The sequence below is a fragment of the Bos javanicus genome, chromosome 22, assembly GCF_032452875.1.
Source record: "Bos javanicus breed banteng chromosome 22, ARS-OSU_banteng_1.0, whole genome shotgun sequence".
In the NCBI taxonomy this organism is placed as follows: domain Eukaryota; kingdom Metazoa; phylum Chordata; class Mammalia; order Artiodactyla; family Bovidae; genus Bos; species Bos javanicus.
The window spans coordinates 1-106,656 of NC_083889.1; the positions used below are offsets into that span (position 1 = coordinate 1).

The window sequence follows — 106,656 nt, forward strand, 5'->3', positions numbered from 1 at the left end:
AGTCTTCTTTTTTTCTTTTCTTTAAGTCATTATAAGTCATCAAAGAATGGATTTGAGTTGTCATGAAAGTTTATAGTTAACCCTGAGGGAGTTACATGAGTTGAATCATAGTAACTAAGAGTTGTTCAACACTAAGACACTAAAGTTAAAAGACATTCCTGTGCTTAGTTGCTCAGTTATGTCTGACTCTTTACAATTCTATGGGCTTTAGCCTGCCAGGCTCCTGTGTCCATGGAAAGAATACTGGAGTGGGTAGCCATTCTCTTCTCCAGGGGATCTGCATGACCAGTAATCAAACGTATGTCTCCTGCATTGCAGGCAGATTCTTTACCATCTAAGGTACCAGGGAAGCCTAAATTTAAAGGATATATTTATTTAACACCACATAGAAAGAATTTGCAGAGAAGGCAATGGCACCCCACTGCAGTACTCTTGCCTGGAAAATCCCATGGATTGAGGAGCCTGGAGGGCTGCAGTCCATGAGGTCGCTAAGAGTCGGACACGACTGAGTGACTTCACTTTCACTTTTCACTTTCATGCATTGGAGAAGGAAATGGCAACCCACTCCAGCGTTCTTGCCTGGAGAATCCCAGGGACGGGGGAGCCTGTTGGGCTGCCGTCTGTGGGGTCGCACAGAGTCGGACATGACTGAAGTGACTTAGCATAGCATAGCATAGAAAGAATTGGTACATTATAAGTGCAAAGAAGTCATGTCTCTGCCCCCACAAAGTCCTGAGTATGATTTGTAAAATTCTACTTGTTAATATAAAATTTATTTGTTCTTTGTACATAAACCATCAAAAATAAAATTAAGAAATGCACACTTCAGAAATAGTTCCAGCTAAATCTAAAATAGTCTTTCATGTCAGTCAAATTGCATATAAAATAGCTACTGCTGTACAATGATAACAGAGAACTTTGTTGGTAAGTAACATTAATGGTGGATTGAATGGGGGCCCTGCTAATACCAATTAGAGCATCTGGTTAACCTGATTTAATTTTGCCCAACTAGCAAACTCATGGACTTCCCCGGTGGCTCAGATGATAAAGAATCTGCTCGCAATGCAGGAAACTTTGGTTCTATCCCTGGGTGGGGAAGATCCCCTGGAGAAAGGGAGGGCAACCCACTCCAGTATCCTTGCCTGGAGAATCCCATGACAGAGGAGCCTGGTAGGCTTCAGTCCATGGAGTTACAAAGATTCAGACACGACTGAGCAACTAACACACTTCACAGTAAACTCACATCCAGTCTAAGGAGTGAATTCTATGTGCTGTGGTGCTTCCCAGGTGGCACTAGTGGTAAGAACCTGCCTACCAGTGCAGGAGACGTAGGAGACATGGGTTCAGTCCCTGGGTTGGGAGGATCCTCTGGAGGAGGGCATGGCAACCCATTCCAGTATTCTTGCCTGGAGAATTCCATAGACAGTGAAGCCTGGTGGGCTACAGTCCATAGAGGGGCAAGGAATCAAACACCACTGAAGCGACTTAGCATGCACCCACCTTGATATCAGGTGTACCCAGACCCTCCTCCCTAAATAGACTCTACTATCACATAAGATATATATTATCTGCCAGAAACTGGGGGGAAAGCCTAACACCTCTTTGTGAAAGACTATTTTTTTCCCTGCTAAGCATTTTGTCTAATAGTAATTCTATGTTCATCCATGTGAGAAGAACCGCCAAACTTATTCTACAGTGTCTGTAGTATTTTAGATTTCCAGGCATAATATATAACTCTTCTGGTTGCTTCATATCCTTGCTAATCATTGCTATTATATACTTTTATTATAGCAAATCCAGTGGATATAAATTGGTATCTCATCACGACATTGATTTGCATTTTCCTAATAACTAAATATGTTGAGAATATTTTCACATGCTTGTTGGACATTTGTAAACTTTGTGTTGTACCTGATTTGACTTCTTGTCTTTATTGTTTCTTTTCTGTACCTTTTCTTTTCACTTTATTGATAATGTTTTTAATATACAAATATTTTAAATTTTGAGGAAGTACAATTTAGCAATTTATTTATTTATTTATTGTCACTCATGTTTTGTTTCCCTGTTTAAGAATCTACTGCCAAACTCAAGGGCATGAAATGTAAGGCCTGTGTTTTTCTTGTAAGAGTTTTATAGTTTATGCTCTTTCATTCAGGTCCTTGTTCACTTTCTGAGTTAACTGTTGTATATAATATGAGGCAAGTGTCCAATCCCGTAATTTTACTTGTGAATGCCCAATTGTCCTGGCATCATTTATTTGAAGAAGAATCTATTCTTTCTCAAATGAATATTAAGAGAATCATAACCTCAGAAGCACCATGATGATGGTGAGGTACAAGTTGGGAGAAATCAGAGCCCATATAGGGCACAGCTACCCAGTCAAATGTATTCTGAATCTTCCACTAGTGAGAAATAAGCTTGTTGTTATTGTTGTTCAGTCACTAAGTCGTGTCCGAGTCTTTGCCACCCCATGGACTGCAGCACGCCAGGCTTCCCTGCCCTTCACTGACTCCTGGAGTTTGCTCACACTCATGTCCATTGAGTTGGTGATGCCATCTGACCATCTTATCCTCTGCTGCCCTCTTCTCCACTAGCCTTCAATCATTCCCAGCATCAGGGTCTTTTCCAGTGAGTCAGCTCTTCATGTCAGCACACCAGGTTTCCCTGCCCTTCACTGTCTCCTGGAGTTTGCTCACACTCGTGTCCATTGAGTCGGTGATGCCATCTGACCATCTCATCCTCTGCTGCCCTCTTCTCCACTAGCCTTCAATCATTCCCAGCATCAGGGTCTTTTCCAGTGAGTCAGCTCTTCATGTCAGGCGGCCAAAGCACTGGACCTTCAGCTTCAGCATCAGTCCTTCCAATGAATATTCAGGGTTGATTTCCTTCAGGATTGACTGGTTGGATCTTGCTGTCCGAAGGACTCTCAGGAGTCTTCCCCAGCACCACAATTTGAAAGAACAATTCTTCGGCACTTTGTCTTCTTTATGGTCCAGCTCTCACATCCATACCTGACTGCTGGAAACACCATGGTTTTGACTATATGGACTTTTGCTGGCAAAGCGATGTTTCTGGTTTTGAATGTGCTGCCTAGTTTTGTCATAACTTTCCTCCCACAGAGCAAGTGCATTTTAATTTCATGGGTGCAGTCACCATAAAGCAATGATTTTGGAGCCTAAGAAAGTAAAATCTTTCACTGCTTGCACTTCAGCTCCTTCTATCAAGTTATTATTTTTAACCTGTGTCTTTAAAGCCAAGTTGGGTAGTTACCAAAATTAGTGAAAATATCATCCTTTTCATAAACAGATGTTTTTAGAAAACATATCGTCCAAAATTTCTTTTTAGATTCAGTAATAAATATAAACATCTGAGAACATTCTATATTTGAAAAGCTAATGGAATCTGTTTTCTATCAATAGAATCAATAGTATAAATATAAAATAAAGTTTATAGTACAAATTTTGTAAAGTATAAATGGTAAATATTGTAAAGTATAAACAGTATAATTATAATTTAGCAGCCATATGTTTAGAAACATAAGAATATATATATATATATACCTTCATAAGAAAATTTTAAAAATTAAATATGGATTAATAAAAGATAAATCTACTCGTGTATAATTTCCCCTTGTGGATTTATGTATTTTATATCCACATAGATTTTTTTAATGGTGTTTTTTTATTTTTTAAGATTAAATGAGTAAAGTTGATAATACAAATGCCCTAAGGCTTTAGGGAAATAATACACAATCAATACACCACCTGGGACAGAGTTCAGAGTTAAAATGTAATTAGTTGAATTGCAGTCATCAAGGCAGTACCTGTTATATTCTCTAGTTTTCACATGCCTAAGGTCATGATGGCATATATTTGTGATAAAGTTTGGTGCCAGGATTTACTTTTCAGGCTTGATCTTATCTTTGGTATCTCTGAGTTTTCTTAACAGGTTGGAAAATCGTAAAGTATGAAATAATTAATGAAAAATACTGGGCGCTTTTACTACCCTTTTCTGGTGTGTTTCTATTAAGTCCTAAGCAGCAGCATTGCTGGAGTTCATTAATCTTAGCAAAGAGTTCTTCACTAAATGACTCATTCAAGTTCTTCTGTATTTAGGTGAGTTGACTCATGTCTCTTTTGTTTTACTTAAAAAAGAAAATACAAAGATCCAGTAATCTTTGTAGGAGACAGACACATGTGTAGAACAAGGTGTGCACAAAGAACCACGTTTTGGCTGAGAAGGTTTATGGAGTTATATTCCAATTCTTTCTTTCAAATAATTTATATCCTAGTTTTCTCATTGGGTATCAACCATAAAGTCAGAAATGGAGAATTCTTCTTTTGGCAAAAGAAGGCCCACAAAGTGGGCCTTGTCTTCAAGATTTTCCTGTAATTTTCTAGAAATAAAGTGACAGTAACAGGCATATTTATAAATAATAGGGATATCAGATAAGATCAGATCAGTCGCTCAGTCGTGTCCGACTCTTTGCAACCCCATGAATCGCAGCACGCCAGGCCTCCCTGTCCATCACCAACTCCCAGAGTTCACTGAGACTCACGTCCATCGAGTCAGTGATGCCATCCAGCCATCTCATCCTCTGTCATCCCCTTCTCCTCTTGCCCCCAATCCCTCCCAGCATCAGAGTCTTTTCCAACGAGTCAACTCTTCACATGAGGTGGCCAAAGTACTGGAGTTTCAGCTTTAACATCATTCCTTCCAAAGAAATCCCAGGGCCGATCTCCTTCAGAATGGACTGGTTGGATCTCCTTGCAGTCCAAGGGACTCTCAAGAGTCTTCTCCAACACCACAGTTCAAAAGCATCAATTCTTCGGCACTCATAACCTACAGTAATTGTGAGTGATAAATATGCAAGTTTGTCTGTATACAGAGGGGATGAAACAATGAGTCATGTCTATAAAAGAAGGTGGCAAACTAAAGCAAACATCATAAGAAAGAATAAAATGGGGAAATAAATTATAAAGAAATAGGCATGTACTATATAACAGAGGTTGATAAATCCACCTTTACTAAGAAGGATGTATTAAGTGATAATGAGGTTGAACTTATAGATCCAAGCAGTTTTTGGAAAAGTCATACTGAATAATGTTAATGTTATACATTTGCTAATAACATTTATTTATAATCTTAAAGTCACTGTTATATTAAACAATCATGGAAAATTATTCCCATAATCTTGCACAGAGCATTTTAAATTGAAGGAATGTGGCTGGAATAATAGTCATAATCAATCTTTGCAGTGCTGAGACCTTACAAAGTCTTGTTACAGAGGGTCTGTTGTGGACATGGTCCTTGGAAGGTATCTTTCTTACAAGTTCATCAGGTGGGAATCAGAGAAAGCTATAGTGTGGTGAGAAAACCTAGAGGAAAATAAGGAAAGGTGCATCTTAAACCAAGTGTTCTACTGAAATTCTACAGTGTTTCTATCGTGTGGCTTCCAGAAGAAGGGATTTCTGCATTGTCTTCCCCAATGTGTCCACCAGTTGATAGATGTCCATGCTTGTTTTCACAAACATATCAGGTGTTTGAAATCATAACAATTATTCATAATCTGATATATAAAAAGGTAAATATCTGTTCTACCATGTCTTACAGCATTTGAATTCATTATTGAAGTATCTAGTTCCAATCTAGTGATTTAAAATTTATGTTACTATTCTTATCTTACTATAGAGGAAAAGTTACTGATTATTGTGATCAGTAATAATCAAGAAATATTCTGGTGTACCATTTGAAATAGGTGTTTTCCAGCCACTTTTCTTTGGAAGAACTAAAAACTTAATTCAAAATGGCAGAGTATATATTTGATCCATTCTGAAGCCTATATGCTTTCTCCAGTACTTTCACAGTTCTTATTTTTGTCACCCAAACTCCAAAATCTGCTACAATGGAAAAACATGAGTTTTCTGTTCAATATTGTTTCAACTATTATCACAGGAAGCATAACTCATATTTTGTTTTGAAACTTCTGATGAATAATACAATTGGCTATGAAGAATACATTTAAACATTTTCAAAATTAATTCAAGATAATTAGTATGTCTTATAGCATAGCTCCAGAATGGGTTGAGAATTTGGAATAACTAGGAATAAGAAAGGAATTGAAAGGAGATACAACAACCAAGAAAATATTATATTAACTGTTTTGCAGAGATGTTACCATTATACAAATTAGCATATAAGTTAATTGTCTCATAGCTCAGGAGGTGAGGCAGGTAAGAAACTGTGGAACCTAAAGACATGTTTTTCTCCAATACATGTAATTGGATTTTATATATCAGGTGTTTTCACACAGCTCAGAGTCATGCAAAGACAATGTCTCCTGAAAGCAGCTGATAATAATGAGTTTTATTATTTGAAATAAAGCAAGACCTAATCTGTTTTAGTTCTTTGTTTCTGAAGATCATACACAATGAAAATTATTACTGGCTGTATAATTGACATACAAGTGAAGATTAGCATTTGAAATAAAGCAGAAGTATAGCATTTACAGAAACACTATAAACAGAGACCCAGTGAGCTTCGCAACACATTTTCTATTCTCTCCCTATTTCAAAGTTTAGTTTTTACTTTTCTGGATCAACATTGATACTTTGTCCACAGGAACCAAGCAAACCAGAGTGCTAAGGTCACTTTCATTCTCTTGGGCTTCTCAGAATATCCTCAGCTCCAGCTGCCCCAGTTCCTGGTCTTCCTGACCATCTACATAGTCACTCTGCTGGGGAACCTGGGCATGATCCTGATCATGAAGTCCAGTTCCAGGCTCCACACGCCCAGGTACTTCTTTCTCAGCCACTTATCCTTTGTTGATTCCTGTTACTCGACAGTAGTTACACCCATGCTACTAGAAAACTTGGTTGTGGAAGACAGAACCATCTCCTTCACAGAATGCCTCATACAATTCTTTGTCTGCATATTTGTGGTGACAGAGACATTCCTGTTGGCAGTGATGGCATATGACCGATTCGTGGCCATTTGTAACCCTCTTCTCTATGCTGTTGTGATGTCCCAGAAGCTTTATTCCTTGTGGTTGTCTGCATTATACTCTTGGAGTATAGCCTGCTCCTTAATATACACATACGTTTTATCAACATTATCCTTTGGTGGGACTAAGTTCATAAATAACTTTGTCTGTGAGCATGCAGCCATTGTTGCTGTTTCCTGCTCTGACCCCTACATTAACCAGGAGATCATTTTAGTCTCTGCCACATTCAATGAAGTAAGCAGCCTGATGATTATTCGCACCTCCTATGTTTTCATTTTTATCACTGTCTTAAGGATGCTTTCGACTGAGGGGCGCCACAAAGTCTTCTCCACCTGTGCCTCCCACCTGACTACCATTACCATCTTCCACGGGACCATCCTTTTCCTCTGCTGCTGCTGCTGCTAAGTCGCTTCAGTCGTGTCCGACTCTATGCGACCCCATAGACTGGACTATGCAGCCCACCAGGCTCCGCCGTCCCTGGGATTCTCCAGGCAAGAACACTGGAGTGAGTTGCCATTTCCTTCTCCAATACATGAAAGTGAAAAGTGAAAGTGAAGTTGCTCAGTCGTGTCCAACTCTTAGCGACCCCATAGACTGCAGCTCACCAGGCTCCTCCGTCCATTAGATTTTCCAGGCAAGAGTACTGGAGTGGGGTGCCATTGCCTTCTCCATCCTTTTCCTCTATTGTGTTCCTAACTCCAGAAGTTCATCGCTCATGGTCAAGGTGGCCTCTGTCTTTTACACAGTGGTCATCCCCATGCTGAACCCAATGATCTACAGCCTCAGGAACAAAGATGTGAAAAAGTCAGTGAAGAAATTAATCAACATTTAATTGTTCTGTGATAAAATGTAAAGCTAGAAAGATTTTTTGAGAGTAAGAGTTTCTCAGTAGGAAATAGAATCATGAACCTATTTTAACCTTGAAATTGACAGGCCAATTTCTGTTCACTCTTTTATTTTATTAAAGTAACTTTAAAATTACAAATAAAAATAGAAATAAAAGACTACTTCAACTAAAAGTTTGATACAAACATTGAATTTTTTGTGTGTATAATATCTGACCTTGTATTTGTCCTGGTTAAATTTCAGTTTAATTCAAGTCATGTGAACTGCAGGACTTTTAAAAGGATCTGAAGAGTTATAGCCTACAGTAAGGAATTTACGTCTTAATGTAAAAGTAGTACATTGAGAGCTGCTCAGCATAAAACTCTAAGTATCTTAAGACTTTATTAATTCCATAAGAAACATTTTGGCTTTGGAAGATTCCCAGGCAAACAAAGACAAATTTGAAATATATCTAACTTAAATAGTTCATAATACGGTATAGTTTAAATATAATTGCTAATATAACCAGATATAAATTATTCTCTATGTGCTAGTGCAAGAAAATGATACAAATGTTGGAGATATAGTGTATACCTATCACTTAAGTTTTTCCATGTACATCGTTGTGGTTGTACATTTTAAAATGTATTTATTTATCTCTTTTACTAGAAATTTTACTTAGGTAATTTTTGATTCAATTTAAGTTACAGTATCTTTAAACCAGTTCTCCCATGATAGTATAACAGCCAACAAATTAATTATGATTTAGTGTACAGATTTCAGTAAAGCATTAGCTATTTATTCATGAAAAAAGAAACATTTATGAACTCCAGTAGGTTGCAACAACAGCTATTTTTGAAATAGTGACTTTACTGAGGCAGCTCTGCTGATATGAGGCAGGTCACTTGAGCTTCAAGGCTGAGCTAATGGACCAACTAATCTTCACTCTACAGACCTGTATGTAAATCATCCTCCTTGGACCATTCTTATGTTGGAAGCAATGAAGTCCCTGTTTGGGTCTCATCTATGTTTGGGTCAAAGTAAAAAAAAAAAAAAAAAAAAAAAGGTTAAACTCAAAGGCAAGGTTTGAAAATTTTTGCTTCTTGTAGAGCTGTTATGTTTTAGGTCAGGGGTATAGGGTGACATGAAGAAGTTGGCTCAGTATTTGTGCATGTGTGATGCGTGCCTTCTCAGTCAGGTCCGACATTGTGATGCCATAGACTGTAACCCCTCACGCTCCTCTGTTCATGGAATTTTCCAGGCAAGAATACTGGAGTGGGTCACCATTTCCTCCTCTAGAGGAACTTCCCAATACAGGAATTTAATCCAGGCCTCTCAGGATTGAACGAGAGTCTCTGGCATCTCCTTCTTCGCAGGCAGATTCTTTACCACTAGCGCCACCTGGAAAGCCCTGGCTCAATATTCGCCAAAGATTAATTAAAACATTTACCTCATCAAAGATATTCTTTCTTAATAATTCCAGGTAATTCTATAGCAAATAGCAGAGAATCCATGACTATGACTGGTTTTACCAAAGGTTTTAATAATTGATGGGTCATTGGATTGCTTTAAGGAAATGACTGATTGAGATTAAACGTAAGTCTTGCCTTTCCTATTTGTGTCTTACTAACGGGCTTCCCTGGCTTCCCTGGTGGCTCAGATGGTTAAGTGTCTGACCGCAATGCGGGAGACGTGGGTTCGATCCCTGGGTCAGGAAGATCCCCTGGAGAAGAAAATGGCAACCCACTCCAGTATTCTTGCCTGGAGAATCCCATGGACGGAGGAGCCTGGTGGGCTACAGTCCGTGGGGTCGCAAAGAGTCGGACACAACTGAGCAACTTCACTCACTTCACTCAACGGGCTTCCCTGGTGGCTCAGACGGTAAAGTGTCCGACTCCAATGCGGGAGCCCCGGGTTCAATCCCTGGGTCGGGAATATCCCCTGCAGGAAGAAATGGTAACCTACTCCAGTACTCTTGCCTGGAGAATTCTATGGACAGAGGAGCCTGGTGGGCTACAGTCCATGGGTCGCAAAGAGTCGGACACGACTGAGCGACTTCACTTCAATCATGATTAAGGTTTATAAGCAGAAAGTAGGGAGGGGCTATGTGTTGTAGTTATAATTCAACAAATTAAATATTACATTTCCTTCCATGATTTAGAGCTTTCTATGAAAATTAAATATTTACCATAATGCTTTACACTAAATCATATGTCTTTTATTGTTTAGGAATATGCAGCAAAATTCCCGACCCTCTTTACGCATGGCAATAGAGATAGGAATTTAACTTTTGTTTGTCATCCAAGGGTCATAACCAAATGTTCCTATCCAGTACAGGGAGCCCAGTCTGGTGGTCTCTGATTACTGGGAGGAATGGAATGAGGAGAGGGGAGGGAGCCTAGGAAGGGAGGAGATGCATGTATAGTCATGGCTGATTAGCATTGTTGTATGGCAGAAACCAACACAGCATTGCAAAAATTTAAAAAAAAAAAATCAGAAACAAAAATAGTGTGCTGTGTATCTGTGTGTAGTTTAATAAAGATCTGTTACTAACACAAAAATGATTTAGAAAATTTGAGAATGCATCATGTAATGTCTGACATATTCAGTAATGTTTTAAGACAACAATTAAAATATACTGTTTTAAATAGCAAATTTGAAGTTATGTAACTTGTAATTTGGTTCTCATTAGATTTTTTATATTAAGTAGAAAAGAAAACAAAAGAGAAAAGGATCAAATAGTTGCAAAATCCTTTTAGTATAGATTATTTTTGCTTGGTAAATGCTCTTGAATAGGCAGTTTATTTATATAAATGCAATGCAAACTCTTTTCCAAAAATTCTTAGGTTGCACTTTCAATCTAAAAGTAAACATTTTAACTACAAAGCTCAATGCATTGATATGTTAGATAACATAGGTTAGTTCACTAATGGTTATATTAAGTAACATTTATGAACTACTGTTTCTATAGATGGATTTATATGCTACTTATCTTTAACACTTTTGGATGTAGCAAGTATAAATATAACTTTTCTTCCTTGAAAGACTATGACTAAACGGTTGCTGAGGATACATACAATACTGCTAAGAACTGTACAGTTCAATGTTCACTTCTTTCTGGAGCAATAATTACAAAACCTGGATCTGGTGCATGATGTATACATGCCAATATTAATATGTTGACTAACTAAAGAAGGCAACAGCCAATATACTGATTGACATTGGGCACGTATCTTACTATATTATTCTATTACAAGACATTTTCCTTACATAACTAAAGTCAAAGTGTGTTAGTTGCTCAGTCATGTCCAACAGTTTGTGAGCCCATAGACTGTAACCTGGGCTTCCTTTGGTGGCCTGGTGGCAAAGAATCTGCCTGCTACACAGAGGACACAGGAGACCTGGGTTCGATCCCTGGGTGGAGAAGATCCCCTGGAGGAGGACATGGCAACCCATTCCAGTCTTCTTGCCTGGAGAATCCCATGGACAAAGGAGCCTGGTGGGCTACAGTCCACAGGTACGCAGAGTCATACACAACTGAAGTGACTGAGCATGCATGCATGGACTGTAGCCCACCAGGCTCCTCTGTCCACAGAATTCTCCAGGCAAGTACACTGGAGTGGATAGCCATTCTCTTCTCCAGGTGATCTTTCCCCATCCAGGGGTCAAACCCACATCTCCTGCATTTAAGGTAAATTCTTTACCTTCTGAGCCACCAGGGAAGCCCTTACATAAGGGAAATTCAGAATCAAAAAATGTAAAAAGTTTAAAAATATAAAATCTACTAGATTTAGTAAGAAATTATTAAAAGAGCTTTTGATTCACATTTATGAAAAGACAGTTTCATGATCTGTGACACCTATCTGCATTCTTGCATATTCTACTAACATAGCATCTCCAGTCCTAAACATGGTACTCTTCCAATGTGATCATTACTGTGCAATATCTTGATTCATTTTTTTCTTTTCATTTTTTAAATCAATTCTTCAATTCTTTAAAAGAAGTATTTTCCTATTATAATGTTCTAGTGAGGTTTATGTTTTCCCTAAGAAATTCAAGCAAGAAGTGGTAATTTGGGGGAAGACTTTCAAAGATGAGTATTCGGACAATATCTTTAGCCTTAAACATAGATCAAGCATCATGTGAATAGAAAATTGGATTCCAATAATCAATGGTCTGTAGTAGTAATATGGTTTATAAATTATCCTTTGTGGATGACTGTAATAGAGTATTCACCGAAACAAATGTCTTGAAAAATTGGGTGTCAAGTGGGCATTAGAAAGCGTCACTACAAACAAAGGTAGTGGGAATGATGGAATTCCAGTTGAGCTATTCCAAATCCTGAAAGCTGATGCTGTGAAAGTGCTGCACTCAATATGCCAGCAAAGTTGGAAAACTCAGCAGTGGCCACAGGACTGGAAAAGGTCAGTTTTCATTCCAGTCCCAAAGAAAGGCAATGCCAAAGAATGCTCAAACTACCACACAATTGCACTCATCTCACATGCTAGTAAAGTAATGCTTAAAATTCTCCAAGCCAGGCTTCAACAATACGTGAACTGTGAACTTCCTGATGTTCAAGCTGGTTTTAGAAAGGGCGGAGGAACCAGAGATCAAATTGCCAACATCCGCTGGATCATGTAAAAAGCAAGAGAATTCCAAAAAAACATCTATTTCTGCTTTATTGACTATGCCAAAGCCTTTGACTGCATGGATCACAATAAACTGTGGACAATTCTGAAAGAGATGGGAATACCAGACCACCTGACCTGCCTCTTGAGAAATCTGTATGAAGGCCAGGAAGCAACAATTAGAACTGAACATGGAACAACAGACTGGTTCCAAATAGGAAAAGGAGTATGTCAAGGCTGTATACTGTCACCCTGCTTATTTAACTTCTATGCAGAGTACATCATGAGAAACGCTGGACTGGAAGAAACACAAGCTGGAATCAAGATTGCCGGGAGAAATATCAATCACCTCAGATATGCAGATGACACCACCCTTATGGCAGAAAGTGAAGAGGAATTCAAAAGCCTCTTGATGAAAGTGAAAGTGGAGAGTGAAAAAGTTGGCTTAAAGCTCAACATTCAGAAAATGAAGATCATGGCATCCGGTCCCATCACTTCATGGGAAATAGATGGGGAAACAGTGGAAACAGTGTCAGACTTTATTTTTTGGGCTCCAAAATCACTGCAGATGGTGACTGCAGCCATGAAATTAAAAGATGCTTACTCCTTGAAAGGAAAGTTATGACCAACCTAGATAGCATATTCAAAAGCAGAGACATTACTTTGCCAACAAAGGTCCGTCTAGTCAAGGCTATGGTTTTTCCTGTGGTCATGTATGGATGTGAGAGTTGGACTGTGAAGAAGGCTGAGCGCCGAAGAATTGATGCTTTTGAGCTGTGGTATTGGAGAAGACTCTTGAGAGTCCCTTGGACTGCAAGGAGATCCAACCAGTCCATTCTGAAGGAGATCAGCCCTGGGATTTCTTTGGAGGGAATGATACTGAAGCTGAAACTCCAGTACTTTGGCCACCTGAAGCGAAGAGTTGACTCATTGGAAAAGTTTCTGATGCTGGGAGGGATTGGGAGCAGGAGGAGAAGGGGATGACAGAGGATGAGATGGCTGGATGGCATCACTGACTCGATGGACGTGAGTCTGGGTGAATTCCGGAGTTGGTGATGGACAGGGAGGCCTAGCATGCTGCGATTCATGAGGTCGCAAAGAGTCGAACATGACTGAGCAACTGAACTGATGAAGAATACTGTCATGAAAGTTGTGGTGATCACAGGAAATGGGAGAAAATGAGGTATGGGTTCTTTTGATTGTCCTGGGGAGCTTGCAGTAGGAAGTGACAAAATTCTGGGCATCAACACTTTGGCAAATATTACTTTGAAAGAAGTTGAAATATCTTATGGTAGCCCTAAAAGAATCTTCATTTTTATTAAGCCACTAGGAAAGTTCCCTAAATTTCTCAGTGGGAAAACTGTGTGTCAGGGACTATATAGTCCTCAACATCATAAAATAATTTTCTTTATCACATGATCTGTGGCATTCTGCAATATTGTTGGCATTCCAGTCTATTTTGATATTTTCCCCAGTTGCTTGTTGGTGTCTGTTAAGATACAGTCTGATTTTGTATCAGACAAATGAAACACTTCTCCCTTTGAAAAACTTTTTTCAACAATCTGTCTTTAATAAATTAACAATTTATTTTAATATCTCTCTGGCTTAGACTCTTGAACCTCAACATTTCTCCTGACAAACATTGTCCTGTAGTTTAACTTGTCTTTCTTCTGATTTTTCTTTTGTTTTTCTTTCTCACTGTACTTGTTGTAGTTGTTTAAAAAATAACAAATTCTGTAAATAAAACTATTTAGTCATTTATTCTTTAAATGAGTATTTGGCACTTACCACTTTCACAAATCTTTAAATCTGAATTTGAAATATTGTTTTTTTAACAAAAAAGATGCCATATCACAAATAATTAAGACATCCATTTTTAAAAATGTATTTACATAACACAATCCCAACTTCTCTGTGGGAGCATGCACAATCAGGGCTTCTCTACCTAGAAGCACTGTCAAAGCTTATGAAATTAAGTCTTCAAGCTTTAACTAAACTACATATTGGAGGATAAAAACACTGTTTCGATCCCTGGTCTGGGAAGATCCCACATGTCACGTGGCAACTGAGCCTGTGCACCATGACTACCGAGCCTTGTTCTGGAGCCATGAGCCAAAAATAAATAAAAAAATATTTTCTAAAAAGAAACAAGTTAGTATCATATACACAGTTCTTGCTTTAACTAAAACTAGCATGCAATTCTGAACAAAATTTGGAAGAAAGGAATTTAGAATTACAAAGTAATACTCTGTAGAATTAATAAACTTGTTGCACTAATTATCTTTGGTCTTCATGGACTTCAACTATCTTTATCATTTATATTTGATTTACTGATAAAAAGCATACTAAGAAATCTGTAAAATAGCAAAAAAGTAAAATAACAAAAACCTTCTATTTCAAGTGATTCTCTTTTAAAATGCTCCTTTGATTGGATTTATAAGCATATTTGTTGATTCCATCCCTGACAAAGCTTCAGTTGAAATATCAGGCCAACTGCACTGATGTGGTGACAACAGATGCTCAAACAAGTAAGCAGATATTTTCTTTATTTCTTAGCCCTATATTAAAAATAGCTTACACTTATAAATGGGACCCTCAATTAGCTGCTGAGTTATAGGTTGCCCATTTGGCTAAATCTTCCAAAATCAGCTGCACCAGAATTGCCAATCCCTTTGAATAATTTGTGTAATCTTTTTTTTCCAACACCCCTACATATGTGTATATCATTTCTGACACAGGAAACTATGTGTGTGTGTGTGTGTTCAGTTGTGTCTGACTTTTTGAGACCCCCTAGACTGTAGCCCTCCAAGCTCCTCTGTCCATTGAATTGTCCAGGCAAGAATACTGGAGTGGTTGCAATTTCTTCCTCCAAATAAACTATGTAGTATCATCTTATTGGGTCAATATTTTATATGGCCTTTTTTTTTCTTTCTTCATATGTGACATAAAGGAGTAGGTGCAGCGATCACATGGATGAATTAAAAATATTAGTGCTATGACCTCTGTGACTGTAGTACAGAAATATAGCTGGATCTATGGGAAACAGTAGAAACAGTGTCAGATTTATTTTGGGGGCTCCAAAATCACAGCAGATGGTGACTGCAGCCATGAAATTAAAAGACACTTACTCCTGGGAAGAAAAGTTATGGCCAACCTAGATAGCATATTGAAAAGCAGAGACATTACTTGGCCAACAAAGGTCCGTCTAGTCAAGGCTATGGTTTTTCCAGTGGTCATGTATGGATGTGAGAGTTGGACTGTGAAGAAAGCCGAAGAAGTGATGCTTTTTAACTGTGGTGTTGGAGAAGACTCTTGAGAGTCCCTTGGACTGCAAGGAGATCCAACCAGTCCATTCTGAAGGAGATCAGCCCTGGGATTTCTTTGGAAGGAATGATGCTAAAGCTGAAACTCCAGTCCTTTGGCCACCTCATGTGAAGAGTTGACTCATTGGAAAAGACTCTGATGCTGGGAGGGATTGGGGGCAGGAGGAGAAGGGGACGACAGAGGATGAGATGGCTGGATGGCATCACTGACTCGATGGATGTGAGTCTCAGTGAACTCCGGGAGTTGGTGATGGACAGGGAGGCTTGGCATACTTCGATTCATGGGGTCGCAAAGAGTCGGACAAAACTGAGTGACTGATCTGATCTGATCTGATCTGAGGATTTCTTTTCTATTTTCTGCTTTTACATTAAATATAATGCTAGCTAGAGGTACTTTTGTAGATGATCTTTATCAGATTGAAGCAATTTTCTTATATATCTTGTTTGCTGCTATACAGGTAATTGTTTTTGTTCCTCCCCTCCCCCCTCGAGTCATTATTTATTTTCCTATCATATACTGTGATATTTTATTTTCTAATATTTTATTCAGTATTTCTGTAATGAAGTACATTAGTTATCTTGATCTTTTTTTTTTTTTTTTTGCAACATCTTTGTCTGTTTTTGTTGTTGATGGTTGTTGGTTAGTTACTAAGTCATATCTCTTTTACAACCCCATGGATGATAGCCTGCCAAGCTCCTCTATCCATAGGATTCTCCAGGCAAGAATATTGGGGTGGATTACCATTTCCTTCTACAGGGGATCTTCCTGATCCAGGGATAAAACATGTGTCCTCTGCCTGGAAGATGGATTCTTTACCTCTGAACCACCAGGGAAACCCGTGAAACACCAGAGATGTCCCAAAAACTCAGAAAACGATCAGAAATATTGGTGGTGGCTCCTCCTCACTGTAGGGGACACCCACACCCTTTCTTTCCTGGTGTGCCTCTCTGCCTTGCTTTGATCTTAACTAAACAGTTTCTCTGCCTGCTCTCCCACTTGTTGTGCTATGTCTCTAAAAAAAAACTTCATACTTTCATTTACAATTTTTGCCTCCTTGAGAAATGCATTTTTTACTGGGGACAAAAATATATTTATATACTGATGGTTGCCAGTAACCCGCATGTCAGCTATCAGTTTTTAATAGAGTGCCGGGAGCCGGCATATTACTATTGAGTGCATATTGCATATTGAGTGCAGCACTTTCCACAGCATCATCTTTCAGGATCTGGAATAGCTCAACTAGAATTCTATCACTGCCAGGAACCAGCGTGAGGAGCTCCACCCATGACAAAGGTCATGAGGAAAGAGGCTCGGTATACGCAAAGGCGGGATCGAGCCTCAGGAGTCCCCCTGGAAATTCTCGAGCATCTACCCCCAAAACCAGAGTCTGCCTACTTTCTGCTTTGTGCTTTCACCTACACCTCTGACTTTATGGGGGGCTGTCCCCTATTACCTCTCTCTGAAAAAAGAGTTAGCTTACAGCTCCAGTTAATAATTCCTGGGTGTGACAGTGTTTCAACCTGCAAACTCCTTTGGAAGTCTCTAGCCTGCCTGAATAGGTTTTTCCAGCCACATGTGATTGCTCAGAGCCTCCCAACTGTGAGAGGCATGAGATGTTCTAAACTGTCTAAATACAGATTCCTTTGAGCAGTTAAAAGATTGATTAGAAATTGTATTGGTGAAGGGATTTTCACTTGTTGGGCCAATGTTTGCTGCTAAGTCTCCATATCCCTTACCTGCTGTGTCCCTGGCAGTGTATTGATTAAATATAATTGGTGTAAATAGTAGCTTTAATGTTTGTAACCTGGGACCCTTGAGTTAATTCTTTTTCTTGTTATAGCCCACCACACCTTTGCTCTGTAGGAATGCAACTTTATCTAATGCTTTTGGAGGGTGGCGCTTGACTTATCACCTTTAGAGAAAAATAAGTTTTCTGAAGAAAGGGTCTTAAAATGTTAACAGGCCTCCGGGCCAGAAGATGATGCAAATCACCTAAACTTTTGCATATGATAAGTTTCCAGGAAGAAAGCCTGGCTTACTGCATGACTCTACCCCTTCCCCCATTATCCTCTATGCATAACTTAAGGTATAAAAACTACCTTGGAAAATAAAGTGCGGGCCTTGTTCACCAAAACTTGGTCTCCCCATGTTCTTTCTCTTACCTTCTGGCTGAATTATTCAGCCTCTTTTCTACATTGAATTTCCTCACTGAGCTATCCTCATTCTATTACTCTTTCTATCCTTAATTAACGTTTAATTAAGCAGTTGTTTCCTGATCCTCGCCGACGCACCGTCCCTACTTCGAATTCCCTGGATCCACCAGGGCTGGGCCCCGGCAATAGAGTTATGATTCACACATTCTAAACTAATTAATCATTTTCAGGTTTTGCACTTTGTTGATTGAATTGTCTTTGCCTCTTCAACCAAATCCTGGGCTCCTGAAGGTCAGGAAGCAGGTCAAAGAATTCTATCATTGTACTTGCACAGCGCTGGGTTCTAGATATTTGTAGCTGAAAATCAAATCCAGAAATCTTTGGTTTCTATCATAGAGGTTTCTTAGACCCTCTGTCAGGATCACCTGCAAAATCAGTTGAACTCACGGATATTTGGCAGTGAAACCCAGGAATGTTCATTTTAAACAAGCCTCTTGGAATATTCTTATGTACATGGATGTTTGGGAATTAGAACGCTGTCACATACAAATAAACACAATCCTAAGTACATGTTTCACACAAGGTATAGGCAAGTTAGTAACAGCATCAAGTTTAAATAACATTTCCACTCTTATTTCCTCCTCTAGCCCCTCCTCCCCTTCCTGTCTGAATCATCCTCCTAGAGCAAAATCTTAATCAAGTCCTCTTTCAACGAAAACCTTCCCAATTGTGAGACTATAAAACCCATGATCATAAGCTTATCCTTTAAGAATCTTTATGGCCCAGTTGCAATCAAAAGACATAACTTTTTAACTAAGAGCACAAATTCTGCAGCCAGACTGACTGAATTCAAATCCCAATGCCTCCAGTTTGAGTCTGAGCTATATTAATGGGATGAAGAAAAAGTGTTGCATATATCTCTTATTGCTCTGTTTATTCAAATATCCATGCATGTTTTTTTGGTGCTATTTGTTACTTAAATGCTTGACAGAATTTACCATTTAATAGTATGGACCTGGGGTTCTCTTTGTGGGAAGATTTTTAACTGAAAATTCAATTTCATAAGAAGATAGAGGCTATTCATGTTTTGTATTTCATGTTTATTTGTATGGTTCAAATGATTTTTCCACATCAACTAAGTAGTCAAATTTTTTGGAAGAAAATTCTACATAATACTCCCTAATTATTTTTTCTACATTGACAGCATCTGTAATGAAGTCCCATTTTTTTTTCTTGAGTAGCAATTGTGTTATGATCTGTTATTTTTAATCAATTTATCTATCAGATGATTGATTTTATGTATCGTTTTAAACATCAGAATTTTAGTTTTGCTCAATCCCTTATTTCTACTTCACTGTCCATTTTCTATTTTTGATCACCATTCTCATCTTTTCCTCCTTCTATTTATTGTGAGATTAAAAACTGTGTTTGTTTTCTTATCTTCTTGTAATGGAATCACAAATCATCAAGTTTCTTCTCGTAAGTAAAACATTCAAGCAAGTAGGTGCTATTTTAAATAGAATGAGATATAAATGGAAAGATTACAAAGATGTTGACCTCATGAGTGACAAGTAGAAGTCTAAACTAGTCCTTAAGATTCCCCACCACTTGGTGCACACATATCTTCAACTAGCCATTCAATTACACATTAATCTGGGAGCTGCTGGCAAATAATTTCAAATTATAACTAGTTTTAAATCAGTTGATCATGAGAAAAGAAGACTATCCTGATTGGTGAGTCTCATATAATCCAATGATTTGTTAAAAACACTTGAATCCCTCTTTAAAGAGATGTGTGAATTATAAGAGGGTGTTGAAAGAGAGATTTGAAGTGTGAGAGTGACTTGAGAGGAGAAAACAAAGCAGATACCTAGGAGTGGATCCTAGGAACTGTAAATAACCCCAAAACAGATGTCAAGGAAACAAGACCTTATTCCTACAACTTCAAGGAACTGCATTATTCTAACAACATGAAATGAGCTTGGAAGAGAACCAGTTTCTAGATGAGAAACTTGATGACACTTTGATTTCAGCCTTGTGGTAACTTGAAAAGAGGGACCAGGTGTATTGTGCCTAACTTTGGGCATACAAAATTGTGAATTAATAAATGAGTATTTTTCAAGCCACTGAATCTGCAGCAGTTTATTATGATGAAATAGACCATTAATATACCACACAATTCAGCAAACCTATCAATTGCATTATCGAAAAATGTATATTCAACAAGTTTTAATAAAACAGGAAAACATTGAGATACAATAATAACTGCAAATGCCAGAATATCATATTTCTATTCAGTGTGATATTGAATATGTTTTTTACAAATATAGATGTTCAAATAAGAAAACTTAGAGGAAAGGCTTGAAAATCACAGTAATTGTGATTTTCTCTTTCTGAATTTTGGAATTCACATCTTCCATGATAAATATAAACAGGTTGATTGCTAGTGTTATTTTTCTAAGATGAGAAGATAAACATGCTCAAGCTTCCTATATGATTTAATTATTTAAAATAAATTATATTTTAAATCATAAAATACAGGAATACAGGATTTTCTTTAACTTGTCTTGTTTGTAGTTCATGGAAAACACCCCAATCAAAACTCTCTGGGGTGTGAATCCCCAGGTCACTCAGGTAGACGTAAATATACAGCATGATCCCTAAGTTTAGTTTGCAAGTATTGCTTACCCTTGAGAGTGTCTCTATTTTTTAATGAGAAAAAAAAATGTAATTTTCTTGATGACTTTACTGAAATATACTTTGGAAGAAGTTACAATACTCTTATTACAAGCTACCACAATTTTAATTAAATGTAAGTATTTTTTTAAATACTTTTCAAGATTCTTATTTAAATTAAAGAAGTCTTCAGTAAATCAGTCTATAAAGACTACATGGCTTCTGGTGAGTTGTGTAAGTGATTTACTTTAATTCTGATGTGGGAAACTTTGAAATTAACCATAATTTTGGCAGAGAAGCACCTATGCAACCCCAGTAGCAATGAAATGGTACTCATTTAATTCATTAAAGGGTAAGAATACAAGATATTGAACTTATTTCTTATATTTTTAATATTCATGGGATGCATCTAGTTTTGAACTTTGCTTATATAGCTGAATGATGTCCTTGGTGGACATTCAAGTAGTAGTATTTGTTTTCAATTAAAAATAATTTTAAAAAATAGGGAAATATTAAAAAGAAATCTATAAAACTGTAGAGGAATATGCCAGACTTTGCATTAATTTTTTTGAGTTTAAATCATTCAGGTGAAAGCAAGTTGGAGCAGTACAGCAAATTTGAGTTCTGAATTAAACCCCAAAGTAGTCTGAAATATGTTGCCTGGTATTTGATATTAAAAGGTAATTATGGCTAGCAACACAGAAATCTATGCTCAGGGGGGAGGAGCCAAGATGGCGGGGGAGTAGGACAGGGAGAACACTTTCTCCCCTACAAATTCATCAAAAGAGCATTTAAACGTTGAGTAAATTCCACAAAACAACTTCTGAATGCCGGCAGAGGACATCAGGCACCCAGAAAAGCAATCCAACTCTTCGAAAGGAGGTAGGAAAAAATATAAAAGACAAAAAAAGAGACAAAGAGGGAGGGACGGAGTTCCGTCCTGGGAAGGGAGTCTTAAAAAGAGAGAAGTTTCCAAACACCAGGAAACCTTCTCATTGCCGAATCTGTGCCGAGCTTTGGAAGCACAGAGGGCAACACAACAGGAAGAAAAAATAAATAAACAATTAAAACTCGAAGATTGCGAGTCCTACGGTAACTCCCCCAGCGGAGAAGCAGCGCAGACACCTGCACGCGCCATTAGCAAGCGGGGGCTGGGCAGGGAGGCGCAGCGCGGGCTGCATCGCTTAGAGTAAGAATCTGGCCTGCATACCCTGAGCACTATCTGAGCGAAATAATTTGGGCTAGCAAACCAGACTGTGGGATATCTACCACGCGAAAAGCCAGCCCTAACCTAAGACCGCCAGGCCCGCGCACGGAACAAAGAATTGAACAGAGATAGCCGGCTGCAGACCTTCCCCCTCCGGTGACAGGCAGCCAGAGCCGGAAGGGGGCAATCGCAGCCCCAGAGAGACATTATCTATAAAACTGTAAGCAGGCTTCTTTGCTAACTAAAACTTTTTGGGGGTCTGGACGGTTAACATCTGCCTGAGAAGGTGCGCCGGTTTTACACCCAGATAACTGAGTGGCGGGGAGGCGATAAGTCGCAGCATTGGCGCTCGCCAAACACCTCATCACTTGAGCTGCTCGGACCTGGGAAGAGCACAAAACTCAGGCCCAACTGAGTCTGCGCCTTTGAGGACTACCCGAGTGCCTGAACCTGAGCAGCTTGGACCTGGGAGGTACATGCAACCCAGGGCCAGCCTCGGATTGTTCCCGGTGGAACAACCTAGAGCCCGAGCAGTGTGGGCAGGGAGGCTACACGCGCCGTGAACGGGGGCAGACCCAGTGTGGCTGAAGCACTGCGAGCGCACGCCAGTGTTATTTGTTTGCAGCATCCCTCCCTTCCTCCCCACAGCGCGACTGAACAAAGAGAAGAAATACAGCTCCACCCATCAGAACACCGACACAAGCTTCCCTAACCAGGAAACCTTGACAAGCCACCTGTACAAACCCACACACAGCGAGGAAAAGCCACAATAAAGAGAACTCCACAAACTGCCAGAATACAGAAAGGACACCCCAAACCCAGCAATTTAAACAAGATGAAGAGACAGAGGAATAGCCAGCAGATAAAGGAACAGGATAAATGCCCACCAAACCAAACAAAAGAGGAAGAGATAGGGAATCTACCTGATAAAGAATTCCGAATAATGATAGTGAAATTGATCCAAAATCTTGAAATTAAAATGGAATCACAGATAAATAGCTTGGAGACAAGGATTGAGAAGATGCAAGAAAGGTTTAACAAGGACCTAGAAGAAATAAAAAAGAGTCAATATATAATGAATAATGCAATAAATGAAATGAAAAACACTCTGGAGGCAACAAATAGTAGAATAACAGAGGCAGAAGATAGGATTAGTGAATTAGAAGATAGAATGGTAGAAATAATGAATCAGAGAGAATAAAAGAAAAACGAATTAAAAGAAATGAGGACAATCTCAGAGACCTCCAGGACAATATTAAACACTACAACATTCGAATCATAGGGGTTCCAGAAGAAGAAGACAAAAAGAAAGACCATGAGAAAATACTTGAGGAGATAATAGCTGAAAACTTCCCTAAACTGGGGAAGGAAATAATCACCCAAGTCCAAGAAACCCAGAGAATCCCAAACAGGATAAACCCAAGGCGAAACACCCCAAGACACATATTAATCAAATTAACAAAGATCAAACACAAAGAACAAATATTAAAAGCAGCAAGGGAAAAACAACAAATAACACACAAGGGAATTCCCATAAGGATAACAGCTGATCTTTCAATAGAAACTCTTCAAGCCAGGAGGGAATGGCAAGACATACTTAAAATGATGAAAGAAAATAACCTACAGCCCAGATTATTGTACCCAGCAAGGATTTCATTCAAGTATGAAGGAGAAATCAAAAGCTTCTCAGACAAGCAAAAGCTGAGAGAATTCTGCACCACCAAACCAGCTCTCCAACAAATACTAAAGGATATTCTCTAGACAGGAAACACAAAAATGGTGTATAAATTCGAACCCCAAACAATAAAGTAAATGGCAACGGGATCATACTTATCAGTAATTACCTTAAATGTAAATGGGTTGAATGCCCCAACCAAAAGACAAAGACTGGCTGAATGGATACAAAAACAGACCCCTACATATGTTGTCTACAGGAGACCCACCTCAAAACAGGGGACACATACAGACTGAAAGTGAACGGCTGCAAAAAGATTTTCCATGCAAATAGGGACCAAAAGAAAGCAGGAGTAGCAATACTCATATCAGATAAAATAGACTTTAAAACAAAGGCTATGAAAAGAGACAAAGAAGGTCACTACATAATGATCAAAGGATCAATCCAAGAAGAAGATATAACAATTATAAATATATATGCACCCAACACGGGAGCACCGCAGTATGTAAGATAAATGCTAACAAGTATGAAAGGAGAAATTAACAATAACACAATAATAGTGGGAGACTTTAATACCCCACTTACACCTATGGATAGATCAACTAAACAGAAAATTAACAAGGAAACACAAACTTTAAACGATACAATAGACCAGTTAGACCTAATTGATATCTATAGGACATTTCATCCCAAAACAATGAATTTCACCTTTTTCTCAAGTGCACATGGAACCTTCTCCAGGATAGATCACATCCTGGGCCATAAAGCTAGCCTTGGTAAATTCAAAAAAATAGAAATCATTCCAAGCATCTTTTCTGACCACAATGCAGTAAGATTAGATGTCAATTACAGGAGAAAAACTATTAAAAATTCCAACATATGGAGGCTGAACAACACCCTGTTGAATAACCAACAAATCACAGAAGAAATCAAAAAAGAAATCAAAATTTGCATAGAAACGAATGAAAATGAAAACACAACAACCCAAAACCTGTGGGACACAGTAAAAGCAGTCCTAAGGGGAAAGTTCATAGCAATACAGGCACACCTCAAGAAACAAGAAAAAAGTCAAATAAATAACCTAGCTCTACACCTAAAGCAACTAGAAAAGGAAGAAATGAAGAACCCCAGGGTTAGTAGAAGGAAAGAAATCTTAAAAATTAGAGCAGAAATAAATGCAAAAGAAACTAAAGAGACCATAGCAAAAATCAACAAAGCCAAAAGCTGGTTCTTTGAAAGGATAAATAAAATTGACAAACCATTAGCCAGACTCATCAAGAAACAAAGGGAGAAAAATCAAATCAATAAAATTAGAAACGAAAATGGAGAGATCACAACAGACAACACAGAAATACAAAGGATCATAAGAGACTATTATCAACAATTATATGCCAATAAAATGGACAACGAGGAAGAAATGGACAAATTCTTAGAAAAGTACAACTTTTCAAAACTCGACCAGGAAGAAATAGAAAACCTTAACAGACCCATCACAAGCACGGAAATTGAAACTGTAATCAAAAATCTTCCAGCAAACAAAAGCCCAGGTCCAGACGGCTTCACAGCTGAATTCTACCAAAAATTTAGAGAAGAGCTGACACCTATCCTGCTCAAACTCTTCCAGAAAATTGCAGAGGAAGGTAAACTTCCAAACTCATTCTATGAGGCCACCATCACCCTAATACCAAAACCTGACAAAGATCCCACAAAAAAAGAAAACTACAGGCCAATATCACTGATGAACATAGATGCAAAAATCCTAAACAAAATTCTAGCAATCAGAATCCAACAACACATTAAAAAGATCATACACCATGATCAAGTGGGCTTTATCCCAGGGATGCAAGGATTCTTCAATATCCGCAAATCAATCAATGTAATACACCACATTAACAAATTGAAAAACAAAAACCATATGATTATCTCAATAGATGCAGAGAAAGCCTTTGACAAAATTCAACACCCATTTATGATAAAAACTCTCCAGAAAGCAGGAATAGAAGGAACATACCTCAACATAATAAAAGCTATATATGACAAACCCACAGCAAACATTATCCTCAATGGTGAAAAATTGAAAGCATTTCCTCTAAAGTCAGGAACAAGACAAGGGTGCCCACTTTCACCATTACTATTCAACATAGTTTTGGAAGTTTTGGCCACAGCAATCAGAGCAGAAAAAGAAATAAAAGGAATCCAAATTGGAAAAGAAGAAGTAAAACTTTCACTATTTGCAGATGACATGATCCTCTACATAGAAAACCCTAAAGACTCCACCAGAAAATTACTAGAACTAATCAATGATTATAGTAAAGTTGCAGGATATAAAATCAACACACAGAAATCCCTTACATTCCTATACACTAATAATGAGAAAACAGAAAGAGAAATTAAGGAAACAATTCCATTCACCATTGCAACGAAAAGAATAAAATACTTAGGAATATATCTACCTAAAGAAACTAAAGACCTATATATAGAAAACTATAAAACACTGGTGAAAGAAATCAAAGAGGACACTAATAGATGGAGAAATATACCATGTTCATGGATTGGAAGAATCAATATAGTGAAAATGAGTATACTACCCAAAGCAATTTATAGATTCAACGCAATCCCTATCAAGCTACCAACAGTATTCTTCACAGAGCTAGAACAAATAATCTCACAATTTGTATGGAAATACAAAAAACCTCGAATAGCCAAAGCGATCTTGAGAAAGAAAAATGGAACTGGAGGAATCAACCTACCTGACTTCAGGCTCTACTACAAAGCCACAGTTATCAAGACAGTATGGTACTGGCACAAAGACAGAAATATAGATCAATGGAATAAAATAGAAAGCCCAGAGATAAATCCACGCACATATGGACACCTTATCTTTGACAAAGGAGGCAAGAATATACAATGGATTAAAGACAATCTCTTTAACAAGTGGTGCTGGGAAATCTGGTCAACCACTTGTAAAAGAATGAAACTAGAACACTTTCTAACACCATACACAAAAATAAACTCAAAATGGATTAAAGATCTCAACGTAAGACCAGAAACTATAAAACTCCTAGAGGAGAACATAGGCAAAACACTCTCTGACATACATCACAGCAGGATCCTCTATGACCCACCTCCCAGAATATTGGAAATAAAAGCAAAAATAAACAAATGGGACCTAATTAACCTTAAAAGCTTCTGCACATCAAAGGAAACTATTAGCAAGGTGAAAAGACAGCCTTCAGAATGGGAGAAAATAATAGCAAATGAAGCAACCGACAAACAACTAATCTCAAAAATATACAAGCAACTCCTACAGCTCAACTCCAGAAAAATAAATGACCCAATCAAAAAATGGGCCAAAGATCTAAATAGACATTTCTCCAAAGAAGACATACAGATGGCTAACAAACACATGAAAAGATGCTCAACATCACTCATTATCAGAGAAATGCAAATCAAGACCACTATGAGATACCATTTCACACCAGTCAGAATGGCTGCGATCCAAAAGTCTACAAATAATAAATGCTGGAGAGGGTGTGGAGAAAAGGGAACCCTCTTACACTGTTGGTGGGAATGCAAACTAGTACAGCCACTATGGAGAACAGTGTGGAGATTCCTTAAAAAACTGGAAATAGAACTGCCTTATGATCCAGCAATCCCACTGCTGGGCATACACACTGAGGAAACCAGAAGGGAAAGAGACACGTGTACCCCAATGTTCATCGCAGCACTGTTTATAATAGCCAGGACATGGAAGTAACCTAGATGTCCATCAGCAGATGAATGGATAAGAAAGCTGTGGTACATATACACAATGGAGTATTACTCAGCCATTAAAAAGAATACATTTGAATCAGTTCTAATGAGGTGGATGAAACTGGAGCCTATTATACAGAGTGAAGTAAGCCAGAAGGAAAAACACCAATACAGTATACTAACGCATATATATGGAATTTAGAAAGATGGTAATGATAACCCTGTATACGAGACAGCAAAAGAGACACTGATGTATAGAACAGGCTTATGGACTCTGTGGGAGAGGGAGAGGGTGGGAAGATTTGGGAGAATGGCATTGAAACATGTGAAATGTCATGTATGAAACGAGATGCCAGTCCAGGTTCAATGCACGATGCTGGATGCTTGGGGCTGGTGCACTGGGACGACCCAGAGGGATGGTATGGGGAGGGAGGAGGGAGGAGGGTTCAGGATGGGGAACACATGAGAAATAAAGAAATAAAAAATTTTTAAAAAAAAGGTAATTATGCTTTTATATATCAAAATGTGTGTATTTTGTGCACAAAAACTAAAATTCCTGCGGTGAGTAAAATGAAAGAAGTAGCTATCAAGCAACCTAGGTAATGCAGTGATACTGTGCATGCCAAGTTGCTTCAGTCCTGACTCTTTATAAACCACCCTATGGACTATAGCCCACCAGGCTCCTCTGTCCATGGGATTCTCCAAGCAAGAATACATACACACCTCCAGGGGATTTTCCCAACCCAGGGATAGAACCCGTGTCTCTTATGTCTGCTGCATTGGTAGTTTAGTTCTTTTAGAGATCACAGAAATCCAGACAGAAGTGTTCAGTTTGCAGGTAATTTGTATGGAGATGATTTTGAATATGGGTAAGCATTTGAGCATGATTTTAATCTAAAATTGAATGAAAATTAGTCCTGAAGGATGGCTGTAGGTAGGCTAAATAAAGATAGCTGCTGAGTAGATGGGTGGTAGCTAGCAATAAAGATGGGAGTGTATTTTGAAGAATATGTTCATTTTGCCCTAATTACATTTTTCACAGCCTTAACCTTGGATGGAAAGGAAATCATAGAGATACAGACAAGGACAGGGAAAAATGGACAAAATGAAGTTTATCCCTGGATGGCTTGAGACATTAATGGAAATGTGCAGCTAAGAAGGAAACATTAGAAAATAAGTAAGTAAGAAAAAGATTTCCTCTGTGTATGCATTTTTTTCTACTTCTTAGTCACTATTTGCACCATTTCAGACTTTGTAAAATTATAGGCAGTGCTACATTGTAGAATATTTTGGGGTCAAATATTTCAAATTAAAAGTAAACATGAAAAACAACATTAGAAATACAAGAGAAGAAACTAAATTTGGTGGGGGCCATTTATTACATGTGAAATTAAAGTCTTAAATGTTTTAGAAAATAATTAAAGTTGGTCTTCCCTGATAGCTCAGCTGGTAAAGAATCCGCCTGCAATGCATGGGACCCCAGTTCAATTTCTGGGTCGGGAAGATCTGCTGGAGAAGGGATAGGCTACCCACTCAAGTATTTCTGGTCTTCTCTTGTGACTCAGCTGGTAAAGAATCTGCCTGTAATGTGGAAGACCTCGGTCCAATCCCTGGGTTGGGAAGATCCCCTGGAGAAGGGAATGGCTACCCACTCCAGTATTCTAAACTAAATTTGGTGGGGGGCATTTATTACATGTAAAATTAAAGTCTTAAATGTTTTAGAAAATAATTCACTAATTTAAGTTATATTTTATACATAACTGTGTAGTAAAAGCAAATTCTTAGAATTATATTCTATAGGTAAGGTTTCAGAGAGCTTAACTTGTCAGAGACATATTAATAAGTGACTGAGGTTAAATTTTAAGGCAAGTTGACTTGATTAAAGAGTCTAGATTGTTAACAAGACATCATTCATATTCTCTAGGAGATACAATATGCGACTTTTTACCAAGGTTTGGCCAGTTGGTGAAATCATTAAGGGAATGTAAACCTGAGGTTTCTCTGATGAGGCGGGTGCTGAATCTCTCAGTTGTGTGACTGGCGACTCCATGGCCTATAGCCCTCCAGGTTCCTCTGTCATCAGATTTCACCAGCAAGGATACTGGAGTGGGTTGCCAGTTCTTTCTCCTGGGGATATTCCTGACCCAGGGATTGAACTCATGTCCCTTGCATCTCCTGCACTATCAGGAGGATTCTTTACCACTGCACTACCTGGGAAGCCTCTCTCTGATTGGAGAGCACTAAGGAAAAGTGAGAGAAAAACAGGACATCTTGAGCAGTTAGAATGGCCTGAACAAACATAAGAATTTGCAAGCGCAATCAACAAGTTCAATTAAATAAAGCTAAAGGAAGGAATTCTCCATGTGGAGAAAAGGGAGACAGAGCTGGGAGAAATTCAAACAAGGACGTATTCTGAGTCACCGAGACACTCAGATCTTCCCAGTCCATCCTCTCCTTGCCTCTCCATCAGAAGCTGACTTGCACTCTCCACACCTGTAGACACACATTATACCATTTGGGCTCCACCTGTCTTATTCGTATTCCTGGGAAATCCCAGACTTCACCACTGCAGACCAGTCCCCTGTCCAGGCTAGGGGGAAAAAGATACCCTCTATTTCTGTCATGTCTGGTTGCTTAGGGTGAACTCTGGTTTTCTCTGGCAGAAACCATAGTGATGGATGAGAGAAATCAGAATCACCTTCATCCTCTCAGGCTTCTCAAAATACCCACAGCTCCAGGTGCCCCTATTCTTGGTCTTCTTCACTGTCTATACAGTCTCTGTGGTGGGGAACCTGGGTATGATTGTGACCATCAGAATCAATCCCAAACTTCACACCCCCATGTAATTCTTTCTCAGCCATCTCTCCTTTCTTGATTTTTGTTACTCTTCTATAACCACACCCAAACTCTTAGAGATCTTGGTTGTGGACACAAGGACTATCTCCTACTTGGGTTGCATGCTGCAGTTCTTCTTTGATTGCACACTTGTGATTACGGAGATGTTCATGTTAGCAGTGATGGCCTATGACTGGTTTGTGGCTGTTTGTAACCTTTTGCTCTACACAGTTGCTGTGTCTCCTAAGCTCTGCAGCCTCCTGGTCACTGGAACTTACACATGGGGTGGAACGTGGTCCTTGACAATCACATGTTCTCTTTTGGAGCTGTCCTTCCAGGGTTCTAACGTCATACATCACTTTGGCTGTAAGCATTCTGCAATCGTCTCTGCCTCTTGCTCTGACTCTTACTTCAGTCAGATGACATGTTTTATCATTTCTACTCTCAATGAGGTGTGTTGCCTCCTGATTATTCTCACTTCCTATGTTTTCATAATTGTCACATCATCAAGATGCCTTCAGCTGGTGGACTCCGAAAAGCCTTCTCCACCTGTGCCTCCCACCTGACTGCCATCACCATTTTCCATGGGGTCATCCTTCTTCTCTACTGGGTACCCAACTCCAGAAGCTCATGGCTCTTCATCAAAGTAGTCACTGTGCTTTTCACAGTAGTCATCCCCATGCTAAATCCCCTATCTACAGCCTTAGAAATAATGATGTGAAGGAGACCATCAGAAAATTAGTCAACACCAAAATCTTTTCTCACCTAATGCAATTTTGAATGAGAAGAGAGATAGAGGAGAGAGCTTTCTTAAATGTACTTTACACAGTGTGTTGATGGTTATTACATTTTTCTTCAAATGTGTGCTTATTCACTGATTAGTGTGATCTTTGAGACCCCTTCTCTGTCCATGGGGAATCTCTAGGGAAGAATACTGGAGTGGGAAGAGTGCCATGCTCTCTTCCAGGGGATCTTCCCAAGCCACGGATGGAACTCATGGCTCCTGAAGTGCGTGTTGATTCTTTAGTGACTGAGACACAATGGGATACAATCTATATATACATATAGATTGTGGATACAATATATATATTGTATATATATATGTAGATACAATATATATACAATATATACATTATTATATATACAACATAGATACAATATATATGTATTATATATGTTGTATTATAATATATAATACAATATATATTATATTGTATTATACATAATATATTATACAATATATAATGTATAATATACATTATACATTATTGTATATACATATATATATTGTATATATATGTATATACAATATATATATACATATAGATTGTGGATACAATATGCTGCTGCTAAGTCGCTTCAGTTGTGTCCGACTCTGTGCAACCCCATAGACGGCAGCCTACCAGGTTCCCCTGTCCCTGGGATTCTCCAGGCAAGAACACTGGAGTGGCTTGCCATTTCCTTCTCCATGATACAATATATATATATATATATATATATATATATATATATATATATATATATATATCATATGATATATATGTGATTTTTATAATGTGATTTTTAAACTGCAATGTGATTTTAAAATATCAACTTCAGTTTAAAAGAAAAAAAGAAATAAAATTATGTTTATGTCTCACTTTAAGAGCATTATAGGCTAAATAATGATCATCTAACACTGTCCATGGGCTTTCCTGGTGGCTCAGATGGTAAAGAATCCCCCTGCAATATGGGAGACCTGGATTCTTTACCTGGGTAGGGAAGATCACCTACAGGAGGGCATGACAACCCACTCCAGTATTCTTGCGTGGAAAATCCCCATGGACAGAGGAGCCTGGTGGGCTATAGTCCATGGGGTCACAAAGAGTCGGATAAGACTGAGTGACTAAGCACAGCACAGCAAAAGGCTATCCACATCCTAAAATCCTCAGAATTTGCAAATGATTTCTGTTCCATGTCTTCTTTCTTTTTTTTCTCTTCCTTTCATTTCCTTTCTCTTTTTGTCACTCTCAAATTATGAAATGTGATAAATAGACAAGTAATTCTGTATAATAACCCTGTATGTTGCTTTCTCCAAGAAATTAAAGACATTATCAGCTCTTTACAGCATTTCTTTAACCATTTTTCTAGTCACTGTGCCTCTCTGATGCCTCTAGGAGCAAACTTCATTGCTGTCTTCAAAACATTTTCTTCTAAACAGAGAATAGGTTCAGTTCAGTTCAGTTGCTCAGTTGTGTCCGACTCTTTGCAACCCCATGAATCGCAGCACGCCAGGCCTCCCTTTCCATCACCATCCCCCGGAGTCCACTCAGACTCACGTCCATCGAGTCAGTGATGCCATCCAGCCATCTCATCCTCTGTCATCCCCTTCTCCTCTTGCCCCCAATCCCTCCTAGCATCGATCTTTTCCAATGAGTCAACTCTTCGCATGAGGTGGCCAAAGTACTGGAGTTTCAGCTTTAGCATCATTCCTTTCAAAGAAATCCCAGGGCTGATCTCCTTTAGAATGGGCTGGTTGGATCTCCTTGCAGTCCAAGGGACTCTCAAGAGTCTTCTCCAACACCACAGTTCAAAAGCATCAATTCTTTGGCACTCAGCTTTCTTCATAGTCCAACTCTTACATCCATACATGACCACTGGAAAAACCATAGCATTGACTAGATGGACCTTTGTTGGCAAAGTAGTGTCTCTGCTTTTCAATATGCTATCTAGGTTGGTCATAACTTTTATGAGAGTTAAAATTTAACTTTGTTGCTTTTGAAATTTGTATTATTAAAATTTTAGAGTATATTCCCTTATGTCTGGCTTATTTGGCTCAGCATTTTTTTTCAAAAGAATTTTTAAGTGATTGACTATAACAGTAGTTCCATTTTTGTTGCTGAAGAATGTTCCACAAAATAAATATATTGATATGATAATGTGTTTATTCATACTTCTACTACAAATGGAATTTGGCTATTTCCTTTTCTTTATTGAAGTATTATTTATTTTGCTGCTGCGTCTCTTCAGTCGTGTCCAACTCTGTGCAACCCCATGGACTGCAGCCTACCAGGCTTCTCCGTCCATGGGATTCTCCAGGCAAGAACACTGGAGTGGGTTGCCATTTCCTTCTCCAATGCATGAAAGTGGAAAGTGAAAGTGAAGTCACTCAGTCGTGTCTGACTCTTAGCGACCCCATGGACTGTAGCCTACCAGGCTCTTCCGTCCATGGGATTTTCCAGGCAAGAGTACTGGAGTGGGGTGCCATTGCCTGCTCCGTTATTTATTTACAGTGTTATAATAATTTTAGATGCACAACACAGTGATTTCATTATGTTTATAGACTATACACTATTAAAACTTAGTGTCTCAGTGGGTAAAGAACCTGTCTGCAATGCAGGTGATGCCAGAGATATGGGTTTGATTCCTGGGTGGGGAAGATCCCCTGGAGGAGGGCATGGCAACCCAATCCCATGGGCGGAGGAGCCTGGTGGGCTACAGCCCATGGGGTCACAAAGAGTTGGACATGACTGAAGTGACTGAGCACAGTACAGCACACAAAGGATAATAGCTAGAACTCACGGCGCTAGGCAGGGGTATCCTTGTAGCTTATCTATTTTATACAGAGTATTTTGTAGACTTTATACTCCTAAATTGCCCCTCCTCCTTTCTTTACAAAGTCTGCAAATAACAATTTTTGGAGAGAATTGGAGTAAAGAGAAACCTTGCGCATTGTGGGTGAGAATGTAAATTGGTAGAGCCAATTGCATACTGTATGGAAAACAGTATGGAGTTTTGCACACAAACACACACACAAAAGCTAAATATAGAACTACCATATGAGCCAGCAATTTCACTTCTGGTTATTTCACCTTTTTTATGGAAATGCTGCATGAACATTTTTACACAAGTATGTGCTGCATTACCCATGAGCACTCACTGGGTGAGGTATGCCCTGTCTCTGAATGTTCTGGATCAAAGGCGCTTGTTTCTGATCTTTCGCTGAAGTGAAGTGAAGTGAAGTGAAGTCGCTCAGTTGTGTCTGACTCTTTGCGACCCCATGGACTGTAGCCTACCAGGCTCCTCCATCCATGGAATTCTCCAGGCAAGAGTACTGGAGTGGATGGCCATTTCCTTCTCCAGGGGATCTTCCCAACCCAGGGATCAAACCCGGGTATCCTGCATTCCAGGCAGACGCTTTAACCTCTGAGCCAAAGATCTTTTGCTAGGTGCCATCAAACAATTTTCCAAAATAGATGTATTAGTTTAAATTCCAACTATATTACACGTGGGTTCTAATTATTGTCCATTCTTGCCAATATTCTTGCCAAATGTCATAGCAGACATTTTAGTATTTTGAAGTTGGTGGATGAGTAGGGGTACTTCATTTTGGTTATGAATTCAATTCCACTTTACTAATGTGGTTGAATTCCTATAATTTAGTTATTAGTCATTTGACTTGTCTTACTTCTTTGTGAAGGTCCTATTCAGGTTTTTTTTTTTTTTTTTTTTTTACCTATTTTTCTATTAGGTTGTTAATATTTTATTATGAAATATGTATTTCATTATGCATTCTAAATAAAAGTCCTTTGATGTATGTATCATGAACATTTTCTCCTAGATTGTGGCTTGTCTATTCACTTGGTTGGTGATGTATTTAGGTGCACACATTTCCTTATGTTTAATGAATTAGTGTTTATCAAACTGTTTCTTTACACAGTGAAGTACTTTTAATATCTTATTTAAGATCCACTTCTTACTTCCAAAATAATAAAGATATTATCATACTTTATGTGCTAAATTATCACAAATTTCATACAGTATTATATTTTCTATTCTACCTCCTCTATTTTCAATTCAGGGTTTTATTTTCTCTTTTTACATTGATTTTTATATTTATTTCAAACTGAAAGTAAATTTTGATGGGGCATGACTATAATCTAATTTTATATTTTGACTTATTGGTGTATATTTACCCTAGAAATACTTATTGAAAAATGCACTCATTTTAACACTGCTTTGTGGTGCCAGAATATTCATAAAGTAAATATCAGTATATCTATACTTCTGTTCCTAGACTTTCTGTATGCTTCTAGCTATTTTATAATCAGAACTACCCTTAACTAATAGGCTTTAACATCAAGTTGAGCAACTCTTAAAAAGTTACTTTTTATCTTGCAGAGTGTTTAAGATATTCTTTATTTTTACCTTTTAAAACAAACTTTAGAATTATTCTTGTTTAGATTTAGTGTAGAAAAACAGTAGAATTGTAGATCTATTTGCAAAGAATGATGTTTGCATCCTCAAGTCTTCCAAATCATAAGCATGTTACATTATTATGTTAATTTAGATCTACTTCATGTTTTACAATATAAGATATATCATATTTTTATAAAGTTGTTACATATATTTTTAAATTAATCTGGATGTGTGATTATTTTTCATACTATTTTAAATGTCATTTGTAAAATGTTTATTGTTTTTCAATTAGGATTCAATGCATTTTGGCAACTCTAACAATATTTTTTTAATAATTTTATAATTTATTTGTAGATTATTTTTGATTTTCAGAATGCATATCATATAATCTCTAATTAAACATTTTCTGGATATGTTATTTCCAGTGTTATTCTTTTTATTTTTTTCCTGTGCTTGGTTAACTAGCTGAAAACATTAGTACAATTCTGAATAAATAGTAAAAGTGGGTACCCTTGACTTCCTCATCTAACAAGGAAACATTTCATGCTTAAAATGTTAAACAAAGTTATCTCACATATTTGTTTTGTATGTGTCTGTTTGTTATATTTTGTTTTTTAGTAAGTGAATGTTGAATTTATCAAGTTAATTTTCTTCATTTTAATGCCTTTAATATTTTGATATGGTAATGTGTATTTTTAAAATTTTCTAATATCAAAAGATGTGTTTTTTCCTAAGAAAATTACTATAATCATTATATATTTACCCTTTTTTTAGTTGATTGGTTTAGTGTGTCAATATTTTATGTATAATTTAAAATTCTGTGATCATTAGTAAGATTATTCTGTAATTTTCTTTTATTGTCCTTGTTAGTTTTTGCCATCAAGATTATATTTTTCTCTCAAAACAAAAATGATGAGAGTCTTCTTATTCAATTCAGTGAATATTATGTAGAAATGAAAAAGAGAATGTGATTGGGAGAAACTCAAGGACAGTATCACATCAAAAAAAAAAACACTATAAGTTAATTGCTATTCAGTTCAGTTCAGTTGCTCAGTCATGTTCAACTCTTTGTGACCCCATGGACTGCAGCACGACAGGCATCCCTGTCCATCACCAAATCCAAGAGTTTACTCAAACTCCTGTCCATTGAGTCGGTGATGCCATCCAACCATCTCATTCTCTGTCATCCCCTTCTCCCACCTTCAGTCTTTCCCAGCATGAGGGTCTTTTCAAGTGAGTCAGCTCTTCACATCAGGTGGCCAAAGTATTGGAGTTTCAGCTCCAACACCAGTCCTTCCAATGAATATCCAGGATTGATTTCCTTTAGGATGGACTGGTTGGATCTCCTTTCAGTCCAAGGGACTCTCAAGAGTCTTCTCCAACACCAGAGTTTAAAAGCATCAATTCTTTGGTGCTCAGATTTCTTTATAGTCCATACATGACTACTGGAAAAACCATAGCTTTGACTAGACTGACCTTTGTTGACAAAGTAATGTCTCTGCTTTTCAATATACTGTCTAGGTTGGTCATAACTTATCTTTCAAGAAATAGGGTTTTTAAATTTCATGGCTGCAATCACCATCTGCAGTGACTTTGGAGCCCCCCCCCCAAAAAAAAAACAAAAAGAAAAGTCTGCCACTGTTTCCACTGTTTCCCCATCTATTTGCCATGAAGTGATGGGATTGGATGCCATGATCTTTGTTTTCTGAATGTTGAGCTTTAAGCCAACTTTTTCACTCTCCTCTTTCATTTTCATCAAGAGGCTCTTTAGTTCCTCTTCACTTTCTGCCATAAGGGTGGTGTCATCTGCATATCTGAGGCTATTGCTATTCCCAGCAGTCTTGATTCCAGCTTGTGCTTCATCCAGCCAGGTTTTCTCATGATGTACTCTCCATTTAAGTTAAATAAGCAGGGTGACAATATATAGCCTTGACATACTCCCTTTCCTATTTGGAACCAGTCTGTTGTTCCATGTCCAGTTCTAACTGTTGCTTCCTGACCTACATACAGATTTCTCGAAAGACAGGTCAGGTGGTCTGGTATTCCCATCTCTTCCAGAATCTCCACTGTTTGTGGTGATCCACACAGTCAAAGGTTATGGCATATTCAATAAAGCAGAAATAGATGATTTTCTGCTACTCTCTTACTTTTTTGATGATCCAGGGGATGTTGGCAATTTGATCTCTGGTTCCTCTGCCTTTTCTAAAATCAGCTTGAACATCTTGAAGTTCACGGTTCATGTATTGCTGAAGCCTGGCTTGGAGAATTTTGAGCATTACTTTACTAGAGTGCGAGATGAGTGCAATTGTGTGGTAGTTTGAGCATTCTTTGGCATTGCTTTTCTTTGGGATTGGAATGAAAACTGACCTTTTCCAGTTCTGTGGACACTGCTGAGTTTTCCAAATTTCCTGGCATGTTGATCACAGCAGTTTCTGAGCATCATCTTTCAGGATTTGAAATAGCTTCAACTGGAATCCCATCACCTCCACTAGCTTTGTTTGTAGTGATGGTTCCTTAGGCCCACTTGACTTCACATTCCAGAATGTCTGGTTCTAGGTCAGTGATCACACCATAGTGATTATCTGGGTCATGAAGATCTTTTTTGTACGGTTCTGTGTATTCTTGCCAGCTCTTCTAAATATATTCTGCAGCTGTTAGGTCCATACCATTTCTGCCCTTTATTGAGCCCATCTTTACATGAAATGTTCCCTTTGTATTTCTAATTTTCTTGAGGAGATCTCTAGTCTTTCTCATTGTATTGTTTTCCTCTATTTCTTTGCACTGATCACTGAGGAAGGCTTTCTTATCTCTTCTTGCTATTCTTTGGAACTCTGCATTCAAATGGGTATATCTTTCCTTTTCTCCTTTGCTTTTCGCTTCTCTTCTTTTCACTATTTGTAAGGCCTCCTCAGAGAGCCATTTTGCATTTTTGCATTTTTTTTCTTGGGGATGGTCTTGATCCCTGTCTCCTGTACAATATCATGAACCTCCATCCATCAGGCACTCTGTCTATCAGATCTAGGCCCTTAAATCTATTTCTCACTTCCACTGTATAGTCATAAGGGATTTGATTCAGGTTTTACCTGAATGGTCTAGTGGTTTCCCCTACTTTCTTGAATTTAAGTCTGATTTTGGCAATAAGGAGTTCATGATCTGAGCCACAGTCAGCCCCAGTCTTGTTTTTCCTGACTGTATAGAGCTTCTGCATCTTTGACTGCAAAGAATATAATCAATCTGATTTCGGTGTTGACCATCTGGTGATGTCCATGTGTAGAGTCTTCTCTTGTGTTGTTTGAAGTCGGTGTTTGCTATGACCAGTGCATTCTTTGGCAGAACTCTATTAACCTTTGCCCTGCTTCATTCTGTACTCCAAGGCCAGTTACTGTACTCCAAGCAATTACTTCAGTAATGGCTATTACTGGTGTGCTTAGTCACTCATTGGTGTCTGAGTCTTTGCAACCCCAGAGACTGTGGCCCACCAGGATCCTTTGTCCATGATATTCTCCAGGCAAGAATACTGGAGTGGCTTGCAATGCCCTCCTCCATGGGCTCTTCCTAACCCAGGGATTGGACCCAGTTCTTCCACACTGCAGATTCTTTACTGTCTGAGCCACCAGGGAACCTATTAGTGGAGGAGACCCTAAAGCAATTATGATTTTTATTATCTATTTATGCAAAGAAAATATTGTGTTTGAACCCTGACTTCACATACCAATTTTCTGGACCAGGAAATTAGATTTGTTGTGTCTTGCTTACTTCTTTGTGAAATGTGTATATTTGGCTAGCCAAAAAGTTTGTTCTGGCTCTTCTGTAACATGTTATGGAAAAACTGGAATGAGCTTTCATGGCCAGCCCAACATTATTAGGAAATTTTAAGTTTGCATTCACTAATTAGTTGTTATTTAGTTAATAATAAGTTTAAAAAATATTGCTTACTACTCCCAAAAACTACCCCTCAACCTGGCCCCAACACACTGACAGTCACAGATACTAAAAGCAAAGTCTGGCAAATGTTGTAGCAAAATGATGCAAAGTGGGGATACTGAGAACTACTTATCACATTTACACTTTTTTAGTTCAGAATTGATAGTATGTTGGCATAAAGCAGAGCTGGTTGTAGTATTGGAGATACAATAAAGTGGGACTACTAATGTGAATGATGACATTTTAAGAATAAATTATATAATTTTTAATTTAAAAAATAAGTTGCAAAGATATTCCAGTTTTCATCACACCTCATCATACATTGTTAGTAGGAATGCAAAATGTTGTAGCTGCTGTGGAAAATGGTATACAGGTTCTTTATTAAGTTGAAAATTGAATTGTACATGATCCAGAAATCCTGCTTATGGGTATTATCCTAAAAATCTGAGGTCAAGCTTTTAAAAATATGTTAGCATTCCCACACTCACTGTAGAACCATTCACAATAGCCAGGGAGTGGAAACCACTGAAATATCTATGGACAGATGGTTGGATAAAAGAATGTGGTGCATATGTGAACAGTGGAATACAACCTGACCTTTAAAAAGAAGAAAATTATGTAATATGTGACTACATAGATGAAACTTGAGGACACTATGCTAAATGAAAATGTCAGTCATAGAAAGACAAATACTGCAGAATTTCACTTATGTGATATATCGGAATCAAGGAGTGGAATAATAGCTAACAGAGGCTAGTGGAGAGAGAAGCATAAATTTACAAATCAATGGTCAATAAGTTTCAGTTTAGCAAGACACACACAGCTGTGCTGTATAAAATTATATGTGTAGTCAACAGTACTGTATTATACACTTAAAAATATCTTAAGACGGTAGATCTCATATTGTGTTATTACCAAAGTAAAATAAAATTTAAGAGAAAATTAAAGGTACATTATGACAACTAAAATTTAAATTTAATTTGATTCCATCTGGTTTGTTTTTTCCCACTAATACACTCTTTTCTTTCTGAGATGTAATCCGGGTGCAGTATTGGATTAGTTTTCACGTCTCCTCAGTATCCTCTGGTCTGAAACAGTGTTTCACTCCTTTCTTGTTTTTTCTTGACTTTGACAATTCTAAAGAATATTGGTGAAGAACCCTGAAGAATGTTTCCGGATATGGGTTTACCTAATGATTCTCTCACATTAAACTGGGATTGTAGATTTTCGGTATGGTTTTATCACAAAAGTGAAGCTTTTCTCACAACATTGTATCAGGGTGAATGATATCCACATTACATCACTAGCGAAGGCCATCTTTATCTTTTGCCTAAGGCAGAGCTGGCCAAATTTCTCTACTCTAAACTTGAATGCTGGATTTGAAATGCAGTTAATAACAATTATTTCTATATTTTTTCCATTTTTCAAAGTCTACATTTTATGTTTATTCAATGAATACTATTATTTTAAAAGTTCAATATCAAAAAAGTAATTAATGGGATAGATTTGGTGGTGTAATTATCTTTAATGATTTAGAAGAAAATCCATCCACTAAAATGACACAAGAGATAGTGTTTCACCTAATTAAATGGCTTGTGGTCCACTGAGTAATACTCCAATTACAATTCTGTGTACTTCATATATTCATGGTCATGGGGGGAAATATAAGACCCAAGGTTTGGCAGAATTTAGACTGTGAATTAAGCTTTTAAATTTTTCTTTGTATTTTTTGATGTTTCTAATGTCCCTGGAAATAAAATGCCATTTTACTGGCATGCTCATTGAAATATACTGTCATTTTTGCAAGCCTAAAGTCTTTTAATATCTTAAAGAATGTTTGAATACTGAGAAGAAATATACTGGAGGTTCATTAATCCTAAAAAGAAATTCTCAGTAAATTAGTCAATAACATCTGGTTTCATATCAGTTCATGTTTCTTTCTGTATCTTGCAAATTAAGTGGAAAAGATGGAGCTACCACTCATATAGATTATTCCAAAAACTATAGATGATCCCTTTCTATGATCAGAAACATTTTAATTTGCACTAATACGGCATGAAGTGGTTTTCACAATTAAGATTTGTATTACTGAAAGTGGCGGCAGTGAGCAATAGGGAAATTGCAAAAAGACAGAGAATTCTGTAATTCCATAAACCTAGTTCCAATTTGCAGAGAAGTCAATGACACCCCACTTCAGTACTCTTGCCTGGAAAATCCCCTGGTGGGCTGCCGTCTATGGGGTCGCACAGAGTTGGACACGACTGAAGCGACTTGGCAGCAGCAGCAGTTCCGATTTGAATACAAACCTACCATTAATCCACTGATTTTCTGCAAAATCATTTGAAATTGCTAACCTTGAACACCAAATCAATTTTTCAGTCTCTTTGGTTATTGATATGAGTATTGCATCAGGAAACTAAAACAGTGGCTCCAGTCTTCCTAATATACCAAGGTGTTGCTAATATTTTCAAATGTTGAAGGAAAGCCATTTGTTAAAATAGCCTGAATAATAATGGATATTTACAATGTATCTGTCCAGTCCCTCTTGCTATTGGAAAAAATATTCTGATGACATATTATTTATGTCTAGGGTTGTTTGTAGTGGATATCAACTAGGCCTTCATGGAGCTGAGTCTGTAGCCTGACACTTGATCTGGACAAAACAAAGATGAATGTCTGTATCTCGGGGCCATTCATTTTAAGGCATTGCAGCTCTTGCTTCCCCATCTTCTCCAAGTTTGCCTCATCATAACAGAGGTTTACTCATTGGTAGAGAAAATTTGTAATTTTCACTGTTTCTTGAATACATTTTGTATAAAATTATTGTTGGTAAATATAATAATTAATTATATATAATTATATATAATTTATAAATATAAATTATATCATTTTTTTCTCATAACATTATATATACTTTATATTTATATTTAATTATATATTGGTGGCTGAGACAGTAAAGAATCTGTCTTCAGTAAACCTGGGTTTGATCTCTGAGTTGGGAAGATCCCCTGGAGAAGGCAATGGCAATCCACTCCAGTATTCTTACCTGGAGAATCACACAGACAGAGAAACCTGATGAGCTACAGTCCGTGGTTTTTCAGAGAGTCAGACACGAGAAAGAAACTAACACTCACTTATAATTTTAGATATATCAAAAAGGTTTAGCTGCTAAGTCATACTGGAGTGGGTTGCCATCTCCTTCTCCAGGGGATCTTCCCGACCTAGGGATTGAACTCAGGTCTCCTGCATTGCAGGTGATCTCCTGCATTGCAGGTAGATTACTTACTGACTCAGCCACCAGAGAGGCCCACAGCAATATTGGGGTGGGTTGCCATTTCCTTCTCCAGGGAATCTTCCCCACCCAGGAATCGAACCTGTGTCTCCTGTGTCTCCTACATTGAAGGTGTATTCTTTACCATTAAGCCACTATGGAAGCCTTATATATTAAAATAGATGATCTAAAATCACATTTACAAGTAATTAATATAAGTTAATTAGATTCAATTAATGAATGAATCCGTGTTAAGCAAAATGTCAATATAAAAACCCAAAAATTATCCCAGGAGCCAGTATAACCTTAATGGAGGTTTTGATGGAAGGTACATGATTATTTCATGAATAAGATTCTATAATTAATTTAAGCACAAGATGGAAGGCATAAACTAGTTACAACTTAAGATTTATGCCAATTCACAAACTTTTAATTTGTCAATTAAAAGTCAATTCTTTAATATGACTAGAATATAAAAAAATTATACTGAGATTTATACGGCACCTTTTACCCACCATGTGATCTCCTTGATCCTTAGTGTAACTGTTAGAACCATAACAAAGTACTCTGCTTCTTTTTGGCATCTCAAAATTTTGAGATTTACGCTTTCTTGTGTGTTCCAAATTTATATTTTAGTTGTATATTGAAAATACTAAGGGCTAAATTTTAAACGATAGCATGAATAGTCTGTATTTTAGTGGTTCTCATAATTTATCATGCATCAGAAATCACCTGGAGGGCTGGATAGATCACAAATTGTGGGCTACTTTCCAGAGTTGTTGGTTCAGGAAGTTGGAGACAGGGCTTGAGAATTTGCATCCCTAACATATTCTTAGGCATCCCTGCTGCTGCTGGTTTGAGGACCATATCTGGAGAATATATACCAGCTCCCCAGAGACATATGAAGCTTCTGCCTTCTCTGTTTCTCTTTTGTATTCATTTCTATTTTTCAGGAATAATGTTTGGTCCTTTGTTCAACAGGAATCATCCTGCTATCAGAAGGAAATCAGAGTATCATACCTACATTAATTCTCCTGGGTTTTTCAGAATATCCAGAACTCCGGGTCCCACTTTTCCTTGTTTTCTTGTCTATCTACACAGCCACTGTGGTGGGGAATTTGCTAAGTCACTTCAGTCATGTCCGACTCTGTGCAACCCCGTAGATGGCAGCCCAGCAGGCTCCCCGTCCCTGGGATTCTCCAGGCACGAACAGTGGAGTGGATTGCCATTTCCTTCTCCAGTGCTGGAAAGTGAAAAGGGAAAGTGAAGTCAGTCGCTCAGTCATGTCCGACTCTTAGCAACCCCATGGACTGCAGCCTACCAGGCTCCTCCGTCCATGGGATTTTCCAGGCAGGAGTACTGGAGTGGGTTGCCATTGCCTTCTCCAGTGGTGGGGAATTTAAGCATGATCATAATCATCAAGGTCAATTCAAAACTCCACATGATCATGTACTTTTTCCTTAGTCACTTGTCCTTTGTCGATTTCTGTTTTTCTACTGTCAGTCAGTCAGTCAGTTCAGTTGCTCAGTCGTGTCCGACTCTTTGCAACCCCATGAATCACAGTATGCCAGGCCTCCCTGTCCATCACCAACTCCCGGAGTTCACCCAGACTCACGTCCATCGAGTCAGTGATGCCATCCAGCCATCTCATCCTCTGTCGTCCCCTTCTCCTCCTGCCCCCAATCCCTCCCAGCATCAGAGTCTTTTCCAATGAGTCAACTCTTCGCATGAGGTGGCCAAAGTACTGGAGTTTCAGCTTGAGCATCATTCCTTCCAAAGAAATCCCAGGGCTGATCTCCTTCAGAATGGACTGGTTGGATCACACCCAAACTGTTGGAGAATTTGATTGTGGAGGACAGAACCATTTCTTTCTCTGGTTGCATTGCACAATTTTGTTTAAAATAATACATTTAAAAATAATACCAATTATTCAGAGTATTAAGAATTGAAATGGATAAGGGTGGGAAAACCTATATATTGTGAACTGCATAACTGTAAGACTTTGTGCAAATTATATTAATGCCATTTCCTATACTTATACACCTATAAAATATATATTATCATGTCATTATTACTGATAAAGAAGTTGAGGCTCTAAAATCTGAGTGATTCACCAAAGATCATACAGTAAATGCCAAAGCTTGGAACTGAAGTTAAATTTATGTTTCCAACTCCTTGCTTCTTTCATTGTGCCAGTCTGTCTGTCACTAACTCTTTTCCACTTCCCACCCGTTCCCTTTTCTGCATATAGGAAATACATTTTTTGAGTGTCAAAAGTACCATAAAGCTATTCAAGAAACAATGAATTTTTTCTCCCTTCATATGGTCAGACAAAACTAAAATTGCATCTGTGTTTATGAGGTTCAAACAAATAGTCCCTTTATTAATGAATATTTCAGATGTGTGCTTGTTATTGGTTAACTTATTTAAAAATCTTTGCTAAATAAGTATACTTCTGTTGTTATAAACTGCTTACCAGTACAAGATGCTTTTGCTTTCTCAAAATAATGTGCACAAATAATGATTGTATGACTCAAAGCAAGATTATCACCTGTAGTTTTAATCAAACTCAATATTCCTGTCACCAGAAGTTTTGAGGGTGATAATGTAACCACTTGTGTTTATTACCGTATTCTCTGATTTTCTTGAGAAACAGTGTAGAATGTGAAAGAGTTGAGCAAAATATATTTTAAGTTACTCTGTAATTCAGATATTCTATAACCATTTAAATGTATAATATTCCTAATAAATGTATTAGATTAAAAATATTGATAGCAAGTTAAGAGATATTGATCAAAGAATTTAAAAAACTATATTGAGAGCATCAGTGGCAGTATGTGAGACAAATGATAGTCAAATAGGAAAGAAAACAAAAGTGAGGGTACTGCAAATTGTAATACAACTTCATTGCTTTACCAGGTCGCTGCACTGAACACAAAGCCAATAATTTTAGCATCAAACTGGAAGCATTGGAAAACTTGAAGATGGAGCTTTATTTCCTTCAATGTTCATTTATGTTTTCTAAAATGTGAAAATTCTTGTGGTAACTCATGACCTCTGCCTTTTCTATGATCTTCAGTTTGAATATAATGATAGAAGTACTACGACCTCTAAAAATATTAATCCTGCTTTTTAAAATAAATTTGAGTGCTATGTTTTCATTTATTGTTACGTTACTCCCACTAAACAGCACAGACCTTCAGAATGGTGGAACTATGAAAAACACGTTTTTCTGCAACACTATAGAAAACATTTCTAACTCTACACGAAATTCAATTTCTGTCACTCATGATCAACTTCAAACCTAACTCATCACTAGCAGGCTGTGTTAATTCGAACAAGTGTCTTAACTCATATATGCTTCCATTTCCTTTTGTAAAATATGAGACTAGTTGTTTTGAAATTCATAAGTCTTATTTAGTGGTCAAAACTAATGTACCAATATTTTAATACAATGTCTGCTGCACGATAAATGTGATATCCATGCAGTGTCATCATTATCATTGTTATCATTTTATTATCACTGTCTCAGATTTTCTCCAACAACAATTTTGTGGTTTGCTGAAGGAAATCGGAGTGCAGGAGCCACGTTCACCCTCTTGGGCTTCTCAGAATATCCCGACCTCCAGGTTCCCTTGTTCCTGGCTTTCCTCACCGTCTATGCAGTCACCGTGGTGGGGAACCTGGGTATGATCACCATCATCAGGATCAGTCCCGAACTCCACACCCCCGTGTACTTGTTTCTCAGTCACTTGTCCTTTGTTCATTTCTGCTATTCCACCACAGTTACACCCAAACTCTTGCAGAATTTGGTGTGGAAGACAGAACCGTCTCGTTCACGGGATGCATCACACAATTCTTCTCAGCTTGTATGTTTGCAGTGGCAGAGGCATTCGTGTTGGCAGTGATGGCCTATGACCGATTTGTGGCCGTTTGTAAGTCTCTACACAGTGGTTATGTCCCCAGAGCTCTGTACATCGTTAGTGGCCAGTCCCTGCAAGTGGGATATAGTCTCCTCCCTGACACTCACCTGTTTTCTCCTGGCATTATCCTTCTGTGGGTCTAACATCATAAATAATTCCCTCTGTGAGCACTCTGTCATTGTCTCCATCTCCTGCTCTGACCCCTTCATCAGCCAAGTGTTCTGTTTTGCCATTGCCATATTCAATGAGGTGAGCAGCCTGGCAATTATCCTTACTACTTATATGTCCATTTTGTCACTATCATAAAAGTGCCCTCTGCTGGGGGGTGCAAAATAGCCTTCTCTACTTGTGCCTCCCATCTGACCACCATCACCACGTTCCATGGGACTGTCCTGTTCTTTTATTGTATACCCAGCTCCAAAAACTCATGGCTCACAGTCAAAGTAGGTTCTGTATTTTATACAGTGGTGAGTCCCATGCTGAACCCTCTGATCTATAGCCTCAGGAACAAAGATGTGAAAGAGAGTGTCAGGAAATTAATGAATCACTGAATACAGTTTGGTTGAAGATCTGTATGTCCAAAAGAAATTTGATCATTACATAGTGTTGATTAAATATTCTTGTAGAGATGAAGACTCAAATTATGTAGTCAACTCACTAGATCATAAATTTAGAGTCATGAATTGGCTATTTGATCTCTTAGTTTTTGTTCAGTTCAGTGTCAAATAAAATAGCTGTATATTGTGTGTAAAATGATGTGTGTTGTTGGTGTATGAAAAGTGAAACTGTGAGTTGTTCAGTCATGTCTGACTCTTTGCCACCCCACGGACTGTAGCCTTCCAGGTTCTTCTGTCTGTGGAAGTCTCAAGGAAAGAATGATGGAGTGGGTAGCCATTGCCTTCTCCAGGGGATCTTCCTGACCCAGGGTTTGAAGCTGCATTTCAGGGAAATTCTTCAACTTCTGAGCCAACATGGAAGAGCTGTGGATGAATAGTGTCTCCCAAATATCCATGTCGCCCAGAACTCAGAATGTCACCTTATTTGGAAATAAGGTCTTTGCAGATATAATTAAGGTAAGAGTCAAGATGAGTGTAAAGTGAACCCAAAATCCAATGACAGTGTCCTTATAAGAGACAGAAAAAGATACACAGAGACACAAAGGGAAGGAGGGTATGTGACTTCTGCTTCTCTCTCTTTCCTCCTAAACCACACACAATTCTTTAAAAAAAATAAAACTAATTTTTAGTATTGTTGGTACATCACTGCTTCCTGGCTGTTTGTAAACCTGCGCTTTACACAGCTGTTGTGCCCCAGAAGCTGTGTTCCATCTTTCTGGCTGGTGCTACAGCTGAGCACAGACTGTTTCTTACACTCATTCTTTCAGTTGTATTGCCTACTGCTGCCCTTTTGGATCTTGTTTTACTTTAGTCAATTCAATGAACTAAGAAAGTTCATAGTCATCATTTCCTAGCTTTGCCTTCTGTCACTATTTTAAAAATAGTTTCTACCTGTGGGCATCACAGAGTCCTGTCTACCTATCCCTTCCACACATCATCATCCTTTCTCTCTATAGCACGTGCGTGCTATGTGCTAAGTCACTTCACTCTGTTGACTCTTTGGACCCTGGACTAACTGAATAAAAGATGAAAAGAAATGAAAATTTCTGACTAAATTCATAATATTTAGTACTGTGCTCACCTAGGTAAGGGAGCTTCCCTGGTGGCTCAGATGGTAAAGAATCCCCCTGCAATGCAGGAGACCCAGGTTCAATCCCTAGGTCAGGAAGATGCCCTGGAGAAAGAATGGCAATCCCCTCCAGTATTTTTCTCTGGAGAATCCCATGGACAGAGCAGCCGGGCTACAGTCTATGGGGTCACAAAGAGATGGACACGACTAGGTGACTAACTCTTCACCTGGGTAAGACTTTAGATGATGTCTCCTTAATGAATATAGTTGTCACATGAGATTTAAAAAGCTAAAATACCATAAATAATACACTCGACTTATATGAGTGCTTCTATTGTCAAGTACTGTATCTTGGAATATATTTCTTTGCCTAATTTTAAGTCTTTAGCTGTAGCTGTATATTCTATAAACATTTGACTCTTGCAGTTTTCAGAACCACAGAAATGACACTTCCGTTATCAAAAGGGTCTCTCACAAATAGTCCTTGAATATAGTTTATTAACACTGGTCATATTCAATTTAGAGATCTTGCCCTTTCTAAGCTAATAGAGATTTCAGAAAATCTGAAGCGTTTATTCAAAATTCTCCAAGCCAGGCTTCAAAATACGTGAACTGTGAAATCCCAGACGTTCAAACGGGTTTTAGAAAAGGCACATGAACCAGAGGTCAAATTGCCAACATCTGCTGGATCATCGAAAAAGCAAGAGAGTTTCAGAAAAACATCTATTTCTGCTTTATTGACTATGCCAAAGCCTTTGACTGTGTGGGTCACAATAAACTGTGGAAAATTCTGAAGGAGATGGGAATACCAGACCAGCTGACCTGCTTCTTGAGAAATCTGTATGCAGGTCAGGAAGCAACAGTTAGAACTGGACATGGAACAACAGACTGGTTCCAAATAGGAAAGGGAGTATGTCAAGGCTGTATATTGTCACCCTGCTTATTTAACTTCTATGCAGAGTACATCATGAGAAATGCTGGGCTGGAAGAAGCACAAGCTGGAATGAAGATTGCCGGGAGAAATATCAATAACCTCAGATATGCAGATGACACCACCCTTATGGCAGAAAGTGAAGAGGAACTAAAAAGCCTCTTGATGAAAGTGAAAGAGGAGAGTGAAAATGTTGGCTTAAAGCTCAAAGTTCTCCTTTTTTAGTTCCTTGGGGTATAAAAGGTCTAGCTTTTTTTTCTTAATGTAAGCATTTTTTTTTCTTTTTTTCTGTTTTTAATTTTAAATTTTATTTTATTTTTAAACTTTACATAATTGTATTAGTTTTGCCAAATATCAAAATGAATCCGCCAAAGGCATACATGTGTTCCCCATCCTGAACCCTCCTCCCTCCTCCCTCCCCACACCATCCCTCTGGGTCCTCCCAGTGCACTAGCCCCAAGCATCCAGTATCGCGCATCGAACCTGGACTGGCAACTCGTTTCTTACATGATATTCTACATGTTTCAATGTCACTCTCCCAAATCTTCCCACCCTCTCCCTCTCCCACAGAGTCCATAAGACTGTTCTATACATCAGTGTCTCTTTTGCTGTCTCATACACCAGGTTATTGTTACCATCTTTCTAAATTCCATATATATGCATTAGTATACTGTATTTATGTTTTTCCTTCTGGCTTACTTCACTCTGTATAATAGGCTCCAGTTTCATCCACCTCATTAGAACTGATTCAAATGTATTATTTTTAATGGCTGAGTAATACTCCATTGTGTATATGTACCACAGCTTTCTTATCCATTCATCTGCTGATGGACATCTAGGTTGCTTCCATGTCCTGGCTATGATAAACAGTGCTGCGATGAACATTGGGGTACATGTGTCTCTTTCCCTTCTGGTATCCTCAGTGTGTATGCCCAGCAGTGGGATTGCTGGATCATAAGGCAGTTCTATTTCCAGTTTTTTAAGGAATCTCCACACTGTTCTCCATAGTGGCTGTACTAGTTTGCATTCCCACCAACAGTGTAAGAGGGTTCCCTTTTCTCCACACCCTCTCCAGCATTTATTCTTTGTAGACTTTTGGATCGCAGCCATTCTGACTGGTGTGAAATGGTACCTCATAGTGGTTTTGATTTGCATTTCTCTGATAATGAGTGATGTTGAGCATCTTTTCATGTGTTTGTTAGCCATCTGTATGTCTTCTTTGGAGAAATGTCTATTTAGTTCTTTGGCCCATTTTTTGATTGGGTCATTTATTTTTCTGGAGTTGAGCTGTAGGAGTTGCTTGTATATTTTTGAGATTAGTTGTTTGTCAGTTGCTTCATTTGCTATTATTTTCTCCCATTCTGAAGGCTGTCTTTTCACCTTGCTAATAGTTTCCTTTGATGTGCAGAAGATTTTAAGGTTAATTAGGTCCCATTTGTTTATTTTTGATTTTATTTCCAATATTCTGGGAGGTGGGTCATAGAGGATCCTGCTGTGATGTATGTCAGAGAGTGTTTTGCCTATGTTCTCCTCTAGGAGTTTTATAGTTTCTGGTCTTACATTTAGATCTTTAATCCATTTTGAATTTATTTTTGTGTATGGTGTTAGAAAGTGTTCTAGTTTCATTCTTTTACAAGTGGTTGACCAGATTTCCCAGCACCACTTGTTAAAGACATTGTCTTTAATCCATTGTATATTCTTGCCTCCTTTGTCAAAGATAAGGTGTCCATATGTGCGTGGATTTATCTCTGGGCTTTCTATTTTATTCCATTGATCAATATTTCTGTCTTTGTGCCAGTACCATACTGTCTTGATAACTGTGGCTTTGTAGTAGAGCCTGAAGTCAGGTAGGTTGATTCCTCCAGTTCCATTCTTCCTTCTCAAGATCACTTTGGCTATTTGAGGTTTTTTGTTTTTCCATACAAATTGTGAAATTATTTGTTCTAGCTCTGTGAAGAATACTGTTGGTAGCTTGATAGGGATTGCGTTGAATCTATAAATTGCTTTGGGTAGTATACTCATTTTCACTATATTGATTCTTCCAATCCATGAACATGGTATATTTCTCCATCTATTAGTGTCCTCTTTGATTTCTTTCACCAGTGTTTTATAGTTTTCTATATATAGGTCTTTAGTTTCTTTAGGTAGATATATTCCTAAGTATTTTATTCTTTCCGTTGCAATGGTGAATGGAATTGTTTCCTTAATTTCTCTCTCTGTTTTCTCATTATTAGTGTATAGGAATGCAAGGGATTTCTGTGTGTTGATTTTATATCCTGCAACTTTACTATAGTCATTGATTATTTCTAGCAATTTTCTGGTGGAATCTTTAGGGTTTTCTATGTAGAGGATCATGTCATCTGCAAATAGTGAGAGTTTTACTTCTTCTTTTCCAATTTGGATTCCTTTTATTTCTTTTTCTGCTCTGATTGCTGTGGCCAAAACTTCCAAAACTATGTTGAATAGTAATGGTGAAAGTGGGCACCCTTGTCTTGTTCCTGACTTTAGAGGAAATGCTTTCAATTTTTCACCATTGAGGATAATGTTTGCTGTGGGTTTGTCATATATAGCTTTTATTATGTTGAGGTATGTTCCTTCTATTCCTGCTTTCTGGAGAGTTTTTATCATAAATGGATGTTGAATTTTGTCAAAGGCTTTCTCTGCATCTATTGAGATAATCATATGGTTTTTATTTTTCAACTTGTTAATGTGGTGTATTACATTGATTGACTTGCGGATATTGAAGAATCCTTGCATCCCTGGGATAAAGCCCACTTGATCATGGTGTATGATCTTTTTAATGTGTTGTTGGATTCTGAATGCTAGAATTTTGTTAAGGATTTTTGCATCTATGTTCATCAGTGATATTGGCCTGTAGTTTTCTTTTTTTGTGGGATCTTTGTCAGGTTTTGGTATTAGGGTGATGGTGGCCTCATAGAATGAGTTTGGAAGTTTACCTTCCTCTGCAAGTTTTTGGAAGAGTTTGAGCAGGATAGGTGTCAGCTCTTCTCTAAATTTTTGGTAGAATTCAGCTGTGAAGCCATCTGGACCAGGGCTTTTGTTTGCTGGAAGACTTTTGATTACAGTTTCAGTTTCCATGCTTGTGATGGGTCTGTTAAGATTTTCTATTTCTTCCTGGTCGAGTTTTGGAAAGTTGTACTTTTCTAAGAATTTGTCCATTTCTTCCACGTTGTCCATTTTATTGGCATATAATTGTTGATAGTAGTCTCTTATGATCCTTTGTATTTCTGTGTTGTCTGTTGTGATCTCTCCATTTTCGTTTCTAATTTTGTTGATTTGATTTTTCTCCCTTTGTTTCTTGATGAGTCTGGCTAATGGTTTGTCAATTTTATTTATCCTTTCAAAGAACCAGCTTTGGTTTTGTTGATTTTTGCTATGGTCTCTTTTGTTTCTTTTGCATTTATTTCTGCTCTAATTTTTAAGATTTCTTTCCTTCTACTAACCCTGGGGTTCTTCATTTCTTCCTTTTCTAGTTGCTTTAGGTGTAGAGCTAGGTTATTTATTTGACTTTTTTCTTGTTTCTTGAGGTGTGCCTGTATTGCTATGAACTTTCCCCTTAGGACTGCTTTTACTGTGTCCCACAGGTTTTGGGTTGTTGTGTTTTCATTTTCGTTCGTTTCTATGCAAATTTTGATTTCTTTTTTTATTTCTTCTGTGATTTGTTGGTTATTCAGCAGCGTGTTGTTCAGCCTCCATATTTTGGAATTTTTAATAGTTTTTCTCCTGTAATTGAGATCTAATCTTACTGCATTGTGGTCAGAAAAAATGCTTGGGATGATTTCTATTTTTTGAATTTACCAAGGCTAGATTTATGGCCCAGGATGTGATCTATCCTGGAGAAGGTTCCATGTGCGCTTGAGAAAAAGGTGAAGTTCATTGTTTTGGGATGAAATGTCCTATAGATATCAATTAGGTCTAACTGATCTATTGTATCGTTTAAAGTTTGTGTGTCCTTGTTAATTTTCTGTTTAGTTGATCTATCCATAGGTGTAAGTGGGGTATTAAAGTCTCCCACTATTATTGTGTTATTGTTAATTTCTCCTTTCATACTTGTTAGCATTTGTCTTACGTACTGTGGTGCTCCCGTGTTGGCTGCATATATATTTATAATTGTTATATCTTCTTCTTGGATTGATCCTTTGATCATTATGTAGTGACCTTCTTTGTCTCTCTTCACAGCCTTTGTTTTAAAGTCTATTTTATCTGATATGAGTATTGCTACTCCTGCTTTCTTTTGGTCCCTATTTGCATGGAAAATCTTTTTCCAGCCCTTCACTTTCAGTCTGTATGTGTCCCCTGTTTTGAGGTGGGTCTCTTGTAGACAACATATGTAGCGGTCTTGTTTTTGTATCCATTCAGCCAGTCTTTGTCTTTTGGTTGGGGCATTCAACCCATTTACATTTAAGGTAATTACTGATAAGTATGATCCCGTTGCCATTTACTTTATTGTTTGGGGTTCGAGTTTATACACTGTTTTTGTGTTTCCTGTCTAGAGAATATCCTTTAGTATTTGTTGGAGAGCTGGTTTGGTGGTGCAGAATTCTCTCAGCTTTTGCTTGTCTGAAAAGCTTTTGATTTCTCCTTCATACTTGAATGAGATCCTTGCTGGGTACAATAATCTGGGCTGTAGGTTATTTTCTTTCATCATTTTAAGTATGTCTTGCCATTCCCTCCTGGCTTGAAGAGTTTCTATTGAAAGATCAGCTGTTATCCTTATGGGAATTCCCTTGTGTGTTATTTGTTGTTTTTCCCTTGCTGCTTTTAATATTTGTTCTTTGTGTTTGATCTTTGTTAATTTGATTAATATGTGTCTTGGGGTTTTCTCCTTGGGTTTATCCTGTTTGAGACTCTCTGGGTTTCTTGGACTTGGGTGATTATTTCCTTCCCCATTTTGGGGAAGTTTTCCACTGTTATCTCCTCAAATATTTTCTCATGGTCTTTCTCTTTGTCTTCTTCTTCTGGAACCCCTATTATTCGAATGTTGTAGCATTTAATATTGTCCTGGAGGTCTCTGAGATTGTCCTCATTTCTTTTAATTCGTTTTTCTTTTATCCTCTCTGATTCATTTATTTCTACCATTCTATCTTCTAATTCACTAATCCTATCTTCTGCCTCTGTTATTCTACTATTTGTTGCCTCCAGAGTGTTTTTCATTTCATTTATTGCATTATTCATTATATATTGACTCTTTTTTATTTCTTCTAGGTCCTTGTTAAACCTTTCTTGCATCTTCTCAATCCTTGTCTCCAGGCTATTTATCTGTGATTCCATTTTAGTTTCAAGATTTTGGATCAATTTCACTATCATTATTCGGAATTGTTTATCAGGTAGATTCCCTATCTCTTCCTCTTTGGTTTGGTTTGGTGGGCATTTATCCTGTTCCTTTATCTGCTGGCTATTCCTCTGTCTCTTCATCTTGTTTAAATTGCTGAGTTTGGGGTGTCCTTTATGTTTTCTGGAAGTTTGTGGAGTTCTCTTTATTGTGGCGTTTCCTCACTGTGTGTGGGTTTGTACAGGTGGCTTGTCAAGGTTTCCTGGTTAGGGAAGCTTGTGTCGGTGTTCTGGTGGGTGGAGCTGTATTTCTTCTCTCTGGAGTGCAATGAAATGTCCAGTAGTGAGTTATTAGATGTCTATAGTTTTGGGGTGACTTTGGGCAGCCTGTATCTTGAAGCTCAGGGCTGTGTTCCTTTGTTGCTGGAGAATTTGCTTGGTATGTCTTGCCCTGGAACTTATTGGCCCTTGTGTGGTGCTTGGTTTCAGTGTCGGTATGGAGGCATTTGATGAGCTCCTGTCAATTAATGTTCCTTGGAGTCAGGAGTTCCTTGGAGTCAGGGTTTGGACTTAAGTCTCCTGCTTCCGGTTATCGGTCTTATTTTTACAGTAGTTTCAAAACTTCTCCTTCTATACAGCACCATTGATAAAACATCTACATTAAAGATGAAAAGTTTCTCTACGATAAAGGTCACTCAGAGAGGTTCACAGGGTTACATGGAGAAGAGAAGAGGGAGGAGGGAGTTAGAGGTGACCCAAATGAGATGAGGTGAATCAATAATGGAGAGAGTGGGCTAGCCAGTAGTCACTTCCTTATGTGCACTCCACAACTGGACCACTCAGAGATGTTCACGGATTTATACAGAGAAGAGAAGGAGGAGGAAGGTGACAGAGGTGGCCAGAAGGATAAAAGGGGGAATGAAAAGGAGGGAGACAGATCCAGCCAGTAATCAGTTCCCTAAGTGTTCTCCACCATCTGGAACACACAGAAATTCACAGATTTGGGTAGAGTAGAGGGGTTAGGGAGGGGACACAGGCGACCTGGTGGAGAAAAAGGAGAGTCTAAAGGGAGAGAGAGCAGTCAAGCCAGTATTCTTGCTCCCTAGTGAAAAATGGGTCCTGAAGATTGGGTTCTTAAAGGTACAAAATTGGTAACAAATACATAAAAGCAAAAATTAAAAATCTAGAGTAGAGTTTGGAATTTCAAAAATACGATGTTAAAGAAAAGAAGAAGGAAAAGAAAGAGAGAAAAAACGAACAAACAAAAACAAACAAGGTCGCAAAAATTGTAAAGAAAGTACAGGTACAAAATTGATAACTAATACCAAAAAGCAAAAATTAAAAATCTAGAGTAGAGTTTGGAATTTCAAAAATACAATGTTAAAAAAAGAAGAAGAAGAAAAATAAAGAGAGAAAACAGACAATCAAAAACAAACAATGTCACAAAAATTATAAAGAAAATACAGGTACAAAATTGATATTATTCAGATATACAATGTTATATAGAAGAAGAAGAGAAAGAAACAGAGAAGAAGAAAAAAAGAAGTCACAGAAATTATATAAAAAAATACTATAGGTACAAAATTGATTACAAAAACTAAAAAGCGAAAATTAAAAATCTCCTTTTGAAGAGTTGGGTTGCTTTTCTGGGTGCCTGATGTCCTCTGCCAGCATTCAGAAGTTGTTTTGTGGAATTTACTCGACGTTTAAATGCTCTTTTGATGAATTTGTGGGGGAGAAAGTGTTCTCCCTGTCCTACTCCTCCGCCATCTTGGCTCCTCCCAATGTAAGCATTTTTTCACTACAAACTTTTCTCTTAAAGCTATGTTTGTTGTAATTTGTTATTGTCCTCTAATTTTTGGCATGATATTTTTCTATTTCCATTTGTCTCAGTATATTTTTTAAGTCTTTTTTGATTTCTTCTCTGAACTACTGGTTGTTCAGGGATATGTTTAATCTCCATACATTTGCAAATTTTAAAACTTATTTCTTTAACTGATTTCCAGTTTTATACTGTCATGGTTGGGAAAGTGTTTGATATGGTTTAAACTTTCTGTGACATTCTTGAATGAAGGTCTTACTGTCTGTCAGAGTCAGATGATCTGGAGACATGTCGACCCTTAAAGTGTTAGTCACTCAATCATGTCAGACTCTTTGTGACCTCATGGACTATAACCCACCAGGAACCTATGTCCATGGAATTCTCCAGGCAAGAATACTGAAGTGGGTAGCCATTCCCTTCTCCAAGGGATCTTTCTGACCCAGAGATCAAACCCACGTCTCCCATATTCCAGGCAGATTCTTTACCATATCCTTAGGATAGTCACAAAAGCTGAGGTGTATCTATGTGTACAAGTTCCTTCCAGGGAGATATTGGTAAATTGAGGTGGGAGGCCCTCAGACAATTGAATAAGTCAATTTTTAATTTTATACTTCCATTTATAGGACTTAAAATATTCTTGCCTTTAGTTCACATCCACTAGATCTCATAATAACAGCCAGTATGTAGATAAATGAATCTTTAGATGCTCTGATACAGGGCAGTCAAAAAGAGAGAGATTACCTAACCAGATTATACATTTATATTCTCTAAATTAGCAACAATCCACCAACACTCCATTTTTCTTGGACTGCTGCTAAGTCACTTCAGTCGTGTCTGACTCTGTGCGACCCCATAGACAGCAGCCCACCAGGCTTCCCCGTCCCTGGGATTCTCCAGGCAAGAACACTGGAGTGGGCTGCCATTTCCTTCTCCAATGCATGAAAGTGAAAAGTGAAAGTGAAGTCGCTCAGTCATGTCCGACTCTTAGCGACCCCCCGGACTGCAGCCTACCAGGCTCCTCCATCCATGGGATTTTCCAGGCAAGAGTACCGGAGTGGGGTGCCATTGCCTTCTCTGTTTCTTGGACATATATCTCAAAAAATGATTTCTACCATGTTTCTGCTCATAAATAACAGTTCTAAAATATTGTGTGTAAATTGAGAAAACATACCAGAGGTGAAAACCCCTGAAGTCTTTTATTTAAAAAAACAATTCTTCATAAATTCTTTCCAGTGTGATTCTGTTAAGAGGTCAATTTCTCACAAAGTCCCCCTGTGGAAGCCAGAGAATCTTCTTGGGCTTTAATTTCATTCTGAAATGTTTTTGCACAAAGACACTCTACAATGATAGCTAGAAAATCTAAGAAACAGTGGTTTTCTAACTTTTGCAACTGTAATAAGTAAGTACGTGAATTTTACATGCTTCTTCAAATATATCTGTATTGTTTAGACATGCTGATTCAGTGCTTTAGCATCAGATTCTAGAGCAGAAACCCACAAAGTAGATACATATTAAGAATGATTACAGATGAATGCTCTTTACTTCTAGTGTGATGTGTATCTTCTTTATAGATAAGCACCCTAGTATTCACAGCCATTTTATATTCTTTCTTAAAATTTATTACATATATGTATTCAAGGCACATACCATATCTTCAGTTAAATTTTATTTTGTTAATTATTGATGTCTAATAAACACTTAAAAATGTTATCTACTCTTTTTATTCCTTCCTTTTTCTTTGCTTTGTTCTCTCTCTCTCTCTCTCTCTCTCTCTCTCTCTCTCTCTCCCTCTTTCTCCATTTGTGTCCCAAACATTAGGTAAGTGCTTTGGATAATACAGACAGAATGCAGAATCCTTGAGCAAAGGTTGTTCACAATCTCATATTGTAGGCCATGATTTCACAAACAGGATGATATCAAATAGAATGATTAAAGGAAATGGTTGTCTGTGAACTATAAAAAGGAACATTTAATCAGAGCTAAGAAGAGGAGGAGTTGATAGCTAATTATTAAAGAAAACTAAGCAATTTACCAAGGCACTTTAAATTGCTTTCAGTTTTGGATTTCTTAATCCTAAAAAGCTGTGTGTATGTGTGTGTCTGTGTGTTCAGTCATATCCAACTCTTTGTGACCCCAGGGACCACAGCCTGCCAGGCTCCTCTGTACATGGAACTTTCCAAGCAAGAATATTGGAGCAAGTTGCCATTTCCTACTCCAGGGGCTCTACCTGACCCAAGGATTGAATCCAAGACTCCTGCATCTCTTGCATTGGCAGGCAGATTGCTTACCACTGAGCCACTGGGAATCCCCTGGAAAGGTATACAGCTGCTTAACTCAAGACCTCTGTAAGTATCAAATTATCTTCCTAGAATCATTTCCTTCCCAAATTTATTTTTGGATCTGACAATTAATATCTCCATTCAAAAAAAAAAAAAAAATATATATCTCCATTCAAGAAAACCTTTCTTCTGCACACTATGTTTTGACATTTGTTCCTAGATTTTTAACCCTGTTTTTTTAATTGATGAAAGTCTTAAACTTTATTATGAATTGTATGTGTGGTTAGTTAATAAATGTTTCTTTATTCATCTAGATTATAAGGTCCATTTTTACACAAACTAATGAGTTTTTCCAGAAATGTAAAGCACTTAGAGGCAGACAAAGAATAATTAAATATTTGATAAATATTAATATACTTGAAATAATAATGTTTGAATGAATGGATACACACAAAAATGATAGAATTTGAAGAGCCAGGAAGTTTTGCACAGAGAAAGTTTCATAAAGTCAAGACATACAATGAAGCATGACAAGTTTTGAAAACTGCAACAATTCCCTATGGCTGAACTTTAGTATAGCTACTCATTTATTAAATAACTTGATAAAATTATATTTCTCATGTGTCATACCATATAATTTTGCAAAAGTAATTACTATATGTGTGTGCATATGTGTGATATAAATCTTTGAAGCCACCTTTTATTTTTAGTTTTCCTAAGGCATTTTTCACATCCTTGTTCCATAGGCTATAAATCAGAGGATTTGACATGGGAATCATAAGGGTGTAAAACAATGAGGTCATTTTGTCTTGATCTAAAGAGTAGAGTGAACTTGGCCCAAAGTACATAAAAAGCATAGTTTCCTGGAAAATTGCCACAGCAGTTAGGTGGGAGGTGCAGGTGGAAAAAGCTTTGAACCTCCCCTCAGCAAAATGGATCTTTGAGACTGCAAGGATGATATAACAATAAGAGACAGGAACTCCTGAAATTGAGCTCAATTCAGTAACTCCAAAAACAATAAATACTGTCAATCCATTGACCTGTGTATCAGAGCAGGAAAGAAGGTACAGTGGAGGTAAGTCACAGAAGAAGTGGTTAATCTCATTTGACCCACAAAAGTGTAAGTGGAATGCTAATGTCATGTGTATCAGAGCATCTGCCAAATGGTGCCATTTCCCACCAGGTAAACCCCAGCCATGAGCAGGGAGCATGCCCCGCTGGACATGCTGACCACATAGAGCAAGGGGCTGCTCACAGCCTTGTACCGGTCACAGGCCATCACTGCCAGCAGGAGACACTCAGAATCTGCCAAGACACAGAAGACCAAGAATTGCAGAGCACAGCCACAGAAAGAGATTGACTTGTTCTTGGCAAATAGGTCCACCAGCATCTTGGGGCCAGTGGCTGTGAAATAGCAGAGGTCACAGAAGGAGAGGTGGCTGAGGAAAAAGTACATGGGTGTGTGCAGCTGGGGGTCCATCCTAATCAGGGTTATCATTCCAAGATTTGCCAGAAGACTGATGAGATAAACAAGGAGAAACAAGGTAAATAGGGTCACTTTGTTCTCAGTCTTCTCAGTAATTCCCAAGAAAATGAATTCATTCACAGAGGAGCAATTGTCTCTGTCCATTCCTCTTTGTTCTTGTCTATACTCTTAGAAAAATATTTTAAAAAATAAATAACAAAGATACATGGATAGGTAACACTTCTGCACATCTGCAAAATATCATAAGACAGAACACATTTCTTTCTATAATTGTGTTTTTGTATTCAGAAAAGCATCCAGTCAAGTGCCCACTCTTTAAAGAGGCAAAGCTATCTATTGGGGCTTCTCTGTTGGTTCAGACAATAAAGAATCTACCTGTAACATGGGAGACCCAGGTTTGATCCCAAAGTCAGGAAGATCCCTTGGAGAAGGGAATGGCTACTCACTCCAGTATTCTTGCCTGAAGAATTCCATGGACAGAGGAGGATGGTGGGCTACAGTTCTTGGGGGCACAAAGAGTCCAGCATGACTGAGTGACTAACACTTCTTCAGGTATCTATTACCCAATAACAAAAATTGCCTAGAATAGACTGCTGAGAAACTGAACCAAATCTATTATGTCATTTATGAGGCATATTACCTCCTACAAGGTCATGTCAGACTCTGACTTTTTATCTCAATGGATATATTTGAATTAATTTAGACTGGTTCCAAATAGGAAAAGGAGTACCTCAAGGCTGTATATTGTCACCCTGATCATTTAACTTATGTGCAGAGTACATCATGAGAAATGCTGGACTGGAAGAAACACAAGCTGGAATCAAGATTGCCGGGAGAAATATCAATAACCTCAGATATGCAGATGACACCACCCTTATGGCAGAAAGTGAAGATGAACTCAAAAGCCTCTTGATGAAAGTGAAAGAGGAGAGTGAAAAAGTTGGCTTAAAGCTCAACATTCAGAAAACAAAGATCATGGCATCTGGTCCCATCACTTCATGGGAAATAGATGAGGAAACAGTGGAAACAGTGTCAGACTTTATTTTTTGGGCTCCAAAATCACTGTAGATGGTGACTGCAGCCATGAACTTAAAAGACGCTTTCTCCTTGGAAGGAAAGTTATGACCAACCTAGATAGCATATTCAAAAGCAGAGATATTACTTTGCCAACAGAGGTCTGTCTAGTCAAGGCTATGGTTTTTCCTGTGGTCATGTATGGATGTGAGAGTTGGACTGTGAGGAAGGCTGAGCGCCAAAGAATTGATGCTTTTGAACTGTGGTGTTGGAGAAGACTCTTGAGAGTCCCTTGGACTTGCAAGGAGATCCAACCAGTCCATTCTGAAAGAGATCAGCCCTGGGATTTCTTTGGAAGGACTGATGCTAAAGCTGGAACTCCAGTACTTTGGCCACCTGATGCGAAGAGTTGACTCATTGGGAAAGACTCTGATGCTGGGAGGGATTGGGGGCAGGAGGAGAAGGGGATGACAGAGGATGAGATGGCTGGATGGCATCACTAACTCGATGGACATGAGTCTGAGTGAACTCTAGGAGTTGGTGATGGACAGGGATGCCTGGCGTGCTGCAATTCATGGGGTCACAAAGAGTCGGACACGACTGAGTGACTGAACTGAACTGATCTCTCTTTTCCTCTTCAAAATAATATGAACAAGACTCTAATGTATTAGAGATGCTGAGCTGTAGACAGGGCTAAGGATTCTCTCCACTTGAAAGTATTTACATGGAAACAAAATGGGATTACAGCTTTAATGTTTCTCACTACATGATTGGCTTAAGAATATTTGTATTAATTCCTGAAATAATGACTCTGTCACTGACTAATAATAATGATCACTATTTTGTTACTGGTTTTATGTTGTATTTAATACTGAGACCTTTAAGTATTATTATCAACCTTTATTCCTAGTAATTTATTATTGGTTTGTCACAATATTCATTACCCCTTTGCAGAGATAGTTGTCAAAAATCAAGTCGCTTGATGAGTGAAAGAAAAGATCTAAAAGGAATTGAAAACAATAGAACACATTTGCATCTGTTTGGATTTTAAATGGGCTGTAATATTATAAAATGGAAATGAGACTAGAGACAATAAATTCTTCTGAGAGACACACCCTCTCTCGTGTATGTGTCTGTGTGTGTGTCGTGTTTGCTACGCCTATTTTTTTAATTGGAGTAAAATTGCTTTAAAGTGTTGTGTTGGTTTCTGCCATACAGCAAAGCAACTCAGCCACTATTATAAATATATCACCTCCCTCTTGACTTGTATATGTTTTTGATGTATATGAGAATAGAATGCATTTAATGAACTTCTTCCTTAAGCCTAAATAGATATGACGTTTTTTCACATGAGAATTAATTTGAAAGTTTTTATTTTTACTCTGGTGGTTGTATTATTTTTTAAACAAAATGAAACAAACCTTCAATTCATGTATACACTTATCCAATGATAAAAGGAGTAAAAGATTTTTTGTGAGCCAACAAGAAAATAAAATCATTGAGAAGTCATACTGTGGTTATTAACAAGTTCAGGAAGATGGTTCCCAATCAGAGAAATCAATATCATTTCTAGCAAATAAATGCAGAATTAATTTAATTGAGTCAGTAGGCATAAATGTTTCACTTACAAATACATTTTTTCTTTCTCAAAAAGTTATTTCCTCTTATATTCTTGAAGATAGGACCTGGAAACCTACCTGAAGTGAGCAGGTCTTGGGTAGCTAAATGATAATAAGGAGATGGTCTTTTATTTTACCAGGTATATGGGGACTTAAATCCCTGAGTTACTGCCCCTGGGTTTTGATGTTAGCAAACATTTCATTAATTATGTTTCTGCTTCTGTGTATTCCCCTGTGAATTCAGAAACAACTTTGCAAAGGCTGAGTTTTGAAGCCTCACTATTGCTGCCAAATTGATCTATGGTAGAAGAAAATAGCAATTTGTTTGTATGGTGTGCTTCACAGTTACCCTGAAACCGTCTCCTCCTTGTCCAGTCATACAGGAAACCTAATGAAACTCAAAAAGATCCTCCCTCCGTCATTTTCAGCTCCTTTGGATTGGTCATTGTGTCTTTGAAACAGTCTCCTTCAATACATTTAAAAATATTGCTACACTTTGACCATATTTTCTTTTTTAATTGAAATATGAGGCATATACCATACAATTGATCTTTCTTATGTAAGTATGCAGTTCTTGTTTTTATTGTTTTTTAATTATACTTTCAAGATTGTTCAATTATCTCCAGTCTCTAAATCCAGAATATTTTCATCACTTCAATAAGAAGCCCCCACCTGCTGCCCGTCAGTTCTCCTTCCTTAGCCCATAGCAACCACTATTCTATGCGGCTTCCTATTACGGATGTCTCATACAAACAGAATCACGTGGTACCTTTTTTTGTTCTCATATGTTTTGTTCATTTGTTTATTTGTTTATTTTCTTGTCAGGCTTCTTTCCTTGAACATAATGTTTTCAAGTTGCATCCATGTTGTTCCACTTATCAGTATTTTGTTTCATCATTTTGGGACAATAATATTTCATTTTAAAGATACAATACACTTTGTAGATCCCCTCTTCAGTTAAGTGACTATCAGGTTTTTTCTACTTTTTATCTACTATGAATAATGATGTTATAACATTAGTAACAATCATCACCACACACTGTCTTATTCTCATCCTACCACATTACTTACAGGCATTTCATTGACTTTATGACTCCCTCACATTTCCTAAATAATGCATTTTTTTCTTTCTGAATTACATTTTATTTATATAAGAATATTTATATTACATTTAAGACCTCAGGAAAAGTCAATGATTTTTTTTTTCATTTCCTAAAATTTCTAGTGCAAGAATTTGAAAAGGTAATAGTATCTAAATGTTCATGTACTACTAAGTATAGTAGTAATATTTCTGTCTATTAAAGTGGAGGCCGAGGAGCTTGGTACTTCCCACCCTGGGCTCCGCGCGGCGGCCGACAGAATGAGTCTGCATCTCTTCAGTGACGAAAACGTCACTGGTGACAAAAGTAGGGAAAACTGCGACTTCCTGTTTTCACCCCCGGAACTTACCGGAAGGCTGTCCGTTCTCCGTCTGTCACAGAAAGAGAATGTGCCGCCGAAGAGCACAGCCAAAACTGTGAAGGTGACTTTTCAGACACCTCTACAGGACCCACAGACATACAGGATCTTAAGTCCCAGTGTGGGCAGCAAGCTCAAATTTTAAAAAAAAAAAAATAAAAATAAAGTGGAGGCTGAGGAACAAAAATAAGAATGTAACTGTGTCCAGAATTCTCTACTGATAAAGTTCATATATGCAAAGATGACTCATTTAAAAATTTTTACACAAGTGATTTTTGTAAATAAACAGAGTTCATAATTTTTCTTAAAAAAGTTATTTGTTTGCTACTATCCACATTCATTCTATCAGACAGAAGACTCACTCATATTACATCCTCCCAAATTCTCCCTTCTAGACAGCAACGGAACTCTTTCAGTGAGTCAGTTCAGTCACTCAATCGTGTCTGACTCTATGCTACCCCATGGACTGCAGCATGCCAGGCTTCCCTGTCCATCACCAACTCCAGGAGCTTGCTCAAACTCATGTCCATGGAGTCAGTCACTTTGGTGCCCAAGAAAATAAAGTCTGTGACTGTTTCCATTGATTTCCCATCTATTTGCCATGAAGTGATGGGACCAGATGTTGTCATATACTCAATGGACATGAGTTTGAGTAAGCTCTGGGAGTTCGTGATGGGCAAGGAAGCCTAGCATCCTGCAGTCCATGAGGTTGCAAAGAGTCAGACATGACTAAGCATCTGAACTGAACTGAACTGACTTGGTGATGCCATCCAACCATCTCATTCTCTGTCATCCCCTCCTCCTCTGGCTTTCAATCATTCCCAGCATCAGGGTCTTTTCCAATGACAATCATAATCATTGGACACTCATTTTCCAATGAATCATAGTTCTGGTATCTTTGGAAGTAGCCCAATCATACCAGATACAAAGATCTTAGAGCAAACTTTGGGTATGAAGTCCTTGGACTGCAATAAGAGCAAAGCAGTCCATCCTAAAATAAATCAATCCTGAATATTCATTGGAAAGACTGATGCTGGAGCTGAAACTCCAATACTTTGGCCACCTGATGCAAAGAACTGACTAGAAAAGACCCTGATGCTGGGAAAGGTTGAATGCAGGATGAGAAGGGGATGACAGAGGATGAGATGGTTGGATGGCGACCCAATGGACATGAGTTTGAGCAAGCTCTGGGAAATAATGAAGGACAGGGAGGCCTGGCATGCTGCAGTCCATGGGCCCGCAAAGGGTTGGACATGACTAAGTGACTGAATAGCAACAAATCCTCCATTATAAATATGTTCTGAATCATCTTTATCCATTCATCTGTTAACAGACATTTAGGTTACTTCTATGTCTTGGCTATTGTAAACAGCACTGTAATGAACATTGGGGTACACATATCCTTTCAAACTACAGTTTTCTCTGAATATATGCCCTGGATTGGGATGGCTGGATCATGTGCTAACTCCATTTTTAAGTTTTTAAGGGACCTTCATACTGTTCTCCATAGTGGCTGTACCAATTTACATTCCCACAACAGTGTAGGAGGTTTTTCTATTCTCCACACCCTCTCCTGACCTGCCTCTTGACAAATCTGTATGCAGGTCAGGAAGCAACTGGACATGGAACAACAGACTGGTTCCAAATAGGAAAAGGAGTACGTCAAGGCTGTTTATTGTCACCCTGCTTATTTAATGTAAATGCAGAGTACATCATGCGAAATGCTGGGATGGATGAAGCACAGGCTGGAATCAAGATTGCCAGGAAAAATAATATAACCTCAGATATGCAGATGACACCACCTTTATGACAGAAAGTAAAGAAGAACTAAAAAGCCTCTTGGTGAAAGTGAAAGAGGAGAGTGAAAAAGTTGGCTTAAAGATCAACATTCAGGAAACAAAGATTATGGCATCCAATCCCATCATTTCATGGCAAATAGATGGAAAAACAGTGGAAACAGTGGCTGACTTTATTTTTTTAGGCTTCAAAATCACTGCAGATGGTGACTGCAGCCATGAAATTAAAAGACGCTTACTCCTTGGAAGAAAACTTATGACCAACCTGTTGCTGCTGCTGCTAAGTCACTTCAGTCATGTCTGACTCTGTGTGACCCCCTAGATGGCAGCCCACCGGGCTCCCCCGTTCCTGGGACTCTCCAGGCAAGAACACTGGAGTGGGTTTCCATTTCCTTCTCCAATGCAGGAAAGTGAAAAGTGAAAGTGAAGTCGCTCAGTCGTGTCCAACTCTTCGCAACCCCATGGACTGCAGCCCACCGGGCTCCTCCGTCCATGGGATTTTCCAGGCAAGAGTACTGGAGTGGGGTGCCATTGCCTGTTCCACAATGACCAACCTAGACAACATATTAAAAAGCAGAGACATTACTCTGCCAACAAAGGTCCGTCTAGTCAAGGCTATGGTTTTACCAGTGGTCATGTATGCATGTGAGAGTTGGACTAGAAAGAAAGCTGGGGGCTGGTGCACTGGGACGGCCCAGAGGGAGGGTATGGGGAGGGAGGAGGGAGGAGGGTTCAGGATGGGAGCACAGGTATACCTGTGGCGGATTCATTTTGATGTTGGGCAAAACTAATACAATATTGTAAAGTTTAAAAATAAAATAAAATTTTAAAAAAAAGAAAAAAAATGAAATTAAATGACAAAAAAAGAAAAAGCAAAATAAAAAAGAAAAGAAAGAAAGAAAGCTGGGCACCGAAGAATTGAGGCTTTTGAACTGTGGTGTTGGAGAAGACTCTTGAGAGTTCCTTGGACTGCAAGGAGATCCAACCAGTCCATCCTAAAGGAGGTCAGTCCTGAATATTCATTGGAAGGACTGATGTTGAGGCTGAAACTCCAATACTTTGGCCACCTGATGCGAAGAGCTGACTCATTTGAAAAGACCCTCATGCTGGGAAATATTGAAGGCAGGAGAAGGGGATGACAGAGGATGAGATGGTTGGACGGCATCACTGACTCAATGGACATGAGTTTGAGTAAGCTCCAGGAGTTGGTGATGGACACGGAGGCCGGGCGTGCTGCAGTCCATGGGGTCACAAAGAGTTGGACACGACTGAGTGACTGAACTGAAATGAAGTGACACCCTCCCCAGCATTTATTGTTTGTAGGCTTTTTGATTATGGCCATTTTAACCAGTGTGAGATAATATCTCTTTGTGGTTTTAATTTGCGTTTCTTTCATGACTCACGTGTTGATAATCTTTTCATGTGCCTCTTGACCACCTGTATGTTTTGTTTGGAGAAATGTCTATTCAGATCTTTTGTGCATGCTTTTGTTTGGATTGTTTGTTTTGTATACTGAGCTGCATTAGCTGTTTGTAAATTTTGAAATTAATCCCTAGTTGCTCACATTGTTTACAAATATTGTCTCCCATTCTATGGGTTGTCCTTTCATTGTGTTTATGGTATCCTTTGCTGTGCAGAAGTTTTTGTTGTTGTTTTAGTTTAAATAGGTCCATTGGTTTATTTTTGTTTTTATTTGTGTTGCCTTAGGAGGTGGATACAAAAAAATATATTGCTGCGATGAATGTCAAAGACTGTCATGCCTATGTTTTCCTCTAAGAGTTTTGTAATACCTCATCTATATTTATGTCTTTAATCCATTTTGCACTTATTTTTGTGTACAGTGTTAGAGAATATTCTAATTTCATTCATTCACACAGGCTGTACAATTTTCCCAGCACCACTTATGGAAGAGACTCCCTTTTCTCTTTTGATAGTCTTGCCTCTGCTGGATGTATAGTCCTCAATTTTTATTTCAGAGTGATTTTGAGGCTTCTTAGGAATTACCTGACTGTGTAGTTAATCAAGGCATGCTATTAGCTCTAGCTTATAGTTATTAATATAGAAAATGCAGTGTGTATCATAGAATATAAAGGACCTAAATGCTCAAAGTTCTCTCAGTAAATATACAATAAATCTTAGTGTAATTGAAATAATATTTGAATGAAAGAATTAATCATAATATTTGACAAAATTGCAAAATTCTGGAAGTATTTGGCAAAAAGGAAGCGCTATATATTAGTTGTTATACACAATGAAAGCTGTGTTTTGGAACGGTAGTATTTTTAAAGATTATACTATATTAAAAATAGTTATTCATTCCTTTAAAGTATTTGAAACAATTTCATTTCCCTTGGATCATTAATATAATTTTACAAAAACAACAAACATATGTATGCGTGTCTCTATGTTTATAGTACACCCTTTAAAACCACCTTTCATTTTCCAGTTTTTTAGGGCCTGTTTCACATCTTTGTTCTGTAGGCTATATAACAGAGGATTTAACATGGGAATCACAAGGGTTTAGAACAATGAGGTCATTTTGTCTTGATGTGGAGAGTAGGAAGTATTTGGCCTGAAATACAAGAAAAGTACAGTTCCTTAGAAAATTGTCACAACATTTAAATGAGAGGTGCGGGTGAAGAAAGCTTTGAACTTCCCCTCAGAAGAGTGGATCTTCAAGATTGATAGGATGATATAATAAGAGAAAAGGACTCCTGAAATGGTACTCAGTTCAATAAAACCAAAAATAGTGAATAACACCAATTCATTTACCTGTGTATCAGAGCGGGAGAGGAGGAAAAGTGGAGGTAAATCACAGAAGAAATGGTTAATCTCATTTGACCCACAGACACATAAGTGGAATGCTAATGCCGTTTGTATCGGAGTATCTGCCATTCCCACCAGATAAACCCCGGCCACGAGCAGGGAGCACATCCGGCTGGACACGCTGACCACATAGAGAGAGGGGCTGCTGACGGCCTTGTACTGGTCATAGGCCATCACTGCCAGCAGGAGACACTCAGAATCTGCAAAGATACAGAAGACCAAGAATTGCAGAGCACAGCCATAGAAGGGGATTGATTTGCTCTTGGCAAATAGGTCCATGATCATCTTGGGGTGAATTGCAGTGGAATAGCAGACGACACAGAAGGAGAGGTGACCAGGGAAAAAGTACATGGATGTGTGCAGTTGGGGATCCATCTTAATCAGGAATATCATCCAAAGATTTGCCAAATGGCCAATGAGATAAACAATTAGAACCATGGTAAGTATGGTCGCTTTGTCCTCGGTGTTATCAGTAATTCCCAAGAAAATGAATCCAGTCAAGGAGGAGCAATTCCCTCCACCCATTTTTCTTTGTTCTTGTCTAAGCTTTCAGAAAATGATCAAGAAAAGGACACATGGATGTATAACACTTCTGCACATCTGCAGTATATCATAAGATAGAACACAATTCTATCTGCAATTGTCTTCATATTCAGAAAATTATACATTCATGCACGCACTCTTGAAAAAGGCATAACTGTTATTACTCAATAAAACAAGTACCTGGTATAGAACATTGGGAAACTGAACCAAATCTAAATGTAATTTGTGAGGCATGTTACTTTCTACAAGCTTGTCTCTGAGCCTTCCTTTCTTTACTTCAAAGAATACATTTGATGAATTTACCTGTCTTCTCCTCTTCAAAATAATGTGGGTGAGACTCTAATGTTAGAGACACCTGGCTGTAAGCTTCAGGACTAAGCATTTTCTGTGAATATTCATGTGGATACAAACCAAGATAACAATTCTAATATTTCTCAAAACCATGATTGTTTTAAGAGTATCTGTATCAGTTCCAGAAATAATGAGCATATCATGGATTGATCATAATACAATAATTATGTTTCTGGTTTGGGTTTATGTTATGTTCAGTATTTGGTGAGACATTAAGCAAGTATTAATGAGCAGTTCTCTAGATGTGTATTTTTGTTTTGTCATAATATTAATTACCTTTTTGTGGGAATAATCTGGTGCCAAAGAAAGAGTCTCTTTACTCATTGAAGGGAAACATTTCTACAAACTTATTTAACACATATATTTTTATCTCTTGAGCTACCCTGTAGCTCAGCTGGTAAAGAATCGGCCTGCAATACAGGAGACCCTGGTTCGATTCCTGTGCCAGAAAGATCCCTGGAGAATGGATAGGCTACCCACTCCAATATTCTTGCACTTCCCTTGTGGCTCAGATGGTAGAGAATCTACCTGCAATGTGGGAGACCTGGGTTCAATCCCTGGGTTGGGAAGATCTCCTGGAGAAAAGAACAGCTACCTACTCCAGTGAAATATAAAAAAGACTTTTTCTTTATAAAATGGAAATGAGATGAGTGATAATAAATGCTGTAGGCTTCCCTCGTAGCTCAGCTGGTAAAGAATCTGCCTGCAATGAGGGAGACCTGGGTTTGATCCCTGGGTTGGGAATGAGCTCTTGGAGAAGGAAATAGCTACCCACTCCAGTATTCTAGCCTGGAGAATTCCATGGACTATATAGTTCATGGGGTCACAAAGAGTCCGACCCGACTGAGTGACTTTCACTTTCAATTATTTCTGAAATATATAGACTCATCTCCATTGTGTTTTCATGCATTTATATGTGTGTCACGTGTTTGTATGTGTGTGTGTCTTGGATAATATGTGAAAATTGGAATATGAATGACGTGTATATTTTTTAGACCTAAAGAATATGATATATTGTTCACATGAAGTTCAGTTTTTCACAGGTTGTTATTTGTAAGATACTTTTGAAATAACTACTTTTGAAATAAAACAACAAAAACCTTCAAATTAATGTTTATACTTGGTTGTTGTTGTTTTGAGACCCCCTGGACTGTAGCCCACCAGGCTCCTCTGTCCATGGGATCCTGTATGGGTCAATACAATCTGACCATGGTCAACATGAAGAATAACACAATTCAGCCCAGTTATTTAACCTGTGCCATTTTGAGATAGTGTTTATATAGCAAGCAAAAACTGAAGCAGTATGAATAGAATATAAGCAGAGGGGAAAAAATGTTTTGTTGATTATTAATTATTCCTGTTACATAATTTTATGAAATCATTTTTAATGTTTTGTATTATTATGTAATGTTATGTATTATTATGTAATATAGATGTTAGATTTATAGATGGAATGAATAAAATATTTATAAAACATTTTTGCAACAAAGAATTTGTAGCTAGATTTACAAAAATGTTTATAAATAATAAAAACACAACCCAATTAAAAATAGGGACATGATTTGAACAGATACCTCACCAACAGATATATAAATGGCAATTAAATAATGATATAATAAATAATAATGATTAAAATAATAACAAACAGCAAAAATATAAGTTATAGAAATATATTTTGAAATCATACATGTCCTTTTATGTCCAGGCTTCAAGTGACCGTTCTCTGTGGTGCTTCCCAATGTCACGTCAGTTGACCGGCCATTGAAGACACAGGTTATACGCTCAGGAGCTCATTGTGTTTCTGAGATACCACAGAAGGATGTTCCATACTTTCAGTAATACTTTCACACATAAAAATAAAAGATAGGGAGGAAAACAAATACTCTGCTTGCAATTAACCTTTAGTCTACAAGATGCCACTTAGAACAAGTTTTCAAATTAATTTGGATTAGATTGGGTATAGAAGGTTCTTGACTTGTTATTGGACAGCGTTTAAGAAAAGGTATTTGATTCTGTTCTGATTGCTTTCCTAGCACCCCTGCCTCACACCATTTTGTTGCACTTTATGTATTTTAATTTATTAAAGAAAAATATGTATTTAAGATCTATCTAGTGTTTAAAATGATTCAGGCATGATTGTCAGCATTTAGTCAAACATGCAACAGTCATTGATGTAGGTACTATACTCTCCTCATTTTACAGGTCAGACAATTGAGACAGAAAAAATAAGTAACTTGATCAAAGTGCAATTGACTAGTTGGGTACAAGAGATAGCACAGAAACCAAAGGAATATGGCTTCCTCCCTAATCCAGTAATTTTGTAAATGCAATCTTGTTAATGAGATATCCTACACATGAAAACACACACAGACACAATCTCTGAGGTTCTTACTGTATCTTTTAAGAAAACCTGTTACAACCTGTTCTAGCATTAACTCCCAGCTCCTAATGGTTGGAATTGACAGACTTTATTTTCTTGGGCTCCAAAATCACTGCAGATGATAACTGCAGCCATGGAATTAAAAGATGCTTGCTCCATGGGAGAACAGGTATGACAAACCTAGACAGCATATTAAAAAGCAGAGACATTACTTTAGCAACAAAGGTCTGTCGAGTCAAAGCTATAGTTTTTCCAGTAGTCATGTATGGATGTGAAAGATGGACCATAAAGAAAGCTGAGCACCAAAGAATTGATGCTTTTGAACCGTCATGTTGGAGAAGATTCTTGAGAATCCCTTGGCCTGTAAGAAGATCAAACCAGTCAATAACAAAGGAATATTCATTGGAAGGACTGATGCCAAAGCTGAAGTTCCAATACTTTGGTCACCTGATATGAAGAACTGACTCATTGGAAAAGACCCCATAGCTAGAAAGACTGAAGGCAGGAGGAGAAGGAGATGACAGAGGGTGAGATGGTTGGATGGCATCATCAACTCGATGGACATGAGTTTGAACAAGCTCCGGGAGTTGGTGATGGATAGGGAAGCCTGGCATGCTGCAGTCCATGGGGTTGCAAAGAGTCAGACACCACTGAGTGACTGAACTGAATAGTTGGAAAGTTATCCAACTATTAGTTTGCAGCAATTTTGAAACTTTTAAATGTTTCATTTATCTGGAGGCTATTAAATGTGTTTGGCTCTGTGAAAACAAGTGTTTGATAAAATGCTTGTGTGAGAAATTGTGTATGTGCTGGCAAGGTTGTTGCAGGTTCTTAGCTACAGTTTGTCCCAGGCATTGCAGGGGTAAAGAATCTGCCTGTCAGTGCAGGATAAGCAAGAGATACAGGTTCCATCCCTGGGTGAGGAAGATTCCCTGGAAGAGGAAATGGCAACCCACTCCAGTATTCTTGTCTGGATAACTCCAAGGACAAAAGCACCTGGCGGGCTATAGTCCACGGGGTCGCAAAGAGCTGGACACGACTGAGCACACGCACAGCTGGAGCTTGTAATCAGGGATTTAGATGGATCCTGGAACCTTATATCTCAGGAGGGATTTAGCTTTGGTTTTAAGACCCTTTTAGCAGTGTCTTTTACGTCTTTGTTTCTCAAACTATAAATCAAGGGATTCAGCACTGGGATGATGATGGTGTAGAACACTGAGATGATTTTATCAGTGTTGGGAGAATACAGGTAGCTGGGTCGTGAGTAAATGAAGAGCAGAGTTCCTTGGTAGATGGCCATGGATGTCAGGTGAGAAGCACGTGTAGAGAAGGTCTTCCTCCCGCTGGAAGAATGGATCTTTAAGACTGAGAGGAGAATGTAAAAGTAGGAGATGATGATGACAATGAAGCAGATAATTTCCACTGAGCTGCCGTACGTGGAGAGAAGCCACTCATTAAGTGACGTGTCTGTGCACGATAACTTAAGCAAGGGAGGGAAAAAGTGACTAATAACATTTTTATCACAGTATTTCAGAATAAATGCAAAGGATGTGTGCACCAGGGAACTCATATTGCCTCCAAAGTATGACAAGACAATCAACCATATGCAGATGCCCTGAGACATCACAGCCGTGTACAGTAAAGGGTTACAGATGGCGACATACTGGTCATACGCCATGGCAGCCAAGACAAAGGATTTGGTATCTGTGAAAGTACAGAAGAAATAGAACTGCAGGGCACAGCTGTGATAGGAAATTGACTTGTTCTGAGAGAGGAGGTTGACAAGCATATTGGTAACAATGACTGAAGAATAGCAAAGGTCTACAAAGGATAGGTTACTAAGGAAAAAATACATGGGGGTTTGAAGGTGCGGATCAACCCTGATTAACATCATCAATCCAATGTTCCCCATTAAAATCATACAGTACAAAGTCAGAAACAGGAGAAACAGGACAATCTGCAGTTCAGGACGAGTTGGAAACCCTAACAATAAATTCTGTTACCAAGGTATAGGTTCCATCTAAAAAGTCCATATTCTGTGCTGTTTTCTTCTTATGAGAATCCTAACATCCTAAGATGCTATGTTGATAGAAAAAAAGAATAGATATAGTTATAAGGTTATTTTATTGTTTCAACAAAAAAAACAAGCAATCAAGTCAAGAGTCCCAGACCAAAGTGAAAGTGAAGTTTCTCAGTCGTGTCCGACTCTTTGCGACCCCATGAACTGTAGCCCGCCAGACTCCTTTGTCCACGGGATTCTCCAGGCAAGAACACCGGAATGGGTTGCCATTTAAATCTCCTTCCAAATATAAATTATGAGAAACATATTTCAGAATTTAGTAGCTTTATCTCATGGTTGATAGTTTTATTTGTTTGATTAATAGCTAGTTCTTCCACTGGACAGACATGTGCAGATAACATCTCATATTTCTTACTTTTTTTAATTCTCAAGTATAGACCTATAGCTAGTACAGAGGATTAAATGAATAATGAAGTAATAAATGAAATGATGATAAAAGGAAAAATATATCTGTTATTAAAAGTATGTTAACTTGAGTACATCTTGCAATGATAATTCTAGAACAATGTAGTCCTTCTGTCCAGTATTTAATAGATAGTAGTGTGGTGCACTCTTGACTGTAATTAGATTGATGCAATTTATTATTATTAAAAAAATAATAAAAGCAAAAATAATATTAGTGAAATGAAAGCAAATGTCAGTAATCATCAGCTGAGAGCATGTTTTAGACAGGGAGGAGTTTAAGGCAATTCCTTAAATCCTGTCAAGATACTAAGTCAAGGAGATTAAAGTGATTAACTGCTTTTCTCTTTGGCATTCTTTTTTTTTTTTTTTTCAGTGTTACAGCTCCATTTTATTTATAAGATAGCAGGAGAGTGAGAGTGAGAGAGAGAGAGAGAGAAAAGAGCACACGCACATGGGAGAGAGAGTCCGAGAGAAATTCTTTATCATTCTTGGCTTCTAGTAAGCACAGCATAAATATTAGATGACTGAGTAAAGTGGGCAAAAAATTAGTATTAAGTTAACTTCTCATCTTTAAAAATCACTCTATATAGCCTCCTTACTATTTATATATGTGAGCAAACAAAAATAGCTGTGTTTAATTTTTATCCTAATATAATTCAGGATAATTGAGTCTAAGAATTTTGTCAATTTCTGTTTCTGTAATCTCAGAGATTTTCTGGAAGCAAGGATAATTTGAACATGACTTTGAAATATAAGACTTTTTATTGTAACCTTGAAAGATGACTTGGAAATCTATAAAACAAGCAAGTGAAACCTCCAATGAGCTTTGCTGCTAGTGCCACAGTTGGCTAGAACAAATGGTTGGGGTCATCCTCTCACTTATATAAAATTATTGAGACAGCTACAGGGCTAAGAACTTCATTGTTGTAATATCATCTAATCACTAAAAGTATGCTATACCATAGGCACAGAAAAGTCTAAGAGAATTAGAAGGGTCAGGATGCTGTCTTATGTTATTACCTCAAAGAGTGTGAATGAGATGCAGTACCTTGTTAAAATAGTAGTTAATTTAGTCTTATTTTGCCTGTTTTCAAGGTAATCAGAGTGTTCAGAAATGATAAGACCTAAATTTAGAGTTAATAAGCATTTGGTTAGAATCTCATATTAGCCACCTGGACTGTATGACCTTGCAAAATTATGTGTGTGTGTGTGTGTATAATATATATATATATAGAGAGAGAGAATCTGCTATACTTAATACATATACTATATGCATTAACATTATATATATTTAAAATTTTACTATAATAATGACAATGGTATTTCACATGGTTTCTCTGCCAGGTTAAATTAGGAAAACTATCTATCTATACTTTTTCGCTGTCTCACTTTAGATAGACTAGCACATAATAGGTAAAGGGTGAAGATTAGTTTCAATTACTCCACTGCTCTCTACTCAGCAGTAAAGAAAGAATCCATTTGCCAAAGCAGGAGATGTGGGTTCAATCCCTGATCTGGGAAAACCTTCTAGAGAAGGAAATGGGAACCCACTCCAGTATCCTTGCCTGGAGAATCTCATGGACAGAGAGGCCTGATGGGCTACAGTCCGTGGGGTCACAAAGAGTCAGACACGGCTTAACGACTAAACAACAACAGAAACGACCCCACTGCTCTCGCTTATCCTTAGCTAATAATTAGAACTATGTCACCAGATTTTTAAAATAATAGTTATCATTTATATAATGATTGTGATGTGAAATGCAATATTCTAAACACTTTACATATAGTTTATTTACTTGTCACACAAAAGTACACTCACAAAGTTTCATGCAATTGCTGTCACTGTCGTCTTTCTCTTACAGTTGAGGGAGCTAAAGCACAGAGAGCTGGAGAGCTAAGACGTGATGAAAATAGGATTGGAGCCCAGGCTCCTGCCTCCAAAACTTCAAGACAGATTGGCTGTGTAAGCTAGATTCTCACTATTGATTCCGTACGTTGCATGGGGACATTGAAGCTTAATGTTCCGAGTCACTCCGCAAGTAGTTGACAGGTATAATTCAAATTCAGATATGTGTGAAGTCAAAGTTCACGAGGACAACCATGAAGGTGGTTAGAGAACTAACAGTACAGCCTCCGTGAGACAGGCTGTGGTGCAGACTTGCTGAAGGCAGCGCAGAATGACTCAGTTATTTCCTAAAAACACAGTCCATTACTCTCTGGGACTCACAGCGAGCATCCCGTCCAATAGACTAAGAAGAGTTTCCCTGGTGGCTCAGCCCTTAAAGAATCTGCCTACAATGCAGGAGACCTGGGTTTGATCCCTGGTCAGGAAGATTCCCTGGTGAAAGAAATGGCAACCCATTCTAGTATTCTTACCTGGGAAATCCAATGGACAGAGGAGCAGGGCGGGGCCACAGTCCATGAAGAGTTGAACACGACTTAGTAACTAAATCACCTCTACCACCACCACCACCACCACCACCCATGTAGAGAAACGTGAGTGAGAAGAGAAGCACGAGGGGAAAAGTCAGAGATGGGAGTGAATCTTGGATTCTTGCTTTCAATGGGAATGACCAAAAAGATTCAATCAAACTGAAGTGATTTGCTAAATTTTTCATAAATGTATAGCAAAACAATGTTAGAATAGAAAATAAATTAATTGAAACTATCGTGTTTCAGTTGGCTACATGCTAGCCAATCATGTTTCAGTTTATTTGTGTTAACAAAAAAAAATTATTTAAACAAGGTAAGTGCCTCAGATCCCTGTAGAAGCTATAGAAGAATGACATGGGTAAATTTATTCGTGGGTAATATGCTAATACATATGACTTTGTAACTATTTTGACACACGTCAGAGGTCTCAGATCCATAAAAGTCTATTTTTGCACCAATAAAGCCAATCTGGTAAACACAGAAGCTACTTACCAAAGAAGGAGACATTTTCCTATTACCTAGATGAATAATTTCACCAATAGAACCAAGGACTTTTATATACATTCTCAAGTCATTAGGGACCTAATAACTGCAGGTTCCAAACATGTTCATTTTCAAGAGATTCCTAGGGAATAATTAGTAGGTTATTGTGAATTATTATTTTGAAACAGCTTCATAATTATAATAGCAATTCTGTTAGTGTTAGTTTGAAGAGGCAATTTTTACTCTCAGTAATATTGTGGTTGTTTTTTTCTGACACTTGAAATCCCACTAGAGTCCTACACTCTAATACTGTAGAGGTTCTTTTAAATAGTTCATATATTTTAAAATGTAGCTCTCATTTAAAGTATTTCAAAAACCACATGGAAGTTCCTAAAAATGTTACTTGATGCCCTCAGCACTGAAATGTAATATTTTTTGTTGCACTGAAGGATGAGACCCACGGGGGGTGCTATAGAACCTGTTATCTTAGGTGCCTTCTGAGAAGATGAAAGGACTTTATTTTTAAAAAATTATCTATCTACCTATCTATCTATTTTTGGCTGTGCAGGATCTTCCTTGCTGTGCATGGGCTTTCTCTAGTTGCAGAGAGTAGGGCTACTTTCTGTTGCAGACCATAGACTCTAGACCATGGGCTCTAATGTCACAGGTTCAGCAGTTGTGGTGCACAGCTTAGATGGAATGTGGCTTGTGGTTATCTTCCTGGACCAGGGATTGAACCCATGTCCTCTGTACTGGCAGGTGAACTCTTAACCGCTGGACCACCAGGAAAGTCCCAGAAGGACTTTTAAATAAGAGTCGTATGCCTGAGAGCACCAAAGGGAGGCAAAACCATCCCAGTTACTAAATACAGTTTTTCATCATCAACTTGATTGTTCTTATGTGCGTTTTGTATGACGGTTTCACTAAAACAATGATGTTTCAGCTGCTCTCAGAAAAACTTTCAGAACTTTTGGTGATTACACAGTACTAGAGTACCCTTGGAGAAGGCGATGGCACCCCACTCCAGAAATCTTGCCTGGAAAATCCCATGGATGGAGGAGCCTGGTAGGCTGAAGTCCATGGGGTCGCTAAGAGTCAGACACGACTGAGCGACATCACTTTCACTTTTCACTTTCATGCATTGGAGAAGGAAATGCAACCCACTCCAGTGTTCTTGCCTGGAGAATCCCAGGGACGGGGAGCCTGGTGGGCTGCTGTCTATGGGGTCGCACAGAGTCGGACACGACTGAAGTGAATTAGTAGCAGCAGCAGCAGAGTACCCAAACTAGGAAATTTGCATGGCTACAAACACAGAGCTGTCTTCCCTTCACAGCATTTGCCAAATTTTAAATTGCTTGGAGTGAGGGGTTAAAGATATGTCAAAACCTCTGAAATACAAGAATAGACAATTCTATATTACTTTCGTGCTGAAGAGACTAAGAAACCTCAAGTATTTATGTGAAAGTCCTAGATCACTATGCCCTAGTAAGAGGGGTGAACTGGAGATACAGTGCATGTTGCCAAAACCAAAAGAATCAGTTTTCTATTGAACGGAGCTTATCACTCTTAATTGCATCAGAAAAGTAACTGAAGCTTCATTGATTTGAGAAATCCTGTCGAACATCTTCGTAGTCTGTACGGCATGTAATAAACAAATTACTAAGCATGAAAACAGGAAAGATTTTATGCCCATACAAGAGGGAAAATGCCAAAAGCAAATACACATTGAACCAAAATTGGAGTTGGCAAGTAAGAATTTAAAAATAATTCTAAAAACATCCTAAAGAAAATTGTCAAAAAAAAATTGAAAATGACAAAAGTTGGGAGGCATTCCGCAAATGATTGGAAACCTTAGAAAATAAAATAGAATTGAAAAATACATCTAAATTAGCAACTTATTGAATGGATTCATTGATACATTGAATTTTTAAAAGCAAAGAATTGGATGAAAAATGACAAGGTCAAAAGGGTTTGTATTAAGGATCTTTGGTGTGGAACTTGGCAACTAATGTGGTAAAGGGGTCATCAAGAAAATATATGCTATGTCCACTCAAATACTTACATGCTCACCATGAACCAGCCTTAAGAAAGCAGACTTTCCTGGCAAATGCTCTTTCACATTGGCACTGCTTGAGAGGAATGAACTTTAAAAGTGTTTCCCATGTACTGTAGATCCTAGAATTCTTACATCTTTCAGACAATAGATGGCACCAGAGACAACTATCTAATCTAGTCACTATGCCTCTGAGTCAGTCCTGAAAAATAAACTTTGAGTGTTCTTAAAGATTTTTGTGTAATTGAGATTTCCAATTATGTTAGTACTCTGTTTCTCACTGTATATATATGTTTTTTTTTCAGAAATTTAAATTTTCTTTTAAGAAATTCTCTCATTCCCTGGTAAATTGATAACACTCCTCTCTATGCAGGAAACTGTGACTCTCAGGTTCTAGTAAACCATCATCAAACAAAAAGTCCTGATTCTTCTCATTCTTGGTGTCAACACCCAGATATTCTTGTTGTTGTTTAGTCTCTAAGTCATGTCTGACTCTTTGCAACCCCGTGGACTGTAACCCACCAAGCTCCTCTTTCCATGGAATTCTCTAGGCAAGAATACCAGAGTGGGTTGCCATTTCCTCCTCCAGGGGATCTTGCTGACCCAGTGATCAAACCTGGGTCTCCTGCACTGTAGGTGGATTCTTTATCATTGAACCACTGGGGAAGCCCTGATATCCCAATAAGTTGAATTAACTTTAAGGCAGATCAGTAAAATACAATTGAATTAAAGTTGAACTCATGTTCTAGAATAAGCATCAAACTATTCCTTATAGTCTCACATATAGGGCTTTTCACGGGAGGCTGTGAGACAAGTAGATCTCAATACCCACCAGTCAGAATTTCAAATATGTATATAGAGGTCTTGACCAGCTTCAAGCATGTATACTGTCCAGATGGTCTCAACAGCAAGTTGCTCTCTCAAGACTGCTTGTGTGGTCTTTGGAAATATCTCTCACTGAAGGAATGACGGACAGAATGCACATTCTAGAGACAAGGGAGAGGGTGAGGCGCACGCAGGTCCAGTGTGCCAGTCAACCGAATGTCACCTTCTCCGGATGACCTCCTCCCATGGTCCTAAATGAATCTGCCAAATGAGTCCCTTTATGTGCATGAGTCCTAAGTTGCTTCAGTCGTGTCTGACTCTTTGTGACCCAGTGGACTGCAGCTCACCAGACTTCTCTGTCTATGGGACTCTCTAGGAAAGAACATGGGAGTGGATTGCCATACTCTCCCCCAGGGGATCTTCCTGGCCCAGGGACTGAATCTGCATCTCCTGCAGCTCAGCAGGCAGACTCTACTGCTGAGCCACTGGGGAAGCCTGAATCCCTTTATACACAGTGTCATATCCATATTTCCAGAAGGAGTTGAATGCAGTTAATATCTTGAAAAAATTGTATGAGATGGCCGAGCTACCCTATGAGTAGTCAAGTAAAGTATCTTGTGTCCCTTTAGAGGTGAAAGCAAACTTCCTCTGAAAGGCAGTTGAAGTAGGCACTGAACAGAATATATTAGCTAAATCTGGCTGCAGAAGACTTGACACTTGCTAATGGAATGAAGTCAGTAATTTCATTGCTATTGCCTAGTCAAGGCTATGGTTTTTCCAGTGGTTAAGTATGGATGTGAGAGTTGGACTGTGAAGAAAGCTGAGTGCCGAAGAATTGATGCTTTTGAACTGTGGTGTTGGAGAAGACTCTTGTGAGTCCCTTGGACTGCAAGGAGATCCAAGCAGTCCATCCTAAAGGAGACTAGTCCTGGGTGTTCATTGGAAGGACTGATGCTGAGGCTGAAACTCCATTACTTTGGCCACCTCATGTGAAGAGCTGACTCATTGGAAAAGACTCTGATGCTGGGAGGGATTGGGGGCTATTTTCACCTCTGTATTCTGTTTTCCATTATTATCAATTCAAAATTAATTTTATTGTTCCTGTAAATATTTTGTAAGCCACTTAAAATTGTTTTGGGGATAAAGATAGTTAATTTTAAAATGATAATCTTCAGTGTTATTTCCAAATCATGTTTGTCTTTGATGTTATGCATATTTAGCCCTTTTACTATAAAACCAAATCAGTGAGCTGACCATTGGGTATTATGGGATACTATTTATTTTTTAAAAGTGTGTATTTCAATGCAATGTCTATAAAAGCAACAGTCATTTTTTTAATATATAATTTGTTTTTATTCATTTATTTATTTCAGTTTGGCCACAAGGCATGTGGGATCCTAGTTCCCAGGCTAGGGATCAAATCTGGACCCTTGCAGTGGAATCAGGGAGTCTTAACCACTGGACCACCAGGGAAGTCCCAGTAGTCATAATTTTTATTCAGATTTTCCAACTTGGACAAAAGAATCATTAAGCTGATCTTTCTGTCCAGGAACACCCAAAAGATAAGAAGTAGGTACATCTGGCACTTAGGTTTCAGCTAGGAGTTCTGACTAGAATGCTCACCCCTCACATACTTACTGCATGAAAGAAACATCAGCCACAATTCATCTCTGCGATCTTCCTAAGTTACTCACATCCTTGATCATTGCTGCTGTTCTGCTGGCCCCATTTAATTCATTCATTCTTGTGGGGTTTTTTTGTGTGTATGTTTGTTTATGTGAGTGTGAATATGTTGAGCTGAGGTTGCCCGTCTTCATTAAGTACTTGTCCTTTGCTGTAGCTAGATTTTAAGCTTCTTGTGATAGTCTGTACATGTTTCTATGGAGTATATAGTATATTTTCTCACAAAAGCAATTTCTTAATTTATTGAATAAATTAAAATGAGTCAACTTGATTGTTTCTTTACAATAGACCCCAAGATGTAAGCAAGGATTTCTACCCAAAATTCAGAACAACCTCCTGTACCCTCCTGTTTTATTTACTTATTTAATTCAGCGTAGACTGTAGTACTTGGATACTGATTAAAATTGCTTGTTGAAAGAATCATCAGTCTTTTTAGACCAGTACAGTTCAAGTGTAGAGGGTGTGTGTGTCTAGAAATTATACTCTTTTCACCCACTCTTGTAGCAGTTGCAAATTACATCATTGTTTTCAGTATATCATACATAACTTCCATGGTGTGTGCTAACTAATTTGAAAGTTCGCAGAGATTAAGCCACTGCAAAGAAGAGACACGCCTATATCCATATTCTAAGAGTTTTAAGTGAGGACGAGGGTCAACATTTCAGCTACAGAAGTGTAGACACACATATGGGGCAGAAGGAACAGTCCATCCAACACTTGAGCACCCCGGGGAATTCCTTTCCCTAGGAAAGGGAAAGCTAACTAGGAATCCATTTTATCAGTTACAATATTTCAGACTACTTATATATATTTATATTTTACATATAATATATATTAAGGATCAGAAGGTATTTAAACTTATTATTATAGAATTTCCCCAATGAAAATGTGATTTTAAAAAATATAAAAATGCTTTGACTGAGTCTTTAAAATGATCAGAAACAGGGATCTGATAGGTAACATTATTAAGATATGATTTTATGTGTATAAGACTATGAAACAGTGCCTATTTTTTTCATTACCTTATCCTGACACCTTTATCCATGTTTATTCACCTATTTAATTTAAATTAGAGTGTAATACTTGGATACTGATTAAAATTGCTTGTTGAATGAGCCATCAGTCTTTTCAGTCCATTATGCATCATGCCCTACATTTGATGAGTTAACCTCTGCCTTCAGAAACTACTGTCAGTTTTTTTTTTTCTTTTATTGTATCTTCTTTTTATATAAGGTATTCTCTCATTTTTTGGACTTCTGTCTAAATTATTCCTTTCTGTTCAAGTAGGATAGTACATTTGAATATCCCTAGGTCAAGAAGATCCCCTGGAGAAGGGAATGGCTACCCACTCCAGTATTCTTGCCTGGAGAATTCCATGAACAGAGGAGCCTGGTGGGTTACAGTCTATGGGGTCACAAAGAGTCAGACATCCCTCAGCTACTAACACTTTCATTTTTTCACACAGGGTAGTCCATTTGAAAATCATACTGAAACTCAGGTTCAAAAAATAGCCATAAGAAGTAAAAATACAGAACTTGCAATCAAAAATACAGTGTTCTTAATTTACTGAAATATTTTTTTATTCTTAACTTTGCTTTTCTTTGTCAAATAGACCAAGATTTTATGAATCTTAAGTGGAATTATCAATGTAAAATCATATTTAAAGTAAGAAATATTAAAGCTATTCAAATCCTACCCAAGTTACACTTATTTTATAAACTCAATCTCATCAAAATTTTTCTTCTCAAATCTTGCAATGTCGCTGCTGGTTTCCAACTTCCGGAAACCTTTAGATAGCACGACTACTACACTCAGAAAGAAGAGCCACTAAATTGTTCAGGTTATGTAGCCACATTTGTTTTTATCCAAATAACTCATGTTTGCTTTTCCAGTCTTTCCACTATGTGAGGATGATAATAAGCATGTACATTGCTGCTACTGCTGCTGCTGCTAAGTCGCTTCAGTCGTGTCCGACTCTGTGCGACCCCACAGACGGCAGCCCACCAGGCTCCCCGTCCCTGGGATTCTCCAGGCAAGAACACTGGAGTGGGTTGCCATTTCCTTCTCCAATGCATGAAAGTGAAAACTGAAAGTGAAGTCGCTGAGTCTTGTCCAACTCTTAGCGACCCCATGGACTGCGGCCCACCAGGCTCCTCCGTCCATGGGATTTAAAATGTACATGCTGCTATTGAAAGCAAGCTTGTAAAATCAAATTGAAGATAGGAAATAGAAGTCTAAAATTGGTGACTCCAGAAGTCTAATTCCTTGTCTGCTGCAATCCATGGGGTCACAAAGCATCGGAACTGAATTCCTTATTTGAATCTTCTAAAGATTAAAATGAACACATACCAAAATCTCTTTCATATTGTCAGATTCAGTTACCATAAAAGTTATTTTTAACAAACAGGATTTGATGTAAATAGGGTGAAAAATCCTTTTAATAAAGTTCATTTGCTATCTTATTCCTTAGTTATATACAATTAATTTTAATGAGATATTGCCAGATTTAATACATGCAAACTTCTTAAATACATACAAACACATAGCAATCACTTAATAAAAGTTAGCATTTACATTATTATGATAGTGATGCAGAAGTTGGTAAACTTTGGTATACTGGCCCATTATATTATAAAGTACTTTTGTAATTTTTTATTTGATAATATAATGATGTGGGTCAGAAAAGTAAAAAGGCTATCTGAATCAGGGTTTTGAAATTAAACAACAATAACAACAAAAGTCTCCTTGCTAAATTTTCTGAAATGAGTGTTTTTTGCCTGATGTTACATATAAACAGGTACATTTAAAACTAAATTCGACATTGGACCAAAATGAGGCATGCTCACCTGTTTAGATTGAAGTTAAATATGATGCTTAGCTTTATTAATTGAGTTATTGAGTTAAAAGCTGATAGAAACTGAAAGGTTTGTGTGTGTGTGTGTGTGTGTGTGTATTTTGGCAGTTAGGTAATTCGTGATACCAAGAATTTGATATCAGGCTTAACCGCCCTCTAAAATATCTTCTATCTTCATAACAAATAGGGCTCTTTAAATAGGAATTATTCTTACCCTTGGCATCAGCCTCTTCCCCAGGTCACTTTCTAATTGAGCTAAACCTTTCTGCCTGCCACTCAAGAAATTTGGTGCAACAAGCAAAACCAAACCTGTCTACACCACGTGTTCTCTACATTCTCTATATCTCTTGCTGATTTTTGTAATTACTAAGAAATATAAGCATTATAAAACAATAATTCAAGATGATATATTATTTTTATAAAATAAAGATGGTCTAAGAAGATGTAGATATACACTGTCTTACAGGGAATTTTGTTTTTCTGACATTAAGTGTTCTGCAGTAAGAAATCCAGGACTGTCAGGGCAGCTGTGTCATCTTCAATACAGATCTCCCATCTCTACGTCCACATGAGCCAGATAGTCCTCACCACCTCCCAGACTACAGGGGGATACAGAGGAATGCTCACTTACTCCTTTTCAGATGTACAAACTGGAAACAGAATACTGAATTTCCAGGCATGACCCCTCATATCAACATTAGTTACAATATCAGGCTAAACTGGAAGAGAGGATGGAAATATGTCTAGCTGTGCTTTTGTGTGTCCAGCCAAGACTCCCATTTCTATCAACTGCCCTCAGTTGTCACAAACTAAAGCCCCAAGAAGTTACTGTACTGTCTCCCCAGCCAAGCATGCCCTTAATTGTGGCAACTCTTGGTACAGTGATTATAAAGTAATAGAACTGTATTTTCTGTAGCACACCCTACAAACACACATAGACGCAAACTCACAAAATGCAATGGATAAGAATGTCAGATTTAACTAAGGCAATGGTACCCCACTCCAGTACTCTTGCCTGGAAAATCCCATAGTCAGAGGAGCCTGGAAGGCTGCAGTCCATGGGGTGGCTGAGGGTCGGACACGACTGAGCGACTTCACTTTCACTTTTCACTATCATGCATTGGAGAAGGAAATGGCAACCCACTCCAGTGTGCTTGCCTGGAGAATCCTAGGGACGGGGGAGCCTGGTGGGCTGCCATCTATGGGGTCGCACAGAGTTGGACACTACTGAAGCAACTTAGCAGCAGCAGCAGCATACGGAGTAGGAATAGATTTATACTCTTATGAAGATTAATAATTAAAGAGATAATTTAGAAATTTGATGCCCTGCATTGAAAGCTATTCAAAAGTTACATATATACAAACCTATTTTGAATTATATCATTTTGTAATTTGTTTTATTTAACTCTAACAATTGAAATACATGTTTAGCATAATCTCATTTTTGTTTTCATTTGCATTTTATAATGACTAATGACAGTGACTATCCTTTATGTGATCATTTGACTTCTGCTTATCTCCTTTAGTAAAGTATCTATTTAAGAGTTTCTATATTTAGTGAACATTTAGATTACTTCCATGTCCTGGCTGTTGTAAATAGTGCTGCAGTGAACACTGGGGTCCATGTGCCTTTTCAAATTGTGGTTTTCTCAGGGTATATGCCCTGGAGAAGGCAATGGCACCCCACTCCAGTACTCTTGCCTGGAAATCCCATGGACAGAGGAGCCTGGTGGGCTACAGTCCATGGGGTCGCTGAGTTGGGCACGACTGAGTGACTTCACTTTCACTTTTCACTTTCATGCATTGGAGAAGGAAATGGCAACCCACTCCAGTGTTCTTGCCTGGAGAATCCCAGGGACGGAGGAACCTAGTGGGCTGCCGTCTATGGGGTCGCACAGAGTCGGACACGACTGAAGCAACTTAGCAGCAGCAGCAGCAGCAGCAGCAGCAGCAGCAGCAGGGTATATGCCCAGTAGTGGAATTCTTGAGTCAATGGCAGTTCTACTTTTTTAGTTTCTTAAGGAACCTCCATACTGGTCTGCACAGTAGCTGTATTAATTTAAATTCCCACCAACAGTGCAAGAGGGTTCCCTTTTCTCCATACCTTCTCTAGCGTTTCTTGTTTGTAGATTTTTGATGATGGCCAGAGAGCTAGTGGGAGCCTGCTGTAAAGCACAGGGAGCTCAACTCAGTGCTCTGCAGTGACCTATATGATGGGATGTCAGGGGTCGGAGGGAGGGGATGTATGCAAACATATAGCTAACTCGCCTCACTATACCGTAGAAACTAGCACAGTACTGAATAGCAGTGATACTCCAATGAAGGAAAAAAGAAAAACCTTGTACGTTGATGTTAGATTGCTTCTTTTCTTCCTGTTGCTTTTGAGACTTCTTTGCATAATCTTTCTATATATTTCTTATTTGAAATGTGTGACTTTCAAATATTTTCCCTTTTAGCTTGTATTTTCTATTTGGGCTTCCCTGATAGCTCATTTGGTAAAGAATCTGCCTGCAATGCAGGAGACCTCGTTTGATGCCTGGGTTGGGAAGATTCGCGGGAGAAGGGATAGGCTACCCACTCCAATATTCTTGGGCTTCCCTTGTGACTCAGCTGGTAAAGAATCTCCCTGAAATGAGGGAGACCTGGGTTCGATCCCTGGGTTGGGAAGATCCTCTGGAGAAGGGCAAGGCCACCCACTCCGGTTCTGGCCTGGAGAATTCCATGGACTGTAGAGTCCACGGGGTCACAAAGAGTCAGACACAACTGAGCGACTTTCACCTTCATTTTATATTTGTGAAGACAATTAGGACAACTAACTCCTCCTTTAGAGACCTTTCAAAAACATTTTGCTGACTTTATCTTAATGATAAAATTTTAGATGTAGGAGTTTATTAGGACTCTATGAATATTCAAAACAAAAATAGATTGAAAATAAGTACAGATCAGTGCAGATACAGGTATTATTAACAATGTCTCTTGAAATCATGTTTATCTTTGGCCTACTATTTCAAGTAATGATGAAGGGGTCCTACTTGTCATGAACCAAGTTATAAGAAAAGTTCAAGGCCTGCAGGTTGAACAATGCTTTTACATATCAGAATTATGCAACAACAAAATTGATTATAAAATTAAATGTTATTTAAAGTGTAAGGGATTTGTCTAACAACTGCTTTCAGATCATCAAATTCCTAGCTGTGGAACATCATAATTATGAAAGCCACACTTACAGAAGCATGCAATTCTTTTGTGTGAAATATCAAGAGGTCATTCCAGGGCCTTTCTTACTATTCTTCCCATTGACATTGTGGATATATTAAATTCTTGCAAAATGCTTATGAAATGTGTCTATATTCACAGCTATCTACATCCACAGAAGTTCAGAAATCAAGATGAAGTTGGGTTGAACGCATGCACAGAAAAGAAACGCACACGTCCCTTGGAACACCCAAAATGTCAGTCATAACACACACATTAAAAGTATTAAAAACTGCTATTACTCAGCTGCTAAAAAGAATGAAGTGAGGTAATCTGCAGCAACATGGATGGACCTAGAGACTGTCATACTGAGTGAAGTCAGACATGGAGAAGTAGCGCCGGATACCATTCACATGCAGAAATTAACAACAATGTGATAAACACACTGCTATACTTAAAGTGGATGTTGAATGAAGACCCACCTACTGCACAGGGAGTGCTGCTCAATATTATGTAACAATTTAAATGGGGAGAGAGTTTGAAACAGAAAAGGTACATGTATATGTATAATTGAATCACTTGCTTTACACATGACATTTAGTGAATTTAGGGAACAGCACTATTTCCATGACGTTGTGATTCCTGCTTTCCTAAATTTCAGAAACAAAACTGCTATCATCATCTTTATCATCACTATTATAATCCTCATTCTAGATTACATTACAGACTATATATAAAAGTATATAAACATACTAAACATTTAATTAGAAGGTATATATGCATATAGACACTATGAATAAAATGCATAAATAACTAAACCTCGTACTGCCTACATATTAAAGGAAGCAAATAGACTGAGACGTGAGCTATAACTAGCTTCACCACGGGAGCTAACGTTGCCTTAACACACGTGGACAATTATAACTAAAACAACAAAAGAGTATACTGTCCAAAGCATTGCCAGCAGACGTAATCTCTAAGTGAGTTGCTGAGTATGTGTGTGTGCGCGCGCGCACACGCGCGCTCAGTTGCTCGTTCGTATTTGACTCTTTGGGACCGCCTGGACTGTAGCCCACCAGGCTCCTCTGTTCATGGAATTTCACAGGCAAGTAGACTGGAGTGAGTTGCCGTTTCCTGTTCCAGGGGATCTTCCTGACCCAGGGATCGAACTAGTGTCTTTTGCATCTCCTGCATTGGCAGGCAGATTCTTTACCACCGTGCCATCTGAATGGAACTGGGAGGATACCTGTTAATGATTCTATTGACAGATGCTCATTTTCCTTGTGAATATCAGTTCAAAGGTTTAAAAATTATATCACTTATAGAAGGTTAAAACTATGGAGGATTAGGCAAGGCACACTAATGTAAACGCAATTGTGGAAACTTTGTGCAATTCTGAAAAGAACTTCTAACATTTTCTTTACATTAAAAATGCATATATTTTATTTTTAAAATATGAATTAGCATTGGTATAGTTTGGAAGGCAGTGATGAAATAATTCAAAGCAGATTATTTTGGGGTCAAAATTTCTACATAGAATATAGAAATATGTACGAAGTAAAAGTGTTGAGACAAACAGGGAGATTCTTCTATAACATGCAGTTAGGAAAAGTACTCAGTACACAAAAGATTTTCTTTTGCTATGATGATTGAAGTAATTCCTCATGAGGGTACAGTGGGCTAAATAAACATACTCCTAGTGTTTATTGATTCTTTGAAGTTTCTAGACTTTGCCAGGAGTCTGACATAGGGCAGGGTAATATGCATTTGTTCATTCACTTGTTCAATTCCTCCTTCAAATAGTCAGTACTTAACTGCTACTGCTCAATTTCCATGCAATTGAACCAAAAAATGCCAACAATAGAAGTGGAAAAATAGAAGCTATGATTTACATAAGGAATCTTGCATGTTATAAGGTATATTTAAGCCAAAAGTCTTAAGAGCTTGAATTCTGTTTTTTCATAAAGTCTGTCATGAACATTGTTCGTTATTCACAATACAGGATTATTTAAGTATGAAATATTGAAGACAATTTGACTAATTATCCCACCAGGCACCTATGTCTGTGGGGATTCTCCAGGCAAGAATACTGGAGTGGGTAGCCATTCTCCCCTCCGGGGGATCTTCCCAACCCAGAGATCAAACCCAGGTTTCCCCCATTGCAGGCAGATTCTTTACCAGCTGAGCCACCAGGGAAGCCCAATAAATATTTAAGCACAGTCAACTGTGGGTTATTTTAAAGTATCTAAAAGTATCTTATAAGCTAGAAATAGTTAAGTTTTTAAGGGGAAAATATAGATATTTAAAATCTTTCTCTGATAACTGTGTGACAAACAGCTAAAACATTTATAAATATACTCATCACACTATATTTATGTTTTCAGTCACACAGTGGAGTTCAATTCTTTGTGACCCCATGGACTGCAGCAAGCCAGGCCTCCCTGTCCATCACCAACTCCCAGAGTCTGCTCAAACTCATGTCCATTGAGACGGTGATGCCATCCAACCATCCCGTCCTCTGTCATCCCATCTGCTCCTGCCTTCAATCTATACTTTAAGTAACAACTTTCTCAATGCTGTAATCACACCCTTGTTCTGAAGGCTGTCTATCATGGGATTGAGCATCGGCGTCACTACGGTATAGAACAGCGAGAGGAGTCTGTCAGTTCCTGCAGAATGTCTGGATTTGGGCCTTAAGTAGGTAATGGTAGCAGATCCAAAGAATAAAAGCACAACCAACAGGTGAGAAGAATATGTGGAGAAGGCTTTGGCTCTTCTGGCTGTTGGCAACCTCAAAATACTGCAGACGATTTTACTGTAAGAGGCAAGTATTAATATAAAAGGCACTGCAGCAACCAGCAGAACTGCTACACAGACTGACGGCGCATGTGCAAAAGTGTCTCCACAGGCCAGCTTCAGAATGGGGGAATGTCACAGAAGAAGTGGTTAATCTCGTTCAAATGACAGAAGTGCAGAGAGTAGATCCAGCATGTTTGCCCTGTCTGCACTGGGATTCCACTGACCCAGGAGCCCACAGCCAGTTGGAGGCACACCTTTGGGGTCATGACCAGGGGACAGTGCAGAGGGCCACAGATGGCCACACAGCAGTCATAGGCCATCACTGCCAGGAGGAAGCACTCAGTGGCTCAGAGGATAAGGAAGGAGCACATTTGGGCAGCACAGTCCAGCACAGAAATGCTTCTGTCCTGAGTCCAAAGGTTCACCAGAATCCTAGGGAGAGTGACAGACACGGAACAGATTTCCAAGGAGGAAAAGTTTGCCAGGAAGAAATACATGGGTTTCTGCAGAGTTGGGTCAAGCCTAGTTAGTATTATTATGAGACTATTTCCAGTTAAGATAATGATGTAAATGATGGAGAACACCCCAAATAATAGCCCTTGAAGGTTTGGAAGGTCAGAAAACCCCAGAACAAGTTGTATCACTGTGGATACGTTGTCTTCTGCTTCCATCTCTTCATATCTCATCTGTGGGAATGATCCGATCAGAAATACCATTATTTCACTTTTTGACTTTTGTTTCCTTATGTATAAACAAGATGCTATGTCCTCTTATTTTCCCAGTTCCCTATAAAAACAAAACCTATTACTGATAAGACCTGTGGAAGTGTAGTGAAATATATTTTTCATTAATATTAAATATATTTTTAAGAAAATAAATCTCTTCAGTCTCTTTTATCTATCATGGGTTATCATATATTTTTTATATCAAAGCTCATGTGTTTATAATGTAAGTATGTGTCTTCAATTAAACAATAAAAAATGTAAAATATGAATTTGTATTCAGTTCTATCAGTCATTTCCCTATTCTGGCTGCTCTGTTTTGCTTCTCACCTCTCAATTGTTTTTAATCATTATCAATGTGAAAGTAATTTGGTTGCACAATTAAACTATTTGTAAGCCATCTGAAAGAGATGGGAATACCAAACCACCTGACCTGCCTCTTGAGAAATCTATATGCAGGTCAGGAAGCAACAGTTAGAACTGGACATGGAACAACAGACTGGTTCCAAATAGGAAAAGGAGTACGTCAAGGCTGTATATTGTCACCCTGCTTATTTAACTTCTACATAGAGCATCATGAGAAATGCTGGGCTGGAGGAAACACAAGCTGGAATCAAGATTGCCGGGAGAAATATCAATAACCTCAGATATACCACCCTTATGGCAGAAAGTGAAGAGGAACTAAAAAGCCTCTTGATGAAAGTGAAAGAGCAGAGTGAAAAAGTTGGCTTAAAGTTCAACAGTCAGAAAATGAAGATTATGGCATCTGGTCCCATCACTTCATGGGAAATAGATGGGGAAACAGTGGAAACAGTGTCAGACTTTATTTTGGGGGGCTCCAAAATCACTGCAGATGGTGACTGCAGCCAGGAAATTAAATGATGCTTACTCCATGGAAGGAAAGTTATGATCAACCTAGATAGCATATTGAAAAACAGAGATATTACTTTGCCAACAAAGGTCCGTCTAGTCAAAGCTACAGTTTTTCCAGTGGTCATGTATGGATGTGAGAGTTGGACTGTGAAGAAAGCTGAGTGACAAAGAAGTGATGCTTTTGAACTGTGGTGTTGGAAAAGACTCTTGAAAGTCCCTTGGACTGCAAGGAGGTCCAACCAGTCTATCCTAAAGGAGATCAGTCCTGGGTGTTCATTGAAAGGACTGATGCTAAAGCTGAAACTCCAATACTTTGGCCACCTCATGCAAAGAGTTGACTCATTGGAAAAGACCCTGATGCTGGGAGGGATTGGGGGCAGGAGAAGAAGGGGACGTACAGAGGATGAGATGGCTGGATGGCATCACCAACTCGATGGACATGAGTTTGAGTGAACCCTGGGAGTTGGTGATGGACAGGGAGGCATGGCGTGCTGCTATTCATGGGGTCACAAAGAGTTGGACATGACTGAGCGACTGAACTGAACTGAAGCCATCTAAGAAATTTTTAGGGGTAACTACAGTTAATCTTTTAAATTTCTTTATTTTTTAATTGAATTATAATAGCTTTACAGAATTTTGTTGATTTCTGCCAAACATTGATATGTAGTTAATTTTGAACTTTATAGTTTACCTGCTGCTCTTTACTTTGGACATTTGCATATTTAGGCCATTTTATCTGAAAACAAAATTGACATGTTGACCAATAAGTATTATGGGATGATAAATATTATGTAATAATGTTTAAAATGATGCATTTCAATGTAGGGTCTATAAATACAGCAGTCATAATTTATATTCAGATTTTTCAGTCAGAAGAAAAGGAGCTAAACTCATCTTCCTTTCCAGGAACTCTAGAGGTAAGAGGCATGTTCATCTATCACTTCTGTTCAAGCAAGCAATTCTAACAAGAATGTTCACCCCTCACACACTTATTTTAAGAGACATCAGCCCAACTCACCTCTGAAACGTTCCTAAATTACCCCCTTCCTCTATAATTGCTATTATTCTGCCAACCATTTAATACATTCATTCTTTCTTTTTGTTATGTGTATGTCTGTTAGTTCAGGCATGAGACTGTATTGAGCTGAGATTGCCCATCTTTATGTTATACTTTTCTTATTGCTATAATTAGATTATAAATTTATTTGGATATTCTATACATTTTTTGCACAAGGCTTAGCATATCTCTTCCATAAAACTTGATACATTAACTGCTTGAATAAATTAAAAATGAATCAATTTGATTCTTATTTTTTTAGAATAGTCCTCAAGGTGTAAGCAAAGGTTCCTACCCCAGATTCAGACCTTCTCTCCCCATCTCTCCTGCTAGAGTTTAACCATGCCTTCAGTGGTGTGTGTGTAGGAGAGTTGCTGTTATTCAGTGGCTAAGTCCGTCTCTTTGCGACCCATGAACTGCAGCACAGCAGGCTTCCCTGTCCTTCATTATCTCCCTGAACTTTCTCAAATTCATATCCATTGAGTCAGTGATGCCATCCAGCCATCTCATCCTCTGTTGCCCCTTTCTCCTCTTGCCCTCAATCTTTCCCAGCATCAGGGTCTTTTCCAATAAGTTGTATCTTTGCATCAGATGGCCAAAGTATTGGAGCTTCAGCTCCAGCATCAGTCCTTCCAATGAATATTCAGAGTTAATTCCTCTAGAATTGACTAGTTTGACATCCTTGCTGTCCCAGGGACTCTCAAGAGTCTGTGTTAGAAATTATACTCTTTCTACTCACTCTTTCACAGTAGCAAATTACTTCATCATTTTCAGTATGTTGTGTGTAACTTTGCATACTATGTGTTAATTAATTTCAAAGCCAGTAACTCCCTGCAAAGGAAACACACCTATATCCATATTCTAAAAGGATAATAAGTAAGGACAGTGGTCAAGTTTCAGCTACAAAAATGTAGAGATACATGAGGCAAAAACAATAGTCCAAACAAGACTTGAGAATCCTGAGGAATACTGTAACTTAGAAAAGGAAAGTTAAGTAGAAATTTCTTTTACCATCTACACTATTCCAGACTATATACATAGTAAGGAACTGAAGGTATTTGAACCTTGCCTCATTATTATACATCACTTCAGTCATATTCTCCCAAAGAAAATGCTATTTTAAGAAATATAAAAATGCTATAACTGTGTGGTTAAAAATGATCAGAAACAAGTGGCTGATAGGTGATGTTACTAAGAAATGGTTTCATCTGTATAAGTCTAGACAACCATGAATATTTTTTTTACTACCTCATCCTGACAGTTTAACCATGTTTTAGTCACCTGTTTAAATCAATGTAGATAATAGTACTGGGACACTGATTAAAGTTGTCTTGTGGAATGAATCGCACTTTTTGTTTCAACTAGCTTGTATCATCCACCTACATTTGATGAGCTAACCATTGCTTTCAGAAACTGTCATCTGCTTTATTCTTTTTATTGTATCTGCTCTTTATGTAAGGTCTTCTCACAATTCTTATTGTTCCCCTCTCTCAATTATTCCTACTGTTCAAGCAGAGTAATGTATTTGAAATGCATACAGAAATAAAATATTGCCAGAAAAAGAAAGAACAACAGAACTTGATAGCAAGACTGTAGTGAAATCTTGTTTTGCCTCAATTTTTATTTGTCAAATGGAACCACATTTTATGACTGTTAAGTGGAATTATCAATGTAAAGCCATTATTTGCAAAGTAAGAAATATTATAATTTTTCAAATTCTATCAAATTGGGCTTGTCTTCAAAACTCTGTTATTCAGTCATGTCCGACTATTTTGCCATCCCATGGACTGTAACCTGCCAGGCTCCTCTGTCCAAGGGTTTTCCAGGCAAGAATACTGGAGTGGGTTTCCATTTGCATTCACAGGGATCTTCCTGACCCAGGGATTGAACCCGGCTCTCCTGCACTGCAGGCAGACTCTGTGCCATCTGAGTCGCTAGGTACCACACTACTGAACTCTATCTCACCAAAAATTTCCCTCAAATTATGCCACACATGTTCTGGGTTCTGTGACTTCTAGAAACTATTGGGTCCTTCTATTATACTATTCAGAAAGAAAAACAAATAGCTAATTCAGCTATATGTAGCAACTTTCTTTTACTCAAATTATTCAATTTTTTAAATATTTCCACTAAAATAATGATTTCGTTTGCTGTGGGGGTTATGATATTAAGTGTAAGTGGTATGTCATAATTCATTTATTACAGTTGACAGCAAGTTTATAAAATCAAATTGAAGACAGGAAATAAAATCTAAAATTGATGAATGAAGTACAGAAACCTTTCTTTTAAGGAGAATTCTCCAAAGACAAAAAGAAAACATGCCAATATATTTTTAATACTTTCAAATTCATTTACCACAGAACTTAATTTTAACAATCAAACGATTCCCTTGGTGTTAGTAGGATGCAAACTCATAATAAAGTCCATTCTCTTATCTTACTTCTTAGTAATATACAATTAAAAATTTAAGAGCTTGAATACATACAAACTGTTTGAAAGAGGTATAACACATAGTAATCAATTAATAGATACTCACAGTTAATATGATAATGATGATGACAAAGATGTCAGTAATCTGGTACATTGGACCATTGTGTTACAAAATACTTTGTAATTTCTCATTTGATAATATAATGATGAGACTCAGAAAAGTAAAAAGCTGTGTGAATCAGGGTTTGAAGTCAAACAACAACAATTACATGCAACAATTTCTTTCTTAAATTTTCCAAAGTAAGTGCTGTCTTTCTGATCCTAATTATCTACAGATATATATAAAAATAATTTGCAATTGGAAAAAAATGGTTCATGCTTACCTGTTTAAATTGATATCAAATATAATGCTTACCTTTACAGATAGCGTGAAAAGACAGAGAGAAAATGAGAGTTTTTTCCCTCATAGTTAGATAATTCAGATTTATTTAAAACAGAAGTTAATTGGCATCTAATATATGTTCTGTTGTTTTACCGTGTAGAGTTCTTTAAATAGGAAATATTTACTCTTGGGATCAGCTCCTTCCCCAGGTTACCACCTAATTGAACTAAACTATTCTCCCTGCCACTCAAGGACTTTATTACAACAACCAAAATCATATCTGCTCATACCACTCCTCAAAATTCTCTACCTCTCTTATGGTATTTTGTGATCATTAAGAAATATACACAATGTAAAATCAGAAGTTTATGATTACATATTACTTGTGATATGAAATAAAGATGTTCTTAAAAAGGATGCAATTATACAATGTTTCAAATTGAAGATAATTTTTATGAAGTAGGAAAAAATTCAGAAGTAGGAAATCCAGGGATGTTGAGGGCAGTTATGCCATCTTCAGCATGAATCTCATCTACACAATCACAGAGTAGCCAGGTCTGCCTCTTAACTTCCCAGACTACAGAAAGGGAGCTGGTAATCAGGGGAATCGATCACTAATTCCTTTTTTGATGTACAAGCCGGAAACAGCATGCAGAGTTTCCAGGAATAGTCCCTCATCTCAACTTTAGTTGCAAGATCACTCCAAATAGGAAGAGAGGATGGAAATATTTCTAGCTGTCCTGCCATGTGACTGGCTAAGACTCCTTATTTCTATCATTAATTGCCTTCGCTTGGAACAACCTGAAATTCTAAGTAGTTACTGTATAGACTTCCCAGTAAAGGATGTTCTCAGATTAGTTGTGAGGATTCTCAGCAGTGGTTACAATGTAACAGAACAAATTTTCTCTATCACCCCTTACACACACACACACACACACACACTCACAAAATACAATGGAAGAGAATATTAGACTTAACTATAGGAAGCAGGAATACATTTACACCTGTATAAAGATTAAAAGAAATTAGAAAAAAACCATATTTTAGAAAATCATGCCTATGCACGGAAAGCTATCACTCTTCAATGGTTATATACTTATACAACATAACAATGTTTAGTGATTACTTTGTGATTTATTTTATTTTAATTCTAGCCATTAAAATACATAAAAACATAAATTATGTTTAACATAATCTTATCTTGGTTTTAATTTGCATTTCATAATGGCTAATGGTGATGAGCATCTTTTATGTGATTATTTGATTTCTGTTTATTTGCTTTAGTAAAATATTTATTTCAGAATTTCATACATTTGTTAGTTGTTGCTTAGCTTCCCTGGTGGTTCAGACAGTAAAGAATCTGCCTGCAATGCAGGAGACCCAGGTCCAATCCCTGGGGCGGGAAGATCCTCTGGAGAAGGGAAGTCTACCCACTCCATTACTCCTGCCTGAAGAATTCTATGGACAGAGGAGCCTCTTGGGCTACAGTCCCTGTGGTCATAGAGTTGGACATGACTGAGTGACTAACACTTTTTCATACTTTCATATTTATTAATTGCATTATTTCTATTTTTACTATTGAAGATGCACTAGGTTTTTAGAAAAAAATCATTAAATGGGATTCACTAAGCTTAGTGGATAAAAATTAAGCAATAATTTATGGACAGTCAAGACAACCTGTCAAATATTCAACTCCTTTTTCACACTAGCGAAAAAAGAGAAAGCCATCCAACATGAACAGAAAAATGGTTTCAGCAGAATTACCATTTGAGTGGTATTCTCTTAGAATGGGTCTTATAGCTAGATGCAAACTCACCATAATGTCAAAATAGACAAATTTATATATAATATACATTTTATATAATAATAAGTGTTGTAACATTCTTATGCATGATGCTCTGTAGTATTTATAGAATTGTTATACATACATATAATATAATAAGAATGGTAATTATGCAGTGACTTATGCCCCATTTTAGTCTGAAAAGTAATTTTTTTCCTTATTTAAGAGTGAGTCTTTCTTGACAATCTTATTTAGCATGATCCTCTTTCAAAGAGAGGGAGAGTAAGGTGTCTAAATAGAAATTTGAATACATTTACTACAATTTCAGTTCTTATTACTGAAATTCACTATACCCATTGAAGGGAGTAATATATTGAGACAGTTGGCAGATAGAAAGTTTTAGGACTTGTAGTTCATGCCTCAGCAGCTAAAGAATTCATCTGTAAGGCAGAAGAAACAGGTTTCATCCCTAGGTCAGGAAGATCTCCTTGAGGAGCAAAATGGCAACCCACTCTAGTATTCCTGCTGGAAAAATCCAGAGGAGCCTGGCAGGCTACAGTCCAAAGTGTTGCAAAGAGTTGGACACGACTGAAAGACTAAGAACACACAGCAAAGGCCACATGCAATTTTGCAGCTTAAAGATACGATGTTTAAAGCTTTTACGTATCTTCTAAGGACACATATTTCTATATGTCATAAATTTTTATTTAAATGGGCTTTTGTAAATTATAATTGTTACTACCTTCTTATGGGTAATTTAGCTTAGTTTTCCCAAGTATTTTCTTTAGAGGGGCATTATGCCAGGAGATCCAACCAGTCCATTCTAAAGGAGATCAGTCCTGGGTGTTCATTGGAAGGACTGATGCTAAAGCTGAAACTCCAGTACTTTGGCCACCTCATGTGAAGAGTTGGCTCATTGGAAAAGACTGGGATGTGGGAGGGAATAGGGGCAAGAGGAGAAGGGGACGACAGAGGATGAGATGGCTGGATGGCATCACGGACTCGATGGACATGAGTCTGAGTGAACTCCGGGAGTTGGTGATGGACAGGGAGGCCTGGCGTGCTGCAATTCATGGGGTCACAAAGAGTGGGACACGACTGAGCGACTGAGCTGAACTGAACTGATGCCAAAACTATTACTGCTGCTAAACAAACAATGTGTCAATGTCCCTTGTGAAAAAGCATTCTTCAACATATAACAACATTCAACCAAAATGAACCCAGACAGGAATATGCATGTTTTCTGTCTCATTAAACATACATTTTTGGTGGTATATATTTTGAAGCCATTGTTTTGACATAACAGAGAATCTAATCTCACTAAATGACTCACAAAGTCATATACTGGGTAGCCCAATCAGGTGGCCAGAGGTGAAGAAACGCTGCTACCCAGAAAGCAGGTACAATTTAAAATTCTGTAAAAACAAGATACAAGAAATAATGTTTGGTCTTTACTTCAAGAGATTAATGGAGCCCCAGATGGCAATCTTTGGCTAATTTTTCAAAAAAGTATAGATAAAGTCCAGTGTTTTTATGAACCATATCATAAATTTCTTTCCTGTCAATTTAAAATATATTACCTGGTAATGGGTAGAAAACAAAAAAACAAATGTCAAGAAGTAATTTCTACGGGCTGCCTCATGTGAATTAAAAGTTTGGGAAGACAAGGTTTAGAGAAATAAAAGGAATAAATATAAACATCGCAAGGAATTTTGTAATGGTATAATCCTGCCCTTGTTAATAAACACTGAGTTCACAATGATATACATGTTTACTGAGTTTCATTTGAATATTACTGAAGGTTTAGCTCTGACTTAGAACTCAGTGCATGAAAGCCTTTCTTTTGGTATTCTGATCGGAGTAATCCCACATGAGGATAAAGTGGGTTAAATAACTATGCTCCCAATGTTTAGTGGTTCTCTGAAATCTCTAGATTTTTTGACACCAGTCTGTGGTAAGCCATAGCAGTGTTTATTTCTCTATTCATCCATTCAATCCCTCTGTCACATATTATTTAAGTGCTACTGAGCAGTTACTGTGCCACAGAATCAAGGAAAGCCAACAAGTACAGGTGTGGATAAGTAAGCAATTATGTAGGTAAATAATCTTGCATATCTGCAGTATATTTGAGCCAAAAATCTTAGCAGACTGAATTCTGTTGTTGTTGTTGTTCAGTGGCTAAGTCATGTCTGACTCTTGGTGATCCATGGATTGCAGCATGCCTGGCTTCCCTGTCCTTCACCATCTCCCAGAGTTTGCTCAAACACATGTCCATTGAGTCAGTGATGCCATCCAACCATCTCATCCTCTGAAACGATGCACATAACATTTTTATTCATAAAGCAGGATTATTTTTAGACAGAGTATTGAAGATAGATTAATTTTCCTGTTATATATATAAGCACAATAAATTTTGGTTTATTATTTAAAAGTATCTAAAAGTGCACTATAAGCTAGAAGTAGTTAACTTCTTAATAGAAGAATGTAGAGATTTATAATGATTCTCTGATAAGTACATGCAAGTAGATAAAGCATTGATAATTAAACTCATTATGCTGTACTTTAAGTAATAATTTTCTCCGTGCTGCAATCATATCCTTGTTCCAAAGACTGTATATCATGGGATTGAACATCGGAGTCACTATGATGCAGAACAGAGAGGAGTCTGTCAGTTCCTGCAGAATGACTGGATTTGGGCCTTAAGTATGCAATGGTAGCAGGTCCAAAGAATAAAAGCACAACCAACAGGTGAGATGTGGAGAAGGCTTTGGCTCTTCCTCTGGCTGCTGGCGACCTCAGAATAGTGGAAATGATTTTGCTTTAAGAGGCAAGGATCAACATAAAAGGTACAGCAACAAACAACAGAGTTACTGCATAGACTGAGAGCGCATGTGCAAAAGTGTCTCCGCAGGCCAGCTTCAGAATAGGGGGATGTCACAGAAGTGGTTAATCTCGTTCAAATGACAGAAATGCAGAGAGAAGTTCTGGCACATTTGCCCTGTCTGCACTGGGATTCCACTGACCCGGAGCCCACAGCCAGCTGGAGGCACACCTTTGGGGTCATGACCAGGGGATAGTGCAGAGGGCCACAGATGGCCACGCAGTGGTCATAGGCCGTAACCGCCAGGAGGAAGCACTCAGTGGCTCGGAGGATAAGGAAGAAGCTCATTTGGGCAGCACAGTCCAGCACAGAAATGCTTCTGTCCTGAGTCCAAAGGTTCACCAGAATCCTAGGGAGAGTGACAGACACGGAACAGATTTCCAAGGAGGAAAAGTTTGCCAGGAAAAAATACATGGGTTTGTGCAGTGCAGAGTCAAGTCTAGTTAGTATTATTATGAGACTATTTCCAGTTAAGATAATGATGTAAATGATGGAGAACACCCCAAATAATAGCCCTTGAAGGTTTGGAAGGTCAGAAAACCCCAGGAGTACAAATTCCATCACTTTGGATATGTTGTCTTTTGCTTCCATATCTTCATATTTCATCTGTGGGAATGATCCAGTCAGAGGTACTATTATTTCACTTTCATTAGCTCTTGTTTTCTTATTTATAAAACAGGATGTTGCAACTTTCTATTTTTCAATTTCCTATAAAAACCAAACCTATAACACCAGGTGCTCTAAATGTGTGATAAAGTGTGTTTTTCATCATTATTAAATCTGTAAATTAAAAAAAAAACTTTAATCTTTCTTTTTCTGCTGTATACAATATTTATTTAGTTCTGAAGATAAGTGATTGTAATTTTGCTATTCATCTCAACACTCAAAAATACAAATTCTAAATTTAAGTTCCTTTGTGAAATAACTTGATATTTGCATTTGATGTGTTATTCTTTTCACCTCTCCATTCTGTTTTTCATTATCAATTCAAAATTAATCTTTTTTGCTCTTTTAAATGTCTTAAGCGATATAAAATAGTTTTAGGGATACATATAGTTAATTTTTTAAAATGAGATTTTTTTCAGTTGTATTTCCAATGTCTTTTTAACTTTGACATATTTAACTTCTGCATATTTAGCTATTTAACTTTGACATATTTAGATTTGACATATTTAACTTCTGCATATTTAGCTATTTTATTATAAAACAAAATTCATCAGCTAACCACTCAAGATTTTTTGAATGGTATTTAATTTTTAAAACTGTGTATTTCAATATAGTGTCTGCAAATTCAGCATTCATAATTTTTATTCACAGTTTTCTGCTCAAAGACAAAGAATTCTAAGCTCGTCTTCCTGTCCAGGAACTCTCATAAGGGTGAGAGGCATGTTCATTTAGCATTTATATTCATTAATGCATTCAAACTAGAATGTTCACCTGTTACACACTTATTGTAAGAAATACATCCATCACAATAGCTATCTCAGAGCCTCCTAAATTACAAAGGACTTCAATAATTGAAACAATTCTGCTGAATGCCTTTAATTAATTAATTGTTGTGGGGTTTTTTGCCCCATGTGAGTGTTAGTTCATGCATGTGAAAGCCTTGGGTTGAGATTGTCCATCTTTCTTTGCTATATCTAGATTTTAAGCTTTTGATCATCAGTGTATCTTTGTATGTAATGTGTAATATGTTTCTTCCACAAAAAGTGATTTACTAACTTCTTGAATTAATAATTAAACTTTCTGGCAAGCTGCAGTTAAAAGGCATCAGGAGAAAAGGCTCAGCTTTGTCAACAATCTGTTAGATTTCTGGGCCTAATCATATCAGAAGGGACTAGGGCCATAGGCCCCGAGAGAATTAAACCTATGCTGCTGCTGCTAAGTCGCTTCAGTCGTGTCCGACTCTGTGTGACCCCATAGACGGCAGCCCACCAGGCTCCCCGGTCCCTGGGATTCTCCGGGCAAGAACACTGGAGTGGGTTGCCATTTCCTTCTCCAATGCATGAAAGTGAAAAGTGAAAGTGAAGTCGCTCAGTCGTATCTGACTCTTAGCGACCCCATGGACTTCAGCCCACCAGTCCGTGGGAGTTTCCAGGCAAGAGTACTGGAGTGGGGTGCCATTGCCTTCTCTGATAACCTATACACGCTAGTAAAGTAATGCTCAAAATTCCCCAAGCCAGGCTTCAGCAATATGTGAACCGTGAACTTCCAGATGTTCAAGGTGGTTTTAGAAAAGGCAGAGGAACCAGAGATCAAATTGACAACATCTGCTGGATCATTGAAGAAGCTAGAGAGTTTCAGAAAAACATCTATTTCTGCTTTATTGACTATGCCAAAGACTTTGGGTGTGTGGATCTCAATAAACTGTGGAAAATTCTGAAAGAGATGGGAATACCAGACCACCTGAACTGCCTCTTGAGAAACCTGTATGCAGGCCAGGAAGCAACAGTTAGAACTGGACATGGAACAACAGACTGGTTCCAAATAGGAAAAGGAGTACGTCAAGGCTGTATATTGTCACCCTGCTTATTTAACTTCTATGCAGAGTACATCATGAGAAATACTGGGCTGGAAGAAGCACAAGCTGGAATCAAGATTGCTGGGAGAAATATCAATAACCTCAGATATGCAGATGACACCACCCTTATGGCAGAAAGTGAAGAGGAACTAAAGAGCCTCTTGATGGAAGTGAAAGAGCAGAGTGAAAAAGTTGGCTTAAAGCTCAACATTCAGAAAACGAAGATCATGGCATCTGGTCCCATCACTTCATGGGAAATAGATGGGGAACCAGTGGAAATAGTGTCAGACTTTATTTTGGGGGGCTCCAAAATCACTGCAGATGGTGACTGCAGCCATGAAATTAAAAGATGCTTACTCCTTGGAAGGAAAGTTATAACCAACCTAGACAGCATATTGAAAAGCAGAGACATTACTTTGCCAACAAAGGTTCATCTAGTCAAGGCTATGGTTTTTCCTGTGGTCATGTATGGATGTGAGAGTTGGACTGTGAAGAAAGCTGAGCGCCGAAGAATTGATGCTTTTGAACTGTGGTGTTGGAGAAGACTCTGGGAGTCCCTTGGACTGCAAGGAGATCCAACCAGTCCATTCTAAAGGAGATCAGTCCTGGGTGTTCATTGGAAGGACTAATGTTGAAACTGAAACTCCAATACTTTGGCCACCTGATGCGAAGAGTTGACTCATTGGAAAAGACCTTGATGCTGGGAGGGATTGTGGGCAGGAGGAGAAGGGGACGACAGAGGATGAGATGGCTGGATGGCATCACCAACTTGATGGACATGAGTTTGAGTAAACTCTGGGAGTTGGTGATGGATTGGGAGGCCTGGAGTGCTGCAATTCATGGGATCACAAAGAGTTGGACAAGACTGAGCGACTGAACTGGAACTGGAACTGGAACTGAAATCATCCCCTACCTATGACTTTAAGACAATTGAGAGGATTTGGGGGAATCACAGGCTACAGTCACATTTGGATTCCAGGTTATGGGGAACTTGCCTGGCCTTTATATAAACTTATAGCTGAAACTCAGCAGGCCCAAACCGATAAACTGGTTTGGTCTCCAGATACTCAAAAGGCTTTTAAGGTTCTTCAGACTGCTCTCCTGCAAGCTCCAGCTCTGAGCTTGCCCACAGGGTCAGAGTTTAATTTGTTTGTCACTGAAAGAAAAGGTGTGGCCTTGGGAGTTTTGACACAACCCCGAGGGCCTCACCAGCAACCTATTGCTTATCTAAGCAGAGAATTAGATGTAATTTCATGTGAGTGGCCCCACTGCCTAAGAGTAATTGGGGCAGCAGCTTTATTAGCACCTGAAGCTTTAAAAATAATTAATGGATGAAACCTTACTGTCCTGACTTCTCATGATGTGAGTGGAATCTTAAATCCTAAGGTTAATATTTGGATGACAGACAGTAGACTTCTTAAATATCAGTCACTGTTGTTAGAAGGACCAGTAACTAAGCTTAAAGTCTGTAGTAATTTAAATCCTGCCACTTTCCTTCCTGAGAAGGAAAATGAAACACCTGATCACGATTGTTCCCAATTCCTAACTTTAAACTATGCAGCTCAGGAAGATAATCCTGACATGGAAATATTTACTGGTGGCAGTTCTTTTGTTTGGGATGGAAAGCATAAAGCAGGTCACGCTGTGGTGACTGCTGAACAGGTTTCTCCTCTTCATCAGTGGAAGGCTTCCCATGGTGGACATCTCCACTTCAAGGAAAAGACTTTCTCCAAGTCTGAGAATACCTTCAACAACAATCATATGGGATGCCTCTTCTTCAACTGATGACATCTAACAATCCTAAGATGGACTGATGTAACTATGGACATGATATGACTTTTAATTTTGATTTTAACTTGTTTTAATGATTATTTTGCCTTACATCTGTAACTGTTTAATTGGATTTCTTTCTAGTTGCATGAAGGCTTTTAAGTTACAAATGGTTGTCCAAGCTCCTACTAGTGCCACGGCCTCCTCCAACAATTACTTGGGGCCCCTAGATCAGAGATCCTCAATACGAGGGTTAGGAGAATATGTTGCCTTAACAATTTAGGGACCACACCTCTAAATAGCAGGAAGTAGTTATGGAATGAAAATGACGCCCCTTTCCCTTGGCAACATAATTCTCCTATAAGAGAAGGGGGGAATGAGACAGTCACTTCCTAGGCAGGTTGATAAGAAGTCTAGGGGTCCCCAAGGAGAGAAGGGTCTGGAATTTTCAAGGAGGAAGAAAGGACAAACTTTTTTTGTCCCTCTACATTCCTTAGGATTATATAACAATAATGTATCCTGCCTGAGGACAGTCTCTGGAAAAAACCTTCTGGCTAATCCTGTTATCTTAAGGTGTAATTATTGGAGTTAGTGAGGTCTTTACAACCTCCAGACATTCTTTTGATTCACTGTAATAACTAATTAGAGAGTATATAACTCCATTTCTAACGCTAGCAAGGGGGTACTCTTTCTACCCCCTTCTGATGCCTATGTCAGAAGCTTTCTCTATCTCCTTTATACTTTAATAAAACTTTATATACAAAAGCTCTAAACAATCAAGCCTCGTCTCTGGCCCCAGATTGAATTCTCCTCCGGAGGCCAAGAATCCTGGTGTCTTTGCGTGGTTCAGCAACAGCCTTTCATGGGGAGGGTCTCACCCAAGAGATTGTAGACATATGACCCCAGATACATGGTCAGTGAGATGGGGTCACCCTGGAGACTGTGACTATGTTACCTCAGGTGCAGGTTCTGGGAGGGGTTTACCCTGGAGACTATGGTCATGAGAACCCAGGGGCAGGGTCTATAAGGTTAAGTCACCTCAAGACTGTGGTCCTGATACCCCAGACCAGGGTCATTGAGGTTGGGTCACTCTGGAAAATGTGGACATGTGATCCCAAGTATACAGTCTGGGGAAGATTGTCACCCTGGAGACTGTGGACATGTGATACCAGGTGCAGGGTCTGGCAGGGGGGTGTCACAATGGAGACCAGGGACGTATGACCCCAGGTGCAGGGTCTGGGAGAGGTGTCACCCTGGATACTGTGGACTTGTGAACTGAGGTACAGGGTCTGGATGGGGTCACATATGAGACTTTGGATATGTGGACCCAGGTGCAGTGTTAGGGATTTGTGACCCTGGAGACTGGATATGTGACCCCAGGTACAGTGTTTGGGAAGGGTGTCACCCTGGAGACTATTCACGTGTAACTCCAGGTGCAGGGTGTGTGAGAGGGGTCACCTTGGAGACTGGACGTGCGACCCCAGGTACATGGTCTGGGAGGGAAATCACACTGGTGAGTGTGGACATGTGACATCAGGGACAGGGTCTGAGAGGAGGGGTCACCCTGGG

General features: G+C 38.2%; 1 protein-coding gene and 5 pseudogenes across 1 annotated transcript; 2 read left to right on the forward strand and 4 right to left on the reverse strand.

The window, feature by feature from the left end:
* The first annotated feature begins 4,086 nt into the window (after positions 1-4,086).
* On the forward strand, positions 4,087-7,835 carry LOC133235645 (olfactory receptor 5D13-like). The gene is made up of 3 exons (XM_061397354.1): positions 4,087-4,115; positions 6,622-7,376; positions 7,672-7,835. Exons 1-3 carry the CDS (start codon positions 4,087-4,089, stop codon positions 7,833-7,835), a joined length of 948 nt encoding a protein of 315 aa, XP_061253338.1.
* Positions 7,836-25,579: 17,744 nt separating this feature from the next.
* On the forward strand, positions 25,580-46,518 carry LOC133235646 (olfactory receptor 1165-like; annotated as a pseudogene).
* A 12,484-nt stretch (positions 46,519-59,002) lies between these two features.
* LOC133235647 (olfactory receptor 5W2-like) lies at positions 59,003-60,085 on the reverse strand (annotated as a pseudogene).
* Positions 60,086-68,116: 8,031 nt separating this feature from the next.
* On the reverse strand, positions 68,117-69,112 carry LOC133235648 (olfactory receptor 5W2-like; annotated as a pseudogene).
* Positions 69,113-72,960: 3,848 nt separating this feature from the next.
* On the reverse strand, positions 72,961-73,891 carry LOC133234925 (olfactory receptor 5I1-like; annotated as a pseudogene).
* Positions 73,892-90,416: 16,525 nt separating this feature from the next.
* On the reverse strand, positions 90,417-91,707 carry LOC133235649 (olfactory receptor 10AG1-like; annotated as a pseudogene).
* Positions 91,708-106,656: the final 14,949 nt, after the last annotated feature.

Bases quoted from the DNA above. Each gene is read 5' to 3' on its own strand.
- LOC133235645 (XM_061397354.1), top strand. From the start codon at position 4,087: ATGACTCATTCAAGTTCTTCTGTATTTAG. The intron at 4,116-6,621 runs GTGAGTTGACTC...CTTTGTCCACAG, and splicing joins TCAAGTTCTTCTGTATTTAG to GAACCAAGCAAACCAGAGTG. The intron at 7,377-7,671 runs CCATCCTTTTCC...CCATTGCCTTCT, and splicing joins CATTACCATCTTCCACGGGA to CCATCCTTTTCCTCTATTGT.